The sequence below is a fragment of the Notechis scutatus genome, chromosome 3 (genome assembly GCF_049901735.1).
Source record: "Notechis scutatus isolate UNSWTSFEM ecotype Mainland chromosome 3, rNotScu1.2, whole genome shotgun sequence".
Lineage (NCBI taxonomy): Eukaryota > Metazoa > Chordata > Lepidosauria > Squamata > Elapidae > Notechis > Notechis scutatus.
This window is the reverse complement of record NC_142011.1, coordinates 65842303-65986481: the sequence shown is the minus strand read 5'-3', so window position 1 is coordinate 65986481 and position 144179 is coordinate 65842303. Positions and strand designations below refer to the sequence as shown.

The following is a 144179-nucleotide window of genomic DNA, read 5'->3' as shown; positions in this document are numbered from 1 at the left end:
CTAGATTCATTTAACAATCTTGTTACTATCTTAGCAACTGCTGTGATTGACTTAACAACTGTGCAAGAATGGTCGTAAAAGGGGTCAAAATTCACTTAACCACTGTCTTGCTAAGCAACGGAAAGTTTGGAGTCAATTGTGGTCGTAAGTCAAGGCCAATCTGGACATACATCCATATTCAGCAAAACAGTGACTGTACTTGCTATTCCTTTAATTGTATCAAAGTTCATTAAATGAAGGAAATCATGTAAAACAATATCCTCCAATAAGGAGAGGGGGGAAAACATGGGCACCTCAACAATCATTTTCAGATAAGTGACTGTTGAGATGCCATATCAAAAAATGAGAACATTTCAGTTTTTGAATTATTTGGTTCCATGCAAAGTAATTTGGCTAAAATTATTTCCCCATTTTGTCTAAAATAATGTTTTGACTCCATCATAGTTTATACCTACTAGATTTTAGCCTGTTATTTTAATTCCAATTTATCAACTTATTAATATCAAGTATTATTAGTATGAAGTATTAATAATTATTACAAATAGCTATCGTAAAATTAAAATAAGAACCGAGCCTAAATAAAAACTCTGAAACAATGTACTGCAGCATCTACAAAGTGTGCTTTCATCCTCATGTTCAAAGAATACTACCATTTCCAATAATAAAATGTTTTGTTACTACACATTTAGTAAACATGATGCCCTGTGTCTTTTCTTATATGTATACTGAGAGCATTTGCACCAAGGCAAATTCCTTGTGTGCCCAATCACACTTGGCCTATAAAGAATTCTATTCTATTTCTTGAAGTAGCCTAAAGAAAAAGAACACTAAATGTAAGTCATTCCTGCTTTATCTGTACCTCAACAAAGTCACAGGCAGTTAAGCTTTAGAAGTACACAAAAGCCCTAAGGTCTGGAACAACATTGTCAAATTCATATTCTAGTTCTCATGAAATAGTATTGTAAAAGGATGATGTCAGTACTAAAAAGGCAAACATGTTTTCCTATTGAAAGGGAAAATGACAAAGCTTTACTCACAAAACAGCGTTATCTGAAATCTAGAATTCAACAAACTCGTTATGTTTCAAGGTAATTAGTGATTGTATAGAAAATGCCCATTAATCTGTTACTTTTAAAAATGTACTGGGGACAATCTCAGTGCAACAGTTACATGTGACTCCCTTATGACAGATATTAAGATAATGCCGTGATTTTAAACTGCTCTATTTGTAGACTTAAAAAGATGTTTTTTGTGATTAATAAAAATGACACACGTCAAAATGTCACGTTTTCTGTTTATCATGGTAAAGAAACACCAATGTTATGCATTCATGATGGAGCATGTCATCACCCAAGACCACTCTGGACTGATTATGCACAGTGACTTGCTGAAAAAATATTCACAGTCATTTATTGGCACTATTTACTTCATCACCCTGTTGCACAACTTTTGGCTCCATAAATTATTCTCAGATTCTGGGGATGAAAGGATACTAGAGCCAACACGAATATCAAGATGCGTATCAATTTTTTTTGCCTGTGTTAGAATGTCCCTAATGATCTGGAAGTGAGAAATCAGAAATGAAGATTAAAAAACAACAAAAATGGGCATTAGTAATTGAAAGAGATTGTTGATTTGACCAAAGGGTGAACTGGGAAATGTCCTTGTCTGTGAAAGATCTCAAATCCATCCACTTCCACAGCTGGCTTCTGTGGCAGTGCCAAAGATGCTCCTTTTGGATCAATGTTTAAAACTAAAACAAATAGACTCCCCTATCTTTTTTTTTCTAAAGGATAGATTAAATATTTTGGATAGCAATGCTCTATGTTCTTACTTAAACCTAAGTCTACCCAAAGCCAGTGGGACTTATTTTCTGAGCAGACACGTACAGCAGGGGTCCCCAACTCCTGGTCCATGGACTGGCACCAGTATGTGGCATGCCAGCAACCAGCCTGCGCAAACAAGCAACGCCCCTTCTGCAGTATACAGGCAGCATGCAAAACCACACCCCCTCTGGTCCATGGAAAATCCTCTCTCCATAGAACCGGTCCCTGGTGCTCAAAAGTTTGAGGCCCACCGCCGTACAAGATTACCCTACAAGTGAATGAAATATGCTGTGTGTGTCAGTAAACTTTTTTTCCTCAAAGCCTGACTAAAACCAGCACCTAGCAAACATTGTTACAGACCACTATAGCTACACAAGCATTTAAAAACTGATTAGTTTTTGAAGCAAGAAAAACTTGAGTGCCTTTTTATTCACTTGAGCCTTTTCTTGACTGCTGCTAATGTTCTCTGCTACTCTCTCTTCTCTGAAAAGCGTGGCTCGCTTGCAATTACCTTGCTTTATCAGTTTATTAGCCTTTTTTTCTGAAAAAGAACATTATCAAAAGAACTCACTCCTGAAGGAAAATATTTTTTTCCCTTCCTTTCCCCACAATTCTGAATTTTATACTGTGGCTATAGATGTTTTGATCTGTTGCTGCTATGAGGTTAATAAATATTGCTAATTTAAATATGCAAGCCCAGCATTTTGATATAGTTGATGCAAAACTGGCCTGAAATGATTGATGGGAGAACTAATAATGAGATAAAAAGCAGAGTGCAAATTTTGTTTATGAGATCTAGTAGGTGGTCTGAGTCTAACAAACGCTGGATGATGAACAGCAGAAAGGGCAAAGTAGTTATGAAAGGCTGCAGTGAAAAGAATTCCTTCAATGAAAACGGAAACTCCTTAATAAAAAAAACTTTAATTAAAACTGGAGAAATGTTGCTGCTGGATAGCTTGCAAAAAAAAATAATAATAATCGGTAACCGCGACTACCATCCACCACTCAAAAGAATTGTATTAAAGTGATTTCTGAATTTGAATGGTTGCCAACATCTAGGTTTGGGAGACTTTACACATTGAATCATTTAGTCCGATTCATCTCTGAGGACATTTTTCTATTGGGGTGAAAAATAGGTATAATGTACAATCCAGCAGCAACAAAAATTTAATAAAAATGTGTTGACATCAGAGTTACTAACTGCCTAATAACTGAAATAAGAGATGTCTCTGCATTATTTATCACTTGCTACCTCTAATAAAAGGAGTTGCTTTATTTAATTTTACCACAATGTCACAAGAATTGCTTTGCACAAGAATCATCTACCTCAAATTTGGAGATCTCTGATGCTCTAGGTGCTTAATTCTAGATCTCTGCTCTCGAATCAGTAAGTCTTGAATCCTGTTCTACATGTTTAGGAGGTAGACTGCAATAATTATTTCAGATGAATCCATGAGTAGGATATAAAAGCAGTATTGACTATCAAGCATTCCAAAAGCATTTCCATAGAAGAAGAAGAAATATATGAAGCTTGGGCAAAAGGCCTGTCATAATATATTTCCAAACTTAAATATCTAGGTCTAAATTATAATTAATTAAAACATGATATATATAAAAAGAATTCAAAATTGCATTTCTCACTGAGCTATAATCCTACCCTATGGGTGATTTTTGCGTGTTATAATACGTGGAAGAACAGCAGACACAAATTTTTCTTCTATGAGTATAAATCTAAATTAATTCTATCTAGGATTCTATTGCTTTTGTTTTCTAAAGTAAGTTTTTTTTTAAAAAAAAGCCATTTGATGGTCAAGTTTTCAGGAATATTATTGCACTGTTCATTCAACATGGCATGAATGTTATGGATTCTTCAACTGTAGAGTTTTTCAGATTTTTGGCAGCAGTGCAGCATCTGATTTTGAGTGGCAGCTAGTAGAGTCCAATAGCTGCCAGCAGTTGGCTGAAGTCCCTAGTCTTCACCTCTGTTAAGCACTAAGTCCACTCTCATCATTTCTACCATACCTATGAAATAACACCAACAATCCCATATTCCTGGCAAAAATACAGCAAAATCTGCAGATAGACTTACCTAAACCGAACACCTTTCTCTTCTCTCCTAAATATACAAAGTAATTTCTGGGTACAGCATCTGATATTTGTATGTTCAAAATTAGGCTTTCTTTGCCACGTGCCATGCACCCCTGACTCAGCCTTGAGGACAGGGCTTACCAAGGCCTACGCTCACCCACTGAAATCAAGACTCTGAATTACACCTGTCAGCCAGCCAGAGCCATAATGAGACTGGCACACATTTCAAAGAAATCCAGTGTATGGCTCCCGAGGCGTGGTGTCATAGAGGACATGCTCCCAGTCAAAGAGCCAGTAGGGGATCCGGGAAGTGACTGGCAATCAACAGTGGCGGAGTCAAGACTTAGTCTTGGTCTGTGCAAACGAGCTGCTGAGCTTGAGCGTTGAGGTGTAGAAGAACCCGATCTTTGTTCCACGACATCATCTTGAAAATACAGAGAAATTATTTAAAGCAACTTCTTGACCTGGCAGGAGGCTAAAGTTTCCCTCTACTCTTTTGTTTTACTCCTGGCTTAGCTTTTAGGATGGTGGACAACTCACCTAACAAAGGCTAGTTTGAATAACAGACTGAGGTAAACTCATGCTCTTACTTTATACCTCCTCTTCCTTCTCATTACCCTCCATCATCACCTTCTTCCTCCTCTCCCTTTTCATGAAAGGGAAGCTGCTTCTACAAGCGGTCTCCTACGCAATCTCCAAACTTCTCGGACCATGTGTCAATAGTCTCATGTAATTCCCCAAACCTCTCCGTAAGTCCTAGATTTCTGAGGTCTTCTTAGGAGAAGAAGAAGCAGTTCTGCCATAATTTCTATTCTACAGAAGTAACATGAGAACAAGGTTTTTAACTGTTTGCTACACTTATTTCTTTCAGGTCATGCTTTTCTTCAAACATTTCACCATAATTATACCACTTTTATGCTCTTCGCTATTCTAGATTTTTACCGAACCCAACCCTTTCCTTTCCCTTTATGCTAAATGGCTTGTAGCTGTCTTCAAAACTACTGACAGCTATCTCAACTTCAGTCCCTTTGGTCTCAAGCAAAATGTTACATGTCTAAGAATAAATTCATATATGCATGTTCCATTAAGTTCAGAAAGTGTCACTGTTAGATAAATCAGTTTCTTTCAAGCTAGGCAGCTTTAAGATGTGTGGGCTTGAATTCCCAGAATTCACCAGCCAGCATGCTGGGTTGCCTGGTTGCCAAATTTGAAAAATACTGAGTTAACTCGTTTAAGGTTGTGATTTTCCTAAACCTTTAATGTATCAATAGTACTGAAACTAGACTGAATTTTTATAAATTTTGATCACTAGTTTACACATCTGGGAAAGCAGTATATCAATCTTTTATAAAACCATTTATGAACAAACTGCATGCATATACGTTTCTCTAATCCCTTTTAGCATCTAGAATTTAGACATCCAAGAAAAGCGGGGAAATCACAAAGGGGTAAAAAGAAAACCAAGGAATTGGGGTGGTTTTTGGAGATAATGAACTGAAAGTGATACTAATGATACAGTTTCAACTTGTAGAAATAAGAATACTGGAATCATGTGGGGGTGTAGGGGGGAGGAAATTCATCACTTGTGGAGAAAATGCTATTAGCAGTTCAGAAATGGTCTGTGATCAGAAAAGGCTTGCAAGAATATTTCCTGCTGAGGGATTATTGTGAATCTTGCAAGAAGCAGAATTCTTTCTTTTTACCCACATGTGTCATTAATCTGTCACAGTTAACACTAAGTGATGACAAATGGACTGAAGAAGTGTTGCTAAACAACAACTGTTCTGACTAGTAGAATCATAAAGTAGATATAAAGTGTGATGGGGAAGGAGGAAAAAGAAGATGGAGCTGTTTGGGTTTTTTTTTTTTCAGTATTCTTTCAAGCTTGGGAGTATTTCTGCAGTATTTCCTACATACCATCGATGCTTTTAAAGTCCAACAGATAGCTGCGATTGTCCACCTGATATAGCTGCAAACTCATTTTCACATAATTTCCTGTAACTGGATTCTTTCTACGCACCCGAAGGTGATAGGCATTCACCACCTAAAACACACAATTATCATTTGAGAAAAATATAATTATGGAAAAGGAAAAAGAATTTTAATTTCATATTTCAAAAAAATAATTTTGCATAAAACAAGGGAATGTAATCTCAGACATTTCTCTGCTGTAATAAATCCAGTTCAGTTCAGTGGGATAAAGCTTTCAGGAAACTGAAAAAAATACATCTTAACTAGTTTAATTTCAGTATTGCAGTTTGAGAAAAAATATGAGTAGGGTTTTCTACAATTCTGCAAAAAAACTATCAAATAACATTTCTCTAGAGATGTTTATGAAAGTGTCTTCACAGAATTCTCATTCGGTTTCTTATCACTAACGTTTTCTGTTTTAGGCATTGCTAGTATAGATTAGAGACAATGAAAGTTGATTGAGAAAGATAAGGCATTTATTCTATGTGAAAATTCTCCAAGCAGCTTGCTTAATTATAGCTTTGTTCATACAGGAACATGTTACCCTGCATTGAGATAAAAGTTATTGGGAGCTAGGTGACTTAGAAATCTGATAGAGATATAGATAGATTTGGGGTGGGGGGCAGAAGAGAGGGAGGGAGGGAGGGAGAATAAATAAAAAGTTAAACTTTCCTGAACAGATTATGGATTCTAAGACTTAGCTTGCTAGGAAGAAAAACTGCATACCAAAATGTAAAATATTATTGGATGTAGCCTGTGCATTCTAATAAATATTATAATACAGGGGAGAAAGGATGAATAAGGATTAAGAAATATACTACCTCTTTTGGGCTCTCTGTTCATGAGATTTTAATCAATTAGATAATAAATTTAAGTGATGCTTTGAGCTTTATTCCCGCTTGATACATGGTATATATAATTTTCAACATATAAACGGCCTGATTCTTCATCAGTAGTTTTCAATGAAGATATATAAAAATTATAGAAAAGGGATTCTTTTCCATTATGTTTATCAGGCAGGGGAACACAAATGCTAGTGAATGGATTGGCAATCTCCTCTCCAGAAGAAAGTTGTGATGGTTAGAAATCTGGATCAGCTGTTAAGTGCCTGGATTGCGATCGTTTTACTTTGGAGATGATGCGATGGTCAGAATTTTGAGGATCAACTATGGCTGTTACTCGTTTAGTGCTGCTGCAAGTTTGAATGGTCAATGAATGAGTGGTTGTTAAATAAGAATCACATATATTTAATTATTCAGAACAGGAGATAGGCTTGGCACAGTGGCGGCAGGGGGCATGTGAAAATGGGACTGCCCAGCTTCTGCCGCTTGCCCTGCCCAACACTGCTAAACCCAAATGTCCTGAACACAAAATAGCCCATGGCAGCAGCGGCAGGGGCTGTGAAAATGGAATGCATCAAGCCTCTGCTGCTGCCCGCCCAGCCCCTGAATGGCCCAAACACCACCGCTGCTGCTGAACGGCCCATGGCAGTGAGGTGTATGAAAATGGGATGCCTCCAACTGCCACCACTCTGCACTCTGCCTACCTGCTCACCTGGCTCTCCTTCCAGCTACCGGTGGCAAGTTCTCTCCATAGCGAATTGACCGTATTGAGTTGTCCTGCAACAATTTGTTGGTAGTGAGCTGGCTGCACCAAGCTAGCTGTGCAGAGTTACCTCAGACCAGAGGTGGTAATCAGCAGGTTCTGACCAGTTCTGGTAGTGGAAGTTTTGAGTAGTTCGGAGAACTGGCAAATACCACCTCCGACTGGCCCCGCCCACACCCATCTATTCTCTGCCTCCCGAGTCCCAGCTGATTGGCTGGGTCTTCTTTTGTTTCCCTGCACAGGAGAACAGAGCTGGAAAGCAGGTTAGTGGGGTGGGGAGGGAATGGGGATTTTGCAGTATCCTTCCCTAGGTAATGGAGCATGGTGGGCATGGCAGTATCCTTCCACTTCCATGCCCACCAAGCCACGACTACCAAGGCAAGGCAAGCCACAGCCACCAAACCACGGCCACAGAACCAGTAGTAAAAAAATTTGAATCCCACCACTACCCCAGACCCCATGATATGGGGAAAAATTCACTTAACAACTGTTTGCTTAGCAATGGAAATTTTGGGCACAATTGTGGTCATAAGTGTAGGATTATCTGTATACAGGTAGTAGTCCTCGACTTACAACAGTTTGTTCAGTGACTGTTCAAAGTTAGAACGTGACCATTTTTCACACTCACAGCCATTGCAGCATCCCCATGGTCATGTAGTCAAAATTCAGAGAGTTAGCAACTGACTCATATTTATGACCTTTGCTGTGTCCCAGGATCATGCGATCCCCTTTGGCGACCTTCTGACAAGCAAAGTCAATGTGGAAGCCAGATTCACTTAAGAACTGTGTTACTAATTTAAGAACTGCAGCGATTCAGTAAACAACTGTGGCAAGAAAAGTCATAAAACGGGGCAAAATTCATTTAACAAATGTCTCATTCAACAGCATAAATTTCTGGCTCAATTGTGGTCATAAGTCAAGGACTACTTGTAGATCATAAAATTAATAAAAGTAGGAGAAACAGGATGTCATGCCCTTGGTAGAGTCGGACTCTGAGGGAGAGGAGGAACAGCCGACAGGAAGTGGAGGTGTGTCTCCGGAGGTTGTGGAGGAGTCTGGGAAAAGGCAGAGGCCGGCTGGGCAGTCAGAGGAAGAACCAGGCCCATCCCCTCTTCATCCTAGGACATGCAGGGAGGAATGGAGAAGGCAACAACTTGGCTTACGAGAGAGGAGGCGGCCATGATCCCCCTCATTGGTTGCAGCTGGGGAGACGAGTATATAAGAGAGACAGTTAAAACACAGGTTGCCAGAAGCAAAGCGTGTTTTATTTTGGTCTGAAATTATCTTGGTTGGCATCCTTCCAACAGACTGCCTTGTTATCTCCTTGAATTTGGTAAATACTTCTCCTGTTCCGTTGTGGAAATTTCATCATTGTAGTTTGTTTGGTTTTTTATTTCACCTCTACCTGCTCATTAAATTCGGACTGTATTGCTTTCTTTTGAAGACTATTTTTGAGTACGTTTTATCTCCAACCGAGAATTATTGAACAGCGGGGCCAAGTTGGAGGCATTAAAGGACATTTATTTACATTTTGGATTTTGTTACATTTGTGTGACACTCTGGGTCCTCACACAGGAACCTCAAAAAGATCTCTGCCTGATGCTGATTTTACATGTCAGAAGATTGCAAAAGGCGATCACAGGACCCAAGGATACTGCAACCATCACAAGTACATGCCAGTTGCCAAGCATCTAAATTTTGATCATGTGATTAGGAGGATGCTGCAATAGTCTGTCTTTCAATGACCCTGCAAACCCTTCCATCAGGGTGGAGTCAGGGCAACTGAATGGAGATGAGTGTTTGCTGGCCAGATGCCCTTCCTGCCACTAATGCAGAGTTCACAGCTCATATTTACTCATTGTGCCCAGAGAGAAAAAAAACTGTCGCTACCTAGGATCGAACTCACAGCCTCCTGATTGTGAGGCGAGAGCTCCACCTTTAGGCCACTGCACCACTCATAGGATGCTGCAACGGTCATAAATGAAAAATTGTCATTTTTTTCCAGAGCCTTTTTAATGTTGAACAGTCACTAAAGAAATGTTGTATGTCAAAGACTATCTATAATATAATACTATTTAATCTGTTTTATGAGCATAAGCCTTAGCTGATTTTTGACTGTAACCAATAAAACTAAATTAAACTGATACAAGCCTCCCTGGACACATTCAAAGGTAGCATTCACATGCTTTAAATTAAAGCGTACATAAATACATACAATTTGTAGATTACTCATCTGAAAAACTTTCAAGAGCCACACGGCACTGCTACTCTTACCTTCCACTCAAAATCCAGATGTTTCATGGCCCGGTAAACTTCAGCCATGATATCATAAGGCTTGCTTTGACTTCGTATTCCTAAATGCCACTTGGCTTTTTTCACAGTCAACGGTTTTGGCTTAGTGGTGTTCAATGCATCCAAAGAGCTTTTTGCTTTGGGACTATCCGCAACTAGAGGTGGCATCCTTTCTGGGTGAGGTTTCATCCCTGGGGGGATATGCATAGAGTCATCCATAAAAGAGCCACTGGGTGGGCTGGAGGCGAGGTAGAACTCACTGGCCTGGTTCATGATTCTCCGGTTGTCAATGATCAGGTGATAAGCTACCGCAAGCTGGTCTTGAGGATCTCCACTGTACAAACTGGTCATCACTTCTGACTCGGCACATTCAAATTTCTCACAAACTTCCCTCACAGCATCATCATCCATGACATTGGCGTCATACGATGGATCTTCCGGGAATAAATAACTAGGCAGATCTTGCTTGAACCATTCATGCTCTCTAGAAGAAAATTAAAATGTTGCTCCAGTTAGAACAATGCCTTTTGTTAACAGTGTATGAAAATCTCTTTCAAACTCCCTAATGTTCTTCATTACGTTATGCAACTTTTCAGGACAGTTGGGGGCAAATTGGAAAGTCTTCTTGAGATTACTCGATTGTAGGGAGCAGCAGATGTGCTATTCTCATGGTATTTTTTTCTTATTATTATCACATAGGCCATCCCACATCTCTGAATCATTCTGCAGTATTCCTCACTGCCCAAACTTTCTGATGTGAAAAAGTTTCTGTCTAAGGTCTCCCACTGGAATTTAACTGAAGTATGAAAACCCAGAAATATTGCAGAATGCTGGAAAGGTGACTATATTAAAAAAAAAAAAAAAGAAATAACATTTAATCATCTTATAACTACATTAATGCAAGATCACTCCATCTCCCTGAGGATTTTATTGAAATGTTATCCTTTGTAAGAAGGAAAAAAACAACAATTTATTTTCCATCAAATTAATGGAATTGTAAAACAAACCAATCATGGAAGAGAAAATGCTTAATGGTGATAATGATTATGTACGCTTGCACATGTTCAATTTTAATGGTCAGAGGCTTATGATGCCTCAGGATTGATTCATGTGTTCTTGATAAACCTCTAGATATGAAAAAATAATTGTAGAATATACTCAGGCAAGAAACTGTTGAATCCAAGAAAAAGGGGAACTTTAACTTGACAGACCTATGAAAGAGGTCCCTTGTATTCCCCCAATAAAACATACATGCACAATTAATACCGTATTTGCCGGCGTATAAGATGACTTTTTTGCCCTGAAAAAGATGCCTCCAATTGGGGGTCGTCTTATACGCCGGGTCGTCTTATACGCCGGCAAATAGTAATTGGGAAGCACTGCGGCTGCCCGCGGCTGAGGCACTTTTGCGACTTTTTTGCCCTGATTCGTGGAAGCGAATCCCGTGAAGCCGAAAGGAGCAGCCAGCCTTCTCCCAGCTCCCAAGGAACGAGGCTTGCACCGCCCAAGCTCCGCTGAGGTATCCGGCTGGGGCTGTCAGGAGTTGTTACCGCTGGCGCGGCTCCGTGCGGCTCCAGTCCCGCGTTGCCTCGGGAAGGAAAGGCAAAACCAGGAGCCGCTGCTGCCATTGCAAGCGCCGCCGCGGCTCTTCCTTTTGCCTTTCCCTTCCCGAGGCAACACGGGACTGGAGCCGCGCCGAGCCGCGCCAGCGGTAACAACTCCTGACAGCCCCAGCCGGATACCTCAGCGGAGCCCGGGCGGTGCGAGCCTCGTTTCCTTGGGAGCTGGGAGAAGGCTGGCTGCTCCTTTCGGCTTCACGGGATTCGCTTCCACGGTGACAAAAGTGCCTCAAAAAAAAAAAAAAAGTGCAAAAGTGGAAGGCGTGCGGAAGAGGGGCGAGTATATAACAAACTATATTTTGAGTGGAAATGTTGGGGGTCGTCTTATACGCCGGGTCGTCTTATACGCCGGCATATACGGTACTTCAAACCACATATTGCATGAAGATTTCAGAATTTTGGAATGTGGCACACCTGGTGATATTGAAATAAGGCTGAAACAAAGGACAGAAATCGAGTCCATGGAGTGGTATAATAGCTGTAGAGTACCATGATATAATTAAGGCTCTTATTCATATTATGTGTTCTTTTAGCTAAACAGTTTTGCAACTTATTAAAATGTACCTCCATTACATGCTATTTCATTTACATTCTATTTTATTATTCAAGATTATTTTAAATCTCATCTCGGTTTTCCTCATAACTGTCTGTGGAGACTCCAAATTCAATTTATTTTAATTAACAATTTCAGTCTACGTTTAATCAGATTGGAAATGATTGTCCAATCTCTTTCTAGTTATAAAATTACACAATAAACACATTTTTCTGGCAATCCTCTTCTTTCTTACTTTATAAAAATGTCGATCAGTGACATGTTTTGGCACAGGCTTACCGTATGTCCTTGATGGTGGCTCGTTTGAGTGGATCAACCTGCATCATATGCAGCAGCAGGGTTGCTATTGAACGGTTGAGGTATTCAGGAATGTAGAAGACGCCTCCCCGGATTTTTTTAAACAGGGTTGGAACATGCTCATCATCAAAAGGAAGAGTCCCACAGAGGAGAGCATAAAGAATAACACCACAGCTCCAGATATCAACTTCTGGGCCAGCATACAATCTGAAGAAAAGGAAAAATGTCATTAATCTATGTCTTAATGTAATATTAAATCGTTGGGAGAAGAAAAGGAAAGCAGTGCTAAATAATTGCCTTCCCTCAAAATGAGGACCAGAAATTATAGAACCCTCCTCTTCCTTCTCTTGATCGTTTTGTGCTGATACCTCTCCTTTTTTAATCTCTCTTCAAACCTTCTCCAAGTATTCCTAATATATTCTTTGGCATTCCAGGTTGTAGATACTTAGCAATGTGGTACAGAAGAATCTGTTTGGTCATGTTTTATCAGCTCAATTGAAACAACATGTTTCTACCTATTGATCAACTCATGGTATCTGCCACCCCCTTTTTTAGGCTGTTGTTTCTTTTCTAAAATAAAATCATGTAGCTCTCATTACCTAAATAAATTAATAACATAATAACCATTTCACTTCATTCCCCAAGCATTTTCAACATGCAATCATTTTCTTCATCTTCTACCTTCCAGAGATTACTTCTGGTGCTGCATAGTTGGGTGAGCCACAGCTGGTTCTCAGGAATTCACCATCTGACATCATATTGGACAGCCCTAAAAAAAGAAAACATTTTAGATATTCACCTATATAGATGAAGCAAAAAGGTAGAACTCAAGCTGGGAAATTACAGTGAGAATGGAACAGAATGGAATGGAACGGAACAGATTAAAATAGGATTACTAACTATAAAATAATAAAAAATGAATCCTAGTGCTATGCTACTTTTTTCTTACAAACTAAACAGTCATCCAGCAATAAAACTGCTTTATGGTTTGTTCCAAGGATGTCAGCTTCTTCTAGACATTTCCTTCATATATATAAAATCTCGTTTTTTTCTACAGACTCCTGCATCCAAATTAATCCTACCAATAGTTAAAATTTGCACACAGAGACCTAGAAGATGTCCAGGCAAACAGGTATAAAACTTTATGTTTTATAAAACTTTATGTTTTATACCTGACCTGGAATACTCTTATTTATCTAGCATGAAGATGAGCATTAGTTTAAGTGACATATTTTTAAATTCTGCCGCTTCTATTTGAAGGGCAGTGAAACAGATGAGAGGAAAAAAATGGAAATTATTTATTTCAAAAGTACATATACTAGCTTGCATTTTTAAAAAAAGTCAATTAGTTATTTTGCTCACTTAAGACCAGTATTATGACAGAAAATCTATCACTAGAGCAGATATTTTTGTAAATATACTTTCTTCATTGTGGTAGGAAAGCAAAGAGCGCTAGGAGAAACACCTGCCATCACTGATGATTCACAATGTATTTTCCAATGAGGTTACAAACAAAAGCAATTTAGGCTATGGTGAAGTTCATATGACTGAATATTACTCTCCATAAAATAAATAATATAGAAAGATAGTTGTTCTAGAAATGGCTCGGAATCTGTCTGGAATCTAATTCCTAAGTTAGTTGTTTCAATAGAACTTGTTGTTCTAATGCAAACCATTCAGCCACGGAGTTTCTGTACCTACAGTTTACTACCTTGGAAAAGATCTGCACAGTAACACAGAAGCTTCTAATGGTGATAGAAAAAAACACTGAGTTCCCTGAAAGATGTTAACATTGACACAGTCCAGGGAATGGCTCATAGCCAGTTACATTTTTGGAATGCTATTAGGGTCACATACCAAAATCAGCTATCTTGGCATTCATGTGTGCATCCAGCAGCACATTCTCTGGTTTCAGATCTCTGTGAACCACCATATGCCTATGGCAGTAATCCACAGCTGACAGAATTTGCTGGAAGAGGCGCCTGGCTTCAGTTTCTTCTACCTGCAACCACAACAACAATAACAACAACAACAACAACAAAAGCAAATAAATGCTCTAGGATTTTCTGCATGTCACTCAACAATGCAGCAATCCTCTCTTGGATAAGCCACAAGGCAAATTTAGAATTACGGTGCAGTTAATAGCACTAAATTGAAAAAACAACAAGAGGTTATATTTTGGCACAGTTTCTGAAAATTAAGGCTGTCAAACAATTAAGCTTCTCCTTACTTGGTTCTCTCGGGGTTTTCCCTATATGGCCCAGATCACTTCACTTAGAGACCAGTCTAGAGGAAATACTTAACTTTGGATTAAATTTATATTTTTTTCTCACAAAGTCTGGCCTTTTTAACAGTATATATACTGTATTCTCTATGAATCCTAGAAACGGAAGGAACAAGTGAGAAATTCTCCAAATGCTAGTGGGAATGGGATATAATCAAGCAAGAGATTTGCTGATGGGGATACTCAGGAGGAACAAGGTAGCACTTCTGCAAGGGCGATAACCAGGATTTGATTGCACAATCTGCAAACAACACAGTAAGACAAAGAAGCAGATTTCTTCTCCAAGTATTGCAGAGTGTTTACAGTGGAAATGATTAGATGGAAACAGTGTCCTACAAGTAGCAAATAATGTTGCCACATGGAAGATAGATACCAAGGGCCTTTATCTTTTATTTGTGTGTAACTATATTGGATACTATTTTTATGTAATTTTATGTAGCTTGAACATCTTTTATTTCATTACAATCTAAAGCAACGTAATGAATTTGTGATACTGGTCTGAGACTGTAATAAAACTGATTGATGAACTGATAATTCCAGTCATTGTGAGCTGGGATGAAAGATCTAATAAAACACATCTGGATGCACACTAGACTGAGGTTTTAAAACTGTGATGATAAAAGAATCGATGTATTACTGCATAACCCTCTCCAAGAATTTTCCAAAGTTCTACAGGCATTCATAAATTATCTTGAACATTTTTGTGCCTATTCCTTATCCGACCCTAATATAAGTCACAGTTGGCAAATCTGGGGAAGTGTTTTTACATCTTATCTGTTTTAAGATCAAGACTGGCGTCACTGATCGGCACAAAAGAGGCATCTACCTTGCTGATACTGTTGCTGCTATCTATGGGCTCCTTCATCCTCTCACACAGCAGCATGAGATCAAATAGTGATGCTAGCAAGGAGAAGGATCAGCAGCTGCTATGACGTGCTTTCATGCCCAGTCATTCCCAAGCACATATACAAGCAGCAGTAATGACAAGTGAAGGACTTCCTAAAACAGCTGTCCCGCTCTCAGCGGCAATCAACATATTCTGAAATCTCCCTTCAAGAATAATTGTACCCAGGAATAGTCTAGGAAAATGTCAGATTGTTATTTCTGAAAACAGACCTTGATGTTTGACAACAAATTTCCTGATGTCTTATTCTTACAGTCCCATTCTTTTGAGCACACAGGGTATACTGCAAACTTTTGCTCCAGAACCATCCCTAATTCTTTATAAGATCTAATCCCAAGGTATTGGGTTTTATTCTAACTATGGCTTTATCCTGGCTTGATTTAAGTAGCTTCTATTAAACCAAAATACAGTTTCCTAGGCTTAAGACAGCATAAGACATTCTTGCATTTCAGCTGTGGACCTGCCTTCGATGCAGTTGTTGATTTTAAAATACAAGAAAAAAGTGTAAGTTCTAAGTCTAATACAATTTTAAAACCCTCAAAATGACATAAAATCTGCCCTTTTAAAAATGGGAGGAACCATACGAGTGATTCAGATCTATCCATTTTGCAGCACTACCTGAACGCACACATCAGAACAAGTCTGGTGTTCCTACAGCTTGATTCCTGTAACATTTTATGTTAAGAAAACCCCCACTAAAATAAAATTTCAAAATAAGCTCTGTGTACATTTTATAGGTGAAAAAAAATTACATCTTCCAGTGTTCTGAAGTAGAACTAATAGATGAAGAGTAAGATGAAGAAACAGAGTACTATGATAGTAGAAAAGACTATTGCACTTTGGTTTATAAGTGTCTGAGTTCACATTTTAAAAAAATGTTATTATGCATAAAACTTGGGGGGGGGTTTGTCAGCAAAGGTCAGTTTAAGTCAAATCCTTCTAAATGATGTATCTGCAGAGAGGATTAATTTTCACATAAGAGGCCTTTAAGTATACTATTGCAACTTCAAGCTACAAGATGTCATCAATTACAACAAGACAACCTAATTTGGCTTTGTCTGTTTATAGAGAATGATGTAGTTGAGTTCAAAACTAAAGTGGAATTACTTCATTAATTAATGAGCCTTATCAGCTGATTATGATAGAATAATCAAAATAACTGCATACTTTACATTTTATAATTAACTATTATATAACACATTCATCACTGACTCAATTTATTAACAGTAGACTAAACTACAAAAATGCAAAATAATGGTAGGAAATGTTACTCCTATACTAGATTTATATAATATGCATGAGGAGGCATTTTGCTTTCCTAATATTTTCCAAAGATTAAAGAAAAGGAGACAAAGAGCAAAAAAGACATTTAATAATCCAACCTATGAATTGGATCAGTAAAACTTAAATCTGCTTTTACTTTACAAATGACTTAGATTCTCTTATAACGTTCATCAATAACTGTAAAAGAAAAAAATACAAAGAATAAAGTACTTGTGAATTGTATTATTTGTCTATAAAACATGTTTTTGCTGAAGCATTTGTGATATTCTTAGTCTGAATTCTTATTTGTATTATACATGGCTCATTTGCTAGTAATCATATCATTAACTAAACATACCTATAAATCTTTCGACAACACCAAATAAATGTTAAGATTGTGTGAAATGACAGCTGTATCTATGTCTGTACGTTTCTACAAAATCAGATGAACTATTATTGCCAAATCAGGGTTACTGTGTATATTTAACAGAAATCAGTGGCATGATGTAAAAACAGTGTTTCTTAACCCTGGCCACTTTAAGAGGTCTGGACTTCAACCCCCAGAATTCCCCATGCTGGCTGGGGAATTCTGGGAGTTGAAGTCCAGACCTCTAAAAGTGGCCACAGTTGAGAAACACTGATGTAAAGTAAACCACTGGGCTGTAGATGATTTAAAACAAAACAGGGTGTTGGAGAGGTTGCTTCTGCTTAGCGCTTATATTAATTTCCAATTATTTAAGAGATATTCGGTTTGAGCCATGATTAGTAAAATTGCTGAATTGTAAGACTGCATAGCAACCTTCCCCAATTTGGAATTTATATGATGTGTTGGACTTTAGCATCATCATCCAAGTGAATGTGATCCAATTGTTAAATGCAATGCATCTGGTGGGTACCAGATGGGGAGGAGTATTGTATCCAATAGCTACACTAAAAGAAGAAATATGCATCAGTGATTTGATTTTACATATGGCTAAAAGGCTTGGCCTATTGTTGATCTTACTGATTTAAAAGAATCTAATTTAGCAAATCAATTCTATTTTCCACTATTGTCTCTTTGTCCTTTCACAGGGGTGGGTTTCTACCAGTTCTGTCCACCTCTGTAGAACTATTAGCTCTGAAGAGCAGCAGACACAGAACCGGTTCTATGTCTGCTGATGTTTTTGCCCACCTGCCCACCGGGGCTCTTACCTGACCTTTATTTCCTGATTTTTTCAACTTCAGCTGCTGTGCAAGGCACAGCTGCAGTTAAAAAAGCAGGAAAAAGGGGCTTTTTCAAAGCCTGCTTCTCTGCACGCAGCGCGCTGATGACGATTTACAGGCGCGCGCTGGCAGCGTGCAGGGAAGCACATCGTAAATCACCAAACCTCGTAAATGACCGAACTGGTAGTTAACCCTGTTGGATCCCACCCCTGTCCTTTCATGACATGCATTTTTATTCCAACTGGATAAGACACTTACATGTCCATTTTTACAGATATAATCAAACAATTCTCCACCAGACACATATTCCATTACCATGAAAAAATCAGTAGGGGTGCTGATCACCTGATACCTATTGAAAACATACAAGAAATTAATCGCATCTTAAATGTTTTTGCTAGATGAAGTTCTTAAGACCTCTTGTCTAATCTTAAAGCAGTCCTTAACAAAATCACTGGAATTTACTTTCCATATAATTGCTTTTCACTTCTGAAGGACAAATTGGTCCCTTTTTTTGCAGTACAAATATAAACTCCTTTGGGACTCTGCTCAATTAAACTGTTTGATAGATCTTCATTCCTCCTACTCCACCTCCTACATTAAACTTCTATACTTCTCTAAGATATTTGTTGAATAAATCTTCTCAGAACTAATATTCTGAACGTTGCTACCAAGAGAAAATTAAGACACATCAAATTCAAAAGTCAAAATATGTTAGTATGTGTCTAACGATTACATAATAGGAATAGTTCCTTTATCTCCCAATACAGGACTGGTAGAGTTTTCATTAGCTTTCTCATTCAGTCCCAAAATATGTAAAAAAATAATTATTCCAATTTACAATCTTGCTGCATCCGTAATACAGATAGTCCTCAACTTACAACCACAATTGAGCCCAATTTTTTTGTTACTAAGCGAGATAGTAAGTGAATTTTGCCCCATTTTATGGTCTTTCTTGCCACCATTGTTAAGTGAATCACTGCATTTGTTAAATTAATAACGCAATTGTTAAGTGAATCTGGCTTCTCCATTGACTTTGCTTGTCAGAAGATTGCAAAAGGTGATCATATGACTCTGGGACACTGTAACTGTCATAAATATGAGTCACTTGATCATTTGACTGTGGAGATACTGCAACGGTTGTAAGTGTGAAAAACAATCATAACTCATTTTTTTCCAGTGCCATTGTAGCTTTGAATGGACACTAAATGGATTGTTGTTAGTTGAGGACTACCCATATAAAGCTATTATATATATATTCATCGTTATAAGAACATACAATATGTTTATACATGTATTTACAATAATGCGGCCATTTTAATAAAGGTCCAAAAGATCTCAACCATGCTATATGAGAAAAAAGACTTGCTTTTTTTCTTTAGACATTGCTTCCAGAAGTACACAGCTACTGTGCTTGACTAAATGGAGTACTTCCTTTTTATGCATTATTCAATGAAATTGAAAGATATTTCAGTTTTGCTCTTGAAATTTTATTACATAAATATATAATTGAAATAGTCTATCTAGAGTTAAAGATCTATTTTTCACTTCATTAATCTAAGATGAACACCTACAATACATGCTACTTTGCTTTTATCAAGCAACTGTCCAATCTTGTTGCAGTTATCCCAAAAAAGTATAAGATATTATATCAAACTGATAGTTAAGGTTTTCTTCTGTTACAGAACAAGAAATATAATCTAGCCTGAAATATTTTTAAGAACATTTTATAATGGTCCAGAATCATCTCAAACTGTGATATGGGCGGTATATAAATTTAATTAACAACAACAATTAATATGGTAGTAATAAGTTAACTGAATCCCAATATATATTTTGCTGACTGAGTTCCAAATGGAAGAATGTCCATACAAGTATTCTACGGACATGGGAGTAAATTCAATGTAATAGCAATACAACTTACTTTGTGATTCCAACACTTAATTTATATTATTCTTAAACATATTAGAAATACAGTAAAATACATGCAATTACAGAAATATATATTTTACACACTTTTGTATTTTGCTACAAAGAGAATAAGAGTTAGTACACTTACAGTTTGATAATATGGGGATGCCTGAACAGTTTTAAATTTTGGATTTCTCTTTTGATCTTTCCAACAACATCCAAACTACGAATTTTTTGCCTGTTTAAAATTTTCACTGCTACTTTATGTCCAGTAAGCTGGTGTTCTCCAACTAAATAAAAGAAAAAAGCTGAATGTTAATTACTGCTTACATAAAAGAAGTTACTGATTTGTGAGATGCGTCACTTATGTCCTAACACTACAATAAAATAAACCTCCCTTTTTATGACTCTGTAATCCCTTAATTCAGGGTAGAGTCAAGGCGACTGGGTGGAGCTGAATTTCTGATGCCACAAAGAATTTGCAGCAGATATTTTTTTCTTTGTGCCCTGGGAGAAAAATCTGCTGCTACCTGGGATTGAGCTCTCAACCTTCTGAGCAGTAGGCCATCATGTTGCTTAGTACTGCATTAACACTACAGTCTCTACCCAGAAAAAAGTTCCCTGCGTTTTGCAAGACTGTGTTTCCTGTCAATATTTTAAAGACTGTAATCTCTGCAAGGCTATGAAATCCTACCAAAACAATTGGAGTTAATGGAACTTACTGTATTCTTGAGTTGGTACATATGGAATTGCATTGTGACGTAAATAAAACATGTAGTTTATTCCAAAGCTTTGTAATTTACCTTTATGGAAGTTACATTATTCCAAAACCAATAGTTAAGATAGTGGTTATGGATAAATTTGTCTAATAATAACTTTTACAACATTGATGAAAGTGGTAACAAAAATATAAATTAAGTTTGAGTTGAAATGCCTTTTCTTACATCAAGGGCATTATAGAATTCATAAGTTTTAAACAGCAATATATATCATATAGCACCAAAAAGAAGCCATTTTTGTCAGTTCACTCACTAGCAATAACAACTGTACCAGTTTGCCTCTCTGTATAAATGAGATAAAGGACATGTAGCTGGTGGCATGACATTGTTAAGAGCTAAGGCAGAATGCCCAAAAAGATTTGCCACACGCTGACTTCTAAAACTACTTTAATACTTACGACTTTGATTCTAATTTTAAAAAAAAGTTGGGAAGGACAATATCCTGCAGCAATCTGGTTATCACCACTCTCAAGATCACAAATAATGAGAGGAGAAAGCTTTCATCATTTCTTCTTTTGTGAATGATATTTTCAAATAATTATTTGCATTAATTAGGGATGCCTTGCTTTGCCGACCTTGTTCAATAACATTTTGTATTATAATTCCCTCTGTCCCTGACCAAAATTTGTTGTGCTAGCTCAACCTGATAGGAGCTGTAATTCAAAATCATCAAGAGTTTTATACAGGTGCCTATTTCTGTCCACTAGTCTTTCAACAGGCCACTTGCTGCATAAAATTATTAAACAGCATTTCATTATTTAATTGAGTTGTATTAAAAGCTTTCTCTCATCCATTTGCTATTTGTTGCAAAACTTTCTATTTAACGAGTTTTGAAACAAAAGGATGGCATGTTTCAGTTTGCGTTTAATATGCACAATTAAGAAAGAAAGAAAATCAAAATTCTTACAGTATGTTTATTTAGAAGTAATTCTAAATAATTGCAGGGAACTCACTTCCAAGTAAGAGTATACAGATTAGACTGCAATCATATGTGATTGTCCTGTAGATGTTTATTTGACCTTTAGCAAAGAATAATCTTTTCTAAATATACATTTAAAATATTTAGTTTTTAGAGCAAACTAAATGAGGGGGGGGGATAACAGAAGATTCAGAAAATGAATCAAGTTGAACTAAATCCAAACTACTTCATAATAATTCAGCATCAATACAGATAGTCCTCGTCGTACAACCTTTCATTCAGTGACCATTCAAAGTTACAACAGCACTGAAAAAAGTGACTTATGACTGTTTTTCAAAATTTAGATGCTTGGCAACTGGTTCATATTTATGACGGTTACAATATCCCATGGTCATATGATCACGTTTTGTGACCTTCTGATAAGCAAATTCAATGAGAAGACAGATTCACTTAACAATTTTGTTACTAATTTAACAATGATGTGATGATTCACTTAACAACTGTGGCAGGAAAGGTTGTAAAAAGGTGCAAAACTCATTTAACAAAGGTCTCACTTAACAACAGAAATTTTGAGCTCAATTGTGGTTGTAAGTTGAGGACTACTTATGTTCATTTCAAAGTCTATCCTGTAGGATCAGAAAGCCAGATTTGATTGGTCTTTATGTCCGAAGAAACCAAGGTTCAAGTTCACTTCATTATAGAACCTCCCTGGGTGATTTGGAATAGTCACTCTCAGTCCAATATTCCTTAAGTAGTTTTGCTATTTACTCTGCCTTGAGCTCCTGGTACAATAGAATATAAATATAAAAAATAAATACAAATTATATTAAGACTGCAATTCCAGATAATGTATCTGAAAGCCTTATCCATTTCAGCAATATAATATATTACTGCATCACGATACACTTGTTAAGCAATTGATTTAAAATTTATCATGGGTTATTTCCTTTTTTCCTTAGGAACATTACTGCTTGCCCATCTTCCTTTTAAAAATTATTTATCTATTCCTTATATTTTTAGACTAATAATAATATTTCCCTATCTCCACTAGAATTTCCACATAAACGTGCAGTTTATTAGCTTCCAATCCAGTATTTTTGAAACAACTGTTTTGGGGTAGGAGGGTGGAAATCAACACAAAATTTAGCAATTAATAATAATTATTTTTAAAACATCTAAGCCAAGATGGAGATTTCATAGACATCGCCCATGGTTGTATTCCATAAAGTAACAAAGAAAAAGGCACACACTTGGAGACACATACACATTCAAGTATACGTATAGATTTCCAAGCATACATTTCCTTCTAGTATCAGATTTATATATATATAAAAAACACTAAGATAATATTTGTGAATTCAAAGAATCATTATATTCTAAAAGGAAGAAGTAAATAAATAGGCTGCAGAGTTTAGCATCCCAGCTTAAAAAAATCATTTCATTATTTAATTGAGAATGTCACATTTTAAAAACCAAGTCAACTAAAAAACCATTTTAAAAACCAAGTCAACTATGAACTAGAAAATCTGCAATTAAGACGTAGCCTGACTAAAGAAGAGGGTGGAGTGGTAATTCGGTAGCTATATAAATTGAGCAAGTCACTATTATTAGCAGAGATAAGGGCAGCCTGAAATTCTTTCCTCAATAAGAGTGTTCTAAAAATAAACAGACTTGCCATGCTTCAAAATAAAAATAATTTGGCTTGCTCATTTTATGTCCCTATACAAATTCAGAATAAAAGCAAATTTTGAGATAAATTATACTTTGTAACATGCAAGATATATAGAGAGCACTATCTCTACGTTCCCTCTACTGGAACATACTATTCTATGATGCATAAGGATCTTTCCAAGAAAAGTAAAGCAACTTAAGAAACGGTCCAAATGATTACACAGAGGAAACCAGCAATTTACAACATCACCCAGACATTGCTGTGGTGATAAATTGCTAATGCAGACAGGTTACATACCATCATGGCAATGCCTGAATGATGCTGTAAGTTAGTATTACAGAAACACACACAAAGGCCCAGTAAGAACTATCATTTATTTTCCATTTGAATAATTCAGGATTAAAAAAACACTATTTGATTACCTAGCCTGTCCTTGAAGTGCCAGAGACAACCTGTATTAACCAGGGACAAAAAGTTTGCAGTGTCTTGAGAATTAATACAAATACTGCAGCATGAACTTTTGAATAAATGACAAATTATGAAATTCTGAACATCTTCAAAGGTTTCCCACTGTCTTCACTAATTTTGTTTACTCTTAATTTTATATCACTTTTAGATTTCATCTTTTAAAAAGTGTGTGCTCCTTATAGGCTGGTATTCTAGAAACAGTAGCAATATTGGGAAGGTATCAATAAATATGTTGTAGATATTTAGGCACAGAAAAGGACATTTAGAAAAGAATATATGGTAGCTTTTCTTAACCTGGAAGTATACCCATTCATATTTCATTTTGAAATGTTATAAAAAGTAATAAAAAGTAAAGAGCAATATCTTTCTTTGTACATAGTCATATCTTTATAATTTTTCTTAAACTTCTTTGTATCCTATCAAACACTTGGTTTTAACACTCAAGCTGTAAATCAATACAATCACAATTTTCTTCTTGTTTTATGTATATGTATTTACTAACAACATGCACGAGTCTCAAAATCCATAAGACTATTAGTTGATAGCGAAGAGTTAATAATTTGCAGCTATCTAGTAAGTGGGTTTCTGCACCCCTGATGTGGTAATTTTAATTAAGAATGACTTGTTTGGCACACATTAGCAATTGATGATGGTCATCTATACAGGTAATTCTGGACTTACGACCACAACTGAGCCTAATTTTTTATGCCCAATTTTATGCCCAATTTTTTTTGCCCCATTTTATGACTTTTCTTGCCACACTTAAGTGAATCACTGCAGCTGACAGATTAGTAATCTGGCTGTTAAAGTGAATCTGGTTTCTCCATTACTTTGTTTGTCCAAAGGTCGCAAAAGGTGATCACACAACCCTGTGACACAGCAAAAGGTCATAAATATGAACCAGTTGCCAAGAATTTGAATTTTGATCACATGATCATGGGGATGCACCAAAGGCCACAACTAAAAAAAATGGTTGTAAGTCACATTTTTCAGTGCCATTGTAACTTTAAATGGTCACTAAATGAACTGTTGGAAGCCAAGGACTTCCTATATTCTGTAAAATACTTTACTAATTTTTGAATATTTGGTTTCTGTCTCTGAGAAGAGAGACTAAGAGGGGACAGACAAGATTAGGGCATTCTTTTCTAGTAATCAAAACACTAATATTTAGCTAAATATGTTGGGAAATGATACAACAAAGATGCTAGTAATAGCATCTGAAATAAGCTAGTTATAGCATCTGAAATAAGCTATGTCTAAAAAAACCAGAAATAACACTCAGTGCAGTTAAATTAACCAAGCATTCCTGGGTGTGTTAACTGTAGCTTGAGAGCCATCAAGGCCTCAGACTAGAAACTGGGAGACCATGAGTTCTAGTCTTATCTTAAGGCATAAAGCCAGCTGGGTGACCTTGGCCTAGCTGCTTACTTTTAGCCCTAGGAAGGAGGCAATGGCAAACCAGTTTTGAAAACCTTGTCAAGAAAATTGTGGAAATCTGTCCAGACAGCTCTGAGAATTGTGCATGATTGAAAACAACTATAATTTATGTCATCATCACCACTCATCCCCTTTTCCCAAATATTTAACTGAAAGAGGGTCTGTTAATGGTAATAATACAGATGATGTATATAGTTGTTTGCTATAATGTCAGATGTAATAATTATATGTAATTTATTAAACTTGTATGTTACCTGACTCTCAATGAGTCTGAACAACTTGCAATAATCAAACCTCCTCATTCATTTGTGTAGTCCCATCAGATGGTCTGATGATATTACTTCATGTATCTGTCATCTCGGGGAGCACTTATGGAAAAATATTCCACAGACATAACCAAGAATGAAGAGTCCCAGTTGTAAAATTCGATGACAAGACTAGGCTCTGCCCAACTCTAGGGTGATTATTTGTGTTTTATTCAGTGACTTTGATTAAAATGATTTAAAAAATACATTGGCTAACTCCAGCCAAGAAAATAAACAAGCTTGTAGGTACATATTCCAAACGAGTAGTCCATTTATAAAAGATATGTGTCTACAAAATCTTTTCTAATACATTAATCATTAATAATAAACAGCCTGCTTTGTAATCCATCATTTGCTTACAGTAACAGATATTATTGTTTCACTCCTTTGGGACTTGTTAAGTCTACTTGAATGTCTTGTAGGATGAAGTCACAAGAGAAGGTATTATTTGTTGTGTAGTGTAAAAGTTTAGGTTCCTAATATGGATGTTTCTAACTGTACAAATGTAAGCAATACTTCAACATTTCCAAAAAGGGTTGCCATGTTCCTCTGTACATGTATGTTTGCTATATATAGTATAAAAAGTATAAAATAGTATATAAATAGTATAAAATAATGAACAATGAACAGATAGTATCTTCTTAAATAATTAATCTTAATTACTGTTCTACAACTTTGAATATTAGGTTCTATTTAGTGTTCTGTTCTCTAAAATGTACACAAAAAGGGCATTTCAATTTTGAAATGAGTTCAAATATTATTAATCCCAAACAAGTTTGTGGAGTCTTCAAACTTGACAGCTTTAAGACTTGTGGACTTCAATTCCCATAATTCTTCCTCCAGTCATGTTAGCTCAAGAATTCTGGGAGTTGAAGTCCACAAGTCTTAAACTTGCCAAGTTTGAAGACCCTTGTGTTAGAACATAATTCTAGAATTAGAAAGTCAAATTAGAACAACTAAATCAGTCATTTGTAATACATTGATCAATAAAACAGCACTCCAAAGTATAGTAAGAGTAGGGCTTACTGATCCCAACTCACAGAAATATTATAAGAATTAAATATATATCACCTAAAGTTTGAGAAGAATAGTTGATTAAAAAAAGATAAAACAAATGCAGCTGCAATCCTGTGTCAATTAACTGAGAATAGCTAATGGATCAAAACAGAATTCATTGTAGAACACAATATAATCAGTTCTGATTCTGAATAAATAAACACTGAATTCCCAACAGTAGTGTTACGAAGGGCATTTCTTGAGGTAAAAGTTTTCCCCTGGATTTATGGAAAATCAAACTGATCTGTGGGAGGCATTTTCTTCCCCAAAATCAGAAATACAGCATTGAGATTGACATTGACACAATGTCTTATTTCTCAGTGAGAAATGCAAATAGTTGTGGTACTGTTGGAGCAAAAAACGTTGCATTATTCATCAAGTGGATGGCCTAAGTCTTATCAATGCAATATCACTATGCCCATTTGCTTCCATTATATCTTCCCCCCACCCTAATGTCACACTTATTGTATAATCAATCTGTAGTACTGTAGGTTGGGTCTTCCCTAAAAAAAAAAGGGGGGGGGGAGAATTAAATTCCCATTAAACTTCCAGTGTCTAATTCTCTGGATGAACTGATTTCAAGCCCCATCGTGCCCAGCCAGCAATTGTCATGCACTGGGGATGATGGAAGTAGTGCTGGGGGATGCATTCCGACCCACTCGTTGGAAGGATGTGTGTGTGTGTGAGAGAGAGAGAGGGGGGGGAGACGACTCGGGCACTTTAGCACACCAGGAGGAACAGCCAGGTTGCTACGCCGCCTCGCAACTCCCAGCTATCCTGTGCCCCCGCAGGCCGCCTTTCCTCCCCTTCCCACGCAGCCGCCACCGGAGAGACGGAATCCCTGCAATGGCGACCCTTGAGGATGGATGGTGGGGTGGGGGTGGGGGCGGGAGAGCCCCGGGGACGATGCCCGGCTGCTCGCTGGCTGCCATTCCGGACAAGCGCTCCGGCTTCCTGCTGCCGCTGCTGCCGCTGCCGCCGCCGCCGCCGCGCGTGAACCCGGTCCGCGGAGGGAAGCGACCCTCCGCCACTGCCGGCCTGCAGCCCAGCTGCCCGTTCCTGCCTGCCCCACCCCGTGCCCCGTACTCAGCTCTTGACTTTGCCGAAGGTGCCGACCCCCAGCGTGTCCCCCAGCACGTAGTGGCCGATCTTCACCCTCCCGTCGTGCTTCGGCGGCTGCTTCAGCTCAGCCATCTTCGCTTGGCTCGGCTCCGCTCTCGCCGCCGCCGCCGCCGGTCCGGCCGAACCACAATGCAGCAGGGCCGGGAAGGGAGGCGAGACGGAGACAGGCGGCGGGATCGGAGGCACCGACGAAGTGGGGGAAGGGGGGGGAAATGGACAGGTGAGTAAGGAGATGGGGGTGGTGGTGTCGGCGAAGGGAGTTGGCTCCGGAATATGGGTCCAAACAAGTAAACCACTCTAAGGAACGTCTCCAGCTTGGCGTGCATTCGGCATAAACCCAACAGATTCATGATCGGGGTGCTATGAGGCAGTGAGGAAAATGTGGTACACGGGGCATGGCATAGTAATAATTTTATTATTTCTCCGAGTTAAAAGCTGAAGAGAAATGGTGGTAGCGGTAGGACTACGGTATCAAACATGAATGCAAAACTTTTAGAGGGTCACTGGATGGCAGCAAAGAGATTAAAGAAAACCTTAACTCCTTTGCTGCCAGCTATCGGTTGTCCAGATCGTTGCAGTTCACATTGATTAGTGCTTTTCGGTAAGGAATACATGTGGGGATTCTTTTCCTAAATTCGTGTATGAGACTGTATGAGGCAGGATATTTTTTAAGCACCGTGAAGACCCACATGATAGCAGATTATAGTGAAAGATCTCTGCAAGGTAGCATGCAAAAACTCAGAATAATGCCAAGAAATATTTGAAGCTGGAAATCAAACATCAGAATAAGATGATCGCAGACTGAGTAGATGACCTTCCAGGGGCTGAACGACATATTAAGTGTTCATAGAATCACAGAGTTGGAAGGGGTAATTTAGCTTATCAAGTCTAATCCCTGGCTGGGCAAGGAATTCAAATTAAAGCATTCCTGACAGATGGCTTCATAGCCTTTGTTTGAACATGGCGGGGGTCAGGGGAGCTCACTATCTCTCTGGATAATTGGAATCTGCTGTAATTTCAGCAAAGTACCCTAGGACGCTTTGATTCACCTGTGGGTTTGATGAGATGACAGTTAAATGAATACGTAGCTCTTTCGAAAAGTGATATTGAAAAGGTGCTCATCAATAGGTCCCCACAAGACTGGAGAGGAGTATCAAGGGGGCTACCAAAACATTGAAGAATAGAAGCTGGTGCCTCTATTCTTCAATATTTGCATTAATAAATTGGATAAAAAGATGGCCAAATCACTTTTCCAATTAGCATGGGGTAAGATACAAAATTGGGCAGGTCCTGGAAGAGTGAAATGTTTCTATGTGGAAGATTTGATGGGATAGGCTACGTATTTCTTAAATGATTTCTTTAATGTCATGGATTTTGTTCCCACTGAAGATCCTGAAAAGAAACAGCTGTTAAATACATAATAAAGAAATCATGTTAATAGTAACTTTTGTTCATATTTCCATTGAATGAGCTGCTTATGCAATTTTACCATACGCCATATATCACTTGCTTGTGATGCACACATAAAGTGCATTAATGTATATATTTGAAATTTTCATAAGAAACTGAAGCTTTTCAGGTTTTCTTATACCCAGGCAGATACAGCCTAGGCATTTTTACTCCTTTGCTTGGATGACAGTCCTAAGATCATGTTCCTAGGTTAATGATGGATATTTTATACTCTGGATTAATTATATGTCTTCATGAGCATAGCCAAGCCAACTAAAAATCAAGGGACAAATAGCTGGCAAATCAAATACAGTTAGTCCTCAACTAAAATTCATTCATTCAACGACCATTCAAAGTTACGGCAGACATGAAAAATGGGATTATGACTGGTCCTCAAAATTTTGGCTATTGCTGTTCCGCCATGGTCAAAATAATCAAGATCTGGTGACCACTCGTGATTATGATGTCACAATGAGCTACAGTCATGGGATCTCCATTTGTGACTATCCTACCGACTTCCCATAAGGAAAGTCATTGGGAAGTTGGCAGGGAATGTCACAAGTTGCTCCAGTAAGTCAGTCTCCCCTACTGGCCTGCCCACCTGCCTTCCCTAGGCATGCCAGCCAGCAGCTGCCCTGATTAGTGCACACAGCCTCTCCAACTCTCACCCTGAAGATAACTTTTTCCCAAACTGAAGTCAGTTATATTTTGTGGGGTTACATCATCCCCAGATTTTATTATTATAATAATAATAGGAAAAAGGTGACAAAAATGATGCATTGGAATTTATGTACAGGTCAACCTTCCTTAATGACAGTCATTGGGACTAGAATTCCCATCGTTAAGATATGTGTCCTCGCAGTCCCCATTGCCATTGTTAAGCAAGGATCACAAGTTCTTAAGTGAGAATCTCACGTGACTACAATTTGCTACTCCCCGCCAACTTATAGCAAGCAAAGTCAATGGGGAAACCAACAGGAAGTTGCAAGTCCCTGGCAGATCACAAGCAAGTCAGTAGTAGACTTGGGCAGGTTGGCTGCTGCAGAGTGAAGGAGGGCGCCCAGATGGCTGGCTTGGTGTGAGCACAGCCCAGCGAGGGCTAGCTGCTGAAGCTCAGTGTGAGTCAGCTAGGTGCGTTAGCATGCACTATGGCATGTAGGTGGGGTGTGCTGTGGCCAGGCCGTGATACAGAATAACCGAGATATCATCAACTATAGCATATCATCAGCTCTTTGGAAGAAAAAGCAGCAGTGACTTACAGAAGCAACTTGCAACTTTCCTTATCAGCTTCCACATTGACTTTGCTTCTGGAAAGCTGGCAGGGAGATCACAAATGGAAATCACATAATGGAGGCTATAATCATTGTAAGTGTGAGCCAAATGCAAAGCACCTGGATCACCATAACATGACTGGGCTTGCATCGTAACTTCAAGAATGGATTGTAAGTATCACTTGTTCAGCCGTGATAACATTTTGAACAGTTGCTAAATGAGTGGCCATTAACCAAGGCTGCCTGTAAAAGATATGGATTTGATGTCCCCCAAATATTACATCATCCTGATGTCAAAAAATAATTCCCTCAACACTGTCAAACTATTTACTAAATCTGCCTTACTATTACTGTTAATCCTCCCATCCTTCCTTTCACCCATCTCTTCCCACTTATGACCGTATGACTGTAACCTTGTTGCTTGTATCCTAACAATTTTATTGACTGTTTCCTAGTATGATTTGATTGCTTATTGTACCCTGTGACTCTTATTAAGTGTTGTACCTTAAGATTCTTGACTAATGTATCTTTTCTTTTATGTACACTGAGAGCATTTGCACCAAGACAAATTCCTTGTGTGTCCAATCACACATGGCCAATAAAGAATTCTATCACCTAAACTGGCCGTTTTATCAAAAAAAAAGGAGATAAGATTGGTTTGGCATGATCTATCCAATCATACTAATTCTTCGAGCAGTGCATTCTTTTCTAAGTAACAATAGTCACAAACTCAGTGCTTAATTTGTTTCAGAGGTTTGCCCACTACCAACATTAATACATATATCCACATCAAGCTTGATTCCTGATGGTCTATCTATAATATGGTTGCTAGGAGTTGACATGATAGCAGTATTACAGTATTTGCGGGGCTGCCACAAAGAAGAGGAGGTCAACTTATTTCGCAAAGCACCAGAAGGCAAGACAAGAAACAACGAATGGAAACTAATCAAGGAGAGAAGCAACCTGGGATTAAGGAGGAACTTCATAACAGTGAGAATAATTAACCAATGGAACAGCTTGCCTTCAGAAGTTGTGGATGCTTCATTGCTGGAGATTTTTAATAAGAGACTGGACAGCCACTTAACACAAATTGTATAGAATCTCCTGCTTGAGGAATAAAAGACCTCCAAAGTCCCTTTCAACTCTATTCTGATTTATTGAGTTGAAAATGGCTTGATACCCCATAATCAAGCAAAAACCAATCAATTTGTGTAATGGCTAACTGAATATAGAATACAGAGGCAGTAGGAACTTGATGGAAGAAGCCAAAGGTAATGTTTCTTGTTGTCTTCCTGTGCTGCATCCTGTTGAATTAGTTGCTTCTTAACAGTCAGTAGAAGAGCCGGTTAGAATTAGCGCTCCTGTACAACTAAGTGAATGTCACTCTTTTTCACTCTGTTTAATATTTGTTTTTATATGGATAAACAAATCAGGTGTCACTTAGATGCTTTACCTTTGCATTCCCTGACCTGAACATATTAGAGGGAGCAGATGGGATGTTGTTGCCTAAGGAATTTGGAGGGCACCAGGTTGTCTACTTGTGTGTTAAAGTGCAAGATAAGAAGGGTTCAGCAAAGAATCTGGAGTCAAAAACTATCAATCTGACATAGGCAATAGGCAAAAGTGTGGTCAAGGTCTGCTCCATGAATTAAGACACAGAGCTCAAGGTCAACAAGTCATCCCAGTCACAATCATGTATTTTCAAATAGATTCTTCTGGTGGAAGACACTGTTCCAAACAAACATATCTTTGCTTCCTTGCCTCTGGCTTTTGACATAGTAGGGTCAGTATTTTCAAGGCTTGAAGGAGGGGATATGTGTTATCAGGATCAGAACCGGAGACAAGGTAGCAGAGTTCCATCAAGATTTCATTACTAGATATTAGCAGCACTGGATCAGAATTCATTCAGATGATGGGCCATAGCACTGCATTTTTAGACAACAATGGTTCCAGCATGTAGGAACATCTATTTCAACCCTGGCTGGGCTTTGAAACTGGTAAGTATAACCCTGAATAGTATTTGGATGGGTGAACTCACACACATGGCTTCAGCAAAGAATGCAACAGATTTCCCATGATATTCTGCTGAAAACAGAAAAATGCAGACTGCACTATGCTAACATTAGATAGGTACAGATGTTGAAAAACCTGATCCCACAAGTTCATGTTAGTGATTTTATATCATGCTAGTGGAAAATTTGAAGGGATATACTCCAAGGCTCTACTCTAGGTGTCATGTTGTTCAACATATTTATAAACAAGTTGGTTGTATTCTTTGATTCTGTGCCACTTTTACCTAGATGCAGAGGTGGTATTCGGCAGGTTCTGGAGAATTGGTAGCGGAAATTCTGAGTAGTTTGCAGAAACGGCAAATATCATCTCTGACTGGAGATTTTACAGTATCTTTCCCCTGCCACGCCCACCAAGCCACGCCCACAGAACCGGTAGTAAAAATATTTGAATCCCACCACTGCCTAGATAATATTGTTTGTAGTAGCTCTTGAGAAAATTATTTAACCAATTGCCATGCCATGTTTATAAGATATCTTATCTGAAAGTTCTTAAAAACACTGTGATGACCTGAGCGTGCCACAAAGTCACAAAAATAGGTAAAGTCCCTTTAATACCTCCAACTTGGCTCCCAATGTCCAGTTATCCTCAGCTGGAGATCAAACTCTTCCAAAAAACAGTTTACAAAGGGAAGAAATGCAGTCCGAACCCAAAGTACAGATAAATTAGAAATAAAAAACCAACACAAACCACGCTGAAGTAATTAACAAGACAAGCCAGGATAATAAATTGCAGACTTCCAAAAGAAAACAAAACACGCACAGTTGGAAGGACGCCAAAGGCACTCAGGGCTATGCTATTTTTAGCCAGACGCACAGCGGCTTGTAGCTAGGGATTGGGTGATTCTTTGAAATATTGTTAAATAGAAGAACATATAATTATTTGGGGAATTGTTTATAGTATCAGCAAGGGCCTCAATGGACTGTTCTTAAAATAGCTGATAGGAAATATATTGGTACCTGCTTAAATAATCAGTAAATATTTCATTGGTGATCTTAATAAGCAAGCAGTCTCAGAATGAAGCTCTATTTTTTTTTAAATAAAAAGACTGCGTACAGTGACATTCACTGAACTGGAAACTGATGTGTGTATTACTTTTTCATGAGGCATGATTAAAATTGAACAGTCCCCAGCTATGTTTCTGCTGTATGTTAATATACTTGGTTTGTCCCCTGGAGATATAGTGGCAATTTTTAGTCAAATCCTGCTTTTCCTAAAGCTTGGATAAAAACTCTACATTTAATGCACTTTTATTTTTCCCCCCTCCACACCATGTACAAAAATACAATCTTGTCTAGACCAGGCAAGTCTAAATCCTCATGTTAAGCTCCCTCTCAACATTTTTTTTGAAACAATAAAAACAAAACATGCTCTTTGCTTTGCTTTTCACACGGTTACATAATTTACAATTATATACTATCACAGATTGAAAAAAAAATGCTGAAAAATAAATTCAAAAGTGGGAACCTCATTGAATCATTTGAAACTTCAGTGCTAAATGTGAGCAGCTCAGCAATTAAAATAAAGTTGCAGTAAAGACAAATACAAACTACTTTAATCTCATTTATATTTTACCCTGAGTACATTGAAACATAACATTATAAAACAAGGGAGTGTAAAGAAATAGGAACTGTTAAATAAACATACTAAAATATCCATCTTCCAAAAACAAATACAAAATGTAACAGCAATCTTTTTGTTGTTTGAAAAGTGAGTGCTAGCTTGAATAATATCAGCTGCAACTCACATAATGGCAACAAGGATTAAGTCTGGTAAATTTCTAATGAAAGAATATTTCCTCTTCTACAGGCCACCATGAAAAAAACATCTTTTAGGTTGATCTGCAGCACATCTTAGACAGGTGTATATGAAAAATTAAAAGTCCTTGCTTTTAGACAACTAAAATTCAAATAAGCTGCACTTTTCCATCTTGTTTCTCTTCAAAGCATGTTCTTTTGAAATCTGACTTGCTAATGTCTGCCTAAAGCTTCAGCAAGGTCACCGCCTGATTTCAACAAAATCAAAACTAAAATCCCACGGGCTTCTGTGTAATCAGATGTGTATACCAATTAAGGCTGAAAATATAACTGTAATGAATGAATAAGTAGTGTCTTTTGCAGCTCTTAATTGGGGTAAAAAGAATGGTGTAGCCACTGTTAGGAATGATAGTCACCTAACAGTTGGGTTGGCAATATATAAACCAGGATAGTTATTTAATACTGTTGTATCTTTAAGAGAGTGCTGTAATTGTGATTGGCTGAATTTCCTCTGACGGCCATAAGATGGAGCCAGAAACCTGGTTTGCTCTCTTCTTGCATTTTCCCTATTGCCTTTTGCCGGATCATCGTTCTGCTTGGATTGCTGTGAGTCTTGCAACTGTTAGCAAACTCTGTTTACTGAACTTTGTTTATAATACTGGACTTCGTTTTTGAATTATCCCTAGACTGATTTTATTGAATACTATACTACCTGCTTTAACCATGTATGATTTGGACTGTTTGTTGGACTTTGTTTACCCGTTTATTGGAAGTAAAACCTACATTTTACTATTCAGTGTATCTGTATGCTGGTTGTGAGTTATTCAACACCACTCTCACTATGTTTCCCTGAGTGCACTCATTCTCCTAACAGGGACTACCACAACAAGAATGGTGTAGCCACAAAATGTTTTGCAGGTGGGTGACTTATTTAGGGGACCTTCCTCGATTCATCCCCATCTCTCCTGCCAAGCCCAGATTCAAATAATGTTTCTTCTCTGGCAGCCCACAATGCAAAGGTTTTGGGTAAAATGACTTCTTCACTAACTCAGGGCTTCCCAACCTTGGTAGCTTTAAGAATGTGTGGATTTCAATTCCCAGAATTCCCCAGCCAGCATGGCTGGCTAGGGAATTCAGGGAGTTGAAGTCCATGGGTCTTAAAGTTGCCAAGGTTAAGAAACCATAGTTTAGCTTCTAACCCAGGAGTCTGTACCCCGCTGGTCACACCCAAGATTCCATTCTCACAAACCCAAAGTGTTGCCAGGATTGGCCACCTTGTGTCTTAATACCACTTCTTTCTGACTTGCGTACATCACTTCAAATACCTCTAGGACAAAAGAGACAATTTATAAAAATGACAAATCATTATTATGTTGATCAAAAAAGTATGAGAATTAATGGAAGGACTTGAATCATAGGCACATCCTTTTTTTTTTTTTTTTGCAAAGACTGTGATTCCAATCAAGGAGAATATTTATACGTCAGGGTTGAAGTGAGGAGTCCTTGGTGCTCTCTGAGCTTGACGTTTGATTTATACAACACTGGTATTAAAACAGATATTAAAATAGAAGCCGGTTTCTAGGTAATTGCTAAAACCATGCTCTCTCCCCAACCCTGCTTTTATTTTAGAAAAAGTGACTTCTTATCAGCAGTAATCATCATGCATTTGTGTGCAAGTGAATATGGCAATGCAAATGTACATAGTAATGTAGGCAAGCAAGTGTAATACAGTGTTTGTAGGAATCATTATTTTGTATTATTCATTCTGGGTTCCCTGGTTTGTTTATCTATTTACTTGCTTTAAATGTTCGGCGTTTGGTTTAGTGGTTAAGGCACCAGGATAGGAAGCTGGAAATTGTGAGTTCAAATCCTGCCTTAGCCGTGAAAGCCAGCTGGGTAACTTAGAGGCAGTTGCCCTCTCTCAGTCCAACCCACATCATGTTGTGGGGGAAACAGGAGAAGGATCTGTTTGCCGGCTTGAATGATCTGTAAAACTAAAGATGGGATATAAATAAAAAAATAAATGCGGAGAATATTGTGAGGATACTCAGAGTATTTCCTACCTCATTGTGGCTTGATCTAACAGAAGGAGGAACCAAGAACCCTCTACTTTTTCATCCCTTTCTTCATCATCTGATCTACCCTACAAAGGAGAAGGACAAAATTTAGTTCCCAAATGTGAGAGCAGGGAAACCAAACTTGAAAACATATGATCACTTACCTTTGGGCAGTGGCCATGGTAAGTATGTCGAAGACAAGCTTCTCAAGAGGTAAGGTGATATTTATACTTTCTTACTTCCTTGGCCCCTATCACATTAGCAGTTTCATTCACCACACATGGAGTTAATGCAGAACATGTTTGGTCTTGGATATGCACACTTAGTAAGGTGATCTCCTTGTTAGTGTAACTCTTCCATTATCAGATCATGTCACCTTGTTCTGGGCGGCGTAGACAAAATACTTCCAAGGGTGGCACCAGATATGTTTCCTGGGCAAAACACAAAACCTCTCTTAAAAACTTTTCAGATGAATCCTTACCATAATATTTTTTAAAGCTTTGTGTTTCATTTCACCCTGACTAGCGTTGATTGTCCTTGTAAGCATTTCATTTCACTGTGAAGAAAAGTAGCTTTGGAAACTGGAGCTTTGAAATGATAGGCAGCGGTAACCATTCTAAGATCCACTCAAATAGCCAGAGGTTTCAGAAGGTAATGAGGATAACCTTAGGAATGGAGCAGGAAGCAATATTTCTTTGAGGTTATGGCAGCCTTTCGGAGAGGCACCTTCCCAATAAATAGGGAATGAAACTTAGAATCACAAGTCAGTATGATTGAGTGGTAATCCAAACATTTAAGAGGCATGCCAGATCAGGACACCACACAATTACAGGATAAGTGTTTATGAAAGAAAAAAAAGTGGAGTATTAATGCAAGATTCTATCCAATGATGGAAGGCTAATGAGATAATTTTTATACTTAATATTGTACAGATGCTTTGTTAATTATCAGTGCTACTCAGTAAATCGTGGATCACATTTTACACTCACCAATCTAATGCTCTTACTGTTATGTCTTAAATTCTTAAAATTATTCAAAGCACATAAGGGCAGGACAGGAAGTAATGGATAGAAACTTATCAGAAAGAGCTCCAACCTAGAACTATGGACAAATTTTCTAACAGTGAGAACAATTAACCAAAGGAATGGCTTATTCTGGAAGTTGTGGGTTCTCCATCACTGGAGTTTTTAAAGAAGAGATTGGACAGCCATTGTCTGGAACAGTACAGGGTCTTCTGTTTGATCCAGGAGTTAGGCTAGAAGACCTCTAAAGTCCCTTCCAACTCTATTATACCATATTTTGTATTCTGTATCTTAATACATCTATACCAATCTATAGAAGCCAAAGCTATATGTACATACCATAGTATAACCCAAAACAGATAATCATTTGTTTTAAATAAGTGCCCCAAATCTACTTTTTTTCTCTAGTTGTATGAATGCCAAATGACAACAGCAACATCTTATAATTAAATTGGAAGAATGCTCATACTTCTTCATACAGATATTTGTGCAAATTTATGAATCAGATTTGCTATTGTCTCATGCAGTTTTACAAGCATTTTCTGTCTATCAATTATGGGACTTCCAAAATCTTTCAAAAATAACATGATTTAATTACACCTCAGATCTCATTGCTACTGAATACAATCAGCTGGCTTGCTTGCTTGTTTATTTGTTTGTTTCCTGCCTTTATTATTTTATAAATAACACAAGGTGGCAAATATCCAACACTTTCCTCCTCTTGAGGGTAGAACCAGAGGTGGTATTCAGCAGGTTCTGACCAGTTCTGGAGAACCAGTAGTGGAAATTTTGAGTAGTTCAAAGAACCAGCAAATACCACCTCTGACTGGAGATTTTACAGTATCCTTCCCCTGCCACACCCACAGAACTGGTAGTAAAATAGTTTGAATCCCACCACTGGAGTAGAACAAAAAGCAATGGGTGAAAGCTCCTCAGAGAGAGATTCAACCTGGAACTAAGGAGGAATTGCCTGACAGTCGGAACAATCAATGGAACAGCTTGCCTCCCAGAGTTGTGGGTACTGCATTTCTGGAAGGACCCCTGCCTTGGGCAGAAAGTTGGACTGAAAGACCTTCAAGATCCCTTCCAGCTCTATTTATTTATTTATTTATTTATTTGATTTGTCAATTGTTTACAAGATAATAAGTACAAGTGTATACATAGTTGTGAATATATGAAATGGGTACATATAAGAAAAATAAAAGAATAAGAGAAACAATAGGACAGGGACGGTAGGCACGTTGGTGCGCTTATGCACGCCCCCTACAGACCTCTTAGGAAAGGGGTGAGGTCAATAGTAGACAGTCTAAGGTTAAAGTTTTTGGGGTTTGGGGAAGAGACTACAGAGTCGGGTAGAGTATTCCAGACATTGACCACTCTATTGCTGAAGTCGTATTTCCTGCAATCAAGTTTGGTGCGGTTTACTTTGAGTTTGTATCTGTTGTGTGCTCTTGTGTTGTTATGGTTAAAGCTGAAGTATTCATTGACAGGTAGGACATTGCAATGTATGATTTTATATACCATGCTTAAGTCGGACCGAAGACGGCGTGATTCGAGGTTTTCTAGTTTTAGAATTTCGAGTCTGGTGGCGTAAGGTATTCTATAACGGTAGAAGAGTGGAGAACTCTTCTTGTGAAATACTTCTGGACTTTCTCAATTGTGTTAATATCACATACGTGATAAGGATTCCAGACTGATGAACTGTATTCGAGTATTGGTCTAGCAAATGTTTTGTATGCTCTGGTTAGTAGTGAGATATTACCAGAGAAAAAGCAACGTAGGATTAGGTTAACAACTCTTAATGCCTTTTTGGCTATGTAGTTGCAGTGAGCTCTAGCACTTAGATCATTAGAGGTGAGTATTCCCAGGTCCTTTACAGAGCTTGGGTCATCAACAAGATCTTGACTATTCAGCTTGTATTTTATTTTCTGATTTTTTTACCAATATGTAAGACAGAGCATTTATTTGTTGAGATTTGGAGTTGCCATATGTTAGACCATTCAGATACATAGTCTAGATCTTTTTGAAGGGTAGTAGTATTGTCTGTGGTATTGAACAGCTTTACATCATCAGCGAAGAGAACGCAATTGCTCTTGATATGATCACAAAGGTCGTTTATGTAGATTATGAAGAGAGTTGGTCCTAGAACACTGCCTTGGGGAACACCACTATTGACTGGTACTGGATTTGATAGGGCGTTCCCAATTTTGACCATTTGTTGTCTGTTTGACAGGAATGCTTCTATCCAGTTATTCAGTTGTCCAGAGATACCATAAGATTTTATTTTTAGGAGTAGTTTGTCGTGTACCACTGAATCAAAGGCTTTGCAGAAGTCTATGTAGATTGCGTCTATTGCTTTGCCCTGGTCGAGTTGAGTAGTCCATATGTTTTTGCAGTGTAAGAGTTGCAGATTACAGGATAGTTTTTTTCTGAAACCAAATTGTTTGTTGGAGAGTAGGTTGTTTGTCTCTAAATGGAGGATGATGGATTGGTTAATAATTGATTCCATGACTTTACAGGTGACGCAGCATAAGGAGATTGGTCTGTAATTTTCAACTAGGCTTGGGTCTCCCTTTTTGAAGATGGGAATGACTGTGGCTTGTAACCATAGGTTGGGCAAGGAGCTGGTTCTGAAAGATCTTTCAAAGATTATGCTTAGAGGTTTGGCTATGGCAGCGGATAGTTTTCTTGAAGTAGGCACATATTCCATCCGGTCCAATAGATAGAGATGGTTTTAGGTTGCGTAGTGCTTTTTCAACGTTGTCTACTGTAAAATCGATATGTATTAGATCATTATTGTTGTCTTTGGTACGGCTAGGAAACATTGGGCATGATCCATTACTGTCTACAAACACTGAGCCGAAGAATGTGTTAAAGATGTTGGCCTTAATGGTGTCGTCGCTGCAGTCTCCACCATCAGGTCCTATCAAGGGAGGGATGGACCTTGAGTCTTTTAGTTTGTTGTTTACAAAATTGTAAAAAGCACGGTGGAATTGGTGCTTAGAAGGTTTTCCTCTTGTTTAATGTGGTAATTGGTGCATTCGGTCTTTATCTGGTGGCATAAATTTTTATATCGGTTTTTGAAATTAGCAACGTGACCAGATTTGTTTTTCCGCCAGAGTGATCTCTTTTTGGATTGAAGTTTCCTTATTGATATGGGTAATCTGCTTTTTGTTTTGTTTTTGGAGTTGTTGTTGGAACATATAGTTTGATGACTCTTTTGACTTCAAGTAAAAATATGTTGTAATGATCTTCAACAGTATTGCATCCAGTGAATAGAGATTGCCAATCGAGGGATGAGAGATCGTTATCTATAAGATCATAATTGCCTTTTTGAAGTTACAACTAGGGATGATATCGTTGTGGTGATTTTTGCGTGGGCGTATGTTGAGGCAAAAGTCAATCATATTGTGATCACTACTGGAAAAGGGTTCTTTGGTTTGTATTCGGTAAATTAAATTCAAACTATTGCAGAAGATGAGATCGAGGCAGTTGTTCAGTCTAGTGTTGTTGGTTACTAGTTGTTCAAGACCTAGATTTGTAATAGCATTGAAGAAGGTTGTGTGTATGATTTCAGTTGTACAATTATTTAGGGTCCAGTCAATATGAGGTAGATTGAAATCTCCAAGAAGGATAAAAGGGTATGGGCAGGATGTAGCCCATGTTAGTAGTGTATTTAGCTTGTTTATATGTTCGATGTCATAATCAGGTGCTCTGTAACATAGTAAGAATCGAATTGTGATATTTAAGGATAGTTCACAGATGATGGTTTCAGGAAGGGCAAGCTCCTGGGTAACTTGGATATTTTTTAGATGTAAGGATTTTTGTAGAATATAGCAACACCACCTCCTCGACGATTTTCACGATCTGATCGGTAAACATGATAGTCTCTTACTGTGGTAATGGAGTCGGGGAGAGATGCATTGAGCCATGTTTCACAGACAAATATAATGTCAAAGTTAGCCATATTTAAGAGGATGAGAAATTCAGGTATTTTATTCACGAGGCTTCTTGCATTGAGTAGTTTGCATTTAAGTCCGGCAGCAGTTGGGATTGAGGTAGTTGGGGCGTGCGTGCCTAGTCTTGGGTGATGGTACGCACGCGCCCAACTACCTCAATCCCAACTGCTGCCGGACTTAAATGCAACTACTCAATGCAAGAAGCCTCGTGATTGTATGATTCTAAAATACAATGTATGCCTTGTGCTAGAACTTATGAAGAATATAGCCCAACTACATGCTTGATTCCTTCTCCAACTTGATTCCCACTTGGGGTGCAGCATTAATTGCTAGCCTTTCATTGAAGGAACTCTACTTGACATGTTATCTCTGCAGCTGCTCTATAAAGTGCCTTATTGAAAGAGGTTCAAGGTCATTCAAGCTTGTCTGAATTTGAAGAGTAGTCTCCGATGCAAAACTACTGTTCTGTGCACCTCACTCCCAGTGGGTTTCTGAAATAATATCCCTCTGTTGGTGCATGCAGCACTTGAACTCATGCTGGTTCAATACACATCTGAATGTATGAATGTCACCTACTAATGTCTGAGGCAGTTTTAGCATCTGCCGTCTATCGATTGTGGGCCTCCGAAAGTCTTTTGAAAAGAACATGACTTGATCACACTTCAGATCTCATTACTTCTGAATGCAACCAGCATATGTTGTCATGCACATTTCTCAGGCCCACAGGTTTGGATCAACGCTCGTCTGCACCACTAGCACAGCCGTGGCCTTGTTCAAAGAACAAATAAATACTGCCTTGCTTTGCCTCCCTATCTCGTAACTACAAGGATTTTCATATCCAGAAAACAGCAAGGTCTTTATCCTAAAACTGCTTGTGTGGTCAAGAAATGGAAAAGTTTTGTTCATGGAAAATTACAGAACTAAACTGGTCGCACAAAAGGACACAGCAGTGAGGGAAGGGAGAAGTAAAACCAAAGCAAAACACAAACTGTTTTCTTTCCTTCCAGGATAAGCAAAAGAAGAATGATTCTAAAAAAATCTATTTATGAGAGAAAACCTCAAGGAAATAAATGGGTGTTTATTATAAGTAAATTAATACAGGTAGTCCATAAGGTACAACACTTTGTTTAGTGACCATTCAAAGTTACAACGGCACAGGGAAATGTGACTTATGACCATTTTTCACAGTAACGACTTTTGCAGCATCCCCATGATCATGTGATCAAAATTGAGGTGCTTGGCAACTGGTTTATATTTATGTCCCTAGCTGTGGCAACTGGTTCGTATTTATTACTGCAGCTGTGTCCCAAGGTCATGTGATCTTCTTTTGCGAATTTCTGACAAGCAAAGTCAGTGCGGAAGCCAGATTCACTTAATAACTGGGTTGCTAACTTATCAACCTCGGTGATTCATTTAACACCTGTGGCAAGAAAGGTCATAAAATGGAGCAAAACTGACTTAACAAATATCTCGCTTAATCACAGAAACTTTGGGCTCTGTTGTTGAGGACTACCTGCATTTATTTATTTGCTTACAAATAAAAATGTGGGTGATTGTTCCATAGGTCTCGGTGAACATACATACAGGAATAATGTTCAGGAATAATGTTCAGGCAGATGACTGCAGTGCATGATAATGTTGGATTTTGAAGTTCAGTCTGCACAAAGGCAAAGCCATAGGGAGAAGAAGAGTTGTTATCCCAAGAAAGATTTGTTTAAAAAAAAAAACTATAATGCGTATAACTTGTTCCCATACTTCTTGTTGCATGTCAGCTCTAATGAAATGAAATGGAGGAGCTCGCTAAATTTAGAATTCCACAGTGTTATATATGCTTATTTATTACATTGCCATAGTTAGGCTGACATTCTGTAACCACATATCTGGAAATAAGCCTCCACTCCACATTTTCTAATTATCATGCTGTACAGGGTGATCATAAGCATGCAATTTACGAGAGCTGCTGCTTGTAAGTGTGTGGCTGTACCTTGTCTATTGTAAAGCTCCATTGAACTCGGAGGACTTGCATATAAGTAAAGGCACTCATAAGGCTGCATTGTAGAGTTACTTCATTAGAATATGTGGTCTTAAAAAACGCCTAAAGTATTTTGCTTCAATACTTTTTTTTTTTTAAAAGAAAAAAATAAGTTGAATCTACTGTATTGATTTTTACAACCAGGCTGTATCTCCACACAGCTCATAAATCATAATAGAGCATATTTGGACAGTGTAGTTATTGTTCCTAATAGGAAAAGGGAGAGCTTATTATCTGTGACACTTCATGTTCACTGACATGAATGGAAAAAGAGAATGGGTTTGGAGGATTTTTTATTATTATTTTTTTGTGAGCAAAGGAGAGGATTCAAAGATATAAGCTGTCTTAGAGAAATTTCAAGGACAGTGGTGTCATTTTAGATTTACAAACTTGATGCTGTAAAAGATTGATGCATTTTGACATGCCAGAGACAAATTAGCTTACATTACTATGCCTGTGCATTTAAACCAGCCTTTCCCAACCTGATGCCTCCCAAGATTTTGGATTTCAGCTGCTAAAATCCTGGTTATCATGTAAAGTTGAAGCTTAGTATATCTAGAGGACATCAAACTGAAAAAGGGTGGTTTAAAGCTGCAGGATTAGCGCAAAGAAGAAATGTGAAAAAATACAATTAGTTTAGTGTTCCGTTCTATGCAACTAGCACTGCTTTGGAAATTTTATGCATAATTATTCAGGGATAACTCTAATTGCATTCAATGAGTATAGAGCTACACTCTGTGATATACTGTAATAACTTATAGATGATCCTTAAGTTTTCCAGCATTGAACCATGAGCACTGGAAAATCCATTTTAAAGATATTTATTTTCCAGATCCTTTATCAAAAGCATAACTGGTCTAAAATTATGAGTATCCCTATATCAAATGATACTGTTCTAAAAGTTTCTTTTGAAATATTTTTAGCCATTCTGTTATTTGGCAGCAATTTGCACCAAAGCCATAATAATTAGTTTATTCAGGTTCTCTCTTTTCCTTGGATACTTAATTCAATACATAATTTTTAAACCCAGATTATCATAATTATCATTGTGAAAAAGGTGTGTCCCAAAAGTACCAAACAAAAATGTAAATGTCGTTAACTTGCTGCAATATTCAGAACTTTGAATAACCAAGAAGGTTGAGATTTCGAAGCCAAGAGTCATTTGTCATAGTTCCCAGGTGCTTGTACAACAGTTATTCAATGTGATCCCTCCCCTTTTCAATTTATTAAGTGTCTGGTGTCCTGGTCCATTAGTTCACTAATTTTGAGCACATACAATCTATCCTGATTCATAAGTTATCGAAAAATAGAACTGTTGAATCATATTGAAGTACCCAATTCCCAAACCTTGACATGAAAGATTACCTCACAAAGCTAACATAAAACAATTCCATTCAATTAAGTGAGATAGTACCATAGAAAACTCAGGATGATTTATTTTAAAACCAGTATCAAACCAGTACAAAGATGAGTATTTTTTTATCCTCAAACCCTTCATAACTTTGTCACTGCAAGATTGTGAGGTAAATTGGATATTTTAAAAGTAGTTCACAAAAAAGCCCTGGATCACCATAAGGAGCTCTGCTAGTCAGTGATTTGAGGATGTAATGGAAAGTACAAGATAATTCTTTGGAGATTTAATTGCCACATAGCATGCATAACTAAGGTTTATCTGAATAATTCTAGTTACCCTTAAGATTAGTTGCACATCACATGATGACCATCTCTTGACCTGCTTCAATACATGGAATTCCCCCAAAACCAAGAAGTTTGATCTCCATAGCACTAGTTAAATAAAATAATTAGATTTTTTTTTTTGTTATTTGTGGAATTATACAAGCAGCAGCTAAAAAAAAAAAGCAAAGTAGACCTTTTCTGATTTGTTCTAGCAAAAGAAAGAATCTATCCCTATTTTTCGATTTAATATTAAAAATAGCAGTCAAGAAATGAATGGTACTTTCTGCACTGTTTGCAAAAGTGTATGATGTACTCTAGATTAGAATATTTGTCTTCAGCCTAAATGCTGGAATAGGCTATTTGAACATAACCTGAAAGTCTGCATTCTGTCTTTTTTTTTTTTTTTTGCAAAGTTCTGATGTATAATGGCAATTATTTTCATGACTCAAAAATACAGGCTTAACCTTTTGATTCCTTACTTTCTAAACTGCTGGATTTTGGATGCTGATCAGCACATTTTGGATGCTGGTCAGACTTTGTGATAGCACAAAGTCAACTATTTTAATGTCAAATGCTGATAACTGTGGCAAAGACCAAAGAACCAGTGAGTAGATTGGTTTTAGTTCCTTGGAACAGATAAGGAAAAATGAGAGATTGCTCACAAGTGCTCCAAACAGTGTTGTGGTTTGCCGGCAGCAGGTGTGGATGTCTGAGGTCTCGGAGAGCGAGGACTCAGGTGAACGTCCTGTGTGTGATGCAGGGATGGGACCAGGACCATCAGGGAGTGGAATGCTGCCTTCGGAGATTGTGGAGGCTGGCAGCAGTGATGAAGAGGTCCCAGAGGAGCCTGTGCCCAGTGCGCGTGCGCACAGGGCTGCTCGAAGGAAAGAGCAGCTGCAGCAGCATGGGTGACTCAGGAGAAAGGCTGCAAGGTAATGGCCCCTCCCTTAAGAGATAAAAGCCAGCTGAGAAACTGGAGTTCTTTGCAGGAAGCAAAGAAGTTTTTGCACTCAAGTCTTGTAGATGTTTGGAGTATATTGGTTGGTGTTTAGAGACTCTTTGTGTTTGAAATATTTCTTAGAAACTTTATCTAGTATTCTTGGCAGCCTTGCACAACCTTGGCAAGGCTCGTTCTTGTCAGAGACAGTTTGAAACAGCCTTTTAACCGTGAAGGAACTGAATTCGTAAAGAATCATTAAAATGTTAAATCATTAAAACCTCTGTTTTGTGTTTGTTTCCTTGGAACAAGGTTTGGGTCAGAACACACAGCAGCTCCTTAGGAGGAGACTGCAGGAGAGCAATTTTCTGCACATTTGAGCACTGGGAAATGATAGGATTAATCATCTTGCTCGCAACCACAGCAGAGACTTTTAAAGGACATTAAGTTAGCAAATCTCACTTTCTAATCACTTTTGGAACTTGCTTGTTAATTATTTTTAAGCTATTAAAGATTCCATAATAACAAGTTTGAAAATACTGGGTAAGTCTTCCTTCAATCCAAAATGAAATAAAAATTTAATCATATGCGTAAGAATGTAAAGAATCTGAAATAAACAATGAAAAGCTAAATAAGATTGACCTTAGAAAGTTATAAATGAACTAATTGGGATATTGAAATGTATACACGAAGATTGTGAGATTAATTATAAAGAACAACTTCTTATAGGAAATGGATCCTGTTGTTTTTATAAGACATAATGAAGACAAACTGTTATCTTTGGACATTGATGCTGGACATTAGCAGGGGAGTTTTTAGGTAGAGGAAAGATTTTTAAGCATGTAAAATGTTACAGAATGTTATAACAATAAAAATATTGAAAGAGACTTTTGACGAATGGTCCCGAATGGAATGATAAAATAGTAGCCACAATAGCAACAATGTAATTAACTCTGTATCCAAAATATGTTATTGAAGAAATGACAAAAGTAGAATATATTTGACAAAATAGAAATAGTTTTGAAAGTAGATTTACAATTGGCAGGGCAGGGGAATTATTTAGAGAAGGATATTTTACTGGATCTGCAAAAGAAACTGGTTGAGGTTTTGAAATTTAAATGGGAAATAACAAATCAAGAGATGTGGGCATTTTGTTTCCTATTAAATTTACAGAAGAGGTTTGTTAAAGCCTTGAAGAACTCTGTGCAATTGGATAAAAGAAAAATGAAGAGAAAATGTCCAATAGGATAAAGGAAAAATGAGTAGACAAATCCTACAGCAACATTTGAATGAACTAAAAATTAAGAGTGTTAGAAATAAAAAGAAGGAATATGAAGTTGGTTTATTTGATCAAGTTAAACAAGATACGTTGTCCTTCTGGCAACCATTTATGTACTTTGAGCTGACACCAGCAGATGACTGAAAGTCATTTGATAGGTTTATAGATAAGATATGGGGTGTGGGATGAAGAGATAATAGTTTGTAACCTCACAGGGGATGAAAGGACACTAAATTTCTTCGTACTTGTGATGAAGAACACTTCCTTATATATTTCTTTCTCTTTATTCTTATTTTTCTGATTTTTTTCTTTTTTCTTTGCACTTTTTATTATCTTCTATTCTCATTCTTTAAATTTAGTTTGTTTTAGATTGTACTTTTATTATAGCATAGCGACATTTGTATACTTACAATTTCTTTCATTTAAGATTAGTACCAAAAGCCTGATTTTGAAATGTAAGGCAGAGAATGCATAGTTCTGTATGTAGAGATACACACATGCACACATATTTTTGACCTACCAATGTTTATTTCTGCTACAATGTCTACTAATTTGTTCTCTTTTCTGCCTTAATTAATAGCCTGCCATATTTAGTCTAATTTGGCTCTAGACACTTAAATTTGACAGCTGAACTATCTTGAATGCCACAAGAGATTAATTTCAAAATATAGATATTTATTGAAATAGAAACTGAGAGGGTAAAAATCTTTGGATGATTTAAGTAGTGATAGTTGTATTTAGTTATCCTGGCAGAATAGTAATTGTTTTAAATGCAATGTAACAATGAATAAGCAAGTTTTCATTCACAAATGATTTTGATAAAATTCTGAATTCTTCTGTAGCTTGGAAAAGTTTGATAATACCATTTTTAAAAATTCACTCATCATGACTTTTTCTATATCCTTTCTTTTTATGATGAAAATTTAACTTTTGGGCATAGTAATTATCGCCAGATTTTCACTTTCAGCAATGGGTAAGCCAAGCTATTGTTGTTAAATCATAAAGTTGAATGTTATGAATTAAGCAGAGGAATTAATGCTTGTTCAAAAACCCTGGTTAGGATAATATTCTATAATATGCTGAGTTGTGTATTTGCTTACTACAGTCACAGTGGGTCATCAGAGATAGTGGCTGTAGAATGGAAAGAAGTCACATCACACAAATATGTCCAGCACTTACTGATCCTAGCCAATATAATTATTTTATAAACATGATTATTCAAACTCTAAAAGTGTTTAATTTAAACTGAAGTCAAACTCTTCATTGAACATATAAATTGTGTTGCAAATTAAAGAGTTATAACAACCAGAACAGAGCATCTGAAAAATCATACAGATTTGGTGTTTTAGTTACAGTATATGGACAACACTAGTACATATAATACACATTTAGCTGCAATTATTTTGGATGTCCTTGGACCTGTTGCACATTGGGAATTAAAATTGAAGCGATCTAACTTAGGAACCATTCAATTAAAAGTGTTGGCAGTCCCTGTAATTAAGTTAGCATTTATAGACAATTAGCATAGTTAGCAACTAAAAATATATATCCAAAAATCTTGAAAAATATATGCATTTGATTAATAGTTTAGTTTGTTTATCCTACTGAGTTTTTATTGACACGGAGTTAGAAAGAAAGATCTAGAACATAAAGGTTGTTTGAATATTGACTGATTCCCTCCCCCTTAATTTCATGGGGGTGATATCTGTTCCATCTTTTTAAGATACTTGGAGCTAATCATGCAAAAGTTGAAATGTTGTTCTTCAGTGCTTCCTTCAGTTCTATATTCCATTCAGTACATGTTGTAAGAAGATCCTTTGTTGGGCTTCAATAGCCAGGGATGAGAGATACATCACAAGAAATATAAAAATAGCAGAAGTTACCATGTTTCTCCAACAATATAGCCTCCACCAATAGGAAGGCCCAGCATGATTTCTAGGCATGAGGTGAAATTAAGCCCCGCCCCCAAAATTTAGGCCTATTTAATCCATGCGTTTCCCCGCCATTTCTCACATTCTTGGTTAAAACTACACGAGGTGAAGAGAAATGGGGGGGAAGGGGAGGGAGAAAACTTGCCTTTAGGAGCAGGTGGCCTAGGCTAGAATACCCCAATCTACTACCGATAGAACATCGGCCGATAGAAGCTCCCCAAAGGCAGAGTCACCAGCCACTTCTATAGGCCAGTAGAAGCGGCCTCAGGGCGAGTGCCCACACGCATTCCCCTCGCCACGAAGCCATTTCTATTGGCCAATGGAAGCTCCCCAAAGGCAGAGTCATCAGCTGTTTCTATCAGCCGATGGAAGCTCCCCAAAGGCAGAGTCACCAGCCGCTTCTATCGGCTGGTAGAAGTGGCTTCGTGGAGAGGGGAGTGTGTGTGGGGCGGTCGCCCTGAGGCCGTTTCTACTGGCCGATAGAAGCAGCTGGTGACTCTGCCTTTGGGGATCTTCTATCGGCTAATAGAAATGGCTTTGTAGCGACGGGAGTGCATGGGCAGCAACGCCTCGCCCTGAAGCAGCTGGTGACTCTGCCTTCGGGGAGCTTCCATCGGCTGATAGAAACGTCTTCGTGGTGAGGGGACTGTGCATGGGTGCTCACCTCGAGGCTGCTTCTACCGATAGAAGTGGCTGGTGACTCTGCCGTTGGGGAGCTTCCATCAGCTGATAGAAGCAGCCTTGTGGAGAGGTGAGTGCGCATGGGGCACTCTAGGTTGGGGTGCATGTGAGGGAGGAAATTAAGTCACCCCCGAAAAGACATCCTAGCCGTTTTTTTCGGGGCTCAAAAAAAAAAAAAAAAAAAAGACCTGGCCTTATTTTATGAGAAACAAGGTACATACATGCATGATTCAAGTTAATTCTCAAAATCAGAATTTTGAGACTACCCCCCCCCCCCCAAAAATCCTTTTTATATAGGGGAATAATAGTTTTTTTTGTACTGTTATATATAAATGGATTTTTCTTCAATTTCTCTGCACAGCTTCTTTTTCTACCTTTAATCTAGTCTCTCCCCCCTCTCTCTCTCCCTCCTTCCCTCCCTCCCTCCCCCCCTCTCTCTCCCCCATTTGCCTTCCTTCTGGCTGGTAATTGTGTATATTTTTTGAAGCTCTGGAAGATGCCAGACACAATTTCTGGTGTATCAAATATTAAATAATTAGATCACAACAAATAATCTGAAAGCTCATGGAGTACTGTCTATTTTCAATGAATATATCAGTAAATGCAAGGCAATATAACAAATCTATTAAAATATATAAAATTATTTTACTGGTTACCGGTTGTAATAGACTAAAGAAAAACAGCTTTAGTGGTTGTGTGGAATCTCTGTCAGTGAGCATCAAGAATGTATAAGGAAATGAGAAGCCAAAATCAATATTCTGCTCCTCCAAGGCCTTTCAAAGTCTGAAGCAAGTGTAAGTTTCTCAGCTTTGTTTTAGAGCATATGCTTTTACAGAGACTAAGTTTAAAACCTGACTAATAATGTATTCAAGATTCAATCAAGACATTTATCTTGATTGCATTAACATGTGGAAGCACTAGATGGTAGTATTTCCTTCTGTTTGAGTTGATAAAAAGGCTTGCCAAATTTCAACTGCTTCCATGAAGGGGGGGAAGTGGGAAGAGAAATCTGATTCAACCCATAAAATAGAAAGAAACTTTATTCAAATCGCTGTGTATATGAATTCCTTTGTCAGATAGCTGTACATTCAATTTGGTAACAGCTCATGTTGGGTTTTTTTTTGTTTTTTTTTTGAAGATGAAATAGAGAAGAATGAGACTAAATGGCACTTTTGGAGGGACCATTAGTAGCATGATGCCATTTCGGACTGCCGATAACATAGAACAAAGAATCAAGCATTGGTTGATTGCTAATACAACGGTTAATGAAATTAACCCCCTTCAAGTTGTCCCGTGTAAAATTGACCCTCTCTGGAAATTATTAACTATACAATTATTTGAATTTAGCCGAGTTTAGCAAGACATTCTTCGGGTCTCATATTTGTATACCTTTTCTGAGCGTATAGGTAGTCCTTGACTTATGACTTATTGTCCAGAACACTGCAACTGTCATAAATGCATACCAGTTGCCAAGCATCCAAATTTTGATCACATGACTATGGGGATGCTACAATGGTTGTAAGTGTGAAAAAAAGACCATAAGTAACTTTTTCCAGTGCCATTGTAACTTTGAAGAGTCACTAAACGAATGATTGTAAGTCAAGGATTACTTGTATATAATAACAATTTCTGTTAAAAAAATTCAACTATTAACTAAAGTTTTGACTATTTGATTAGGCCATACAGGATTATGTATTTTCATTTCATATAGCACATCATTTAACCATGTTCCACTCAGACTCATATCTAAGTCCAGATAATGAGACACATTATAAACATTGTCTCTGTTGCAAAAGCTTAGGACTCTCAAGAAATAGTCATAGGATCACAGCTATGAAGTATGATCTTGTTTCTGTTGCTTACTTGGATGAAATTCCCATCAAATGTCATGAAAATCTTTTTCATAAGAATTCCAAAATGTCAAATCAATGTATTGGATTTACTTTTAGTTATAATTAGATATTGATTGAAATTATTGCCATTTACTTAAAGTTGACAGGTCCCTTTAAAATCTCTATAAGCCAATTCTAATTATGACAAAAAATTCGCTCAGCTCATTGACTACTAACCAAGTCTGTTTTTCATTTGGAACACTAGATACTGCTGAAAAGAGTACAGCTTGATTAAAGACAGTTTTACTAACTGATCACAGTTTTAATCAATCACTTTTGCGCAGTCCTTGCATATGTAATGTAAAACATTTCTGAATCTAGAAGCACATTTATTTTTAGATGGGAGGCACATGTTTTACGGGATTCAAAGGAAGTGCTGTTTCACATTTGAGAGACATGAGAGAGAATATATCTCATAAGATAAATAAACCCAGTTTGGTCTAGTGGTTAAGGCATCAGACTAGAAAGCAAGAGACCATGAGTTCAAATCCCAACTTGGCCATAAAAGCCCATTTTGAGTCACCTAGGGCTCTCACTCTCTCTCAGCCCACCTCACCTCATACATAGGATTATTGTGTTATTGGGGAAAATGGGAGGAGGAAGCTGTGTTTGAATATGTTTCTCTGCCTTGAGTTATTTGTAAAAATAATAAAGATAGGATATAAATAAACAAACAAAACATGACAAATCTTGCCACTGCCATTCTGAACATGCATTTGTGTCAATAATTTTACCTAAATTTGATTCTCAATTAATTGGAGGCATAAGACAACCTATGAGTGGTTATAATGAATAATTGTATACATATAATCCTTGATTTATAACCACAATTGGTACCAGAATTTCCCCCACTAAGCAAGGCAGTCGCTAAGTAAGTCATCATGTGACCAGATCCAATTTCACAACTATTTTTACTGTGGTTGTTAAGCAAATTCAGCTTCTCCAATTGACTTTGCTTGTTGGGAAGCAGCTGGGAAGATCACAAATCACAATCACATAACTATAAGACACTGCATCATTGTAGATGTGAGCCAGTTGCCAAGCATCCAAACTGAGATCATGTGATTTCAGGGATGATGTAATGGTCATAACTTCATGAACGGGACATAAATCACTTTTTTTTAGGCCATTGTAACTTCGAACTGTTGTTAAAACAGTCCTAAATCAAAGAGTACCTGAAACGCTATTTTATACCTGTCTTTTAAAAACAAGCCCTGTAAGATCTGAAGTACAATACTTTCTTTAAAGATTAGATAGATGTGTACTTACTTTCCACAGCAAGATATGAATGATGGTGTTTGTTGTCCAACACATACAGATGATACCTACTCTATTGGGAAAGTCTGGTGTAACAGTTGTGCTGTTTTGTATCAAGTTTCCTTTCGTTTCATTTTCACCAGTCATGTCAGACACTGAAGAAAGTCATCGTGATGGAAGTCTTCTCGGAAATATGTCCATTGCCAATGGACAGGGTTTTATTTTCATTTTAATAAAATGAATGTTGAAATGTTCTTAGAGCTATTTTCTTTTATTATTGCTAATTCAGTAAATAAAATCTATGTTTATTCAGAGCATGTTCTCTACCACTTTACATCAGAAATAGACCCAGTATGGTGTAGTAGTCAAGTTGTGGGAGTAATGTTGAGGAAACCTAGGCTCAAATCCACTCTCATTTACAAAAAGGTCACTGAATGACATTGGGCCAGTCCCTTTTTCTCAGCCAAGGCCTTCCTGAGGTTATTTTTTAGGGAAAAGTGGGAGGAAAGAATGCTAGCTATGCTGCCTTGAGCTCCTGAACAAAAGGTAGGGAATAAACCTAGCAAGTAAACAAATAATTGTCCACATTGATGACAGAGAAGCTAGCCTTAGTAAAGAAGGCCAATCCTTCATCCTACAATCATGTTGTATTAAGCTAGAAGCAAGCTTCCTTGAATACAAAAGATTTAAGAGCTTTACGTTGGATTGCTTTGTCAAAAGATCCTACCACCAGCTCCGCTCCACCCGCTCCACGCTGTATACTGCTAGTAATGTAGCTATAAATATAGTCTTATTGAGCCTCTCTTTAGATAGTGTCATTTTATTGAATGATTGGTTTTCAGATGTACCGGGTTGAAACTGATTAATGTTCTGTGGGACCTCGTTGTAGAATAGATAATGCTAGATAAATGGGATATAACAAATGAGTTTATGTCTCCTTCCTTGTGTAATGCCCTGTCCTAATACACGTCGGTTTACCCAAGCAGATTGTCTTTTGCGTCTCTACACAAGGATACAAGAATCTGTATTGGGTAATAGCTCACTGCCGGTCTGGATAGTTTCCACCCAAATGGCTGTTGATCTAAAGCCACCCTTTCTGGATAAGCTGGATTCTGACTGAATTTTGAGAAACACATTTGGGGATCTAGGACATTTTTTAAAAATTTCCTTGGCTAAATGAGTATTACATTCTTAGACAGGTTTTCCAAGTGCAAAATTTAAAAAAGTTTGTCCTATTTACTTAGGAGCTTACAAGGGTCTACATCAGGGATATGCAAGCCTAATTTTAAGTCTTGTGGATTTCAACTCCCAGAATTCACCAGCCAGCATGGGAATTCTAGGAGCTGAAATCCATAAATCTTAAAAGTTGCTAAGGTTGGATACCCCTGGCACACACAGTTCTTCTTCTTCTTTTTCCTGACAACTATCTTTTGAGATAAGTTAGCCTGAGTGAAGGGGTGATCACTTAGTGAAGCCAAAGGTGGATTAGAAATTGAGTCTTCCCAATAACTTAACAGCATTTAACACAAAACAAGGAGAAAACAGACCAATCAAGTCCAGGCTGATGAAGGTTAGATTTCTATGTCAGATGTAATCTAATACCGAGCCAAAATCTAGTGGAGAGTGCTGCAGCTGCTACTGTTTTTAGCACACAGTTTTCATCTCTCTCAAACATTTGTAATTGCCAATCTGGAAAAAAAAAATCTTAGAAGGAGCTTCCTAATGATGCCTTCCGTTTGTATTTAACTGAAGTGTGGGAAGCCAAGAAGACAGTAAATGGCTGGAAGGAAGATGGTTGTTGAAGGAAAAGCATGACCCTTAGTAATGACGGTAGCAGCTCCATTGAAAAATCTTGTGATGGAGGTTCCCAATTATATCTTACGTTGGCTTGCAATTGAAATATGGGAAACCAAAATGGTTGTGGACAGTTGGAGAGATGATTGTTAAGGTAAAGGAGAGAACATTCACACACATCCCTCTTGGTTGTGTTACAGTTAAATAAGCGCAGATAGGAAAGTAATTTACAGCACACCCATGAGAATCTCATTAAATGCAGGTAGTCCTCAACTTATGATCACAACTGAGCTCAAAATTTCTGCTAAGTGAGTTGTTAAGTGAGTTCTGCTCTATGATTGTTAAGTGAATCACTGCAGCTGTTAAGTTAGTAACATGGTTGTTAAGTGAATCTGGCTTCCCCATTGACTTTGCTAGTCAGAAGGTCGCAAAATGATCATGATCCTAGGACACTGCAATTGTCATAAATATGAATCAGTTGGCAAATGTCCAAATTTTGATCACATGACCATGGGGATGCTGCAATGGTCATAAGTCACTTTTTTCAGTGCTGTTGTAACTTCAAACGGTCACTAAATGGACTTTTGTAAGTCAAGGACCACCATCTCTCTTTTTCTTTGACAGAAAGCAAATTTTCTCTCATCAAACTAAACGGACATTGCTGTGAAAAAATGCAAAATATTTTTTCCCCCTGCAGGTCCCTAATTAAGAATGAAAACGCTAAGGTTCCTCCTTAAATCCATTGAGGATTTTGATTTCCGACTCCACAAGTCGGAACCACTGGAAACAACAACCAATAATCAATGGTTTTAGTTAGAGTGAATGTCGGATGTTAGTAAGCCAACACTGCATATAAATTACATGAGTAATTTTACTCGTTGCCTTCAAATTCCCCCTATTAAGGCAAAAGAAAAAAAAGAAACAGGCATGTTAAAAGCATTAGGTGAGGTGTGCATTAGGCCATTACATTGTATGAGTCAAATCCATCTTAATAGTGTAAGAATTCCACGTCCTGCCTTTGGAGATACAGAATTATTTTCATGCCAGGCATTTAGTAGAAGTTGTATGATTCCCAAGCAGCTTCTAATGATCAGGTTTAAAAAAAAAAGTAAGCAATAATAATAATCCTAAATGAATAATCTAACTGTGACCTCACAACTTGGGAATTGCTCTTACCCAAAGCCCAAGATGTCAATCATTGTGTACCATGTGAACAAACCAGCCTAGTTTTGCTTAAGGATGAATAATCCAGTCAAGGATAATGTGTTATCCTTTCCCCAATATACAGGTAGTCCTTGACTTAAAACAATTCATTCAATGACCATTCAAAGATATAATGGCACTGAAAAAAGTGACTTATAACCATTTTTCACACTTACGACCTTTGTAGCATCCCCATGTTCATGTGATCAAAATTCAGATGGTTAGCAACTGGTTCATACTTGCTGTGTCTCAAGGTTATTTGGACCTGTTTTGCAACCTTTTGACAAGCAAAATCAATGGGGAAACCAGATTCACTTAAGATCTGTAACTTATCAACTGCAGGGATTCACTGAAAGGTCGTAAAATGGGGCAAAACTCACTTTACAAATGTCTCACTTGAACAACAAAATTTTGGGGCTCAGTTGTACTCCTAAGTCGAGGACTACCTGTACAGAAATCATGCCTAAACTTTAAACTTGGTTCCATACACTCCCAGTACATCTCCAATGGAGTGCCCTGATTCAATTATTAATCTATTTGGGTGTCCATGCTTTGTCTTGAAAAGCTTTCTCCCTTCATTTCAGTGAAAGAAATCAATTTAAAAAATTTGTGCCAAATAGATTAACCAGCAAAGGTGATGCTACATTCCTTCTGGTTTTTGCCAGTATAGACTACGTTGGTTCTCATCCACAAAGTAGAAGTGAATATAATCTGTATTTGGACCAAGTCAACACAGATGTATATTTTTGCCTGAATGAGTGCACAAACTGCATAATGATGGTGGCAATTATATTTGTGCGATAGATAACAGTATATGTTATGTAGCAAATCCCATATAAATGAGACTTTTAGTTTTCCTGGAACTGTAATTAATTTAGGAGCAAGATTTTAAAATTCTTGGCTTTCTAAAATATTTCACCTTAAATTTTGTCTCTTTCTTTGGTTCTGAGCAGAGCTATTCCGTTTTATTTTCTAAGACACATTTTCAGCCTAGCTGGCTATCAAGGTCATCCTTCAAAATTCAGAGGATTTCAAAGGTGGCTTGCTTTCTAGCATACCAACTTTTTATTGGTTTGTTTAAATACCATTTAAGTAAACTTTTTTTTTTTTTTAAAAAAAAGTAGAATATGACACCAAGGATTGTTTATGGACGATTTAGTCTCCACAAGCACCATGTTTGGGTTAAAATGAAATCAAATAAAATCAGCAGGTAGATTTATGGTGGAGAAAATATCTTATGCAACATGGATAGTTTCTGCAACGAATATCTTGTAGGTTATTGGGTTATTTTAGATATAGAATGTGCAGAGGTGAATATTTTGAATATGAAAGATGCATACAAAAGTCTTGCTACATACAGGCTGTCGCCACAGGAGACAAAATACTATGCTATGTTGTGATTGTCTCTATGTCTCCTTCTCTTTAAAGAAACATAACTATGGATTAATGTTGATCTGGATAATCCAAATAACCCTTATTTAGGCTAAACTGCCCTGTTCCAGGATGCTGACTCTCTAAAAGGAAGACAAATGGGTTTTTGGAAAAGCATTATATTAACATTCTAATGCTATGGTAAAATTTGGAAACTTTTTTTAAATAACTGAAGTTTTCATCTCATTTTCTTTCCCAACATTTTTGACAGGCAGTCTAATTTGACAGTTGCTATTACTCATTTCCAAAGGCAATTGAGTGAACATCAATTTAAAAATCTTTTTAAGGTGGCTAACTGAAATCAATGTCAAATTCAGTCCCATCCTGGTTTTTTAAAACTAATATTAATAAAATATATGTGAATCCACCCTTGTATCTGAATGACTGGATTCACATATTGTATGTAACAAATGTGAAGTGGTTTTCTGGTCTGCCTACCACAATGCAGCACTGATTGTCAACAGCAAAAATGTTTTATTAAAAAATAAGAAGAAAAATAAGCCAATTATAACTTCACTAGGTTTTATATTATCTATTTCATTAACTGCTGTAGAGAACTGAGCAACAGGAAGCAACAGTTATCACATGACATGATCCTCTGGAAGCAAATATCGTTCTCCATTATGACCACCCTGTTCTCTGTAATCTTTGGAAGTCTATTTTGAAAGAAATGCAACCTTAACCATGGGTGAAAAAGATGAATATTTGTGACATGGACAATCAATTAAATAAAACCTCCACATGCATGTTTCTCTCTGATACATATTGAAATCCTATTTAGTAGAAGTTGTGTAATATAAGTAGAGCAACAATGTTCAAATTTTGCACACATTTAAAAATATTTTTGTCTGAGGATTCCTTATTAAACTTAAGACTTAGAATAACTTTATTGTCACTTTGAATGTACACTAATCAGCATACATTAAAATGAAATGTCATTGCACATAGCTCTCAAAGGGTCACCATCTCTAATATACACTACATAAGCATGACAAAATACAAAATTATACATATAACCATATATGACAGAGAAACCACAGTCTAGTTTGGAATATTGTTTTAATATCCTGGAATGATTCCAGATTCTATGGCAACATTTTAAGTTATCTATTTAAACCAGCATTTCTCAACCTCAGCCACCCCTTTTAAGATGAGTGGATTTCAAGCTCCCAGAATTCCCCACTAAACAGTTTGTGAGGATCCCCAAAACCCTTGCTGCTGAATTGCAATGTTTTAATAGGAAGGAAGGATATTGTAATCCATCTTTAATGTTGATAATTTTGAATCTTCTGCTCAAAAGGGGCCAAGCAAGCCCTTCAAACGTTTCATTTGAGCCCAGTTTCTTTAGCTTTCTAATGAAACAATGGAGTCTAGTTTCGTAAAGCCAGTATCCTGCCAAATGGGATGGAATGTGTAGCAGCCCCTTTACAATCCCAGCCCACGTGTTCCCTGCTGCAAAGTGATCGCCGTCTATCTCCCTCAGGCTGTGGATAATGGGATTTGAAGTCCATTATCTATCCTCCTCGAAGGAACCAGGCTGGGAAAGGCTGCTTTAATAGATAAGTGAGATCTTCCTTCGCTGTTTTCCTCACCGGCGGGACATCCATCGAAGTGCCTGAATTTATAGTCGCTGGCCACAGTCGGGTTGCGGGTAAACAGTCCGGGCCTTAAAACCGGCGTGCTGTTGCTTTCCGCTGGGGGCGCTCGCACGCCGGATTTCTGGATCGCTTTCGCCTCTTTAAGCTTCGCTTCGGGCGGGGACGGGACGGGGAGGTGGAGTTGTGTTGGAGGGAGGGGGGAGACGACCGCGAAGTTAATTATCATATCTGCCAGTTTAAGGAAGGGGGTTGTACTTGGAGAGCGCACAGTGGAAAAAGGACTTGACGAAATAAAAGTAGCGATGCAACCAAGCTCGATCCCACAGTACCAGTGGCGGCGCTAGCAGCGGCAAGCGCAGCTTCGGCATATTTTGGGAGCTTGAGCTCGGCTTGCGGGCGAGGTCCTCCTGGACGCTCGCCTTTCTCTCTGCCCGGCCCCCCAACTCCATTCATTAGCAAACCAGCCTCCTGGCTGAGAAGAACTGAGCTAGTAAACCAAACTCTCTGGGTCGCCGGTCGGGAGTAGCCGGACCACAAAACACGCTCTCTCTGTGTGTGTGCAAAACTTTTTTTTTCCCTTCCCAACTTTTGGAAACTCATCCTTTCCAAGGAGTTTTCATTAGCCTTCATCAGGACTTCATAAAGATCGAGAGGAGGGGAAGGGAGACCTTTCTGCGGTCTGGAAATTTAATTCTAAGCAGCAAAGTCGACCCAAACAAAGCTTGCGACCCCCTCGACCATCGCCTCTCCTCCTCCTCTCTCCTCCCGTAAGCGAAGATCCGGACGCGAAAAGCCAGCTAGCAGCATCGTTTCCAGCGCCGGGATTTTCTGCTTTCCCCCCCTTTTTTTCCTTCTGCCTCCCCTCTCCATCAGCTCTCCCGAAGACATTCGTTGCTTGGAAAGGCGATTTCGGTTCCCCCTGCCCACCAAAACATGCAGAATTACAAGTACGACAAGGCGATCGTTCCGGAGAGCAAGAACGGGGGCAGCACTGCCTTGAATAACAATCCGACCAAAAGCTCCAGCAAGAAAGCTTTGTTGGTTTGTCTCGACCTCTTCTGCCTCTTCATGGGTGAGATTTGAACCGAGCAGATCCTTTCTCCTGATTTAATTCTCTCCCCCGCCCCATCTCTCTTTCAAAAAAAGAAAAGGCAATCCCAAACTTCCAGCGTTGGTCGTTTGCACAAACTTTTCTCCTCCTTTTCCACAACCTCCTTGTAAATACTAACCAATTCTCCTGTTCTCACTCTTCGATCATTCTGCCTTTTTTACAAACTTTTCTTCCACCCCCTTTTTCCTGCAAACTTTTGATGGCCTGAACTTTCTCGCGCTGATTTTCTGCAAGGATATCGTTGTTTGGGGCTTGTTTGCACCGTGTTCTCACTGAGCCTTAGGAGAGGCTCCGCGGGTGGGTGGGTGATCTCAAATTCTCCATTGTCTTGCCTCAGGTGACTGTGTGTAAATTATTGGCCAAAGCCCTTCTTCGATTTGAGGCACAGGTCTTTTGCCTCCCCCTCCCCTTAATGGGCTTGAGTTTACTGTAGGAAAGCACCTAGCTCCGAGATTGACTCGAAATAAAAATGGATGTCCTACCACTGAGCTGAGCCTCGTGTAAACAAAGCATCACTTCCCGACTCGCAACTTTAAAGGCAACTGAGCAAATGAGGCGCCGTTTCTGTGGGCTAAATTCATTTGGTTGGTCCTAATTGAGCTTCTAAAGTTTTCTGGGGCGAGCGGGTTGCTTTTCGTGTGTTCCAGGTCTGAAGAATGTGTGTGTGTATTTTAATTTCAAGGAAGGATCCTATTTGCAGTCGTAGTAACAAACTCCGAAAAGGTTGTTAAAGGGGTTAGGAGAGTTTAAAGGGGTGGGGTATACACACACATGCACCGTCATAAATCTACACAGAATGGCAGTGCAACAAAGCCATAGTGATTGGTGAGCTGGAAAGTTTGTTTTGTGGACTTCTGAGGGAATTGAGGACTTTCAAGTCAGCTATATCCCTTTTAAATAAGAATGGTCTTCTGCAACGTGTGGGAAGGGGCTAAGACTAAATAATTCTCTCCCCCTGCAAAGCTCCACTGCTTTAAAAGTATGGCATGCCACAATCTGTATGACATGTCACAATCTGATAGCTTGCTTTTCTGCACCTAAAAGTTACACTTTTAGAATTTCATACCACTGAGTAGCTTTTAACGGGACACATGGACCCTCCCAGACAACATTTTGGATAATCATAGTAAGGGCTCATGCTTTATTTGTCTGGCTTCAGTTTTCATGAATGACAGGCAAGTGGTAAATGTGCATAAATGCAAAGGAGAGGATGAGAATTGCTCAGTACATAAGCAGATGTTAAGGGATGTTTAGAAGTTCTGCAAGTCCCTTGTAAACATTGATCCTCTTCATTAACACTGCAAACTATCCAGGATTGAAAGGTGATCTAACTTCTTGACTAAAAAGATTGGTTTTCAGGTAATCCTGCTGATAGTGCACAGAAATTGAAAGATGGTCATGAATGCTGTATGACACTAGTACTGAGCTGTTTGTTCAAATAACTCAGTGAGGAAAAGAGAAAGAATGCACTCCAAATTTGTTACCATAACATGATCTAAAAGGTTCTTCAGCTTCTCCATTTCTAATATGGGTATATAAGATGTATGGGTGGCTTCTTCATTTTGGGGTATGCTGGTGGAAGGGATTTTACAGTTAGTAAAAATCAAATGTATTGAAATGGGATTATATTAAGGTCATTTCTGAGTTTATCCACTTACCAAGGAGAAGCAATTAACCTTGCCTCTTTTCTCAAAATGTTTTTGAAATTTCAAAAAGTATAAAACACAAAACAAAGAAAAAGATTTAAAAAAATGGAAAGGGGTAGGAAAAAAGTAAATGTATGCTCTGATCAACTATATGATTTGCATACATATTGTTATGTTGAAAAGATCATAAGATAAGTGTATTAGCTATAGACCAAAATAAATTTAGTCATTTATGCTAATTAAGAATCTGGCTTTGTTGACCTGTAATTTAATTGCAGCTGTCCAGCTTACACAATCTAATGGGTTTATAATGATGTATACATATCAGATGGTTGAACAATTAAAACTTAATTGGAGAATACCCATACTTTGGTGTCCTATGACTTTAAAAGGCCAGCCCAACAAACTTTTGGGAAACAAATCAAAATGGTTCATTAAAAATGCAACATTTATATGATATCATTCAAAGTATTACACTTCAATAAAACTGGCACAAATGTGACCTTATTCTGTGCAGTTAGGACAATATATCATATTGTTAAGCATATTATCAACGTTAAGCAAGAAGTAATGTCTCTAACAGTCTTCATGATTGGTGTTTATATTCTTAAATGCAAAGTTAATTATGTGGTAAGAAAATCAGTGGCCATCTGCTCCTGTATCATTCAAGTGGGATTCTGAACATAAATGCCTTTTTTTATTCAAATGTTTTCTCATTAACTTCAGAAAATACTCTTAGATTTCTGACATACAAAAAATGATGTTTTCGTGTGTTCCAGGTCTTAATAGTATGTTTATACATGTGAATTCTTTAGTCTCTTTACAGGCTAAACAAATCTCAGACTAATCTCAGACTCTTAAGAGTTTTTACATTGTTTTCCCCTCATCTGCCTTATGCAAAATAATCAATGGAGGCTAATGCAAACAGGAAAAAGAACATGAGGACTAAGGGAGCTGCTATGTCTGTTGAATAAGGTGCAATTAAAGGTCTGATCCTGTTTCTTAAACCTAAAATTGGCATATATATTTTGGGATTGCAGCTTCCACAGTATTCCCCAGATATTGATACAGGGAAAGCAAATTGATTTTGGCTACTGGGTTGCACAATTTCCTGTCAGTGAGTAACATTCCTGAAAAAAGTCACTGATTCATGATGCCATCCTTTGTATTTCATGAAAGGCATTTTGTATAACTTTATAAAATGTTTTGTAATGAAACAAATCTAGAGAAGCATTTATTATGGAACAGATTCTTTATAGGCAATATGTTCTTCTGTCATTCTGCTATTGCACTCTTCCAACCAGGGAGATTAGAGACTGATTCTCTCCAGATAAGTTGGATTTCTGACTTGGAATTATGAGGGTTGTGGGCATGCTATTCTTGAGCAAATGTCAGCTTCAGTAATGTGATACGCAGAAATCCTTCTACAAATGATTGCTCAACTCATTGTTCTGTACACTTTTCACCAAGTTAACATTGGACAACAATCCTTTAATGTTTTGCACACTGTGAGATTGCTAAGCAGGTAAACATACACTTAAATTTCTGAAAACTGCAAGACAGTGAATCCCTGCTTTTAACATACTCCTGGAAGAATGTTAAATAGAAAAATATATCAGGGTGATTTATATCATTTGAGCAGTTGTCATTATACAGATTTGTCATAAAAATTAAGCTAGATGTAGCTGCCCTGTCTCAAGGTCTTTTTCTTATTTTATAGTGGGATGCCTAGATGCATATTTGGTCCATTGGAGCAACTACATTGGGTCTGTGAAATAGATTTCACTCTAACCCAAGGGTCTTCAAACTTGGCAAGTTTAAGACTTGTGGACTTCAACTCCCAGAATTCCTGAGCTAACATGATTGGAGGAGGAATTCTGGGAGTTGAAGTCCACAAGTCATAAAGCTGTCAAGTTTGAAGACATCTGCTCTAACCATTTAATCATAGCTTCCTCCCCTAATACTTCCTTCATCACACTGACATGGTTCATACATTAAATTAAGCCATAATGTGGTTTATTTAACTTTACTTTTCACATGTTCTGGGAACCCAGCTGTTATGGATTGTAAATTGTAGTCTAATTAACATATTTGGACCCAGCCACTTGTGATTTATTTCAGGTCTTCCTAGGAATAATTCCCATTGAATTCCTGATAGTTTCCTTATGAATGAAGTTAGGCTGTCATTTTAAGCACAGAGTACAGTATAGCTTCTCTGCTTTAGAAGAGGCACTTGTAGTGGGTGCTGTTTGGCCAATAAATCAACACTTGTTTAAGAACAGTAATTATCTGCACTGTGTTCTCTAATGAAGCCTCCAGATAGACACTGTACTATCATTTGCATATTCTCTAAGGTACTTCTAATAAATGGCTTAGCTGTTAAAAAATGTAGCAGTTATAATTTTTATCCTGATATTATGGTAACCTTAACAATGCTTTACATGTTTCACCATATTGCAAGAATCAGTTACCTTTCACATACAAATACAGTACAATAGCATGTCACTTTAATAACCACATTCATAACATAGATCAGGGGTCTTCAAACTTGACAGCTTTAAGACTTGTGGACTTCAACTCCCAGAAATCCTCCTCCAATCATGTTAGCTCAGGAATTCTGGAAGTCCACAAGTCTTAAACTTGCCAAGTTTGAAGATCCTTGCACTAGACCATACTGTTTGCATGGTGATTCTGGTAATGACTGGAGAAATACATGGTCTGGGATCAGTGGCATAACATAATTAATCTTTTATGTACACTGAGAGCATTTGCACCAAGACAAATTCCTTTTGTGTCCAATCACACTTGGCCATATATATTCTATATTAACAAAAAGCCTTTTATGTTCTGGCAACTCTTTTTATTTAATGTTATTTAGCATGTTGAAATTTGGAATGAAAAGCCACAGCTTAATGCTAGCCATGACGTCTACTGTAAGAAATAAATCCCATTGATTTTATCGGGACTTTCTTAATCCCATTAAATAATCACTTTGGAGTATTATGGCACAATGCTACTCATGTACCCTTGAAAGCAGTAAGGCTTCTTTCAAGGTAAATATGAATGATCTTAAGATTTATGAGCTGATTTGAGCATGAACTGGTCGATAGGATTATTGAGTTATCAAGCATCAGTTGAATTTACTTCAATGATCTTTGTAAATGTAGGAAAAGCAAGTGAATAACCTTTTCCTGTGAGCACTCAATTAAGGACACTTAAAAGTGGACTTCTGTGTATCTTCCCACATAACCATGTACTGTCCTTTGCTTGGCTATGGGCCAGTGTTTTCACTCCATGATGACAAGAAAAGGGGTTTTTTTTGGTTTCCTTTTCTTGTACATGATAGATTCAGATTGTCAGTCCAATTACTGCTGGTTTTCAAATAACTTTTATAAGGGTGTAAGATATATGATGGAATAAAAGTTGATAATTGTCTAATTTTAAATTCATGTTTCAGATAGCTATTTTATGGCCAAAAATGTTTCTGTAATTAACAATGCAATTATACTCATTAGGATTTCAGTAGGACTTACTGTGCTAAGAGTTTACAACTTTGCCAACAGGTTAAGAACAACATTAATTAGTTTTTTGCTGAGACATTGGGCATTTTTTTCTTTCCTCTGCTGGATATATAACAGATGAATCTTCAACCATATTCCTGTGGGATTTTAATCCAATGATAGCTTAACATGGTTTTCAAAACAATGGAAATTAGCTTGTTGGAGAAGAAAGGTTACTTTTTAAAAGAGTTCTGTTTATTTGTTTTGTTTTATTTTATTTGTATTCCACTTTTTATTAATTTTACAAATAACTCAAGGCAGTGAACATATCCAACACACTTTCCTCCATCCAACAACAAACCTGTGAGGTGAGTTGGGCTAACAGAGTGACTGACTCAACCTTGGCTAGCTGGTTTCATGTCTAAGGCAGAACTTGAAGTCACATTCTCCTGCTTTCTAGCCTGGTGCCTTAACCACTAGACTAAACTGGGTCTCAAAAACATTCATAAAGAAAACAAAATATATTAGCTTAGATTCTGTGGACAGTGAAGAACTGAGTTACAGATGGAGTGGCCTTGGGCAAATTGTTGTTTCTCAGCCTGATTTCTCCAGTCTCCAGACAGAATAATAACTATGAGCACAAATGAGGTAGAAATCATAAAATACTTTGAATAGTGTTGTCATGCTTTTTATTACTTTCTCTAGAACACATTCTAGTTTTATGATGATAGATGTTGTATAGTATCTAAAATGACAAATGCATTTTTGAAATCCCTTCTTATATGAATATACTTAGAATCCTGTACTTAGGTAACTTCTAGGAAAGTCCCTGGCCTTGTCATGTCAACACATTGGAAACTGGTTTATTTTATTTTTACTGTACAGCAATAATTGATTTTCTGGGCATTATAAAACCAACTGAGTACTCCATTATTTGTTCTTTAAAAATGTGAAACTGAAACAAATCAGTACATAAAAATGCATCCTATAGTGGAATAGTAGTTTGTGTAAGGTGCCAAGTAACAAGAGGAAAAATGGTAAATAATTGTTTTAATTGGATGCCAAAAAGAAATACATTTAATTAGTGTGTATGAACACTCCCTTCACCCAATGTAAATCATGAATTTTTTTTCTTATTCTCTAAACTGCTTAGCGTACAGGTGGAAGAATAGTAATTAACATTAGAGTTAAATATCTTCTACATTAGAGCAGTTGCTACTGGATTCAGTGGGACTTAGTCCTAAAAAGGAGAAGGAGATTGCATATTTATCAATAAAGATGAAGCAAAGAAGTAATTGGGATGAAAGATATTAATAAACTGTCTGGCAAGGATATTTATCTCATTTTTGTTGCTTACAAATTAGGCAGCCTTTATTTCTGAATGCTGTGTTTCCTACCAGGATTAACTATTAAATAGACTCTGCATTTTATCTGTTTATTTACCAATTTTGTGAGAATCTGCATTTATTATATTTTGATCCTATTTAGAATTTACGTAGGAAGTGTGATCCACCAGCTAATGGTTTGGTTGAAATTTATACTTTCAGTACAGTATCCTTCTTAAAATTCTGTACTTATATTAAATTATTGTAGATATGGAATAATGGTCTTGGAGCAGGAATAAATAGCTTGTGCATTTCCCCAGTTGCCATGCTGTGCACCTCCAGGCAATCAGCAGCTACATTATCTGCAATTGCTAAGTTTCAGCTTCCACCAACTCTAATTTGCATGACAAATGGAAAAGGATGATCTTAGATCCAATCAGTATCAATTGGAGGGCCACCAGAGATCTCCTTTGTGCTTTTTACAACTCTGATCCATATAAGTGTTTAAAAACATTCAGCATCTGCTGGCAAAAAAGCATTAAAACTTGTTTCTCTCCTGAGGATGCTATGGATTGGCAGATCACAACAAGTTTTTATGTTTATGTTGCAACTGATACTTACAGTCAACTACTGAGGATCTTTCTATTGCATCAGTCAGTTACTTAAGACCAAGCAGGAGCTGATGAGCAGATAATGCCTTTGTTATCTCCTTACACTTAAAGCAAAGTTTATCCAAGTAGGTGAATCCTATGAGCTATTTTTGAAGTGGAATTCAAGCACAGTAGGGCTAAAAATAAAAAAGACACCTATTTTACCTGAGAGATTTTACAGCATAAAGGATATTTTAAAAAGATAAACAAAGTCTAGAAGCATTATTTTGGAATTACCCAAAACAATGAAGGTTGCAGTTCTAAGAATGTTACTGTGGGATTGAGTCTCATTCAATCAAGAGAAAAGTTGTCTAGCTTATTCACTACTATAAAGCTCAATTAATGGACAACCAATATATTTTTGTCAATCCAGGAACAAAGAATCACTTCTACATTCTATTAAACACGTTTGCAATAAGATTATTTTGTATTTAATATGATCAAAGCTATTGGGAAATCAACAGCATGCTTTACATCACTCTTCCTAATCTACTATTAGATTTCAGATACTACTCAGAGGTGTTAGATTGCAGATTACATAATTCCCAACTAGTATTGCTTAAAGTTGTTTACCATTTTTTCCCTGCTCCTTCTACATGTTTTCATTGAATGTATTGCAGGTAAAATCTTTACCTAGTCCAAAATGCATATGGTCCTATATTCCAAGTTCCATTTAAGACACAAAATCATAAGGTATGATATGTAAATGCCTGGTTTGAAATCCTAATCCCATAACTAGCTCTGATAGTATTCTACAGGGTAGGTATTTTCTCTTTTAAAGACTGGAAGCAGAAACTAAAGAGACAGCTGATACCATTACCATATAGTAAGGTTTAAACCCGGACCATCTGATTAAACAGTCAGTAAAATTATTAGTTTTGAATCTTGAGCCCTTTGCCAAATCAACATGATGATCAGCATTATCAGCAAATGAAATTCTGTGTTACTTTAATGTGCATAATGAAGGAATCATGAAATAATTTGCCAGAAAGTAGCTCTCAGCAGGCAGGAATGGCATGTTCCAACTCTTGGCCCTAGAGAGTTCCATCTGGCAACACCAAGAAGAGAGCTTTCTTTCTCTGCTATGGTTTCTGCCTACTAGAATAGCATTGTCCCTGAGATTAGATTTGCTGGCCCAGGTGGCCTTTTGCAAGGCATTATAAAAACTTGAGTTTGCCATTTAGCCTGAGGCCCTGGCAGTAGGAGTGAGCCCGTTTCATGGTTAACTTGTATGTAGGATGTTATGAATGTTCTTGGCAGCTATTTTATGCTTTTGACTTTGTAAAAATGTGAGCAATTTTATTCTGTTTTTGTTTATCATTATCAGTTGTCCAGAATCATGTATATGTAATGAGCATCCATACAAATGTATTTTTTATTTATTTATTTATTTATTTATTTATGAAATGTATATGCTGCTTACCTTGTAGTACAAAGTTACTATCTTTAGGTAGTAGGTTTGGAGCCTTTCTATTTGTAGAAAGATCTGAGTTTGAAGCTAATCTCAGATAATATTAATTAAACTAATTTACTTTTTTGGGAATTGGGCAATTTTGTTGTTCTCTGCTTTCCATAAATTTGCACATCTCAAAGGCAATACATATCAGGAGAGATCAGAAGTCTGTGAATAAGACTTCTGTATGTGCAGCTTATGTTTTGACAGTTGCCGTAAGATATTGGGAAGGTAGAGGTTTTGCTGGATTGGTGGCTAGTTACAAGTGTAATGTCTCCAATCAATAAAACTAGCTTGTGAAATTACCAGGGGTTGTCATCAATTTGAGAAAGGCACTCAAAAGACAAAATGGATTGTTCAGTCACATTTGTATGGATTTGGGGTGGCAGTTTGCATACCTGTGATCAAGTACATCATAACCAATTTCTATCCAGTGTATAGAAAGTTCAGGTTTCTCCCAGTTTAAAACATTTTGATCTTCTCTGATCTACAACCATAACAATAAGTACATAGCTTTTATTCCAGATTTAGATTAGTGGCTGTTATATTCTGTGGGAAAATGGTATCAAGAAATTAAGGCAGATAACATGATCCACAACCAAACCTTAGGGAATGCAGATAATTCCCTACTGAGGATTATATTGTATTGATTATACAGTATATATTGAATTTGTAAAATACATTTTAATTTTCCCCATTGTCCCAAGTTGCTGGATAAAATCTGTTGCTTTGTGTATTCTTATAGTGTTATAATATTTACTGCAGTTTAGAAATCAGTAAAGTTTCTTCTGTTCTCCTAATAGCTGTGTTAGATACTGTGGATTGAATCAATATTCTGAAACATTAAATCTTCTGTCTTCACTTGTTTGTAACAGGTTGGTGATAAGGTTAGTCTGAAAGCAGAATCTTTAGTTGGGAAGAAAAACTTCAGAAAAAAGGGGAGAGAAACCAGTAATGATGGATCCCCTGTTTAATCCAAATTATTTCTGGTTCCCTTTCCCCAGCCTAGGATTCAGTGAATGCTCTGAATAGTTTCAGTATTTTCTTAGAAGCAACAGCTTCAGGTTGCTAATTCATTAATCACAGAGTTAAGATTCTATGAATGCTACTTTGAGTAACTCACTGACTTTTTTAACAGGCTACTACAACTTCCATCAATTGGTATTCATGAAAAATGGTGGCAGCATTGCATCCCAGCCACAAATCCACAACATCTTTTATTTTAAAATGGGGCTTGAGTACAATTGTTTTAAGTAAACTTTTCTTTTTTAAAAAAAGTTCGACTCTGCACAGGTTTGATTGGGAACAAAATAACATCTTCAAAATGGGTATTCCCTTTCCAGAGTCCTTTTTTTCCTCCCATTGTAGGCTTCCTCAGAGTTTAGACATTCTGCAGTAGAGGCAGGCCCACCCTTTCCTTTTGTGGATTTGTTGAAATTCAAAAGAAAAGGGGAGAAAACGAAGAGAACGTGAAGTATGCTTGTCCCCGCTCTTTGAAATCTTTGTCAGCTGTTTCAATTCTTCTGTGTGGAGGAAAAGAACAAGGGAGGTAGAGAGGCATTTTCCTGCTAGTTTTTCTTTTCTTTTTCAGTGCTAAAGCTGTTAGCAGAGGTTGGTTCCTGTGGCACATAATTTGCACAGAAACCTGACTGAGCTGTCTTTCCCACTCTTATGCTCAGTGTAGGCATTGTACAAGCCTGGTCTCCATGGCAACTGGCCAAGAACACCAAGCTAAGGTCTTCTTAGCAAAAGAGACCCCGTTGCCATGGTTTTGAGGCAAGAATAACACCATCCCAGAAGCCTTTTGAGGTAAACTGGTAATTTTAATGCAGTTAATTGTATTTCTCACCCAAGCAACCTCAAACAGACTCCCAGTGAAAAAATTATTTCTTCCTTGCAAGTCATCTACTCCCACTGCCCAGGATCTTAATTAGAGACCACTAAGATATCTTACTAAATTTCTTCAGAGTTAATACTTAGTTGTTAAAATATGAGCTTGTTCAGATTTGAAGCTGCCTTTTCTGTATTCTGAAACTTTCTTGGCCTTCCTTTCTGGGAATTTTTGGCAACATTTCTAAGGATTTTGAAAGGTGAAGTCCCCACACATCTAGAGGAAGACTCTGAACCAAACACCTGACTTTGTGGCCCACCATGGACCCTTCCTCTTTCTTCACCCCTCTACTCATTACTTAGAAAGGCTGAATTGTCTCTCCCTGTAACTTAAACCATGTATCATGACTTAGGCCATATCAAGATACCAAGTGAAAATGCTTCTGCATTTAATATTTTAAGCAACAACCCTGCTTTCATCTGAGCACACTAGACAAACAAATGCAAAAGCATTCTTAGTATCTTGATATGGCCTAAGAATTGTCTACCACTCCTTAAGTGGCAGAAAAGTAAGATTGTGTTTACCCCTCTCCCCCACTTCTGATTTCTGTTTTGTCATGTTGACAAACCAGAAGATGATTCTGGCTTTGTTTCCCCTTCTATTAAACTTCTCTTGCTGACAGGACAATTACCCTAACAAAGGATAATTCAGGTGGCATAGACCAGGTTTACTTAGATGCTTAGAATGGTGGGACACTCAACTAAGAAATAGCATGCACTAAGTTCTGCTGTCTGATGGAGTCAGTGCTCTCAATTCTGTTGTTTGAACTATTTTTTGAACAGGAGTGAAATTCTTCCTTAAGAATAATGTTGCTTTTCAGAATTCTCCCAGCTGGCAAATAACAGGTATGGAGAAGGCTTGGAGTTGACAGGTAGGTAAGATCAGTGATCAATAAAGTAGTGTTTCAAGGGAATGACAGTTCTTGGCACTGAGATTATTGGTCTTTCCTGCAGCCTAGGATAAAATGGCCCCAGAAGGCAATTCCCAATGATCAGATTGAAAGGATATTCCGGCAACAGTTCAACATGGTCAATAAAAGCTGGGCTGATGGCTACTCCATGATGAATCAGCCGGCAGATGACCATTGATCATATCCACAGTGAAAAATTTATCAGGTGAAGAAGAAACTACTTTAAAGCCACTGCAGATAAAGATGACTTTAAGCTGCCCTCCAAGCATGGGAGATGAAACAAGAGTAAGATCATGAGGTTATGACAGGAAAATTGATTTCTGGACTATGTTTGTGTCCTGGTTAGGGTGAACAAGGAGGAGCAGAAGAAAACAGTCTCATTCAAAGATTAAGTGGGTTGGTTATTAAAGACAGAAGGAGAATGATGAACAGCCTTCTCCTATTCACCCAAGAATTGTTTATTCAGATAAGGCAAAGAAAGAAACCGATGTTACCAAATTTTACCTTCAGAGTTAGATGTGTCTTGAGTTCTATTTTCATCAGAGGACTAGAGGAACTGAGGTTTTCTGAGATTCTAAAATTGCCTTTTTCAGACATCATCAGTTGCTCAGAAAAGGAACAGATGACAACTCTTTTAGTCAAGATTAATTGATATCAACAAGCCCCTCTTCCATTTTGATGTAATTATATGGCTATAGCCCATTAATCAGCAACATTGTCTGCTCCTGGAATTCCACTGTGTCTCTTTCTGTTTGATTATATCAGTAGTCTGCCTGGTGCTTTGATTGCATTTTTTAAGGCTTAGATTGTATTGCCAGTGGCATATCTATACAAATAAGCTATTTATAGTTTGGGGCAAAAACGAATCAGAAGCAGGTGGGAAGCCGAGTTTCGTACAAGGATCCCTAAGGCTTTTACCAAATGGGCGTATTCCTTGCATTTATTTTATTGAGGTCCTTATGCTGCTGTCAAAGTGGCAGCACTTTTCAGATGCTGGAAAACTGATGCCTAATTATAGAAATCTTGTAAAGTTTACAAGTTCTGGTTTGTCTCTGGTACTTGGGTTTCCTTCAAGCAGGTGGAGAAAGGCCCCTAAGACATCAGGCTAATGTTCTCATTAAATGGCTGGGTTGTGAAATCCAAAACCAGAGAGCAAGGGCCAAGTTAGACATGACTAAACATGACATCTCTTCAACTGTGTAGAGTGGAGCTGAGGCTAATTTTGAGAGCAGGGGTGCCAGTGGATGAAGAATGGAGAACATTTCTTGTCCATGTTTTTTTCTAGAACCAACCTAGTACCTTCTAGATCTGTTCTATTATAACTCCTATCGTCCCATCAACACAACTCTAGTAGACAGGGATCATAAGAATTGTCATTATTGTAACATATCTGGCCAGCAGGTAAAAAGAGTGCTTACCCTTATGCTACAATCACTGTAAAAATAACTACTAAAAAGGAATTATAGAGTTGTGAAGGGCAGCATTACCCGTTCTGCCTTAGACACATTTTTATAGACTTTTCTCTATTGCAGTAAGGCTGTACAGGTAGACCTCAACTTACATCAGTTCATTTAGTGATGGTTCAAAGTTACAAAGACACTGAAAAAGTGACATGTCTGTTTTTCACGCTTATGACCATTGCAGCATCCACTTGATCACGTGATCAAAATTTGGATGCTTGGCAACTAGATAATATTTATGACAGTTGCACTGTCCAGTAGTTGTGAGATCAGAGTTTGTGACCTTCTGACAAGCAAAATCAATGGGGACTTTGACTTTAACAGCAATTGTTACTAAATTAACAGCTGCAGTGATTCACTTAACAACTGTGGCAAGAAAGGGGCAAAACTCACCAAATGTTTCACATTATGCAACATAAATTTTGGGCTCAGTTTTGTAGTCGTAAGTTGAGGACTACCTGGATATAACTACAATCATATAACCTCATTCGTGACCAAAGGTCCATTTTTTCCCTAATAGATTTGTTAAGGAAAAAATGATGGAATAACCACACATTTTTTCCTCATCTATTATCATTAAGCAACTGTCTGCCAAGAAACTTTCTGTACAGTGTACATCTGTACATCCATTCTGCAGCTTTTCTCAAATCCTCAGAAGGCATATCCTGATACTTGCACATACACGGGACTCAAAGACAAGAGATGCTGCACACAAATTATGTTCCAATATTCTGTTCCAGTGTCTGTGCGCATCTGTCTAAAAGGGTTTTAGACCCCTGTCCACAATAGGGGACTCTTTCATATCAGTGTCCCTAGTCACATTTAGGACTGCAAGTGGGTTAACTCCTGTCTATTAATTAGCCTCCTTTTGCAGCAATATCTATGAACAGCTGGGTGTAAATGCAGTTACTCGAAATTGAGGCTTTTGTGCACGCCTGTACCTCTCCATCTCTATTTTATTCGTATTTCATGCTGGGTCTTTCTTGGCCTGTGTCTTTGTGGTTTTGTCATTCAAGTTTGCATCAGTTTGTGAGTGAGTTTTTAGAAAATTATACTTTCCAATAGCCTCTGTTCTCCTAAAGGCCAAGGTTTGCAACACTTTCAATCTTTCCCTTTTTATAACTTGGCATGAATTATTCACAAACCCAAATCCATGGAAGAGTCAGATGGAAACGGCCCATTTAAAGGAAGAGAAAGAAACATCCTCACGTGCTTAATGTTACAAAGAAGTTTCCTGAAGGCTTGGCTCTGTCCTTTCTTGGAAAAAAATATTTCCCACCCTTTTCTTTCTCTATTTTGCATAGCAAACTGTACACCAGCAAGCATAGGCTTTGGGCGATTCTCTAGCGTGGACTTTGCAATGGGTAAGTTTGGGGTGGTGTTACATGACTTCTTGCAGTCAGAGTGTATTTTTTTTAGTCAAGTCTTTTCTTTGAAATTCCAATCTTAATCCATACAGTTTGGTTTGGTCAAAATCCCCCAGTGCCAATGAGGGAATCCTTTATCTAGTGCTAGATATGTCTCTGATGCTCCTATAGTGCTTGCTGTGACACAGCATTGGAAGCAGCCATAGATGTCTGGTTGCTCAGAAACATCTTCAAATCATTATTATTATTTCTGGAGAAAAAAGTATACGGTATTAAGGAGCATGTCGTCCAATCTTTACTTCTTGATTAGGAAGCTGAGTCTCCATGCCACCCATTGTCTCTCAGTAATGTGAAACAAAAGTGGTCTGGCTTACATTCCTTAGAACAGTGATCCCCAACCTTTTTTATGCCGCGGCTCGGTATCGGCATCAGCTGGGCGCCGCGGCCCGGTACCGGGATCAACTGGGCGCCGCCATCTTTTTGATGAAAAAGTGCTTCCGGTGACCTCACCGGAAGCACTTTTTCATCAAAAAGATGGCGGGCGCTAGCGCTCGGTGAGCTTTTTCGGGTAGAAATGGCTTTCTACCCGGAAAAGCTCATCGAGCGCTGGCGCCGCCATCTTTTTGATGAAAAGCTTCCGTGAGCTTTCTACCCGAAAAGCTCACCGGAAGCACTTTTTATCAAAAAAAGATGGCGGCGCCCAGCAACCAGCGGCCCGGTAAGAGTTGTTCCGCGGACCGGTACCGGTCCGCGGACCGGCGGTTGGGGACCCCTGCCTTAGAAGACAATTTAGCTGCCATTTAATTGGAAAATGATTTGCTTGCTCTCCCATGAAATAAATGCCAGTATTGGTAGAGGTATTTTCCTTAAAACAGAGCAAGAAAAGGAAGGCTTAAATTTTTCCTCCCTGATCTGTGATCCAAATAATTATGAACTTGACCCTCAGCAAATACTCTACATTATTAATATTTATTTACTTGTATTCTGCCTTTATTATTTTTACAAATAATTCAAGGCAGCAAACATATTCAACACATTTTTCTACTATTTTCTCCACAACAATTTCCCTGTGAGGTAGGTTGGATTGAGAGAGAGTGACTGGCTCAAAGTCATTGCTTTCATGGCTAAAATGGGACTTGAATTCGCAGTATTTTGTTTTCTAGTCTGATGCCTTAACCATTAGACCAAACTGTCCTTGAGGCAAAAACTTTCCCACTGACTTGGATATCACAGTGTTAGAAGAACTTTGCCATCTGCTTCCAAAGTTGTCTTCACCAGCAACAGAACTAAAAGTGCTGTATGAGAATCAGATTATTTCAAAGCAGTGATTTGGATTTCAGATGTGTTTCCACACTGAATGGTCATGTTCCAACTTTGAGTTTCAAGCAGAGAATCGTTGATAGCATGGAAAATATGGCTCTGCCACCTACAGTTTTACTGCAGCAAGATTAGTTTAGGTCTGGGGGGAAAGGCTATATAAATTTATTCAGGTTGTCATTTGGTATTAATGTATGGGTCATACTGACCCTGAAATACTGTTTTGAGTGACAATGGGAGTTTTATGAATGCTTATCCTTAGATCTTTGGTTGTGCTTTCATAAGCTCACACTAGAGTATCTTAGTATTGAACAATCATTTGTCCTTGGCAGTCAGTGAAAATGATGCATGTGCAACCTGTTGTAAAATCATATTGCCAGAACCCAGCTGTCCTGCTGTAAATATTCCTGATGTGAATCTTCAGCATGTCTCTCTGGAATCTGAACTGTGACTCCCATTTCAGGATCAAGCTGCATGTTACCTTAACTTAATGGCTTTCGTTTGGGATGGATGATTTCTGATCCAGATTCAAGTGGGTCGAAGGAGGACTTTTTAAAATCTGTTAGTTCACATTGAAATCTTGATTCAGTTTATCTACCCCATAAATTGCTTTTGACTCAGTGTTGACCCCAGGCGACTGCCCAGACTAAGGTCCCTGCAGTTTTCCTGAGAAGATTTTTCAGAAGTGGTTTGACATTGCCTCCTTTCCAAGGCTGAGGAGAGAGAGTGATGAGCCCAAGAATACCTAGCTGGCTTTATGCTTGATGTGCTAGAACTCACAATCTCCCAGTTCCTAGCCTGGTGCACCAAACTGGCGCTTTCCCCATAAGTTACACAAGAACGATTTTTTCACGTGCAGAAATGGAAAGTCACTTTGATCCCCACAGTGGACGAATGGCTACAAAAATGGATGGAGTTAGCAGAGATGGCTAAATTTACTGCTTTGATCGAAGAAAAAATACAAATACTTTTATTTCTACTTGCAAACTGCTTCTGGACTTTGTGCTTGAGGTGGGGAAAAAATGAAATTTCGATTTTAGGTTTTACTGATTAGATAGATTTGTTGTTATGGAAATGGTTAGTTTAAACTATTATGTGAAAGTAAAACGTTGGGGTTTGATGTTAATGCCTTATTCTACTGCACCAAAGGGATTTAAAAGTCTTTTCTTTCTTTTTCCCCTTTTCCTTTCCCTCACTTTTCTCCTGCGTTTTCCCTTCCCTATTTTTCCTATTATTTACTTTCATATTTTCTTTGTATGCTACCTTACAAACTAATAAAAACTGATAGAAAAAAATAATTATTTTTTCACATTCACAGAAAATGTAAATTGCAGGTGTAGGATAGGAGATTCTAGAACTTATTTTTGAGAGGAGGGGGGCAAAAGTTTAAAAGCCATGACCTGAATCAGCAATTCCACGTTGGCAATTTGTATGTGCATGTGGAGGATTGGCACTCCAGGCTGGAGCATGGTGGTATGTATTGGCTCTCAGTGAGGCCAGCACTGAGCTTTTTAAGTCTAATCATTGGTATTTATTTAGGAAAATAAATGTCTGGATTTTTCATAAGCCAGGAATTGGCAGTTGCCTTTCTGTGTGCTGCCAAATAGTATTGGTTCAGCAGACTATTATGGAAAAAAACAAATTCATAAATGTAACTTCGGAAAGACAAGATGGAAATGTATGTTGAGGTCAGGCTTTACTATTAAAAATAAATTTCATACATGTGCCCTTTTTTAGAACAAGCTAATAGAACATTTACGCTGTTACATCATCTACTGATTTATTTTAAAAATGACAATCAGGGCAATTGTGGCCTTTTTGGAAGTGTTAGGCTTTTTGAACACTGAAGTGCACATTAGCAAAAGTAAGTTATAGATTAGAAAATTATTCCAGAGAAGCTGGAGGAAAGAATCCAAAACTTTCAATATAAAGAGCTTCTGGTCAACCAAAGAGAAAGAGAGAGAGAGAGAGAAAGCAAAGAAAAGCTGGAAAAATAGCAGATTTACTTTATAATTAAGTATTAAACTATTAAAGAATGAAAACAGCCTATTTCAAGCTTTGTGGTGCTTCTTAACCAGATATTGCTGGAAAATGATGCTTTTTCATGATTTAACCTGGAGTGGGAAAATTTTAGATCTCTGGTATTAGTTAAGGATAAAACTTGCATTTAAAATAGTTCAGCTCGGTTGATTCCCCCAGTTTTTTTTATTGGCACTAGAAAGAGCTTCTTGATAATAAAAATGTCTTAGTACTGATGCTTGAAATTCTGTTAAGGGAAATCATAAACCTGCTAGCAGATTCTTCCAACAGCTAAGGCACATCAACCATATTATAGGATTAAAGGGGTTCACTTGCTGAGTTGGGAGGCAACAGCAACTCAAACAGCAAGAAGCTTTTCAGTGGCCAAGTTGAGGTTTGGCTTTGCTGAAAACTGTCTGGGGCTGGCGCAGCATCCAGAACTCTTTGGTAAGGAACAAAATATATTGGGTATATGCAGTGAAGTAGAAAGACGCTCAGCAGAGCATGGCTTTTAATGTAAGGTGATAAACAGCTTTGGGGAGCTATCTCATTTCTCTTTTTTTGCTCGGCTTCTGTTCATTCTTCTGGGACAGCTCTTCCCTTATTCAAACTGTTCTTGTATTGGCTACCTAGAACATTATTGATGCATAGGATGTCTTGAGTGCAGCCTAGTAAAATTTAGGTATTTCTGCCGAAGTCTTTTATGTAACATAGACTATCAACCTACAAACTTGAGGATTTTTTTTTTCCTATGGAGAGAACTTGCTTAGTTTTACAGTGTAAATTCTATTCTATTTTTTTCCAGTAAGACATAATAGTCTTAATTACTGCTATATGTACCACATTTGTTCTTCTTTTTCTGACTTGAATCCACATTATAGAAAATAATTGGAGGAAGATGAGTTGTGCTAGGAAGCAGTTAGTAACTAAGTTTTTCTGTTATATGAATAAAGTCAATTACATTTTTATTTTTATTTATAGACTCTATTGTTTTACAGGTTTTTTTTTTTAATTTGAGGCAGGATGGCTTGCAAAATATTAATCATTCTGTCTCTCTATTCCACTGATATAGCTGTACACTTTCCCATTATGCTTGGGTTCTCCATTAATTTTCCACAAAGTGACATTTGCTATTAAATGAGTGTAACCATTCTGCTTAAAGAAATTAATAATACTGTAATGTAAATTGGAGGGATAGGGGGAAGCCAACCATGTCCAAAGCTCAGCGGTGAAGTGCCAAGTACATATTTCCCTATTGTTTTCCTAATTTATTTGAACAATTTCTAATAAAAAAAAAACTTTTATGAATGGTTAAGACTTGCCACCTTGGATGTATGATAAAATGTTTAAAACACAAAAGCAGGGGGTAGGAAGGAAGGTTTGGTTACACTAAAGACATTATAATTTTCAGCAAGCCACACACTAGAGGCTTTTTCTAATCTTTTTGGTAACATTAAGAACACATGTGGATTTAAGCTTAGGGAGGTCCTTAAATCACTGAAGCGCACTCCAATTTTGTATCTAGTTTCTATCTCACTATTGTGAATGTAAGGAACTACTTCTAATGAATTCCAGAAAGAGAATTAGAATTTCCTAGTAAGTAAAATATAAAATCTAGAACGACGTGTATGCATGTTTCCTGTGGTTTGTAAACCTGAAAGCAAACACCAGTCTGGTAGTCTTCCACTTATGAACACTGTTCAGCCCAAAATTTCTGTTGCTAAGCAAGACAGTTGCTAAGAGAGTTGTGCTCCATTTTATGACTTTTCTTGCCACAATTGTTAAGTGAATCACTGCAGTTAGTAACAGGTTGCTAAGTGATTCTGGTTTCCTCATTGACTTTGCTTGTCAGAAGTTTGCAAAAGGTGATTACATGGCCCTGGGACACTGCAACCACCATAAATATGAACCAGTTGCCAAGTATCCGAATTTTGATCACTTAACCGTGGGGATGCTGCAACAGTTGTAAGTGTGAAAAACGGTCATAAGTCACTTTTCCAGTGACGTTCTAACTTCGAATGGTCACTAAACAAATGGATGTAAATCTGTAATCCCCACTGCTGCCCAGATACTTGATGCCTTCCAGATACATTGTCAGTATCGCCAGTAATTCCCATGACTAGACTTGAAGGATTATGTGCAGGGGTGGGATTTTACCTGTATAACAACAGGTTCGGTTATCAGGCGCTTCGCATTTAAAAAAGGCAAGTCCATACTTACCTTCAGCTGCAGCCTTTGTGAAGACAACAGTAAATCAGCTTTGCTCTAAACAAAGGCAGGAAAGAGCAGGGGTGGATGGGCGGGCCCACTTCGTCATCGCAGCGAATCAGTTTGGAGTGAGCTGAACATGGGAAAAAGGGTTTGCCAGATCTGGTCCAAACCGGTAGAATCCCACCCCTAGATTATTATTATTTTTGTAAATTTTATTTGAGTTTTCACAAAGAGAAAAAAAATACAAATAAAACATCTTTTTTGAAAGTAGCGTAATCCCGGGTTACATTTCTTCGTACAGACACAAATTCAGGTTCATGCTCATTTTTATATTCTATTCCATATCTTATTACTATATTACAGTTTCTACACAGCTTCTCCCCTCTTTTAATTTTCTCAATTTTATTTTAATTATCTCATCTCAATTCAAATCATTGTATTTATATTTTTTGTCTTCCCTGTTTCAATTGTCTATTATCTTTTCTCATTAAACAAAATTTCTCCTGTAGTTACTGATTGGAGTATGACGCCTTTATATCTTTTAAGTTTATCCATTTAACTCTTATTTAGGCTTCAATATATACCCTAAAGTTATAACATTCAATATAATACATAACTTCCAGTCAGATTCTGCTTGGTACATTCTTAAAATACACACTATAATCTTTTAAAAAAAAATTATAAATGTATGTAATTAAAACAACACATTCCAATTCAATTCTATCATTAATATTGATATTCATTAAAGTCTTAACTTCTTTAACATTACTTTTCAATTAAATATCATACAATTGGGAACAATTATAAGCTTTCCATAATTAATTCCCCTCCCTCTTCACTTATATTTTATAAAACATTAACTAATTAAAATGTTCCCGTTCCTTCCTAATTCAATTTTCTCATTTATTTTATTTCACTTATTTTATTAACAAACATTTCAATAAATTACACTATTTTATCCCTCATTTTAATCATACATTGTTTCCAATTTTCTAAAGTTATTTCTATTACTAATATAACAATACAATCTTATGTACCTTTACAGAATCCCTTTTTCAGTTAAATTTTCACCCATTATCTCTAAATAGGTCCTGTTTCTCTATATCTTGCTCCGGTCCTTTGTAACTTCTTTTCCTTTCCTTCTTCCCTCTCTTCTTCTCTCTCCCCCTTTTACCCCCTTGTCTCTCTACTTCTAATTCTGTCTTCTGTATTCCCCTTTTCTGTTGCTTTCCAGTATTATACTTATTTTTCGAATTATTTTTCTTTTCTTTGGTTGTTCGTTTAAGTCTTAAATTCTCCCTTCTCTTTCCCCCCCTTTCCTTTTTCTTCCCCACATCAAATTACTTGTTCACTAAAGATGGCTTCTTCTTTGTCCCAGTCTTCTTGTTTTGCAGTCTTTTCTTGTTGTTTCTCATAGTTCCAAATCTCCATTTCTAAGAATTGAAAAACGAAACCAAAAGAACCCTTCCCTTCTTGTGCATCTTCTTTTTAAGTTCCATTTTCAATTCATCCAAAAGTGGTGCCATTGTATAAATTTTTAAACAACCACCCGATTAATTTTAGTCATTCAAATGTAATAACCAAGAATCCAAAGATCACCAAATAATCCAAATACACGCAAGCTGTTTCTTTTTGCTCTTTTTTTTCACTTTCTCTTCCTGGGGTTAATGTTTAGTTGCAAAGTTTCAGTTAAAATGTATCTTTTAGAAATCTTGTTGAAGTTTTACTGTAAATTCTTTTTAATTCCAGGCAGTCTCCTCCCTCTTCCAGATCCTGCCCTTACTCTTTTTCTCTCCCTTCCTGCTTATGAAAAAAAAAAATTAGTGTCCAGAAATCTTTATTATTCCTTTGGCATTTTGTTTTATTTTCAGCTTAATTGCCTATTGATGTCAAAGTGGATTTTTCCGATTTCTTATTTAAGTCTCTTAGTTGTCAGTATAGGGAAGGAGAGAGAAGAAAGAAAAAAAAAACCTTTCCCTTTTCACTTTCCTTCGCTGCTTCTGACTCTTCTTTGGGAGCGATGTTATTTTTTTGTAAGTTTAAGGTCCAGGGTACCTTAGTTGTTGCTTTTACAATTTAACCCGGTCAGCCAAAACTTTCACTTCTTATCTTCCTCCTGCACATTCTTTTCCGGTCGAGTTCTTCTTTGTGGTGGCCATTTCTGACCACCGCTGCAACCGCCTTTGGGAAAGGGAGTAATGGCCAGCTGAGGAGGAGAGATGTGGCTCTCCTCAACCCTGCTGGCGGTCTCCCCCCTCTTCACCACCTCTACAGGGTGGCTTAGCCCTGAAACCAGCCAGCTTGGGGCGCTCCAGCAGCGAGCCCAGACAGAAACTGCGCATGATCGCGGATTTCTGTCTGTCGCCGAAGAGACTTTAAACCGGAAGCCGGGAATCCCACCCCTAGATTTGTGTAAAATGCCCAAATTGCCTGGGTCCGCACAGCACGCTGAACCAATGTTAAATCAATTTAGGTTAGCACCAATTACAGGGTATTTTAAATAGTGTTAATTACAAGCCGTGTACTGTAATCTTTTAACTTTACAAGTAAATTTGGGGAGGTCAACTCTTGTTTAGGATCTTCATCAACTTATTTCAGTGGAGACAGTGATACAGATACGAGCTGTACTATAATCATCTGGCTTCTGTTGCTTGTAGAATATGGAATAGAGAACTGCAGGGTTTGATCTCTAAAAGACCTTGATCAAAGGCACAATAGCAGTGCTGTAGAACTTAATATATTGTTCCTATAATTTAATGGTTGTACATGACTAGTGCAAGCCAGGGGACTGAAGGCACATTTGAAGAAAAAAATCACTGCTATTTACCCAGCTCTATAAGTATATACAATATATGTATTACCTTTTGGCAAACTAAGAACTAAATTGATTTTTTCTTCTGGAAAAAAATAAACATGTTTCTTGACTATTTAATATTCACCATTACTTTAAAACTAGAGTCAGTTAACAATTGCCTGCCTGTTAGGGCATGTCAAATTTTTCAACTTTCAATTTCCATACATTTAGGGCTGCTCAAAAATTGTGACATGCCTTGGGGATTGTAAAGATATTGTGGTTACTTTAATATACTTTAATATAAGTGCTTGGTAAGTAACTACATAAATAAATACATAACTTTTTAAACATCTTGTTTGTTTCATTTACAATCCCCTTATCCTGAATCCTATGGCCTATTATTTAAACTATTAAGATTAAGGTTGGCAAACATTATAGTCTATGTTGAGCCTTCATTAAACTGCTAAATGACATTCGAAGACCATTAATGCCCTCAGCCAGTTCAGGCTCCTATACCTAGCAAAAGCAGCCAAATATAGTTTATCATGCTTTCATTCTCTGGTCTCTTATCTTCAAAGGTAAATTTCATTTACAGGTAGTCCTTGGCCATTCGTTTTGACTGTTCAAAGTTATAAGGCACTGAAAAAGTGACTTATGACCATCTTTCACTCAACTGTTGTTTCATCCCAATGATCACATGATCAAACTTGAGCCACTTGGCAATTGGCATATATTTATGACGGTTGTAATATCCCAGGGTGATGTGATCACCTTTTGCCACCTTCTGACAAGCAAAGTCAATGAGGAAATCAGATTCATTTAACAACCATGTTAGTAATTTAACAACTGCAATGATTCACTTAACAATGGTGGCAAGAAAGATCACAAAATGGGGTAAAACTCACTTAACAACTGTCCTGCTTGGCAACAAATTTTGGGTTTAGTTATGGTTGTAAGGACTACAGATTTACAACTCCCAAGTACAGACTTTGAGAATAGGTTGACTCTGATGGGCCTGAAACAGGACCATAACCAAACTACTGAAATCTACTTTCTTGCAATATATTACTGATATATGTGCTACTTACATGTGTACATGCACACATATGCACACATTCCTTTGGGACACTACCAATTTGTTTCGGAAACTTTTATACTATTATGTTTGTTGTGCAGACTACTTCATAACTTTTTGTATTCATGAATCTCTGAATGAGCAGACTTGACACCTTTTTGTAGATTTTAATGTATCCAGGAAAAATGCAGTCTGTTTATTCATTCCTGTAGAGAAATAGATTTCTGGTTGGTGTAGTTTGACAAGCCTTTTCAAATCCCTCTATAAGAAAAGTAGGAAAAGAGAGGAAGAGACTTTGGACAGGTTTTTTTTTTTAAAAAAGCTTCAATTTTCTCAACAATTAAACCATCAGAACCATTAAACCATCAGAACCAAAACCATTGCAGCTTTTAAGCACATCTGTTTCTAAGAATGATTGTGAATAAGGTTTTAATTGTTAAAACCAGCCTTTTGAAGGATCTTTCTGAGGGATGAAGGATACACATCCAAGGTTGAAAAACGCTCTACAGTTGTATCATATCTATTGTATAGATTACATTTATCTTTGATATATTTTATTATTGTGCAACCATTACAAAAAAGTTTAGTAATTCTGCTGTCTGTAGAGGAGTGGTCTTTATAGACAGAAGGAGTGGTCTTACTTTAATAGACTGTGGTAGTGCTCTATTGAGTACTACCAAATTTAGTTGCTGTTTGGGAGCTCTGTGTGTGTGTGTGTGTGTGTCACTCTCCCTCCTCCATCCCTTTGTGATTGTGGCATTTTCTCATAGCTTTGTTCCCAATCCCAATGATTAAATTTCATCTGGGTGCTTCTCCTTTTTTACTTTTCCCTTTTCATGTCTAATTTGACAAAGGGGGTTGTTGAGCAAAAGGATTTTCCATGAAAAGCCTACGATTTTCAGGCAATCATACCAGCCTGCTCTCATGGCAGTGCCATGGTGAAAGGGAATAACATTATTTGGCATGGAGCCCTTAAGGGGAGGGGAAAGTACTGAGAACAGAGGGGCCTTTGTCTAACATGTACCGCAATAAAATGCAAAAAAAAAAGTGAGAAAAAGAGATTACTATTCCCCAAAGCTTTTTTCGCTTTTTTCTCCTCCAATTTATTCACACATTGCTTGACCGCAGGGCACCGCATTGTTACAGGAGGTCTGAACAGGAAAGTTGGACATTATCCTTTTTTTATTTGTTGAACATATACATATATGTCCTCTTGGGTCAATATATATATATTTCTATGTGAAATCACATTCTGTAGGGATTCCATAGAAACCGTACCCTGGAATTACAAGTAGCAGTATTTTCAGCCTCATGTTAATGAAATTTGCTCTAAAAATCTGATTAAGCTAAAAAAAATGTCATTATTCTGGAATCATTCGGAAGTTCCAACGTCATGGCTGAAAGTCAAACCCAAAAGTAGAGATGAGAGTTGGAGATTTTGAATTATTCCAATCTGGGTTCCCTCACTCCAGAGTGAAAGAAGTCAACCAAGAGGGAATGGTTTTTAGCCATCTTTGTTCAAATGCAACAAAAGGGATGCATAGTAGAAAATCTGGGCCTAATATGGTGAATACCATCGTGTGTCAGTGCATCTGATTCTATTTAACTGGAAGGTTTTCAATGTCACAAGTATATATGAATTTAATCTCGGTTGCTAGCTGGTATATATAAATTTAATCTCAGTTGCTAGCTGCCTTGTAGAGCAATCAAAACTTACCAAGACATTGTGCTACCAAAACTTAAAGTCAAATTTTGCAAAAGGATGTGCTCTTCATTTCCTTTACAAAAGCTGACTGGATTGGCAATTGAATCTTATTTTTAAACTATTGGCAGTGGATTCATCACTTTATCCATGGTAGCAGATGGTTTAGAGCAGTGGAATAAGCAATGTTTCCACCAGAAGGAATAACAGTAGGTTTCACAATGATCAGAGGATTCTGCCTCTGTCACTTAGGGTGACTGCTTTCTTTTGCCTAATGAAGGGTTGGCCTTAATGAAAGCCCCTTGGACAGCTTTCTATACTTTCAGGGTAAGAGCTCCCTACAATGAAAGCAAGAAAGCAAGAAAATTGCAATAGGCAGCAAAGAGATTAGGGTACATTCCTAATCTAAATGAGCAACATATGCAGAAAACTTTTCTAAGAAAAATGGAAAGGTGATTCTGCTAGAAGGGGAAGTAAAGAATCAAGAGCAAAAAAAAAAAAAGGTCTTTTAGGACTAAGAGGTGAATATTAGAATGTTTTGTTTTATGAACAGAAGGCAAGAGTAGACAAAGGCATGGTATGCAAATTTTTCAGGCTCACAAGTTTTCATAATTAAGTGTAGAAGAAAAGGATAGCTGCCTAAATGCCCCAAAAATTGGAATTACATAAGGCAGATGAAGGACCAACATGAAGTTATTGTGACTGTACAGTACTTTGGACAATGGGGCTAATGTTACCCCTCCTCCCACACACACACACATGGCTTATATAGGTTTGTACAGATACTTCTCAACTTGCAACCAGAGGTGGTATTCAGCAGGTATTCTGACCAGTTCTGGAGAACCGGTAGCAGAAATTTTGAGTAGTTCGGAGAACTAGCAAATACCACCTCTGACTGTTCCCACTCCCATCTATTCTCTGCCTCCTGAGTCCCAGCTGATTAGCTGGATCTTCTTTTGTTGCCCTGCACAGGAGAACAGAGCTGGAAAGCAGGTTAGTGGGAGGGTGAGGGAACGGGATTTTGTAGTATCCTTCCCCCAGGAGTGGGAAGGGAATAGGGATTTTGCAGTATCCTTCCCCTGCCACACCCACCAAGCCACACCATGCCCACCAAGCCACGCCCACAGAACTGGTAGTAAAAAAATGTGAATCCCACCATTGCTTGCAACCATTCATTTAGTAACTGTTCAAAGTTACAACAGAACTGAAAAAAGTGACTTATGATTGGTTTTCACATGACCGTTGCCTCATCCCCATTAAAATTTGTGCACTTGGCAACTGACATGCATTTATGATGGTTGCAGCATCCTGAGGTTCTGTTATCACCATTTGTCACCTTCCCAGCCAGCTTCCGACAAGCAAAGTCACTGGGGGAAGCCAGGTTCACATAACATCTGCAGGGATTCGCTTAACAACTTGGCAAAAAAAAAAAAAAGGTTGTAAAATGGGGTACAACTCACTTAATAACCCTCTTGCTTAGCAACAGAAATGTGCTCAATTTCGGTCGTATGTTGAAGATTACCTGTTTTAAGATTTGTGGAGATGTTGCATATACAAGATTGAAGCAGTTTACAACCTATATTGCTGCCAAAGTTTAATTTTTTAAAAAAAAGATTTTAAAAAATGCCAATATGATCATATTCATATCAATATGAATAAAATGTGGAGGGGGGGGGAGAAATCCTCCTCTATTCATTAGTCCTGGTGTCTATAAGGCAGTCTGGCTCACCCCCCCACCCTTTGATTGTGTATGTGTGTGGTGGGGGGACGACAGAATGGACCCAAAACAAAACAGGGAAGACTGTGTGCCCAGTGCACTTTTCCACAGCTTCATAAACCTTTGTGTATACATCTGTAGACAGTCATTCGGTTGTGATTATTACGTAAGCTTCAATCAGTTAAGAATTTCAGAATTACAACTTTCTTGTCTCTGGCTGGGTCAATCAAGGTCAGCCGCATATAATTTGCTTCTGGAGCTTTAGCAGTTTGAAAATACTACAGCTTGCTATGATATGTCTTCTTTGGAATTTGATGGAATTGCATGGTTTTCTAAATTGCTATATTTTGATTCCATTTCTTTTTGGCTCCTTCTAGATTGATTCCCTTTAGCATACTTAATGGTTTCATCAACTATATAGTTTCTTATATCATTAAGCCATTAATGTGAGAAATATGGAGTTCTGTGCCATCAGAAATATGAGAAGTTCCTAACTGGATCTTCCAAATGGGGTTGCAGTGTTTTAGACTTCCCTCATTAACATGAGAACATTTATAAGGTGAGATTTGTTTATATTATTTTTAGGCCATTCAAAAGTAAGAAGGTCTGGGAAAAATGTTTAAAAGAATCAGATTAGATCACTGAACCAATTTATGAGCAGTTCTCGATTTACGACCAGTCAGTTAGTGGGTATTTAAAATTATCTCAGACTTTCCAAAGGTGACTTACAACCCAGATTTGAAGTATTGATGGCCCTGACCCCATGATCACATGATCACATTTTGGGTGCTCAGTAAGCAGCCTGTATTTGCAGCCATTTGCAGCATCCCACAGTCATGTAACCTCAATTCATTGTATATATTTTTTTGCCAGAATTGCTGTTTGCTTCCCATTTCCAGCTCAAAGCGCCCATTGTGGACAATAAACTCACTTAATGACTGAGGCATTCTCTTAATGACCATACCATTCTCTTTATGACTTCCATGTTCACTTAACAACTATCACAACTGCAACATTTTTGCTGTGATCCTCTTTTGCCTTTTGACATAAATGCTGGAGACAGAGAGATGATTTTCTTCAATAACAAAAACAACTATTTTCAATCAATGTAATGTACAGTTGTAGGGATGCTGATAAAGTACAATACTGAGTATATTTGCCTGGCAAAAGATTGCAGAAAACCGACTGTACTTTATCCAGAAAAATTGAACAATAAGCTCATAATTTTATGACCTAAACAAAATTGCATGCATATGTTGAAAAAAAATGGAAATATTTACCTCTATTGCAAATGGAAATGTGCCCTCTTTTGTGACCTGACAAGCAAAGTCAATGGGGAAGCCAGATTCACTTAACAACCTTGTTACTCATTTAACAACTGCAGTGATTCACTTAAAAACTCTTGCAAGAAAGGTCATAAAATGGGCAAAATTTACTTAACTGTCTCACTTAGCAATATTGTGGTTGTAAGTCAAGGACTACCTGTATAGTATGGATCTTATCCAATTGCATTTTATAATGACTGAATTCATAAATTTGTAGCTTGGTTTTGACCTAGTATGATGTGTGAATCTAGAAAGTAAGACTTGAAAATCAGAGGTCATTGACCCCACATGCACACGTATACAAAATGTTCCAAAATATTTCAGTTTTTTCCCCTGTTATCTTTATCTTGAGTCATACATAGGAAGAATAGGAGATTTGGCTTCTTATCCCAACTAGAGAGATTTGATAGTGCAAATAAGAGGATTTGTGCAATTTTAGTTGTTCCAGGTTCTCTCTTTTACCCTATTGTCTCTCTAGTCTTTGTAAGCTAAAAACAGAAGGGGCAAAAAGTGTTCTATTTTTTTTTGTATAAAATCTAATCTATTGATTTATAAACCAAACATAAGCCAAAGTAAGGTATCACCATTTTAGATTAAATCATAGGTTGCCCAATGACCTCTAAATGTTTTGCACAGTACTCAAATTTATTGTACAACTTGGTATGTAATCTCCTAAGGCTATGAGTGTGGCTTAGCTTTCCAAATGTTGCCATCAAACTTAACTTTTAATGAAACAGGATGAAAAGTTATTAAGTGCATGAGAAATAATCATATGAATCATATTGCATTAATGCTATCAAATCCGAGTGCACATTTGTATCAAATTTATTAGGCTTTGTCTTGTCATTCTGGACTTCCCCAGCTGTTTGATGGTGACTGTTGGCCACCCGAAAACAAAAAAGAAAGCAATTCTGTCTTCTTATCAACATTTCCTTAATACTGTATTGGTCATGTGACTTAGATCCAATAAGAATTCTACTCTCAAAATCTGGAGGGCACAAGTTTATCTAGCCATAAATGAAATGCTTGAGTAAACAAAACTCATGTTTTTAAAAGTATATTCATGGCCTTCTAGAAGATAGTAAGAATTTGGCATTGTGTGTGTTTGAATGTGTGTTTGTATAAGATATACATTCACATATCAAGTATGTGTGTACTTTTCACTTGACATTGTTGAAAGTTTTAACATGTAATGTTATTCCTTTTGTTCTTTTAATAACTCTAAACTGCCCAGAGTCCATGATGGGTGAGAGGGATTGATAAGTTGCATTAATAATAAATAAATATATTGGAGAATAAGCTTTTGTAACAGTTACTGGAAATCAACTCAGGTGCTTTACCAAACTGGACTTATTTTTGTGTGTCTTGTAACATCAACAGAGAACTGAAGAGGGTGGTATGAAAACAAAGTAAAGGGAAGAATTTGAAAGGTGGGGAAAGCAACTGTGTTTAATTTAGTGCAAAAGTGACCTTTCAGCTGGGAAGATCAGAGCTGCTTGGCTGGGTCACCACAGAGAGTCCAGCGATGGGTGGCCAGTGAAAGTTTACCCTCTCACAGCCCCCATTCCCTCCCAACCTGCCCAAGTGTTAAGTTTTCAAAGGTTCGATATTTCAAAGCATTGAATTCAACAGATGAGTCCTTTGATTTTTCTCCCCGGTGCGTGCTGTCCTAAAATGTCATGCCTTTTAAAAAGAAATTGCCTCCCATGGTCCTGGGGTTGTTAGCACTTGCAGAGGTAGAGTAAAAATAATTAATTGGTTGTGGAGCAAAATGTTGATAAAATAATTTATATGGTGCCTCAAACTCACCAGGATTCACTCAAAATCTACTACTCAGTATTAAAATGTATTAAAGAAAACAGCTTCAACTTTTTTTCTTTCATTAAAGCCCCTTTGCAAATAAGACAGTACCAGCGGAGAGGAGTCAAAAAGTCACTGTGACTTCCCTCCATGCAATCGGTACATTGATTTTCTTTGTCTTTCATCTTCAACCATCGGTCTTAATTGGATCCATGAATATTCACATTTGTTTCTACCAGCACTGCAAGCAAAGAGGGTTTCGTTGTATGCTGGAAAGAAAAATAGGTCTTAGAGATTAATGTCACATTATTTAATATTTTAGGACCAATTAAAGCGTGGAAAAATGAAGAATAGATTTCTTAAGCCAATAAATTGTCATGAATTCAAGAGTCTCCCAATGAGATTATTTCATGGCAGAGGATGAAATAGAAACTCAGTCTCTCTGCTCAGAGTCCAACACCTCACAATGTTAAGATGAAGGGGAAGAACAAGGAAGTGATCTATGCAGTGACCAGCATTAACATTAGTGGCTGACTCAGATGTTGATGCCAAGTTATGTTTGCTGCTCTTTCTCTTTCACAAGGACTTCATCAAGGAGTTGGATTGTCTCCAGTTTGGTCTTTACTATACAACAAAATTAACATCATAACTCAGTAATTCAGTTATTGTTATTGGATTTCTTCAGCATTATGCAGGTTGAACAAAACCCATCTCTGCATTGCCCCCAGCATGTGGATGGGACTACCTACCATTTTAGGGAGCAGAGGAACTGATGCTGTCATGCTCAGGACTATCCTTAGCCTGCTGGAAAATGACCCCTACCTAAGTTTCTTTGTTCCGTACCCAGAGTCGTATTTTTCCCCATCTGCCAGCACAAGTCAACCTGCCATGCTTCATTCTATTCTACGTGAATGCCTCCATTTGTGTTGGTTAGGATGTGCTTTAGCTGGTGCCTCCCTTGTCCCCCATCCTGAAATTACAGTAGTTATTGGTGTTGTTTAGTTAGTTGTTGTTTATTTATGGAAAGGGAAATGATGGACTTTTCTTTATTTTGTTGTATTTTGTTTTGACTTGGTGAATTAACAAGAGTTCTATCAAGTTTCTCCTTCTAGCCTAAATGTCAGGATGAACTGTACAACAACTATTTTGTCCAAGTCAGAGAATGGAAAGAAATTGTTGATTGACATCCTGGAATAGGTAAAAAGGGGAAAGAAGCAGGAGAGCCCACCATGGTCCAGAGAAAATACTTACCGTAGTCATTATTGTGGGTGGGATTTCTGAAGCTGGCTCCATTTTAACTAGTTCACACCCAGAAGACAATCAAGACTGCAGTGCAGGAAACCTTTAAAGTCCAACTGAAAGCCCCATGAATGGAGTCTATTTAGAACACAGTGGAATACAGTAGTAGCAAAGCTGTTAATATTCCTGGTTTAACTGAAGGCAGAGGTTGGTGGGGGCCTTTCCTGTAAACATTCACACTCCAATGTCTTTGTGTTCTTTTTTCTCTGCGATTTTCATCTGTGGTGACCCCACAATTGCTCCTCCCTAGGGCCCAAGGAGAGTTTCATCTGTACTTTTATTTTCAGGGTGGCCTAAATCCATGCTGGAACCTCAATGCTAACCATTCCCATAAGATGGGGTGGATGCCAGACATTGTTGGTGGCGACTGACACCCAACTCTTCAAACAATCTGGGCTCCAAAAGATAATCTTTAGAAGCAAGATTACCTTTCCCAACACAGTGGCACCATCAGGTTCTTTCAGAGGGCAATGTGTGGCTAGGCCTAGATGTAACCTTTCTAAACATGGCTTTTGCCCAGGCCTCAAGAGTCTGGGCATTTCATGGGTTCTGTGAGCAATATCCGTTCAGCTCCTGTGGGTGTGTTTATGTTTCTCATATGAAAATAGGCAATCTGAGGTTACTGCTGTGTTGGAAAAATGTCAAGACTCAATTGGCAATATCCCACCAAACCACACGTTTGCAGGAGACAAAAACAAAACGCTTGAATTTTAAAACCATGCCTGTATACTTGTGTGTATCTCTATCTCTCTCTCTGTATGTATGTTTGTATCTGTGTGTGTGTGCATGCAAATGCGTGTGTAATAAAAATAATTGAAAAGATTATTTCTAAAAGATACGAAGAAACTAAAACATATGAAGAACGGTTGCAAGATTTGGGTTTGGCCATTCTAGAGAAAAGGACTAGGGGGTGACATGATAGCAGTTATTTCCATATTTGGGGGGCTGCCACAAAGAGGAAGGGGTCAACTTACCAGAAGTGAAGACAAAAAAAAACAATGGATGGAAACTAATCAAGGAGAGAAGCAACCTGGAATTAACGAGAAACTTCCTAAACAGTGTTTAGTAATTAAACAGGTTGCCTTCAGAAGTTGTAGGTGCTTTATCACTGGAGGGTTTTAAGAAAAGGCTGGACACCCACCTGTTTAAAATGGTATAGGGTCTTCTGTTTGAGCAGGGGGGTTGGGTTAAAAGACCTCCAAGGTCCTTCCTAGCTCTATTCTGATTGATTGATTGAAAAAGAAAAATGAAGCCTCCAATTGTTCCCTGAATGAAGAGAAAACATAATATAGCGTCCGATCTTGAGAAGACTCTTCTTGCCTTTTCTTAAAGCCTTCTTTAGCTCTCAGGTTCATTGTTTGATGGAACATATGTTTTACAGATCTGCCATGTGAAAACTATTACAAAGAGGAACTAGAGCAATAACAACAAGCCACGTAACCATGGTGCATTTAATCCCTGAAGTTTGATTATTAAACTATTGCTTGTGCATATGAAGCCAGATCGCATCATGCTGTGTTAGCTTTTCAGCAGTAAATTTTCATTGGGATGCAAAGGGTTTTTCTTTTTTTTCTTTTTCTTAAAAAAAAAAAAAAGATTATTAGTATCACATACTTCTGGCTCAGAGGCTCAACTCTGTCTCCACATTGGCTGTCTCCCAACATAATTTAGGTTGTGGAAAGAGGATGTCTGCATACACTAAGTTTTGAGTTGCAAAATGAAGGCTCAATTGACAAGAATATTGCTGCTCAGTAATTATGAATGTGTTGTAAAATAGACAGCTCCATAAACAAAGCTACCTGATTAAATTCCAGGTCAGAAATTTCTTCCCTGATTGTAATTTCCATTATCATTTTTAACAGATGTTTATTAACATACAGTAAATATTGCTGGTAGCATGCCACAAATTAAAGAGCAAGAACATACTTTTTCTATTTTCATCAAGCAGTGGTTTTTCCTGTCCCCAAATTTATCCTAGTTTCAGGAAGATAATTCAGTTTTCTTTTATCTGTTTGATTTACATTCTTCTCTGCTTTTGTTAGCACTTGGAGCAGTTAAATGTAGAAGAAAAACAATTTATAAAATAGTGAAATGGTTATTATAATGGTTATTAAAATTATTGATAAAATGAAGGGATGAGGCCATCTTGTCCCGATAAATGATGGCTAACACACTAAAATCCTATTTCTGTGGGAATTGGGATTTTGATTCTAGAGTTTTTTTCATCTCACAAATGCTTTCTTCCAGACATGCGTAATTTCTTTCTGTTTGTATGAGATCACCAACTCAAATCAGGGGGTTCGGAAGCTTTAGGGATAAGAGAACTGTACCCAAGCAGTGTGCAGCCATTAGAGCAAATCAGAAAAGGTCCATGGACAGTATTGGCATCTAGAAGCACAGCTGAAAGGCCCTTCCACCAAGTTCATGAAAGACCTACACGAATCTGATAGTAAACTATGTAATGTGAGCAAGCTGTTTCCCATCAAAAGCCAAAAGTGGGACTTTGAAAAAGACCAGTTATCCCGAGAAATCCACATGCTCATAATCAGGGGGTGACCAAGTGAGATCTTGGTAAATAAAAGGCCTTGAGCAAGAAACATTTGATTCCCAACTAGCCACAATGGTAGTATTCTACCTCTGACTCTATTTAGTTCTCTGTCAATGTCAGTTTGGCTCACTGTGCAAGTTTCAGTAGATGTCAGAATATGTCCCAGTCCATATACCACAATGCAGCTGAAGTAAATAAGCTGGCCTTGGTGATCGCTAGATCCTCAAAAAAGCCGCATCTTAATGCCAATTATGTTAGTGCTATATCTCTCCTTTTGTATCAATCCCCACTGTTGGCACTGGCAGTTGCACAGTAACAGCACTAGTTGTAGCCATCAAATCTGTACCATTAGCAAGTTCCAGGGTCATGGGGAGGTTTTTAATTCGTCAATTCTAAAGGAGAGGAGCATTGAGCAACAAATTGGTAAGAGCAGGATCTTCAAACTCGACAGCTTTAAGACTTGTGGACTTCAACTCCCAGAATTCCTCCTCCAGTCATGTTAGCTCATGAATTCAGGGAGTTGAAGTCCACAAGTCTTAAACTTGCCAAGTTTGAAGACCCTTGGGTAAGAGCATTGGAGAGCATGCATATACACGTCAGAGAGAGAGAGAAGATATTATTTCTCCTGTAATTCTGGAAGTATCCCTTTGGGCAGGGGTGGGCAATTATGGTTCCTTTAAATCGGTGGACTTCAACTCCCAAAATTCTTGAGCCAGCATGGAATTCTGGGAGTTGAAGTCTATAGGTCATAAAAGGGCCATAGTTGCCAATCCCTGCAATTGATATTTAGTGTTTCTGAGGCAAAAGAGACAAAACTCTACCCTTTCCCTTGAGTTAGAAAAAGTTGGTGTTGGTTGGCTATCAAATAAGCTGAAGGCTTCTGGGCCCCTATGTTTTGTTCAAGGGGCATTTCCTAAGCACAGTGGTTTCTTTCATCAAGCAATATGTTGCTTATTTCATAGTAATTCATATAGATGGACTAATAGAAACCATATTTCTGTTTGGCAACTTTCCAAGTATGTTTTAGAGATGATTACATTTGTTACTGGTAATGTAAACTTTATTCAAGATCTTCAGTTTAGTCTTGTGAACTCACCAGGAAGTTCATTCTGATTATTTGTGGTTGGGCAGCAGATAATTTCTGTAGCTTTTGCTGAGCAGGGAACTATCTTATGTCCATCCCACCGTTGTATTTTATTACTACAAGATAGATGAGGCCTGAAATAAAATTGTTTTAAAGATGACAATTCTGCTGGGCTGGATGATTGTGCTGTTATGTATCTGGCTTAAGATGAAGTTGCAGGCCTTCATTGAATTCTTAATAATATATATACATATATTTGTTATTTGGCTGCGTTTTCTGTTTCTTACAACTTTTTCTTCTCTTGCTTTTCTCCTATTAGCTGGATTGCCATTTTTGATCATTGAAACAAGCACAATTGCACCCTATCCACGTGGATTTTACTGTAATGATGAAAGCATCCGTTACCCTATGAAAAGTGGAGAGACCATCAATGATGCTGTTCTGTGTGCTGCAGGCATTCTTATTGCCATACTTGCTGTAAGTAAGACAAATAACAGAAATCTGCATCTTGTAACCAAATTTGCCATAAAATGTTTTCTGCCTTTAAATAGAACAATTAGCAAAGCCATAATGCTGGGTTTTTGGTTAGACACACTTCATGACTTCAGCTGTGGTTGTTTTTTTAAACACCAGGGCTTACATTAAACTCAGCCACTGGATTGTTAACAAAATACTGTACCTGTCTTTTGGTACTATTCATAAATAGCTAGTCATTAAACTATCTTTTGGGGGAAAAACAGTTGAGTAGTAAATGGCTTTGATATTACAGTTTCAACTACAAAATATATCTGGCCACTATACGGATCAAAATAATGTAATGAAGTTAGGGTATCATTGTTCTGTCTCTGAAGATCGCATTAAGTGATTAAGAATGTAACACTTGAAGAACTTTATGAATCAAAGCATATACAAATAATCTCAAAGTAAAGACATGATGGCCTTTCAGAACCATGCACACAAGATAAACCCCATAAAATTTAGTTCATTCCATTTTTACATTTCAGTAACGTGCAGCTAAGAGCTTAGAAGGTTCTGGTGCATAGTATCCCTAGACTGATAAGCTTTTTTGTGGGGGGGTATTTATCTATATTTCATGATGAATCATGAAGTATATTCTTTCTTGCAAGTAGCCATTATCTGTCAATATTTCTCACATGGTACAGGTAGGCCTCAGCTTAATGACCACAACTGAGTCCAGAATTTATGTTGCAAAGTAAGAAATTCATTAAGTTTTGCCCAGTTTGATGACTTTTCTTGCCACATTTGTTAAGTGAATTACTGAGGTTGTAAAATTAGTAACATGATTGTTAAGTGAATCTGGCTTCCCCATTGTCTTTGTTTGTCAGAAGTTCACAAAATATGATCACATGATCCCAGGACAATGCAACCGTCATAAATGTGAACCAATTGTCAAGCATTCAAATATAAATCACATGACCATAGTTTGTTATTACGTGTCATCCCATAAACTATGATTTACATTTTCTCTGCAAATAAATGAAACTTTGGTTTGTTAAAATAAGTAGCAATTAATTCCTTGAATGCTTAAGGGAAGAAAAAAGGAGAGAGTCCATGAAGCCAAGGGTAATTTTTACAATAACAAATAATGTTATGCTTATGAAGTAAGTCATCAGCTATACAAAACCACTAATTTGTAGACAAATGTAATTTCCATATTTCAGGACCATTAAAATAACTATTTACATAAATAATATTTTGAGAAGAATTTTTGTTCACATGAATGGCCCACTCTGTTATTTCCTCTCCCAGGCAATTCATTCATTTTTGAATGCCAGCAGGATGACTGGATTGGTCGGTCAGATGCCATATTTTTAGTCTTCTTAACTGAGAGGCTGTCCTTTCCCCACTTTTTCCTTTTTAATTGTTTTTTCCCCCTCCATAATTTTTTTTAAAATATGATCTAATGGTCATCAGCCCCCAGTTTTAACACATTTGGATACCTTACTCACTGCCCCACTTTTCTTAGCAGTTATAGCAGTGGGATAAGGATGAAAATCAAAATGGCCACTGAGAAGCAGTGCTTAAAGAAGCTCAACCATAAACCACAAGCTGATTTTCAGGTAGAAAGTTTGGGCATGGAAATTATTTTATAAGAACTTAGTTTAATAAACTAACAAGATCTGCTTCTGATTTCTTGCATGCTTTACAGATAGTACTTGCTTAGCCACACAACTTGGATTGAAAACCCCATTAAGTTGAAAAACCACGTGATTGCATCACTTATCGAGGGCAGTTCTGGTTGCTGTCCTTAAGCAAGGACTGCAGGGTTATTAAACAAGGACCTCAAATATCTATGACTTCTGACTTCCTGCTAGCTTCCTTATTAACTTTACTTGTAAAAGCCAATAGGGAAGGTCACAAATCATAATCATATAAATATGGGACTTTGAGAACTGGACATAAAACCTGTTTGAATCCTACTGCAAGTTTGAACAATCACTAAACAAATGCTCATTAAGCAAGGACAACCTATATTGTATTAGTGACTGAAATAAATACAATAAAGTAATAAAGTATGTATTATGAAAAGTCAAGTAACTTTTAATCAGCTTTCTTACAACAAAAAAATGAAGATTAATTAAAAAATAAAAAAGAAGAAACAACCAAACAATTAAAAAAATGCTTCTGAGTTAGATTTGCAGATTTAAAAAAACAACAAATTGCAGTAACCAGGTTTTGGGAAATATAAATGAATTGATAACTATTAAGGTTTTTAAAAACCGAAGAAAGCTTTATTTGTTACAATGAAATAGGGATACAATTCTTTTTTGAAAAAAATAGAGGTGTTAAGAGGTAGAGATGATACAAATAAAATAGTTACTGCAAAATTTAAAAACAGCATTTCTTGTTAGGTACATTCTAGTTAATGCAGCTATGTTTACAGCTTAAAGCTCTCTGTACTAGTCTAGTTAACACTTCAATTAAATAAAGCATTGCAACATTGCTATTGTGTACATAACCTGCTCATTTAGAAAGGTAATGATTGATGAATAACCCACCGACAAAAAGAAGATAATTGTTTAGATTACCATTTCTATTCTGTATTGATTTTATTTATGTAACCATGACCTACATATCTGATAGAGCCATAGCAGCTATAATCCCTGCAGGTTTAAAAAATGATATTTCATTGTTTCAAAAAACTTTTAGATTTGCAGACAGCTATTCAAAAGACAAATACATGTTTCCTTCAAAAGATATAATTTAGGTTCCAGGATTATTTGAGTAGAATATGAATTCTTCAGAAATTTTCAGAATCCCTATTCTTCTCTTACTCTTACAATGATTGTTTTGTTTTCAAACAACATAGAAATGTTGAGGAAGAAGAAGCGTTAGTTTTTATTGCTAGAACTTTTTAAAGGTGGGTTGTTTTTGTTTTTGTAATCAACGGAATATCTGTGAAAGGTCTGGATCATGTTTTATGAAGCTTCCAGGATCCACAAAGTTCTTGTTAAGTAAACTTTGGTGGTTATGACCTTTGTCTCCTATGGTGCATGAGAGGATATGAATGCACAAGGCATTTGAAATACTAATTGCCTTAGAGACCATGCTTCCAGGCCTCCCCTAAATATTCCCAGAGATTATCCCAGTGTGCATTTCTTTCACCTTAGAATGTATAGCTTCACTTTTGAGGTTCTCATTTTATCCACTAGTCCTGGTCATGATTTATAAAAGCTTCCCTTAAATTTTAGGCCAGCTAGTAAATGTCTCGGTTGTAACAAAAAGGCTTTCTCTTTCCACATCTGAGTAACTAGGGTTATTCATCTCTTGACTTCTGTGTTTGATCAGTTTAGAAAAGACACTTGATGTACATCATGCACAAGAGACACAGATGAAGTAAAGATCGCATGCATACTTATATGGGAATACATTTAAAGGGACACTTTGGCCTTTGCTTCTGAATAAACATACAAAGACATAATTATGTTACACATTCTTGGACAGGATTTAAATTGTCTTTTTAGATGGTAGATGTCGTCCCTGAGGTTGTTTAAGCAAGTCCAACTTCCTTCCTTGATTTTGCTCATTGGAAGCTGGCTGGGAAGGTTGCAAATGGTGATCACAGGATGCTGTAATCGTTGTAAATAAAAGCCGATTAAGCTACCAGTTGAATTTTGACCTCAAATCACATTTTTTTTTAGTGCTGTTGTTACTTTAAGTGGTCACTAAATGAATGGTCTTAAATCAAGAACTACCTGTACAGATGCTTGAAAATTAAAGATTCCTACTCAGCAAGGGACAATTGCAAGGGTGACTTGACAGAATCAGAGACGCAAGTTCTGTTAGAAGCTTTTCATCCCTGTTTTTAGCATAGTGAAATGCTTGAACTTTATTCTTAACATCACTACTCCCCTTTAAACATTTCCAGCAGTTCACACCACATGCATCCTCTTTGCTGGAGACGTAAGTCAGAAGAAGAGCTTAATATCTTTAAAACTTGTTTATTCAGGATGAAGTTTCAGCTTTTGCACATCTGCACTGAATTAGTTGCCGGAGCATTCTTTCTTTTCTTTTCCTTTTTTTTTTCTTCTTCTTACTAAAAAAAACTCCCGGGGTCAGCATTTGCTAAAAGAACAAGATTCTCCTACTTCAACTTATTAAGGGGTTTGCCACAATTTTGGCTATAGGAGGATGGGTCATGACTATATAATAGCACGCAGTTGGGGAGGCAAACTCCAATTTTCAAACTGCTATATTCGTGCAATTATCAAGACCACCAGCAGTTTAAAAGAAAATACAAATCTTGTCAAATGCTCACATGTGTCCCTTAAGCAAGTTATTAGCAGTTTTTTTAAAAAAAAGGGTGCATATTTTTGTATATGCCAAAGATAGAACCATTCTGTATTTTTGGTTGTTTTTCCCCCCCCCAATTCAGCTGTAATCATACTCCTGATTACATAAGATTAAGTTCCATTGTGCCCAATTTATGTTGTAAATTTTAAATCTTACAATGTTTTGCTAGATCAGGCAGAATTTATTTCTGTATCTTTGATGGTGTATGCAAAATAATGAGAATTGAAGGTAGAAAGATTCAATTGCAGTTTGTGATTATAAATTTGCAGGCATCAATATTTTATTTCAACTAATCTCAGAGTCGATTTGCTAAAAATAAATAAATCAGACCCTAGGCTCTAATGGGAGGCATCAACATTTCTGCAGCCGCTTCAATTTTTTGGGCAGAGTGAGTTGAAAAGATCACACATAGAAGAGCTTTCTAATTTTAGAAATTTAAGCTCTATAATTTCAAGGATCTGCTGCAATAATTTTTGAACACTCTTCCTGAACCTCTTTTAAGGTAAGGTTAATACATGTGAGGAACCGATAGTTCCCGAATTGTGTGGCAAAGGGCATATTAGAAAGCTTTCCTTACCAGTATAGAAAGTATCCTCCTTCACAATAACAATTTTTGAAATTAAAACTTTTCCTAAAAAGTTTTCTACCTCTTAACGGTTTACTTTTGGCATGACTAATTGACAAGGTTAACTTTTGGGAGGAACAATGTATTATATAGACTTTGTGCAAACTTTAAAAAATGTCAGATAATATCACTACTGTCTATTATTATGAAGTCTATAATATAAAATAGTATAGTTCATATACTGTAGTTGAAACAGCAGCTAAGCAATCTCAACTCATTCATGCAAACAAAAAGATAAATTTGTTAAAATAAGCCAAGACACAAAAAGTTGCAGAATGGAAACAGAAATTACTTTTCGTTTATTTTTGAGAGAGAGGGGGAGGAATAAAACGGAGACTTAGGAACTACAAACAGTTTGGGCAAAGAGACTGAGATATAGTTTAAGAATTAAGGACAAATAAGCTGAAAGGATTTTATGTGTGTGACTGGAGAAAAATGGAAGATCATAGAATAGATTTGGGAAATCTTATGTAAAGTATCTTAAAGGAAAGAGGAGTTAAAAAAATTAAAAAAAATCGAGTCCCTATTTCTCTCCACTCACCCACCATCTATCAGAAAAGTGAGTCCAAACAGCAGGAGAGTACTTCCACGAGCACTGTGAAAATCAGGTGTGGTGCAAAGATGAGCAAATTCATTGGTTGGTGAACTCAACCATTCCTCTTCCTCCTCCTCCTCTTGCCACCCATACTTGAGTAGAAACCAGCAATAATGTTTTGGACCCTTCGAACCAGAAAGCCAACTGTATGTCGAAATTGCCTTCACATCTCTCTGAAGTTATTTGAAAGGTCCTGATTTGATCTGATGCCCCGAATTGATTAGATTATTTGACTTGTTCAAATAATTCCGTCAGATTTTCTTCAGTGCAGATAACCCCTTCAAAGATCTGAATAGGAAAAGTCGACCTGTATATAAGATATGTTGGGTGGAAGTATCAATCGCTGTAAAATTCAAAGTTTGCTTTGTCATGTTTTTATGCACTAATCATTCATCCAAACCCCAGGAAAGGATTCGAAGTAGTCATGAGGATCAACTTACATTTGTATGTTTTCCTTGTACTTAATCAAATATATTGAATGTAGGCTTACTACACATGCCAATGTGTGTGTGGCGGAAATACATTCCAAAGTGTCCACAGAAACCACAGAGGATTTGTAGGGATTCATCTTCCAGTAAAGGAACAATGTTTCAGTTGCCTGTAAATAAGTACAATAGACCATCTGGCAATTAATTGCATTCTTGCAAGGAAAAGATTGAGACAGATGCCTTTATTCATCCCGTATTCAAATCTAGTTATTGGTTTTCTGCCTGCATTTGAAGGTAGTCCAACAGACAAACCATCAGCTGGGCAGCACTTGTATCTCAAGGACTTTCAGCAGATTTTGGAACAGGCCAGGTCCTAAACCTAGGTACCTTTTAGTGAAGCTCCACAGGTTTCATATCAATTTACATTTGGGAAAGTGTTGCAATTTTGCAGTCCAAATAATGCATGGAGTTTTATTTATAAACTAAAAATACCTTTATGTTTTTCTTAAATTTTATACCATGAAGTAGCCATGATTCCTGCAGATTTAAATTAATCTAATTTCCCTGTCTTCTCTTTTACATCTTTATTCTGTAATTTACATAACCCATTGCTTCATCCAGTTTCTGTTTCCCTCAGTCCAGTTTCTCAAATCAAGAAATCTAGAATCTTACTTCCATCTGTTTTGAAACTTTCTCTTGTCTCCTGCAAACTGGGTTTGCATGGCAGAATAACCTTCTATGAATTATACCTGTGTATACTAACTGCTATCTTAGAAAGAATCTTCTTTTGCTTTGACCCATAATTGTTTCTTATTAGATACTCTTAACCAACAATCAGTAAGTTTAGTGCCTGCTCAAAACCAGCAATGGATCTTTGAAGCATTTTTGTTCTTGTTCTTAGGTGAATGTAGAAGAAATGTGCTAAGCATTAAAAGAAAATTTAGGAGATCTATTGAGCAATCTGATGTCTTCACTTGCATGAAGAACTCCAGATTTTAAGTAATATAATTAGCGATGTGTGCTTTGTATGTAGATAATGAAAGACATTTATTGTGTTGATACTTCAATTCTGGACAAGCCTCCAATCAAGTTGTTTCCATTTGCCTAACATTTACATTTGCTTTATTTCCTCTGCTTCTTTTAGGTTTTTGTGGCTTTGGCATATTGACTTTTCATTTTATCATTCTGTGGCAAATTGATTTTTTGGCTTCTTCTTTCATGATTGGATGTTTGGAATTTTGCTTTAGAAATTAAGACATTGAAAACCAAATCATAGGTTTCCTTCAGAAATAACAGTAAGCATAAATAGAGTTTCTTAGAAGTAGTGTAATCCATTGATTCTCACTTAGTTCTTAAAAATTATCTTTCTCTTTTGCTTGAGACCTTTTTAAAAATTTTAATTCTTTAGTTCTATGTTTTAGTTTCACTAGAAGTAATTAGTAAAATTGGAGTTCAGAGCACCTATTTTGAAAATATGGCAAAAAGTAATTAAACTTACAGTGAGCATTTGATTAATTTGTGTATTTTCATTAAATTATCTTCAGCTTTTGAGATTAGAAGATGCTAGGCAAGCATGTTTTTACAGCTGATGCATAGTATTACTATCAAGTCCAAGGCATTTCCTGTAAATGTGGAAATAACCTAGTTAAAGCTTGTGAAATGTGCTAGTAAAAGCATGCTACATATCGGAAGCAACAGAAAAATATGAGCAAGTATGAACTCATCCATGATTGTAAGGACCATTGCATTAATAATTGAATGTAAACACAAGAGGTGCTCTTGAAAACATGCCTATGGTGATTACATTTCAAGTTATAATACAAATTTATTGTATTATAAAATAAGATATTTTAGCATCACTTCTGTGCTTGCTTGCTTACTTACTTGATCCTTAGGCACAATCATTTTCATTGATCATGTCATCTATCTTGAAGCATGTACCCTAATGTAAATATTCCCTCTTCTGTCTCATATACTTCCAGGAATTTGCAGATTTGTGATCCTCTTTTCATTTCCAGTCCTCCATCTAGAACTATATAGCAACTGGATGACATAAGCATATAATTTGGAGGCAACTATAAATGCTGATTTATAGCACTCCAAAAATGAGTAATTAATTTCACTGTGCTTTCTAAATAATGCCATGTAACACATTTCTTTTTGAAATGGCCTTTCTAAATGTCATGACTCCATATAACGATGCTTTTAGTAGAAAATCATTGTTGATGGTTTGAGTAAATGCTCATTTAGCCTTGTACATTGCAGTGTAAGCAAAAGGTCACAGATATTCAGGATGATTATATTTTGTTTTAAACGTCCTTAATCTGGTACTCCCGAGACACTTTGGTGCCTATCCTCTGGAGCAAGGTTCTCTCCAAGAGGCAGATGGCCTTCACACTGCTTTTATTTAGATGAGCTGTGAATACCTAACTCTTCACCCAGCCCTTCAACAAGGGAAAGTGAGATCCCTCATCTTATCATACTTTCTATCTATGCTTTATTGTAATTTCTTTGATTGTTGGGATCGCCCTATATTAATTCAAGGTTGGGTGCATGCAAGTGAGTGTTATTATTAAATTATTATAATCCCCATTATCTCAGCTGGCAGAAAATGATGGAATTTTGATCCAATACATTAGGATTATAAGCAGAATCAGTACTAAATAACATTAGTTAAGAACAATCATTTTTAATGATTTAGGGTATTCTCCCCCCCCCCTTCCTCTGTTATTATGTAGCCTGTGATATAATAGAAGTGAGACTCAACCATGAAGTCTTTTTCAGAATTGTTTGCTATTTTGCCTGAGAATAAGTTGTGTGATAAAATAATAAATTAAAAGTAACCCTAAAGATATGTAGGAGCTATGAAGAAAGTGCTTCTTTAAACACTGTAAAATAAAACTGGAGATGAGAGGACAGCCACCACTCATAACATTCTTAAACAGGAAGATAAGATAAATAAGATTCATGGGCATATATGGAAGATACATCTTCCTGTGGCTTAGACTAGGGTGGGTAACAATAGCAATTTTATGATCTGTGCACTTCAATTGCCACAATTCCTACATCAACATGGTTGACTCAAGAATTCTGGGAAGTCCACAGGTTATAAAGTTGCCATAGTTGCCCATCCCTGACTTCCACTGTTGTTTTCAACCTTGGCATTGTTGAGGAATTCTGGGAGTTGAAGTCCACACACCTTCAAGCTGCCAAGATTGAGAAACACTGGCTTAGACATATGGGTGCAGTCATAGTAGTAGCACTCTTAAAAGCCTTAATCCAGAAGGCAAGCTTGAACTCAGAGGATTAGCTTAGGAACTGTTGTACCTGTGGAATTACTTGCAATTCTTGACTACACCTGAAGCTTATATTTTGCAATGTCTGAAGAGCAATTGTCCAATAAGTGGTGTAATGATGCCAGAAACGCCCACAGCTTTTTTATTTTATTTTATTTGGTTGCTTTTGGGTAATAGGCAGTACATGGCATGTTCAAATGAAACCAGCTGGACCAGTTTTTCTAATTATGTCTCCAGAATTGTCATTGCCTGTAGGGTAAGACCTGGAACAAAGATATCAGGATAATTCTAAAGTTTGCAACTCTTAAAACAGTAACAAGATCTTACACAAGTTTCTGATTTAATATCAAAGCCACGCTATACTTCTAATTTGGAGATCAATAAATTGCTCTGAAGTATTGCATGTCTGTATCCTGATATGTATGTTTGCTTTTCAATATCAGATTCAGTGACTGGGAAATAACCCAATCACATTTGTGTCATGTGGACTCTTTTTGTCAAATGTATAAACACCAGAAATATAAAAACAAAACAGCTCCACACACACACACACACACACACACACACACACACACACACGATTTTAGATTGCACAGAAATGAAGTAGATGTAAGAATTCCAGCTATTGGGTGATGTGGACCACAAACTACATTTGTAACATCTTTAACCATGCTGAGCTGAGTAGAGCTACAGAGGTAGAGTGGAGGATTCCATTTTATTATTCAGAATAACACATTGTGTTATAGAAATAATCACATTGTCATATAGAAAAATGGGCTTAGCAAGTCTGCATATGAAGAATATGGAGATCTGTCATTTCACTGGTCAATAGAGCACAGATTTGTTCTTCAAGATGATCTAAAGCTAGCATGACAGTAACTCATTTAAGCAGATCAGTACTGCTTGTCCCATACAGACTCCTTTGGAAAACAAAATAAACATGTCTTGTGAACTACAGTAACCCCTTGTTAATTTATTCAAGTATATTGAAGTTGAAATAGGTAACCCAATTAATTAATAATGAGTCCCTAATGAGGTGTCTATGAAAGTAAGACTGCTTGGGTTTCCCCACTTCCCATAAGAAGGCATGCCACCCTCTCTGGAGGTCATGCCCTTCTAATGCTAAAATTCTTTTATTAAGTAAGTTCACCCAGTCTTTTAACCATAATAGGATAGCTGCAGAATAATATAATTCCCAATTTGGAAGAGCTAGACCACCTCTACTTTTCGCATCTTGTAAGGCCTTTACATTGATCCTGGGTTTTTCCCCCTGCCAAATAAATTTAAGTGTGATCTTATTTAATTCTTCAAAAAAAAATTTGGCAACTTAATTGGAATTGTCTGGAATAAATAAAGAAATTTTGGTAATATGTTCATTTTAATCGAGGCAATCCTGCCCAATAAGGAGAGCTGCAGCTTATTCCAGGATTCTAAATCTTTCTTTGTTTGTTGAAGTAGTTTATCATAATTGTTCTCTTTGAGTGATTTACCTTGTGGTGTTAACCATATTCCTAAATATTTGACCCTTTTTGTTACCTGTATCCCCATCATTGCTTCTAATTCTTCCTTCTGGTTTTCTGTTAAGTTTTTGGTCATTAATTTCATCTTTTTTCTATTAATTTTTAATCCTGCCACTGCACCAAATCGTTCTAATTCTTTTATTAGATTATATCCTTTTTCCATGGGTTCCTCCAAAAAGAAAACCATATCATCAGCAAACGCTTGTAGTTTATATTCTTCTGATTTGACCCTCACTCCTCTAATTTCAGAATTTTGTCGAACCCGTGTTAAGAGTGATTCTAGGGCAAAAATGAAAAGAAGAGGTGAGAGAGGGCAGCAAAAAAAAAACACTATCTAAAAATTCCAATCTGACTATCAACAATGGAGGCAATGGTACACCCCAATAATTTGGACATAACAAAAATGATTAAATATAAAGATTTATTAGATCCGCAAGGAAAATTAAAAACTCAACAAGAATTACAGGAACAGGGATTTAAAATTGATCAGTGGTTATATATACAAATCCATAGCAGATACAAACAAGATATAAAAGACTTTGGAATTTATAACAAACTGCAGTATTTAGATAAAATTTTACTAGGATCAAACAAAAAGAACATATCCAAATTCTATAAATACTTACTAGAAGTAGAATTAGAACAAGAGATAGTCAAAGGGAACATGGTAGCCTGGAGCAGGAATGTCGGAAGAAGTATTACATTATCAGAATGGGAAAAGATTTGGAACAGAAATATTAAGATTACAAAATCGGCAGCATATAAAGAAAATACATACAAAATGTTTTATAGATGGCACTTGCCCCCTTCGAGGTTGGTGAAAATGAACCCAAACACGAGTCCAAAATGCTGGAAATGTAAAAGCATAGAAGGAACCTACTTTCATATGTGGTGGTCTTGCAAAGAAACCCAGAAATATTGGCAAAAAATCAGAAAAGGGTTGGAGGAGATAACCAAAGAACAAATCGAATACAAACCAGAGTTCTTCCTACTAGGGATCTCTGATAAACATTTACCCAAAAAGATGAAATATGTAACAATTCATATCCTAACTGCGGCCAGATTAGCGTTTGCCCAGTGTTGGAAATCACCCTATACACCTACAGAACAAATGGTCATCCAGAAAATATGTGATTGTGCAGAAATGGATAAATTAACTATAGCACTTAAAAACAAAGAGCCTTCAACATTTTACGATAATTAGAACTCTTGGTATAATTGGTTAGTCCAGAGATAAACTGCTTAATGGACAATGGGTAATTTAAGCATAGATATCGATAAGATGTGTGTATTCAAATTAATGTAGGAGAATTGGAACTTGCAGACTGTCAAAAAGCATATTGTCTGTTTTTAAACGTATCTTTTTCTTTTTTTTTCTTTTTTCTCTCTTTCTCTTTCTTTGTTTCTTTCTTTCTTTTACATCTCTTCTTCTCTTCTCTTTCCGGTTCGTAAGACCGAGTGTTCTTTTTTTGTTTTTGTTTTTCCCTTTTGTGTATGTAATGTCGATATGTTTTTAATTGTAAATTTAATAAAATTTATTTATATAAAAAAAGAAATAGGTAACCCAAAGTACTAATAACTAGTTCCACTGATTGAGCGACTCTTTTTCTGATAAATCGAATTGTCTGTATATGAGCAGTATTTAATGGAATTAGAAACATTTTTTGGTTAAATCACATCTTTTTATTAATGCATTTTAAAAGCCATATAAGATCTTAAAGGGAGAAGCAGAGAGAAAATCTGATTCATAGAAGAGAAAAACAAAACATTATTTTTATTCTAAAAAGGACGATATGATAGCTTGGAAATACATTAATAAACATAAAGTACCTGTTGCAACTCGGGGCATTTAAGAGAAACTAATACAGTCAAATTTAACCCGCAAAATCAGAGGAGCAAACCAGGGGTGGGTTTTTACCAGTTCTGCCCACCTCTGTAGAACCGGTAGCTCTGAAGAGCAGCAGACATAGAACCGATTCTATGTTTGCTGATGTTTTTGCCCACCCGCCCATCGGGGCTCTTACCTGACCTTTATTTCCTGATTTTTTCAACTTCAGCTGCTGTGCGAGGCATAGCTGCAGTTAAAAAAGCAGGAAAAAAGGGCTTTTTGAAAGGCTGCTTCTCTGCACGCAGCATGCTGATGACACAGCGTGCAGGGAACCACATCATAAATCACCGAACCTCATAAATGACCGAACTGGTAGTTAACCCTGTCGGAGCCCACCCCTGGAGCCAACCCATGTGTCAATAGACACTCATCTACAAATTAATATCTGAGAAGTAAACATAAGTATCTCTTAGTCTTCATCTTCTTCCATAACTGTTGTTACTTCACTTCACATCATTTTCCCTTCAATATCAGCTAGAAAATACTATCTATAATATACAGTATGAAGGTCTGGATTTTATTTCAGATGGACTGGTGCTATTATTGGAATTGAATTGGTTTGTCAGGGGATCAGGATAGATAGTCTTATGTGCTGCTGTTCCAAACTACTACCCAAAACAGCTGCTTCATTATGAAGTTGTAAAATACTGTGGCTAATTTGTTGCTCTGAATACCCTCTTATGTAAGCTGGTAGGCCAACTGGAAAATTAGTAGTAAGTGTGCATCATGCCTGAGGCATTGAGTACTCTTGGGTTAGATTTGAGTGTTTGGTATGTAAATGCAAATCATTTTGAAAGACCAGATAAATCATCAGATGTTCAAGCAAAGAGATCACTGTCCCAGACACTGGCAGTAATATGGAATTATTTGGTACACCAGTAGATTTTGAGCAAGTGTGAGCTTATGATTTCAATATCTGCAAGAATAAGGACACAAAACTACACTGTGGGGCTTGATTGAATTCTACTTGGCTTTGATGGTATATTTGAAAAGCAAACTTATATTGAAAAAAAGTGCATGAGCACATTTTAGCATTCTGAAATATACTACTAGTTTCAAAATTAACAGTTCAAATCCCTTACTTTGAGCTAATTTATTGTCCACTTTTCTGCCTGTGATGATCCTCACTTTATTGACTATATTTCCCACTTTGTGATTTAATGGAAGAGGTAAATCACCTTTTTAAAGTGAAGTTAAAATATCCTTCAAGACAATTTCATTACAGGTGAGAAAAGACAGTCTGTAGTTTTCTTGGCAACAATATGCCATTTCCTTTTTTCTGGATGCTTTCTCAATTCCACAGCTTTATATTTCCATGTGACCTCCCCCAAAATTTATTGGATCCAGTCCAGATTACGTTTTTGATATCAGCCCAAATTCAACCAGTTGCTGCCAATACTTCATTACTAATAAATCATTTGGTGAATAGATTTTAGCAGTTACACTGTGATCGGCTACTGTGTTAAAGCTATACAATCTTCAATAAAACTGAATATCCTTTTAAAGAAATATACCTTTCTTTTTTGCAGATTATTATAGGAGAGTTCTATCGGATCCACTGCCTGAAGGAGAAATCTCGATCGTTTATCCAGAACCCATACATTGCAGCATTATACAAGCAAGTGGGCTGCTTTGCATTTGGTTGCGCTATCAGTCAATCCTTTACCGATATTGCCAAAGTGTCGGTGGGACGCCTGAGACCTAATTTCATTGCAGTGTGTATGCCAGACTTCACAAAAATCAACTGCTCCCAGGGCTATATACAAGAATATCAGTGCCTTAATCCTGATGAAAGCAAAATCCAGGAAGCAAGGTAAGAGTATTTTCTCTCTCTCCCCCCACCCCCCAACAGCTCAACCAAAATGATGTCCTTTCGTCTATGTAGATTTCATAAATCTTTCTGGGAAAAAAATATGTGAAAGAAGAATGCAAAAGAATGTTAACATTGTTGGGAAATAAAAAGTTTAAAAAAGCAATTAAGAAGAGTGTGTGTGTGTGTGTGTATTGGTTTGTCTATTAATACTGTAATAGAAACTGGAGAAAGGGAGATCTCATTTATAGTCAGGATTTTAGATAAATTATACATACCAGTTTAATTCCACTGTAAAAGTGAATTGGACAGATTCTCTCAGGAAGACACCGTCTGTGAATCTATATGGCATACTAAATACATATTATATGCTGTATAAGAGGAAGTGTGCTTTCTCATGCTGGGTACAGTGATGATTGCATTGTTTCCATTTTCTACTTTTCAAGAGTATGTGAATGCACTTCATAGGAAGATTGGATAGCAATAGCACTTAGACTTATATACTGCCCCATGTTTTGCAGCACTCTCTGGCAGTTTACAGAGCCAAAATATTTCCCCCAACAATCTGGGTCCTCATTTTACCAATCTTGGAAGGATGGAAGGCTGAGTCAACCTTGACCTTGTCAGAATCGAACTACTGGCACTGAGCAGTGACTTAGTCTGCAATATTGCATTCTAATCACTGCACCACCATAGCTCACGATGATTGTTTAGTAAAACCAAACAGGAATATTCAATCTATTATTGAATGTTACCCAGAGTCACCTTGTGTGAGATAGGGTGGCTGTATAAATGTTTGCAGTGACATTTTTTGATTTATACTACACATAGATCAGTTAATATTTCATCTTATATGTCTGCTGTCTTTGTAACAAATGTTCAATCCTGAATTAATAGCTACAAATGAATTTGGATAAAATAAAGAGAAGTTTTAATTCTGTGGATTTTTCACCTTAAGAGATGAGAAAGCAGAGTAATTGACCATTTATTCAAATAACAGAGTGAATGCAATGCTTTGTATTTTTTCCTTTTCAGAAAATCATTCTTCTCTGGACATGCTTCCTTCTCACTCTATACCATGCTTTATTTGGTGGTAAGTGTCAAGGTTTTTTACTTAGCAAATCATATGTAATCTCTCTTTCTCTCTCAGGTTTATAATGAGAAATGAATGAATATTATGAACCAGAAAAAGTAAAATATCACTAGTACATATATTTCATGTAATAGAATAATAGATTAAAACTTTATTTATTAAAACCTAGAATATAACTTAAAGGGCTTGTCTCTTAATCATAGTTCCTATATTGGATTGTTTATGCAAGAATAAATCCATGTTAAAAAAAACCTCTGTTATTTATGAAATAGCATAGACATATAAGTAATTCAGATTCTACTAGTTCATAGAATATATGGTTGAAACTAACTTGACTTTTACAAGTTCATCCACACATAAAATTGCTTGGAAAATGCAGCCGTGTAAACATGAAGAAATGCAATCATGTGAACAATGTTATTTTGGCTTCCAGCCATCATTTCCATATAAAACAATGTGACAAGGATCCCGCAATACTGGTTTCTCTCTTTACATTTTTAAGAGTTTCTGATAGTTGTTTTGCATCCAGGAGATCTTAGATTCAAATCAGGGACATAACAGGTTTTTATCTAGAAGATCCAGAATTCAAGCTGCAGTGATAGTGTTAGGAAGGACTGAAATACTGGAAGATCTCTGAATTTCAGTGGTAGATTACCACGAGTTTGATGTTCCAAAAATAATGTTTATTCATGAATGTGTAACAAGTGCTTGTTACCAAAAGGGGCAGAAGTGAAGCAGATAAATCACTACGTTTGGAAATTAAAAAGCGGCAAAAGCTATATTAAGAATGTATTGGATGGAATGGGAGAAGAGTTACCAAAGAAGGAGTCAATAACCCTACATAGAATATATCAATTGATAGCCCAGATTAGCTGGTTGATGCACTTAGAAAAGAACACCACATCTCTGTTCAGGAAGAGTAATAAAATAAAGCCATGTGGCACAGGTATGTAGTCCCTCCCTATGTGTCAGCCTTACTAGATAGATCACACCAGAAAATCAACTCCACTGGGAAGATGCCAGAGATTGAGATGAGTTGTAGTACCAGAATCTTGTGAGGTTATACTGCACCTCCACTTCCTTATAGTCCAGTGAATTCAGAAGCCATCTGCCTGAGATGGTTTTGAATGTTATCTCATTCTAGACTTAACAGTGTTTTACCCTTTGTTGATTTGCCAATGGACCTTGCATATCTCCATCAAGGTCATCTTTATTACTCTCTACACTGAGGTATCCAACCTTGGCAACTTTGAGATTTATGGACTTCAAGTCTTTGTTGTCTAGGAAATTCTGGGAGTTGAAGTCCTCAAGTCTCAAAGTTGCCAAGGTTGAATACCCCTACTTTATACCATAACACCTTGATTGAATCATCAATGCTGACCTGATTGAAACAATAGCTCTGATTGATGGCAAATATATTACTAAAACTTTACCCCCTCTTTCTCTCACCATAGTGTTTTATATGTAACAAAATATTCTCCTTCCTACGGCTGTTGCAGGATCACTAACCACAAATAAATAGATTGGCATTAGAACCGTAATTAGGGCCAGAATCTGCTTCCCCTGAGGAAATTAAATGAAAATCCACTCAAAATTGATCTAGCGTTTGGTGAAGTCTCATGTATACCCAAAATTTCACTATGGAAACTTGTTTTAGATATAAATAAAATGTTTAGTAAAGCAAGGAATACAACAAAGGCTTTCCTACAATGTAGAGGAGAATATTTGGACGGATGGATGGATGAATTTGTTTTCAATTATAGTTGTCTTTCAATTCTAAATGAGACTAATTTTAATATATTAACTTTTTAGTATAAATTAAATTTAATATAAAACTTTTTGTTTATTTATATTTTTGTCATGTTTATGTAGTGTATATTGGAGGTGTGGTGACCCTTTGAGAGCTGTATGCAATGAAATTTCATTTCAATGTATGTTGATTAGTGTACATTTAAAGTGACATTAAAATTATTCTAAGTCTTTAGATGCAAGATTTTAATACATTAACTAGATTCTGCTCCTTGTTTTTTTTTAAGTGTTATTTGCTTTATTAGTATAATATATAAAAATTCATTCCAATCAAACTGTATGTTGTCTGGGTACAATTGTTTTAAGGCTATTATAATCAGGGTATTTACAATAACATTCATCACAATAACAATACTATAATAACAATAATATTGAGCTTGTCCATTTTAACAGATTTATCCTTTTTATATCCCTATCTTTCTAATTTCTGTTTTTATTGTCTAACCATTGATAAAATAAGTCTCATGTCAAAAAGTATTTACATTTTGTGTTTTATTACACCCATTTGATTTTTTGATTTGTGTGTGTGTGTGTGTGTGTGTGGTTCTTTCTGTGATTCCGTTTCTAATCTTTGGTATTCTTCCTTTAGCATTTTCTTATTTTGTTTCTTCTTATTTTTCTTCCCCATGTAAATTACAGCTAATCCCCAGATATACATTTTAACAATATCCCATGAATTTGCAGTGAAGTCTCTCCTTTCCTGTTCTCTTTGAAGAAAAAGTGCAATTCTTTTTCCATATTTTGTATAAATTCTGCTCCTTGTTAAACAGCCTAGTTGGCAACCAGCATTAAAACAAATCCAGGTTAACTAATACTACCTATGAACTATGGTTGGTTGATCTTGATCATGAAGTGTCATTTATTAGCCCAGAAAAATTGTTAAGGAAGTCAGCATAATTTCAAGTTTATAGGAAAAGTAAAGACATTTTGGGGAAGGGGAGAAATAACAGCTCTTTATTTTAACTTTAGAACATCATTGTAGCCTAGAGCAGCAATTCAGCCACTTGTCTCCATCAGACAAAACTTGAATCCTCTGAAAGATCACTAAAAATTCTTGTGCTTTCAAGAGTGTGGCTGCACCCACATGGGCCAGTGAGTGACATCAGACAGAATTGGATAGAGAAATACAATCTTAGAAATGGGTCCATTAATTTGAATGTCATGCATTCTTCAGAAGGATTGGAATGCTTGGAAATCCTTATCTGCATGGCTGCTCTGTACCTAGTTTCATTACAACAGCATCAAGAGCGCAGAAAACAGCGAGAGGAGAGGAAAAAAAAGCAAGGGTACAAAACATACACCCTTGCACATACTTCATTTCATCAGAAAACATAATGAGATAATGGCTGTTTATCTGGCATTTGCATACATTGAGTGAAAATTATAATTATCTCTTTCATTAGGCAAAAAGGGTAAAAAAAAAAAAAACTCCTTTACCCAGAAGCACTCCAGGAGCAGGGCAGGTGGATTTGACCTGCCCACATAGTTTCACTCAAAATTTCTGGGTCTGGCCTTTTTTTTCTTCGTCAATGAAAAATGGCTCTGCCCTTCCTTTCCTCCGCTTGTTATGCGAAAGTGCTTCCTGGCTGGAAGTAAGCTGGGTAGAACTCCTGAAAGAAACCTTGTATAGGTCAATTATGGGTGGAGTAGCCCTGAGCTCTTTGGAAGGAAGAGGGAGAGATTTAACGAGTGATTTGTGATTAAAATATAACATGGGAAAGGCCCCTTTTTTCCCCTTTTGAGACTTTCCAACAATCTGTAGGCCTCATATCTGCCATATTCTTAGGTATGAAATAGGAATAGGGCTACCAAGGAGGGATGCAGACTTGAACGTATAAAAACATTAAATATATCTATGAATTTCCTATTACAATTCCTTCTTGTTGCTGCCTGAAAAGATAAATTAAGACTACTCCCTGCTGTTATTCCTCCTCCTTTCCCCTTTCCTCTTTAAGTTGGTAGCAATCTTTGTAATTTAATTACCATACATCAAGGCTGTTTGATAGTCTATGTGAATTTATTTCCTCATATTTTCTTCTCTCTCTCTCTCTCTTTCTGAAAGGATTTCAAGGTTACTCTGTAAACATTTATACCGTTTCCTCTCAGCAATGCTAAAATAATATGGCCAGTGAACTAGAGGGATGAGCATGCAACGCAAAAGCAGTTAAAATTTGATTTTGTTCCCAGCAATGCATAAATGGAGTGTTTATATTTTGGCTTTTGGTTATTAGCAATGAGGCTCATCTCTTGGATGTTTGAATAAATGATTTGTGTAATTCATCCCAGGAACAGCCTCTGACTGTAGAAAAGTCAGTCCAAAACAAGGTACATACAAACTGTAACTAAAAATCCAAACAAACCAAGCTGAAGTAATTAACTTCACAGGGCAGTAGAAGGAATTTCAGACTTGAAAGAATGGCAAAACTCACACAGTTGGGAAGACGCCAAGAACACAGATAAGCCACGATGATCAAGATAAATTCACGTTTGCTCCCAACAACTTGCTGTGCGCAGCTTCCTCTTTTATATACTGTGTTTCCAGCTGCAGCTAATGAAGGGAATCAGGGCCCTTTCCTCCCCTGTAAGCCAGGCAACTCATGTTGCTCCCTTCTCCATTCCTCCCTGCACGCCCTAGGATGAAGAGGGGGTGGGCCTGGGTCTTCCTCTGAATTCCCTCTCCCTTGCTCTACCTCTCCCCCACTCTGCCCAACTGGACTTTGCTCTTCCTCAGTTTCTTCCACAGCCAATGGAGTCATACTCCTACTCCGTCAGCTGTTCGGCTTCCTCCTCCGTGTCAGATTCCAACAGGGACATGACAGGAGAGAAGTGCCAAGAGCTTCTGGAAAGCCATAGGGTATTGAAATCCTTTTTGTTTAAAGGGTTAGACAATCCAACAGTATGGAACACAGAAAAGGCTATCTTAATGTGACATAGCAGAGGCATGCAGGTCACAATCTTCTAGTCAGGGGGGGCATGGTGTTTTTCTACTCAAATCATAATACTGTAGTCATCTCTAGATACAGATGTACTGGAGTATGCAAATTTTATGAAAATGTAAAATTTATTGTTTGCAGTCCATTTTTAGTGCAGCATTCTTTCTTATGCTTAGAATATATAAAGAAGTGTTTTGTTTGTTTGCTTTTTTCAATTATTTAATCAGGAATCTAATGGACCTTCCTAGAACTGGAGTGTGGAGAAAAATTCTGAAAATGTGGCTTTCCACATCAAATTAAATTATGCTTTTTTAAAAAACATGCTTTGCTTAAAAAAATCCAAAAATATCTAGGTGCAACACAATGTTAAGCCATAAACCATGTTTGCAAATCACAGTGCCTAGGTCTAGACCAGGGGTGTCAAACTTGCGTCGTCATGGTGGCATCACGTGATATATCAGGACTTTCCCCACCTTCGCTAACTAGACGTGGACATGGCCAGCATGTGATGCATCCAGCCCGTGGGCCGGTAGTTTGACAGCCCTGGTCTAGATATTGTACAAAGTGAAAATCAATCTATACCTGGCCTGCACAACTCATGCTGAAAGAGCCACAATGATAAACTCTAAAAACTGTCAAGAACTGGACAAAAAAATACTGGGAAGTGTCCATCAGCTTTTTTCTGTGGATAATGGAGGAGTAGGAACATTGGAGCTGGCAATGGTGGCTCTAAATTTATTACTTTTAAAAAATTGGTGGGTCTCACAAGGCTGTTTGGCAGAATGTATGCAGCCTACACGATACATGTTGTGAGGCCTGATCTATACTATGGATTAGCACATTGTATGAACCAGTAACTGCAGTGGCTATGTAACAATCTCACTGGGGGAAAAAGTCTGATAAAAGTTTAATAGGAGCAAATAGCTATTTGAAGAATCGCATTGGATTTATGAAAGTGGGATTGCCACTACTATTGTCTAGAGGGTCCTAGGAGGATGAAGCTATGATTTGAACTGGTATCAGTCTGAGTGTACCTGAAAAGGCTCAAGATCTGCAAATTCTTTCACACTGTACTGATAAGCCAGGACAAGAGCACATTTAATGGAAGCGTAGCTATTTGTGAAATGTCCTTGTTTGATTGAGCACTGGAAATCTCCACAATAAATCCTGGAATTGCTGCCAGTGGAAATAGATGGGTAAGAAAAATAGGTGCAAGGAAGTTTTAAGATTCACCTTTGGTTTAAATTAGTCACTCTCGGTTTGGATTCTTTAAAAAAATACTGGCATGCTCAAACAAGTATTTTATTGCTGCTGTACTAGGGTCTGTCTTTGCATGTTTTGTCTCATACAAAAATGTTGCTAAATGTTTTCCTCCCTATAATGGTACATATAATCAAGGCCTTTGCTGGTTTTCAACCTGTTGAGAACTTTCTGGCCCAGCTGATCATATAATTAAATGCAACCTGTTATACTACTTTCATTTGTTAGAATTTTGAAAAAAATGAAACTTGAAGTGCTGACTAATGGCAAACTTTTCAATAAGGTGCTAATTTTCTTTCATTCTCAAAATGAGGAACAAGCAACTATTGAGGCCATTTTCCTTAAAGAATTATTTTGTCTACAATCTAGACCTCTAGGAAATGGATGTTCATGAAATTTGTCAAGGTTGCTGGTTGTGGCTGTTGTTGTTTTTAATTCCACCAAGATTAAAGCTGTGTTCCCCAGAGCCATTGACACATTAGAAATTTTAAAGCTTCTGTATTTAAAGCTTTTGTAAGTTCATATTTGGTTCCTGTTAAATTTTAAAATCCAAAGAAATGTTTTCATATATTTTGAGGATTCAGATTTTGCCTCTGCTATTCAACCCATGTTTAGAGAATATGACATGTAATATATCACAGTTAATATAGCAGCTGGCATATTACATATGTATATATAAAAGTTTAGGGAAAATATGACAGTGATCTGTAATCCATACTTAATAAAATGGAATATATGAAGTGGTCTCAAAACAATAATTTTTAAAAAGATTTTCAAATAGTGATGGCTTTTTTAAATAGATTTAAACAAATGCCTGTATATCTGAATACGGTTTGTTGTTGCTATAAGACAGCATCTCATCACATATTTTTAACATGTTGATCTATTGTTATGTGGAAATAAATTAGCCCTTATTGTCTGTGAATATAGAACCAAGCCTTGATTAATTTGTGCTCCTTATGACATCCATTTAAAAAGAGTTGCGAAATAATGCAGACTAACAGATAATTCATTCCTTTAATTGATCAGTGGGATTTTTTTTTATTTTTTATTTTTAAGGTAAGTGTTGTTGCTAAGGAGACACTGCCACTTATGTACTTTCTATACTTGGACCTTTAAAATTAATTTTAGTTTGGGTGCATGGATTTTGCTCTATCATCTTATGGTAAAGAAGCAATGGCCCAAAGTATGTGATAAAATTAGCTGTTTTTGCAGAAATTTCATGCCAGAATGTCTATATTAAACTTGTAAAGAGATGCGTCAGAAATATTTGGCAAATAGACTTCTACATCTGGGGCTTTGAAATTATCTTTCTAAACTCAAGAACAGAACAATGATTGAAGAATCAGATATGATGGTTTCCCATGATCGGTTCAATATAAGCCAACTTTGTTAACCTGATGCCCTTTAGGTCTGTTGGGAATCAGCCCCAGATTGTAAGCTTTCTACTTTTTCTTACAGAGAATAATATCTTAATTTCATTTTCAGAGGCATCGTTGATTAAATATGATAGAGTTATTATGTGACAATTAGCTATATCTGTGAAAGAATGTTACATTGTGCCTTTATATAAATCAGTAGTTCTGCAGTGAGTGCAAAATCTCTACTTCTGTAGGTTTACCTCAGTAAGGAGGAAAAAAAATGAGAAGAGGGGAAACCTGAAGTTCCAGGATCACATAACCCTTGATCCCCTCTCTTCTTTTTCAGCACCTGGTTGCTGATAATTGGCCCACATTTTTTTTTGTTATTTTTTAGTAGAGCAAAAAAAGAAATTAATATAATCTCCAGTTAGGTATAACATAGTTGATAAAATAAAAGGGGAAAAGGAATCCCCTTAACATTTTAGGAAAATACTTCCAGTTATGTCCATACATATAATGAGATCCTGCCATTGTGCTATTTAGCATTCTGAATAATTAGAAATGTGACAAATTATCAATAGGTTGCCGACCCCTATATTAAAATTTGTTAGACCAAAACTTATTTTATCCTTAATGTCCTGTTCTGATATAACTGTGTCAGTCTTCAAACACTACATATTCCCTTTGTCTTCATTAATATAAATTACTATCTTAATGTTTGCCAGGGTTTTGCTATACTGTAAGTCAAGTATATAATGTTGCCCTCAGAGACCATACATGTGCCAACAGTCATTGGATTGCTTTTTTATGTAGCCTTTCCGACATATCTTTCATTGTGCCAGGATGAATTAGGAAATCAATTCTTACATATATTTAATAGTTGAATTTCTAAGCTTGCTTGATATTCTTAGCTACCAGAGCAGACCTAAAAGTATATTTCAGTAAGATAATGGCCAGTGTATTATTTATTAGATAAACATTGGTGACTGGTTTCAAAGCGCAAATTCAACAAAGGAAATACTTTAGTTTTCCCCTCTTGCATTTTTCTAACTGATCTGAGCAAAGCCACGTTCTGTTACTCAGTCACTTGTAAGATGTTAATCTTTACTACCATAAAAAGCTATGAATCAATTTTATAGCCACATTTCAATTAGAAAGTAGTATTTTATATTCCTTCTTATTTATCTCCCAAAACAACATTATATTGTATACTAATCCACCCCATCAGCCTCATCACTAATGTGTGTGTGTGTGTGTGTGTAAATAAATATATATATGATAAATATATACGGTATATATGAATTTCAAGTGTTCAGCCCACAAAATATTTATTCTTTGTAGTTGGTTGTATCTTTCTTCTCTTTTTACTATCCAGCTCCAAACTGATACTTTCCACATGTTTGGAGATTATGATTAAAAGCTGTAGTTCCAACACATCTTCAGTTATCAAGTCAGAAGAGGATGTCCAGTTGGGTTGAGTTTTTCCATCCTTCTCAGCAATTTCAAATGACACAAATTGATCTCAGTATAGTGATACGGAGTATCTAAAAATGCTTTTGCTCAGCCAGGACAAATAAACAGAAAGTTAATCTGACGTGCATAAACTTCATAACATGTGTTCACTAATATTACTGGAAACAGCCAAAAAAAAAAGAATTTAGTAGGTGGTGAATTTAGAAGCAGAGCCTGGGTTACAGGCTGGAATGAGCTCCCCCCCCTTTTTTACAATATATTCAGAAAAGTAAAAATATAAGCAACTATTAATAGTTTTCTCCTGCTGTTCTATAACTTGCTGAAGAAACATGGATACCTCATTTTTATTTGCTTAGGATATCTGGCTGACCACAGTCTATTCCCTCTGACTTCACTGGAAGTCCCCTGGCAATGGCGGTGCTGCATGTTCCCCCAAAGCTGTTGGTTATGTGGTGGTGCAACTCTTGCCAGAATTTTAATACTTGTATGGTTTTTCAGCAACTCTCGCACTAGATGGTCACCGGGTCATTGCTTTCTTCCCTCCCTGTTTGGTTTTGTCACACTTTTCTAGTCCATGCTATTGGTGGCTGTTTTTCCCATGGCTGACCATTGGTCTGCTGCTATAGTTGCTCAATGTTTTGTTACTATCCAAACACCACCTTGGCGCCTCTGTAAACCTCCTATGACTGAGTTTGCAGCAGTTAGAGACTTTACTAAAAAAAAACATATATAATTCGCTATAAAAACAACTTTAGATTTTTTTTAAAAAAAATAAAGTTTTGTTTTCTTTAGCTTGGTTTCACTTTATAATGAAAGCCTTTGAGAAGTAAGGATAGGATGGCAATGTCAAAATGGATCATGAATGAGAGAGAGGATGATTTGGTTAAAGAACTCAATTAATTAACCCTTCAAGTTTAGTAAAAGTTTTGGACAAAAACCTGCTGTTTTTACAGCATTTGATCATAAGAAAATTAGATGCAGATTTTAGCCTGAATTCATCTGTGATAAAGCCAGCTTCTGTTTCTATTTTCCTAGGGGGGCTTTTTGCAAATTTGTTATCATGTCATATTTTGAGACATATCTAAAAAAATGATTGGTAATTTGATTCTAGGGTATATGTATCATTTTTATACAAAAAGTACCGGTTACAAGCCAGACATGATCTTTTCATTATAAAAGGGTATGCCTATAATGATTAAAATTATAAAATTCAACTTAAAGCTTAATTTTAAAAGGCACATCAAGAGTAAAATTTCACTGGCTTTAGCTTTCTCTTTCAGAGCATTTCAGTAGCCAAAGTGCCTTTATGGGTGGAATACTATGATTCTATTTATCTAAAAGATATGTGGGACCCCACATCTTAAAATACAACTCTGAATGGCTCACAATAATGGTAAAACCAAGAAATGGTAAATACTGTTTAAAACACATACTTCAGCCATTCTCCTTTGATACCTGCAACTAAACTAACTACCTTCAGTTATCTATCTTACCCTATCCCAGTGCCACGGGGCATATCCAGCTCTTTACAGTCTTCTGGAAGGAGAAGAGGGTGATGGTCTGATGGCTCCCCAAGGAAACGTAGTTTCCCAGGCTGGCAGCTGCTACACTTCCCACTAGACCAGGGGTGTCAAACTCAATTTCACCGAGGGCCGCATCAGGGTTGTGTTTGACCTCAGAGGGCTGAGGTGGGCATGGCCAGCATGACATCACTTGTGTCGGGGGGGCACCTGTGATGGCCCAAGCACTCTGCCAGCGAAAACAGGCTCCTGAGCTCCATTTTCGGCTGGGACAGCTTCCTCCAACCCTTTGCCAGCAAAAACAGAGCTCGGGGAGGCCGCACACAGCCCCCGTGAGTTCTGTTTTCCCTGGCAGAGGCACCACGGGCCAACCCTTCACTATTTTCAGGGCAGGCCCATGGGCCAGATCTAAGCACCCCGTGGGTCAGATCTGGCCCCTGGGCCTTAAGTTGGACACCCCTGCACTAAATGATAACATTTCAGGGAAGGACTATTAATGTTCTAATGTGCCAGGTAAAAACTGGCAAAAATAGGATTTAGACACAGGGCTTGTCCTCAGGCTGGTAAACCTGCCTGACTTTGTCAGTCAGACATGTACATTTGATCTGGGTTATTGCTAGAAAAAAAATTTAAGCATTTTCTTTGTACCCACTTTTTTTACAGCGCTAATGCACTCTTAATCACGCGAACATTATCAAAGAAAAATAAAATCTAATATAGGACTGGGCTTAGCTTAAATAACTTTTCAGTGTGAGAATGCATGGCAGTCACAGGATGGCACACAATTGGACCCATTATGTTGATAGAAATAATTTGGGGAGAGGGTATTTGGGGGCAGTTGTGGGCAACTCCGTTCTAGATATATGGAAGCACTTTCACCAATCTAGGAGATGAACTTGGGTGGGAAGGTTTTAAATTCCGTACACACATCCGGGAATTACACCCACTGCATTCAACCACAGATACTTTGATCAGGACTGGATATGAGTTAGATCTAGATACAGAAATTGTATCAAATGAGAGCATTCTTCTAAGGAAGATTTGAGAGGCCTGGGATTCAGACAAGGTATCCCTAGTTGCAAAAAGCAACCTCAAGATTCAAGGATGTCATTCAGTAATTACGTTCCATCAAAGAATCTGATTGCATGTCATGTTCAGTGAATCAGAAACTCTTGTTGGATATTTTTGTATTAATTTTAAGTTCTTTATTCAGGAATATGCAGGACTTTTTTTTAAAATGCACTCTTGTAGGTGTAACGTAACAGTCCAATTCCCCCAATCAATATTACAGCTCAAATCCTACCCAGGACATTTTTGTGACTTTGTCACATCCCATTCCTTGTTTCCTATGCACAGGAAGGCAGTAGTTGATGAGGTATTCAGTCGGGCCTACATTCTCTACACCCTGACTTTTTGGGTTGGGTCAGCTACCAGCTCCCTTTGATTTGTGAGTAGACGTCTATGTGTTTCCTGCAGCCTCTTTCCCTTTTTGCCTCCCTGGTTCCCACAGGAACCTGAGAAATAGGCTGTGCCCTCAGCTTTTGAGAGGAAACTGGATCAGGATAAGTGGGGAGAGACGGGGCAGGGGACAAATGCCCATTTGACCTCATTCAGCTACTTCATCTCAGGTCACACCCTCAGTTTTCATCTGCGTATATGTCTGCATATTTATAGGTTTCTGCTCCACCTCTGTAGGAAAAAAAATGTCATTTTTCACTCTAAATTTTATGTTTAAGAAGCCTTAAAGTCAAATTCACAAAGCAATCTCAACAGAACTTGAATTTCAGGCAAAACTAGAAAAGAGGTGAAAAATAAAACATATGACCTCACAATGTAAGAAACTACATAGTATTTTAAGTTATCCAGCAGCCAGTTTTGAAAGAGCTTTGTTGATTTTTACAGAGCAGAGAAAAAGGGAGGCCAGAAGGATTAGGACACCTTTCTTATGAAGAAGCTCTTAAGGTGTGGCATATTTAGTCCCAAGAGGAAAAATGACAAAAAGGAAATATTATAACCTGGAAAAAGTGAGATAGTATCCTTGTAATTCAGAATGAGACTCAGGGTTATCCAGTGAAGTTTATTAGCACCGATCCAGGGAAGACTAGGTAGGTAATTTGCTATACATTGGTTTGAACATTCAGATTTTTAATCTGAATTGGAGCAGGATTGTGATGACCCAGAGTGTAACACAAACATGACAAAATCCAAAACGTAAATAAATGTCCTTTAATGCCACTAACTTGGCCCCACTGTTCAATAATTCTCATTTGGAGATAAAACGTACTCAAAAATAGTCTTCAAAAGAAAGCAATACAGTCAAAACTTAATGAGCAGATAGAGGTGAAATAAAAAAAACCAAACAAACTACAATGATGAAATTTCCACAACGGACCAGGATAAGTAATTACCAAATTCAAGGAGATAACAAGGCACAGTCTGTGGGAAGAATGCCAACCAAGATAACTTTAGCCCAAAATAACATGCTTTGCTTCTGGCAACACTGTGTTGTAATCATCTCTCTTACATACTCCCCAGCTGCAACCAGTAAGGAGGATCATGGCTGCTTCCTCTCTTGTAAACCAAGTTGTTGCCTTCTCCATTCCTCCTTGTGTGTCCTAGGATGCAGAGGAGATGGACCTAGTTCTTTCTCTGACTGCCCAGCCGGCCTCTGCCCTTCCCCAGCCTCCTCCACCACCTCCAGAGCTACATCTTCACTCCCTGTTGGCTATTCCTCCTCTCCCTCAGAGTCCCACTCTACCAAGGGCATGACAGGGATAAAATGTGGCTCTGGAAAGCAGTTCCCACCCCAAAGAGTAATTAACTTTCATAAAAATTGGGAGAGCTGTCATCTTCCAGGTGTTGCTAACTACAGTTCCCAACATCATGGCTGAAATAACCCAGCACTGAAAACCCTCTGAATTAAAGAACGCTCTGCCATGTGATGTGATGTGATGTGATACTTAGTGGCATAAATACCACTCACACAGAAAATGGAAAAAAAAAATATTTCACCTTGCTACTGATTTCAGGGTGCCTGACTTATTGCATTTTGGGCATATTAGACTACAACTCCCATTGAACCTAGTATTGGTACCACAATATTTAGTACTAGCTTTTGTACAGGGAGAATTGGCTAAGTTGAAGAGGATATTTTGGAAGCTTCATATTGGAGAAAGTTGACAGGGTAATTTGCTTTGAGGACATTATCATTGTACTTTTCTGTTACTTTCCTTGTCGTTACAGTTGTACCTGCAAGCCAGATTTACTTGGAGAGGAGCCCGCCTGTTGCGCCCGTTGTTGCAGTTCACACTGATCATGATGGCATTTTACACAGGACTTTCTCGTGTGTCCGACCACAAACATCACCCCACAGATGTACTGGCAGGCTTTACACAAGGAGCCCTGGTGGCGTATTGTATAGTAAGTCTTCTATATTACCAGCTTATTATTTCAGTAAATGTCTGTAAATGTCACATGTAACAAAAATTGTACTCTGTTCCATGGTAGGGACTGTGATAGGACTCCATTTAACTTAAAACATCCATTAATTGTAATACGCCACATAAAACAAACATTACTATCCAAGCACCATATGTAAAAATTTTATCTCCATCACCCTGTGTGGAATATATATCCAACAGAGAGGGAGACATTGCTAGTGAGACACTTGTTTGTGTATGTAGAAGATTTTTATACTACACTGCATCTGAGAATCTCAGTAAAACACTAACAATCTAAGCAGTAAAATAAACTAAACAGTAATAACACTTAGAAACGGAATAGATTAAAATCTGCAAACTAGGAAGTGACCAACAAGATTTCTTAAAATATTTCTAAGATAAATACACAAAGCTAGAAGGACCAGGAAATTATAACATGTTTTACATAATAATAAAGTTAGCTCTTGGCAAATGTTCCTGGACAGGATTTTTCCATCTTGTAGATATTATCTTTCTTATCTCTGATCATGATGGTACCTGGAAGCAAGTACAGCATATGACCTTATCATTTGAGCATGCTTTGTAAGGAAAATAGACACCTATATTGCAAGTTGTTTTATGTTTTTAAAAGTGTCTGCCACCATACACTTGAAGGGATCCCAGAGGTAGAGTCTTTCAAAATTAGCTTTTGTAATGCTACTTTTCTCTGTGTAAATCTAGGGTGCATTTTAAAAACATGAAACCTATTTAATTTAAATTAATTTAACTTCATTAATTAAATGTAATTAACATAATTACTTCTTACAAATTTGACATTAAATTAAAATTGATTCAGTTGCAACTTTTGGAAGGGCTCAGAGCCACTCTTGTGGCTTTTGTAAGCTTGATGTGAACTCCAGGTAGAACAGCCCTTCTATAAAGAAACTGAATGCCTTGATTTCATATTCTCACAAAGTATTGATTAATTATTGGCAATTGGTTTACTTAAATTTTTGTGCTAAAACTATAGCGGAGTGCATCATTTAAAGTGATGAAATATTGAAATTGGATTTTCATTTTGTCTGGTCTAAATGTTATATGTTCATTTTAATGTGGAATAAGTCTACTTGCATTATAAAATCAGCCAACAAAAGTATAGAACTTGTCACTGTAAGACAGGAAAAATGGCTATAGGATTTTAATACACTGATTATAGTCTTGAATGTCAGCCGAGAAGCGAAGGTGACATTGCATGCATAGGGATGGCATGATGCATATTACAGTATGTACTTACATCATGATACATCCAATGTCAGTTTGTTATTATGACTTCCACCAGACATTACAGGGCATTGATATCTGGGACACTGGCACTGCAATATGCTAAGAAATTGTTGTGGCCCACAGGCAGGTTTCATACTAAATAGCCTGATTAATACTGCTGCCAACTAAATTTGATTAATAGACAGTATCCCAATCTTAGAAGCTCATGATGAATTGCATTGGGAGAGACACCTGGATACTATCAAACAGCAGTTGATGTACATGGAAGTGAAAGAGACTCTGAAGTTTTAGCACAGACTGAAAAATAATATACTGGTTTTTTTTTAAGTTGGTACAAATATCATTATAACAATATAAAAGAATAACAGAGTTGGAAGGGACCTTAGAGGCCTCCTAGTCCTCGTCAATCAGGAGACCCTATATCATTTCAGTCAGGTTGTCCAGTCCCTTTCTGAAAGTCTTCAGTGATGGAACACCAACATCTGAAGGCAAGCAGTTCCATTGATTAATTGCTGTCACTATTAGGAAAATTAATTGATTAATCCTTAATTCTAGGTTGCTTCTTTCTTATTTTTCAACCATTGTTCCTTGTCTTGCCTTTTGGTAATTTGGAAAATAGTTTTATCCCTCTTGTCTTTATAGGAGCTCCTCAGATACTGGAACAGTGCTATCATATTCCCCCCCCCCCCGGTCCTTCTTTTCATTAGACTAGAGACATACCCAGTTCCTGTAACTGTTCTTCATATGTTTTAGCCAGTCCCCAAATCATCTTTATTGCTTTTGTTTACATTCTTTCTAGAGTTGCAATATTTTTTTATATCATGATCATCAAAACTAGATGCAATATTCCAAGTATGTCTCCCTAAGGTATTATGAAGTGATGTTAACGCTTACATGATCTTGATATTATTCCTCTGTTAATGCAGCTTAGGACTGTGTTGGCTTTTTTGCAAGTTGCATCGCTCTTGCACTTATTACTATTGAGCTGTTATATTAGCTGAACATATTAGCAGCCAGGAATTGGTTTGGGGATAGGAAGGAGATTTACCTGTCAGTAGATTGGATTAAGTTGGCATTGGTAAAACCAAGCAAGAAAGGGAAGGACATTCTTAAGCCAAGAAAACAAATGTAGGATTTCTTTATATAATGCTGGGAAAATGGAAATATACATGCCAAATGACCTCCAGCCTTTCAGGTGTAATGTACAATGCTGAAACTCATGTGAAACAGCTGTTTTCTGCATTTCCCCCCAAAGATCAAGGTTTGGCATGTTTAAGTGTTTGAGGGGGGGAAAGCTTTCTTTGAATTTGGGCCAAACTGGGCATATTACCAACATAGTTTATTTTATTTATTCATTCATTCATCAAATTAATTTCTCATGAAAAAATGACTCTGAGCAGAGTTAAATAAAAACCGTAAAACAGTATTATATAATAAACAATTATTATCCAAAATTGTGATTAGGCACTAAGAGGACAACAGATGTAACAACAATGGAGCCTCACTACCTCTCTAGGGGCCCTGGGATCCCCAGGTCTGCTGGCATTACCAGATTTTGAGGGCCTTCCTTTTGGAAAACAGGGAGCCAGCCTCACTTCAGGGGGAAGGATGTGTCATAAGATGGGTGCCATGGCAGAAAAGGAATCTTGGATCCCATAGCGTACTCTTCTGCTGGATCTGGTGGGACAGGCAGTTGTAATTGGGAAGAGGTGGTCCCTCAAGCAACCCATGCCATAAATCACCTAGATGAATCCATAAATGATTACAGTGGCTTTTTTCTCCTTCTTTCCTAAAAGATTTAAACACTTTTGAAAGCTGCTGAATATTTTCTCTCTTACCTTCACTCCTCTCATGTTCCATATAGTCAGAGCAACTTTGCTGAATGAAACTTATTTTGTTTTGGTTTTTTGCTGCAGCTGCTTTGAGCAGGAAATAAGAGCCATGATGGTTTTTTTTAGGTCTACTTGATAGGAGTCTACCAGTTATTTGGCTAATAGTTGAATTGCACTTATTGATAAGAAAGTTTCTCCTCCCCCTAACAATTGAAATTTGACTTCCTGTTACTAAATCCATTATTCCATATCAGGACTGTCATATTCCCGGCCATGGGCCATATGCGTCAGGTGCTAGCCATGCCCACACCTAGTTTAGCAAAGGAGGAGAAATCCCAATGTCACATAATGTCGCCATGACGACGTGAGTTTAAGACTCCTATATTCTAAGGAAAAGGTGGGAAACTATGACCCTTTTATCACTTGTGGACTTCAGTTCCCAGAATTCCTAAAGCAATCCTGCTGGCTCGGGAATTCTGAGAGTCATAGAAGCCATAGTTTCCCACCTCTGTCCTAAGGAATGAGGAAAGAGAGATATTGCATTTCATGTAGCATCCTTTCAAATACTTAAAAAATACTTTATATATCTCAGTTTTTTTTCCTATCATGATTAATATGCCTTGCTTTTTCTACCATTCTTCCATTAACTCGGTTTCTAGTTTCCTGCAATTATCTCTTTAAATATTCAATTTCCTCACAGACACAACAATCCGAATTATTTGATTCCCATTTTCCATAACTGTTTATGAAGGAATGCAGCTGTGTAAACATTCATATCATGTTTGTAACTGATAGCATTGTATGTGTCATTGAACTAATTTCAGACTTTTTCATTTATTTATTTTTAAATAGTTGAACCAGGTTAAGTTCATATAACAAACTAAATCAAGAACTCTGATTAACAAGTGTGTGCATCATCACCCTTCTTTCCTCTCTGGAGTTTATTGTATTAACTAAAAGCTTGAAGAATTACCATTTTGCATTTATGTACCTGGAATTGGTAACTAAGGCTAGTTATAATCCTATGCTTAATAGATACCAATTGTCCTCTAGAAGAAGAACAGAGGCCTAGGACCCCTTATCAGTATCGCTGTAAGGCAGCAGATTTGGGGTGTCTCAAAAAGGTGGTGATTTTTTTAAAATCATCATTTTGTTCTCTGTCCTAGATGAAGCGTAGACTTCAAGGTATAATTATTATGAATAATGGTGAATTATTGATGATCTCATGGCACAGAAGTGAACAGCTTTAGGCAGACAATAGAAGAGATGGACAGTTTCACTGTTTCCTGTGCAGTGGCAAGTTACAAATCCAACATACTTTTCCTGAGCAGTTAACAGATGGCCTGGTTTACTGAGGCAGAAGAGGGTTTGGCTGCTTTGCCTTGACTTTCCCATGATGAGCTAGAGGCCGGAGGAAACAGCTGTCTGTTCAATATCAAGCATATGCGTGGCTCTTTCCTTTTTCACCCCAATCATTTTTTTTACCCTGCCAGCTCCTCTTCTATATGCATCAGCCTGAGCCAGGATACAGAGAAAGCATTTGTCACCATTTGCCCATCCTTGCAATGACAGGCATGACCAAAGAAAAGGAAACTGAGAAGAGGGGTGGTCAGCAATTTTCTAGGGCCTCCCATGGTTTCATGGCTACTGAATCTGTCAGTGTTTGCAGCAATAATATTTGATTCATGTATTTATTTGATTTATGTGCCACCCATCTCATCAATGTTTATGGTTATTGAAGACTGATTATTACTTCTTTCATTGTATGTTTACTTATTTATATGCCTTAAATGGATTTCTCTAGTTCCAGATTGTGAGTCTACCCTTGGTCTGCTTTAGCTTCTGTATAACAGAATTATACAGAATTATACTGATAATTCTTTTTAATCCTGACTGGGAGGTAGACCCATGTACAGAACTGGCTGTCTTACTGTTTTTCCTTCCTGTTGGTAAAAGTCTGTATAGCCAAACTACTTCTTGCTTGCCCTGTTTTTCTTCTGTCCCTCTCACCCTACTCCCAGCCTGAAACTGATACGCAAAATGTTTTGCAGAAGATTTTTGAACTCAAGAACTTTCTCCCTATTTTTCTAAATCAATCAGTAAAGTGAAATCTGACACTCTTAATTGTCTCATCCCCAGTGTTGGACATTGTCAGTCTGGTGTCATCCAGATATATGGGCTTAATATTCTATAACCCTTTGTCATAGGGTGGGTTTGATGGAAAGAGTTTTTGAATCATTTATAATAGATTTGTGGTGGTTGTGATTGTTCAGCTGCATAAAGAATGAGATCTGTGCACTGAAGTGGAACTGTCACCTTAAGAGTTCTGTTGTTGCTTGTGTTACAGTGCCCTGCTGCACTATGCCCGTCCAATTGACTTTTATTTAGTTGCTAAACTACCACCCCCCACCCCCCCACCGGAAAAAAAAAGAATCTCCCTCAAGCAAAAGCTAAAATTTACATCCAGACTGAAATTCTTTGACTTATCTTCTAAAGTAAAAAAAAATAAACAGATCATTTCCGCTTGGGATTTCTAGAATGTTTTGGAGGAACAAATCAAGAATTCTGATATACACAGCTCAGTGGTGAATGCTTGGCTTGTGAAGTCACTTTAACAGCAGGAGCTTTGAGACAATACACACTATAGTCTTGTCACTGAAAAGTCAGAAGTCTGATTTGATCATTTATAGGGCTTTAAAAGAGGTGTGTCAAACTTGATTTCATTGAGGGGCGGGGCTAGGTGGATCATGGCCATGGCCAGCTCAACGTCACTTGTGTCAGGGGCACCTGTGGTGGCCAAGTGCTAAGGCAGGACTTCCCTCAGACCCCCTCCCTCACTCTCCTTATAATCTCCTTCCTTCCTTTTCTTCTTTTTCCTTCCCTCTTCATTCTCCTTTCTTCTTCCTTCCCCTCTTTCCTTATTTTTCCTTCCTTATCTTCCCATCTTACCTTCTTTTTCTTCCCCTTTCTCCTTTCCTGTCCCTTCTTGTATGCTCAAATGCAAAGGGGGAAATAGTTCTCCCTTTATTTTGTTTTTAATTTGTTTTGCTAGCCCTCTGCCAACAAAAATGGAGCTTGCACACTCCCCCCGCTCTATTTTCTCTGGTACCATGGGCCAGTGCTTTGCTGTTTCCAGGGCGACCTCACGGACCAAATATAAGTTCCCCCTGGGCTGGATTTGGCCCGCAGGCCTTGAGTTTGACACCCCTCCTTTAAAAATAGGAAAAGCAGAAGGAAAAAGAAAATGGTAGCCAGCAGCAAGATGGATAGATACAATCACAGTAGCAATGAGTACACTGTTGGGAAACCTGAAAGAACAGGTTAGGGACTGATTGGTATGGAGAAAAATCTATCTATGTGGTAGGTAATAATTAAAAACAATGATGGCATGTAATCCGTCAATCCATCCATCCGTCACATGCAAATCAGTCTCTATTCACATATTGCTAAGCCAATAAATAGGATACAGGTCTAGTGATTTATTATTCATTATATAATATTTTTTCAACCAGAAAGTTGTAATGTCCTAGCATTTGAATTTGTCTCGTTGGTATTGAAACCATCTAGTAATAGGTGGAATTGATTGTTCGATTGATTTCCCCAACTGAAAAATAAAAACAATATAAAATTTGTATTTCAACAGCTGAGACATACTTGAATTCTCTGTGACACTGAGATTTGCTAAAACCAAAATACATTTTAGATTCAGACAGTATTACCCATGTGGTTCCAAAATTAGGGAGATCATGAATCTGAATCCATTTCCCTTTCCATCTTAGACTATTTCCAGATATTTCCTTAAGTACTCTTGATCCAATAAAACTTTTTAAAAATATCTGCTGATTATTTCAGATGACTTTGTATAGCAAATTTTTATTGGCAAAGAGCACCTTCCACGGGAAATGGAAGTTCAATCCAAAATACCTTGTGGATTTGATTCATGTTTTTGGCATTCCACATACAAAGTGTGAACTTTTCCATGACCTTAGAAGGTCATGTTTTACTTTCTGTATGTGTCTGTATAACCCCAAGTCTTCACTAAAGCAAAATACAATTTAAAAGAGAATTAATGCTATTGCTACCCAGTATCTAATTTAAAGCCACACAAAACCAGGAGCTGCAGAACAAAGGCTAAGGCAGCCAAGATGATACCCCATCCATAATTTACTCATTTATAAAATTTGGGCCAGATAGAATCTAATCTCTCCATCGGTCATTTACACTGCATGAACATGATTCCTCCTGCCACAAATTGATCTGTCATGGAGTTTTGGATATATAATGTGGATATATGAGATTAAATGAAGTCTTGGCAGGCCTTCAGCTATCTACTGCAAAAAAGCTACAGCAGCATTTGATCTGGAATATAAATAGCAATAGTACGTTGACTTATATGCTGCTCCATATTGCTTTACAGACTGTCTGGGTGGTTTAAGTGTTAGCATATTGCCCCCAACAGTCTGGGTTCTCATTTTACCGACTTTGGAAAGATGGAAGGCTTAATCAACCTTGAGTCCTGTCAGAATCAAACTCCAGATTGTTGGCAGTTTGCCTGCAATACTGCATTCTAACCACTGCCCCACCAGGGCTATTACAGTTGTGCACATACAGTACAGTTGTGGTATAATTTGAATGAAATTTACCTTTTCCGATTACAAATCTAGAAAAAAACAAAATATGCTAATAGCACAAAGACATAAATAGGACAATAAAGAGCATTTGGCTTCATTAATTATCTAGTACCAAGGTTCTCTTTTGAAGTTACCAATAGTGAGAGTTGATCACTCTTTGAATATATGCCCTATACAAACTTCAGTTCATGCTCTAACAACTTTAGGAGGAAACAGAATGCAGATCTATCAGAGTTGTCTAGCACAAGTAACTTGTATGAATGGCAGGATATATATGTATAAATACTGTATAGCATACAGACTAGTGAAAGTAAGTAGGCAGATGTGGTCATGAGTAAGTGCTTTGATTTCAATAGAATTTAGTCAGCGCTAACTTTTGTGGGTGACTCTGAGTTCACAGATCTTTTTCTTACAAAGTTTCTCTGCCACTGAGCTAGTTGATGCTCTCTTCAATAGCATTTAGGATATTGTGAGCAAACTTATTTCTCAAAAGCAAAAGGAAAAACATTCTGGAAGTACAATTGGTCTTTAATTTGACTTAATTTCAAACAAGTTTTAGGATGGCAGTGAGGAGGAAAGCATTCAAAAATATCTTACAATCTAACTATGATTTTTTGCTTGTATTGTCCCTTTTTCTCAAAAAAGTGTAATTCCTCAGTGAAGTAGCTATGCTTCAGTGCAATGTGTAGATGCAGAACTATTATAAGACTATTAGAAATCTCGGTTTAACATTTGTATCCATAAAACGAACCATTTCTTATATTTATAATGTACTTGGTGATTTCTCACTTTGGGAAAGCATTGAATGATACTTTGCTGGCATACTGAAGATGGCAGAGATGGAACCTAGTCCTGAAAAGAAGTTATACAATCTGAACAAAACTGACTCTTCCTCTCTCATTCTACTCCAGTCAATCTTGTATGCCATTTTTTAATATGTATAGTATAAGTCATCACCATTTCTCGGATTGTAGCTTCTGATTCTTTATTAACCCCATAGTATTTGATGAGCAATATCAGTCTAGTCGCCCACAAATTAGAAAGTAGAAAAAGTTCTACTTTCAGCAGAAGTGTATAAATAAGTGCACATGTGCATCCATATGACGAGGATTTTGATGACTGGAATATTATTGTATAAGAGAGATTAACTTTTATTCTGCTGTTTGCAGAACCAAGCACTGTCTGGACCTCTTCCTTTCTGGCCTCAGAATAATATTTTGCAAGAGAAAAAGCACGCCCATTATGTGAGCCTGATAAGATGTTCAACTGCTATATTAAAGGAGGATGTTAAAGTTTCCTCTCTGGGATTTTTCATTGTGTGGCTGCCTCTGTGAATAGCTAAACGAAGACTTTTTCACATCCGTAATCGTGCTTACCTCATTGGCTATTTCAGGGAAAAGTAGCTGGGAATCTCTCTTACTGCTGCCCCATAAATACTGAACAGTCATCCTGAGTAAGTGTTAATATATTAATGGAAAGGAAAAGGTGGTGAAGGAGAGGGGAGAGAAAAGTGGAGAAACATTAGACTAGTCCCTGACTAATAATTGCAGAGAACTGACTCTTAAGGAAAATTTATTAATAGCACAGTTTGGATTACCAGAAGGAGTGCAACGGCGTGACTTTGTGTGATGATTTAGAAAAATAAAGTTGAAATTGGACTATTTCCACATTACCAAACCCGAATTCCTTACTTTAGTAGCCTGTTTGCCTAGGTATTTCCACACAGCACATTAAAATAGTAAATTATATTGTGAAGAAAGGCTAATCCAATAGAAGAAGAAGAAAAAAAATCAAGAAATGGGAAATTCTCATAGATAAGGGAGCTGTGTTGACTTCAGTTGCCAAAAATGTATTTTCTGTGTGTTTTTGTGTATGTGTCTTGCTTGTTCTCCATTACACAAATTCTTTTCTCTTAAATAACTGGGGACTGTATAACTTCTGAAGAGCTATTTTAGCCTCTTCTGACAACGTTCACTTCACATGCCTGGAAAAAGTACCAAGCTGGGCAATTTTTTTTTTTTTTTTTTGCAGTATCATCACTTTATGAATGAGAGACTTGACTAAAACAAAATGCAGCAGGAGTAAAACATGCAAACCCTCATTTTAAATGTATTTATTTTTATTGACAGGTCTTTTATGTCTCGGACCTCTTCAAGCAGAAAATCAAGGTGTTGCAGCCTCCTCCCATTCGGAGGGAGATATTATCACCTGTGGACATCATTGACAGGAACAACCATCACAACATGGTGTAGACATTTGACTTCTTTTTATTTTGTTTTGTTTTTTGCAAAATGACTGCTGACAGCAACTACCTGCTGCTCTCAATCTCATCTGACAGTAGAATGTAGGGAGAGACTTTTTCCTGACTGCAAGGTCTTAACTCTGTGGCCTTTTTACTCTACAACATTTGCATAAAATGGATGTTGTTCAGCCAAGTCAGAGGCAACAATCACAAAACATGTCAACACATGCAGGAATTTCTAAATGTGCAATTGGCTGAGTGTTCATGTTGTAGTGAATGCTAAATTGTTCATACTATAATGAACACTAAATAATTGTTAGGAAACTGGCCATCTCTGTTTTCTTTGGTTTTCCATCCTTCCTTCCTTCCTATGAAGATTTGTAATTTTCTGTTAGGAAAATGGGACGGGGGTATAGAGACAAGCCCTCACTAACTAAATTATAGCACTACGTACAAGAAAGCACTGACATCGATTGTGGTCACTTTTTAGGGATAATCTCATATATATATAGGGTTCTTTCCATTCCATACTGTGACTTACTTTGGTTTAGATGAAGCATGCCCTGTAAAATATTAGAAAATATTTTTTTTCCTATTGTACATTCTCCTGAACAATAATACCACTTTCTATCTGATGAGACATAAACAAAATTGGCTTGATAAACAGAAGTCAGCTGATTTCCCGTTTGTAACATTCATTCAGTATTTGTTCTCGTAAGTGATACATCTCTAAACATTGGAGAATAGATAGGATTAATCAACTATAGGACATTCAAGGTATCCAGAATTTTGAAACAATACCTTTAATAAGTATTGTCCATAATCCTATGGTATCTCTGGCCTGCAATTTACTCAAGGGCCCAGTAAACCTTCCTATTCACTACCACTAGTGGTGGAACTGTATTTTGAACAGTCCCCACTCATAAAGTATTTTTGTGTGTGTGTGGACAGTCTTGTTGACGTATGTTAGCACTATGAGGTCTGGGGTTGAAACTCAGAACACTAATCCTCCAGGTGGGTGACGGACTGCTGGGCAGAGCCGTCTTATCCTGATATTCAGTTAAAACTCTTCTTGAATTTCCCATGCCCTGAAGAAAACAGGAGATTTATAGCCATTCATTACGCCCGTTTCCTCCCATTTTGTTGCTGTTGGGGTGAACTGGACCGCAATTCCCGTTATGATTGGCAGAACTGAATGAAATTGAGTGAGTTGAGTTATAGGATATGCATTAAGGGCACCAGGTTGGGGTGCAGCTCTCAAGAAACCAAGGGCAGGCAAAGGAGATGAATGAGAGCAGAACTAATTTTTGCCCTTTGAGGGGGAATTCTGAAAGACAGATGTTTAAATTTTATTTTAAGAGGTAAACTGAGCAGGCTAACTAAGCAGACTGGCCTTTGCACATCTTTGCCATGCAAAATCCGTCCTATCATTTCAATTCTAGCCAGCTATGTTTTTATATATATAAATATCTATAAATATATAAATATTATATAAATAATGTATAAAACATTACAAATTAACTATGTAAAATATTATTTCCAAACAATGTTAGATATATCCACTATGATCATAAACTGTGTTTTGACCTGTGTTTATTTACATGTTGCTGCTTAAAAGGAAAGCATTGGTTTAATTTTTTTTATATAGTCGATTAAAATATTGTAGCTCTTTGGTAGCAATATTTTAATGAAAATAACAACGAAAGACAGTTATATAAAATTGTATTAAATTGTCTGTATTTTTGTAATGTTTCTTTCTCCTTTTTTGTAAAAAGAAGAATATGCAAGACTTTTTGTAGAGTACAGAATTAAAGTTTGTATTTGCAAAAATATTGTTGTATAAATGTGCTTTATAGAAAGAATAACAATTTCTTGGGATCAATTTCTTTGATCTCCTATCAAAGGCTACATTCTTAGGATCTGCTTGCCTTGAGGGTGGGGGCAGATGTTGATGGGGGAATTGTCAAGTGCCTGGAAAATCAGGAAATTCAGGCAGTTCCAATGAATATAAAGATTTATTGCAAGCTTAAGTTCTCTACAAGAATCTTCTCAATTGACAGTCAAGGGAAGTGAGATGCATTCAAGGTGGACTGGACTTAGATCTCTTGCGGGCGCACAGAGACTCACGACTTATCACACGTTTGACCCCACCCTCAGGCTCAGCCATCTGGTCATCTCCTACAGAAATAAAGCAGCGGGACATACTGGGCCCAATGGGGCAGAATCTATTCTGTATCCTTCTGACAGAATAATTCTGCTTTTCTTTCCTAGTTCTTTCCACTCCTTTATCTCTTCCTTCCTCCCAATCCTGCAGCCGACAGGAAAAGGAGTAGGGATGGGGATCATTCATTCTTACTGAGATCTGAACTGAACAGATGGGAAATCATTCTGAGGGTCCCATAAAGCTTTAGTATTGCAAATTCTCCATCCTTGCTTTACATTAATCTTGGATCAGAAATATACAATTACTGGTTAAATTTTTTTTTTGTTTAAATCATGGTAACTATGTTTCAATGATAATGAAAAGATATGATGAAAGCATAGCCTTTTCCAAAACTTAATAATATGTTACTCATGGTATCAAGGAAACACCCCAGCTTTTAACTTAACTCCTTCCTGGAATACCTGCGTACCAGTCCTTTTTTGGAAGATAAAAGCTTCATGTCACTGTGTCTAGATCATGTTTTTACTTCATGGATTAAACTACACCAAATCCAGTTGTTCTATGCATGCACACCACTTTCTCTGATTTTTAGTGTTCTTGCTTGAATGACAATGCTTAAGTAGCAAAAGTGGCATCATAAACAGGAGTTATGAGTAGCCTTGGGAAAATAAATACAAATCAGAAAAATAGAAGCATGTGTGCAAGTGTGTATTTTATAGAGAGATAGATGGAGTGCCTGTTAGAGAAAAATGAAAAACAAGTAGAGACCAAACTTGGTAAATTGGAGGAAATAGAATAGCATGATTAAAGTTATGAACAGAATTTTACACTGCAGGATACAGTATGTTATCATTTTTAAAAGTAGTTTGGGAAGCAGAGTGGCTCGATTGATACCTGAGGATTAAATTAAGTCACCTCCAGTAATTTCCATCCTAAAGTCTCATGAGAGCAAGAGGGGCGGTGAACAAATTTAATAAATAAATAAATGAAATCTAAGGTCACATATATGTACTAACCAAACATTAAATTGACTGCAGGTCAATTTGGGTCCAATTTGTGACATTACAATGTTGAATTAACAAAAGAAATCAATGATATACTATACAACAGGTATTCAATTCAAAGTTGCAATGGCCTTAGAAATAGTGACTTACAGTACAGTATGACATGTACTCACATGACCATTGTATCATCCCCATAGCCATGTGATCACAATTTGGACACTTGGCAACAGCTTACATTTAAGAAACATGACTTGCTTAACAATCACTGCTTTGATTAACAACCACGAGGAAAATTGTTGTAAAATCAAGTCCAACTTGATTTCCAACCTCAGCAGAAATTTCAGTCTCAATTGTAGTTGTAAGTCTGAGAATACATGCCATACAACCATTAGCCAGAAAGAATACAATGTATTCTGTCCAAGCTGAAAGCAAATCAAAGTGAATTTCATTTAGGTGTTATCAGTCATTTATTGGAGTTCACTTGGTCAGTACAGAAAAGGAGTTTTAAAGAAGAGCACTGAGCACCAGACTAAACAGTGAAAACCACCACAAATAATATCAGAAGCTTGAGGATTCTCTATATCTATTTTACCCAGTTCTAAACACAATCTGATATTAAGCAATTATTAGTTGTGATCAGCATCTAAGAAAATGTCCGTTATGATTTTCCAGCATCAAAATACAGTAGATCGGTGTATTGCCAATCTCTATAACTTGAACATATAAAACTGAAATAGTTGTGGGATTATACTATTTTTTTTAATTTTCCAAAGAATTTGCCATCCAGAAAGATTGGTTTTGCATTAATTTACATGTTAGTTTTGTGGTAGAATCTGTTAGAAGTGTAAATTGAAAACTAGTTTTGGTTTGAATTGAAATCTGAAAGAAATATGAAGAACAGACAATATAGAGACCTCCCAATTCCCTAAAAGGATGAAGAATAGTTTAAAAATGAATAATTCAGAGGATCTCAAATGCTATGATACCATAACCTCCTGAAATGAAATATGTGAAATCCTAGCCCAACTCGCATGAATAAAACTTAATTATTTCATAGGGGACAAGACATGGCCAAAAAGAAAAGAACTCTAGATTTACGGCTAAAATTTAATTTATGCAGACAGTCCTCACCTTTGGACCACAACTGAGGAAAGCAAGACAGATGTTAAATGAGCGTTTGCCCCATTTTATGATTTTTCTTGTCCTGGTTGTTAAGAGAATCTTTGCAGTTGTTAAATTAGTGACATGGTTGTTAAGCGAATCTGGCTTCCTCATTGGCTTGACTTGGCAGAAAGTAACAAAAGGAGATCACATGACTCTGGGACACTGCAACTGACATAAATACATGCCAGTTGCCAAGCATTTGAATTTTAATCATGTGATCACAGATAGATAGATAGATAGATAGATAGATAGATAGATAGATAGATAGATAGATAGATAGATAGATAGATAGGCAGGCAGGCAGGCAGGCAGGCAGGCAGGCAGGCAGGCAGGCAGGCAGGCAGGCAGGCAGGCAGAATTCTTTTTTGGCCAAGTGTGATTGGACACACAAGGAATTTATATTGGTTCAAATGCTCTCAGTGTACATAAAAGAAAAGATACATTTGTCAAGAGTCAAGAATCATAAGGTACAACACTTAATGATAGTCATAGGGTACAATAAGCAATCAAATCATACTAGAAAACAGTATAAATCGTAAGGATACAAGTGACAAAGTTACGGTCATACATGGGGATGCTGCAGCAGTCATACATGTGAAAAATGAACAGAAGTTTTTTTTTCAGTGATGTAACTTCGAATGGTCATTAAACAAATGGTTGTAAGTCAAGGACCACCTGTATATCTTAGGGCAGGAGTGTCAAACTCAAGGCCTGCGGGTTGGATCCGGCCCGTGAGGTGCTTAGGTCTGGCTCGTGGGGCCACCTTGGAAACAACAAAGGACTGGCCCACAATGCCTCTGCCAGCGAAAATATAACTCGGGAGGGCCATGCACAGCTCCTCCGAGCTCCATTTTCACTGGCAGAGGGCTAGCAAAACAAACTAAAAGCAAAAGAAAGAAAAAGAAAGAAAGATTTTTTTTCCCTTTTGCATTTGAGTGTCCAAGAAGGGAGAAAGAGAAGGAGGAAAGAAAAAGAAAAAGAAGAAAAGATGGGAAGAGTGCAAGGACGAAAAATAAGGAAAGAGGGAGAAGAAGGAAGGAAGGAAGGAAGGAAGGAAGGAAGGAAGGAAGGAAGGAAGGAAGGAAGGAAGGAAGGAAGGAAGGAAGGAAGGAAGGAGTGAGATTATAATGAGAGTGAGGGAGGGTCGGAGGGAAGTCCTGCCTTAGCACTTGGCCACCACAAGTGCCCCCAACACTAGTGACGTTGAGCTGGCCACGCCCACCCCAGCCTCCTGAGGTCAAATACAACCCTGATGCAGCCTTCAACGAAAGTTTGACATCCCTGTCTTAGGGTTCCCATAGTTCACAGAATCCCAACCATTTGTTTTACACAGTGAAACAAGTGAAGACAAATCCTGGAGGGATTTTTGTCAATATTCACATTTTTCCTATGAAAAGCAAAGGAGAAGAGCTGTCTAAATTTGCCCCATTTTTGCCAGGACTTAAGTCCGCAGCCCAAAAAAGGTGGGAACAAAGCTCTCCCTTGGGCGGAGGGTTGGACTAGGTGACCTATAAGGTCCCTTCCAACTCTATCTGTTATCTGTACTGCCATGCAATCAGATTTTTTTTAAAAGTATGAATCCCCTCTAAATTGGCCATAACCCTGATCCACAGTTTGAGAATACCAGATGCAGTTGGCTTCATGCTCTAATGCTCAGCTTCCTAAAAGCTTCTCAGTGGCCACTATTTGAAACCTGACCCGGCTTTTTATAAACCAGCGGGACTCTTTTTAAAGTCTTAGGTGCCTTCATTGCCAGTCATCCATACATTCTCTTAATAAAAATGGTAAACTGAGAAAAAGCTGAAACTCGTGTTATGAAGTGCAGTCTGCCAATAGATTTAGAGGGTTGAATAATCCCAAGGATGCTAACTTACATATAAATTTTCAGCATTACAGTATCTATCACCGCAATGGGGTTATCCTTATGGAATGAAATAATAAGCAGAAGATTCCATACTGAGTTATGTGGAAATATTGGGGGCCTAAGCTAGGGCTATACAGAATTACAGCTGGATTTGTTGGGAAGGGCCGTCCTCACAGTGGGAAACGGCAGAAATGGATATACCAATAAAGGAGAATGTTTATAGCTCACAGTTGAAATGAGAGGCCTTTGGTGCTCACCGAGATTGTTTTCTTGCAGACATTTCATTACTCAAATTAACACTGCTGATATTACCTACTTTAGGTAATGCAATGTCTGCAAGAAAACAACAAGCTCAGAGAGCAGCACCAAGCCCCCTTCAGATTTGGAGTGGATTTTAGTTTTCCAATGTCGTCCAGCCAATTCTTTCATCAGGTACACATAATGCAATTTTTTGTATCACTGTACTTGAAATTTATATTGCATTACTGCTAGTGAAACAAGGTGCTGTTGGAGGAACTACTACTGTTAGTAATTGTTAGCATTGTTAATAACGTTAGAGAACAGCCCTATTCTTTATAGTGGAGAAAATGTTTTATATATCTGAATATCAATCTCTACATGTGTCAAATTACCTTCCTCCTTTTAATACATGCATTGCTCATCTTTCCTTCATTGCTTACAATGGACTTCCAGATTTCCAGACTTCTAGATTTCAAAGCATTACTCAGTTGCCTTATGTGGAATCATTTTTATGTTCCCATTTATATGCCCAAAGTTAAAATGCTCTAAACATTGTAGCTTAACCTTAAAGAGATGTTCTTTCATTTCTTTGATCATTTATTTTGCTCTTTTCTGTTCTAATTTTCTTCTTGCTGTTTAAAAGCAGAAACTCTGCACCTTATTTTAGTGTGATCACAAACAGATTTCTGTAAAGAATCGCAATATTGACTTGGGTGTATTTTTAATTTATTTTTTTTTAATGACCCCAACATGGAATTCAGTGGCACATGTGGAGCTGATCTTTTTAGTGAGCTGGTATTTTGCTTAGCTATTTGTGAAATGACTACACCTACTTTTCCCATGATTCCTTGTTGATTTCCCTTTCTATCAATAACCTTGAAAATGTGCCATGTTCTTAAATAAAAATAAAGAAGTGACAATGACGACCAAAGCTGGAGGAAATTAAAATGAACTTTACAGTACTCTGTAAATACCTATCAAGAAAGCTGTCCAAGAATCAGCAGATCCATTTGGAGACAGAGCTAATGATGGATTACGCCATTATCACTAAAGAACTTCATAAATTGTTTACTTTTGCAAACAGGATTGTCACATTCTATACATCAGTCCAGGTTGCTTAGGAATACAAAAAAAAAGCTAAAGACTTTGAATGCCCTTTTGGATCTGTTTAGCAGTGCAAAGGCTAACATCTGGCATAATTCTAAGAGGAGAAAAAGATTTTTTTAAAGATAGCTTAAAAATAAAAAAGGACAAAAGGTTAATTGTAAATAATTCAAAAGGTGAGTCAGTTGTAATATTTTAAAAAAATAGAATAGGAAAAATGATGGGCCCAGAAATAATAATAACAATTCATTAAACTTACAAGCTGCTCAACTTCCAATGACACTGGGGAGTTTATGATTATTAAAAGCATGTAAAAACAAAGAACAATACAAAAACACAAAAATAGCCCAAGACAAAAGAACAATGGCAAGAAAACCAACAACAACAACCCCAAACCAGAGGAAAATAAGGAAAGAGGCAAGAGTCATCCTCCCAAAGACCTAGGAGAAGAGCCAGGATTTTAAGATAAGGCTTTTTAAAACAGCAATCCCCAACTCTACCAGCTTTGCAGACTGGTTGCAGTGTGTGTGTGTGTGTGTGTAGAGAGAGAGAGAGGATGGAATGGTTCTGCGACCAGTGGACGAGTGCATGAGCACACACGCAAGCTGTTCACACAAGTAAAGCTGCACGCACACTCATGCACGCTAGCCACTTGTGTGGCCCGGTTCTGATTGCCATGACCACAGGGGTTGGAGATCCCTGTTTTAAAATACCAATAGGTTAGTGGCCATTTAAATCTTGGGGGGGACCCTTATTCCAGAGGGCAGGCACCCCTCCAGAGAAGATGTGCTTCTGGGGTCCGGACAGAGGGCAACATTTTAATCGATGGAACACAGAGCATGCCATCCCTGACAGATTGAACCAGCTGGGTAAATACTAAGGAGGGCAGGTGGCAACTCAAATAACCATGCTATATGCCATGCTAGTACATGCTTTCTTCAGGCAGTATTATAAAGGATGGAACTATATAACACAGGGATAAGCAATCTGGAGTTCTGGAGTTGTTTTGATTGTAATTCCCACCAACAGTGAAATCTGGTATTAGGAAGGAACAATTCTATTTGCAGTAAATCCTGTTGATGCCAAAATAACACCTGGGCAATTATACTGTAGTATTTGTGGTGGCACAGTGGTTAGAATGCTGTATTGCAGGCTAATTCTGGAAACTGCCAGCAGTTCAATCCTGACTGACTCAAGGTTGACTCGGCCTTCCATCCTTCTGAGGTTGGTTAAATAAGAAGCCAGATTGTTGGGGATAATATGCTGACTCTGTAAACTGCTTAGAGGAGCTGTAAAGCACTACAAAGTGGTATATAAATCTAAGTGCTATTGCTATCATGAATTTGTGCCCCATTATTTGGTAGAAATCCATAAGTTACAGCATTTGTATAATGAAGTCACAAGTATACCTTGTCATTTTCCCTGCCTTGCTACCCTGCAGATTGCTACAAGAAGGTTGTAGATTTTCTCCATTGTACAATTTGACTTAGGCTACAAAATCTCCCTTGTCTAAAACTGCACCACTAGCAAAGTTTGAGCTGCACTTTCACCGAGGAAACTACAAATGTGAAACAGGATTCTCCTCTCCCTGCAAACTTAGGATACCATACTACTATGTGCAAGAATATTAACCTAATGAGAGTTCTTGCCTCTTGATGCTGTTGCTTAGGGCCTAAATAGCAAATGACTGAAGCTGTCTTCAAGTGGCTTTGACTGAAAATTATTTTTGG

At 37.3% G+C, this 144179-nt stretch overlaps 2 protein-coding genes across 2 annotated transcripts; one reads left to right on the top strand and one right to left on the bottom strand.

Moving 5' to 3' along the window:
- Nucleotides 1-3362: 3362 nt before the first annotated feature.
- PRKAA2 (protein kinase AMP-activated catalytic subunit alpha 2) lies at nt 3363-27775 on the bottom strand. Its single transcript, XM_026665673.2, has 9 exons — nt 27544-27775; nt 19965-20106; nt 18164-18257; nt 14109-14253; nt 12933-13020; nt 12234-12458; nt 9765-10266; nt 5832-5958; nt 3363-4338 (listed from the first exon to the last, which is right to left on the bottom strand). The coding sequence occupies exons 1-9, from the start codon at nt 27644-27646 to the stop codon at nt 4103-4105; spliced, it is 1662 nt and encodes a 553-aa protein (XP_026521458.1). The 5' UTR covers nt 27647-27775; the 3' UTR covers nt 3363-4102.
- A 31349-nt stretch (nt 27776-59124) lies between these two features.
- PLPP3 (phospholipid phosphatase 3) lies at nt 59125-136739 on the top strand. The gene is made up of 6 exons (XM_026665934.2): nt 59125-59943; nt 95395-95552; nt 109772-110055; nt 111088-111145; nt 124745-124921; nt 134797-136739. The coding sequence occupies exons 1-6, from the start codon at nt 59805-59807 to the stop codon at nt 134917-134919; spliced, it is 939 nt and encodes a 312-aa protein (XP_026521719.1). The 5' UTR covers nt 59125-59804; the 3' UTR covers nt 134920-136739.
- Nucleotides 136740-144179: the final 7440 nt, after the last annotated feature.

Coding starts and splice junctions, on each gene's coding strand:
- PLPP3 (XM_026665934.2), top strand. CDS start 59,805: ATGCAGAATTACAAGTACGACAAGGCGATCGTTCCGGAGAGCAAGAAC. Junction 95,553..109,771: donor TTCTTATTGCCATACTTGCT/GTAAGTAAGACA, acceptor TCTTTTTTGCAG/ATTATTATAGGAGAGTTCTA. Junction 110,056..111,087: donor AGCAAAATCCAGGAAGCAAG/GTAAGAGTATTT, acceptor TTTCCTTTTCAG/AAAATCATTCTTCTCTGGAC.
- PRKAA2 (XM_026665673.2), bottom strand. CDS start 27,646: ATGGCTGAGCTGAAGCAGCCGCCGAAGCACGACGGGAGGGTGAAGATC. Junction 18,258..19,964: donor CATCCCCATATTATCAAACT/GTAAGTGTACTA, acceptor TGTTTTCAATAG/GTATCAGGTGATCAGCACCC. Junction 12,459..12,932: donor CCAGAAGTAATCTCTGGAAG/GTAGAAGATGAA, acceptor CCTTTTCTTCAG/ATTGTATGCTGGCCCAGAAG.